Raw genomic sequence first — 140,588 nt, forward strand, 5'->3', positions numbered from 1 at the left:
TTGCCTAATGCGAACCTCATTGACAGTTGCGTTGCCAGCGAAACAGCCATCGCGAGATGAGAAGAAGTAAAGGGAATGCCAGCTTAGGCACTCGAGCGTTAAACACGACAGCCACAACAACACCAATAACAGAAGCGACAACGACAACGACAACGACAGCGACTAAGAAAACGACAACAATGGTGACAGCTTTTTTGGATTGTAGCATGAAAATGGAAATTATCCTTGGTAGCAGGCGCTGCTTTCCCAAGTGTTTGCGGCTAATTTGCTGGCCGAGTTAAGAACATTAAAAATGCTTGAAGAGACTGACAAGTTTAAGCTCAATGAAAAGCTTATGTCATGCCAAAAACAATTACAACTTATTCTTGATGAGCCAATTGAAGCTTATACCAGATAAACCCGATAAAGTAGACTGTTAAAAAAAGGCCAACAAATCTTCGAATGAATCAATTTTAGTTGTATAAAATTGCACACACTTAAAGTGAATAAGCTATTAAAGACAATAAATCTATGTAAATTATTTTGTGTTTGCTAATAAAGTTCAATACAAATTATGCATAATAATAGTGTCATTAAAGTAATGTTCGAGTATTAATTATATTTCAAAGAATAACATTAGTTATGTAGTTTAAATACCTTTAAATTTATAATTCTATTTAAATGCCATCAAATTCTATGTGAATTAATTGGAAATATATTGTTGTATTAAGCTAGTTTCTAAAAAAACATAAATTTTCATAAATAATGTTGGAATTTGAGAGTCTTTCACAAGAGCCTTAAAAAAGCAATTAGTTTTTTCTTTTCTTTTTTTACTCGTAGTAAAGCATTTTGTTTGTATATTTAATGCGTTAATTGAAACCCAATAACCCATTAAACTAAAATGTGCATGTGGTTGTGGGTTTTACTCTGTTTTATTTTTTATCACTTGCTGGCAATTAAATTCAATTAATTGCTGATTGTACTATTTAACAGTTGAATTAAATGTCAGGCAATGATTGGCAGGCACGTACACACATTGAGTTTGCTTAATCATCATTTAAAAGCAGGCTTTAAATGGTCTCCAAATATTAAACCAACTGTCAACTGCTTTGCAAAATCAGCGATTAACAAAACACTCTTGAGTATAAAACCAGAATGTTGGCCTCTTTCTGTAGCAGTGTTTTGCTAATTGGATCACAATGAAGATGTTCGCATTGTTCGCTCTTATGTACTGTGTGCTACTTGCAGTCAGCCAGGATGCGCCAACAACCGGACCCAAGAATCCTTATTGTGATCAGCAGCTCTGTCCCATGGGCAAACGTCATGTGGCCTGCGAAAGATTTTTCAATGTGAGTAGATGTTGCCAGCATTGAGAAAACGTCGGACTTTTCATTTATTCTTTGCAATTTGCCAGGAATCCCACAAGGTTTGCACCACCGAGCATACAGTGCTGGTGAATCTGACAAATCAGTCCGAAATCATACTGAAAGCGCACAACGAACAGCGGCAACGCTTGGCCATGGGTAAGAACACAACATTGCCACGTGCTGCACGCTTGGTTGCGATACAATGGAGCGAAGAACTCGCCACCCTGGCCAGCTACAATGCACGCATGTGCCAGGCCAAGCACGACGAATGCCACAACACGGCCAACTTTAAGCGCTCTGGCCAAAATATTATTGTAAGTAAAGGAAAGATATTATATTCATACCTCGCTTACCGGCCACTCTTTATTACTTAAATGCCAAGCTGCATTTTGCCAAAGTTCACTTGGCTTCACTTCACTTTTAAGCATAAAAGGAATTAAATTTTACTTTTTGACCAAACCGTATTTAGCACTATGATGCATTTAGCGGCATACTCAACTCGTTTATCGGTCATTGAGTGGAAAAACTTTATCTTCTGATATGCAACTAAACTTGACTTTACTTATTTCTACCCTCATCCCAGAGAAATTTTTGTGGCCTTTAAATATAATTGTAAGTAAAGGAAAGATGTTACACTCATACCTCGCTTACCGGTCACTCTTTATAACTTAAATGCCAAGCTGCATTTCGCCAAAGTTCACTTGGCTTCACTTCACTTTTAAGCATAATAGGAATTAAATTTCACTTCTTGACCAAACCGTATTTAGCACTAAGATGCACTTAGCGGCATACTCACCTCGTTTATCGGTCATTAAGTGGAAAAACTCTATCTTCTGCAAGAATTTACCAAGTGATATGCAACTAAACTTGGCTTTATTAATTTCTACCCTCATCCCAGAGAAATTCTTGTGGCCTTTAAATATAATTGTAAGTAAAGGAAAGATTTTACATTCATACCCTGCTTACCGGTCACTCTTTATTACTTAAATGCCAAGCTGCATTTCGCCAAAGTTCAATTGGCTTCACTTCACTTTTAAGCATAAAAGGAATTCAATTTTACTTCTTGACCAAACCGTATTTAGCACTAAGATGCACTTAGCGGCATACTCACCTCGTTTATCGGTCATTAAGTGGAGAAACTCTATCTTCTGCAAAAGTTTAGCAAGTGATATGCAACTAAACTTGGCTTTACTTATTTCGACCCTCTTCCCATAGAAATTCTTGTGGCCTTTAAATGTAATTGTAAGTAAAGGAAAGAAGTTACGTTCATACCTCGCATACCGGTCACTCTTTATTACTTAAATGCAAAGTTGCATTTTGCTAAAATGTTCTTAGCTTCACTTCACTTTTAAGCATAAAAGGAATTCCATTGTACTTTTTGACCAAACCATAGTTAGCACTAAGATGCACTTAGCGGCATACTTACCTCACTTACCGGTCACTCTTTATTATTTAAATGCCAAGTTGCATTTTGCCAAAGTTCACTTGGCTTAACTTCACTTTTAAGCATAAAAGGAATTCAATTTCACTTCTTGACCAAACCGTATTTAGCACTAAGATGCACTTAGCGGCATACTCATCTCGTTTATCGGTCATTAAGTGAAAAAACTCTATCTTCTGCAGAAATTTACCAAGTGATATGCATCTAAACTTGGCTTTACTTATTTCGACCCTCTTCCCAGAGAAATTCTTGTGGCCTTTAAATATAATTGTAAGTAAAGGAAAGATTTTACATTCATACCCTGCTTACCGGTCACTCTTTATTACTTAAATGCCAAGCTGCATTTAGCCAAAGTTCACTTGGCTTAACTTCACTTTGAAGCATAAAAGGAATTCAATTTCACTTCTTGACCAAACCGTATTTAGCACTAAGATGCACTTAGCGGCATACTCACCTCGTTTATCGGTCATTAAGTGGAAGAACTTCATCTTCTGATATGCAACTAAACTTGGCTTTACTTATTTCGACCCTCTTCCTAGAGAAATTCTTGTGGCCTTTAAGTGACGCATAGGCGTGTACTCCGCCTGCCTCAAACTTGCACGTTCTTCCTTTACAGCTGTTCAACATGACGCGTCTGGTGGAGAATGAGCTGATGGAGAAGATGTATCCGCAGCTGTTGGGCATTGGCGTCCGTACTTGGTGGGGCGAGCACAGCAGCAACAGCAGCAACTTGATGACCGCAGCGGATGTCGAGCACTATCCCTGCCCAATGTGGAGAGGCAGGCAGTCGCCGTAAGTGGCCAGTTGGTCAGCTAATCCTTTACGCTTTCTCTCTCTCCATCTTCTCCGGTATTTTACAGACTGTTTCGCCATTTTGCGGTCATGGCCGTGGAGAATAACACGCATGTTGGTTGCGCCGCCTCTCGTTATGTGGCCAAGGAGATAACCTACTTCAAGCTGACCTGCAACTATGCTGAGAACTTTGTGTGCGGCAGGCCGATCTATCACTTCCGCGCCGTCGGCTGCCTCACCGGTCCCAACATGCAGCACAAAGCGCTCTGCTCCAAAAAGGAAATATTTGCCTAAATGCCAGCATAACCAACTACACAAATACCCTAATGCAAGCACATAATACCAACAATATAATCTAATACGAATCCTCCTCCTCCATCTCCACCCCTTTGACACCACAAACAAGCCACAAATAAAGCCCAATGCCCAACGCTCGATGCCCAATGCTCGATGCTCAATGCATTCATTCAGTTTGGGGCGTGTTAAATTAATGCTTTGCATATTTATCTCATTTCGAATGGCGTTTTCTCTGGCGCGTGCCGATCCACCAATAAATATTCCACATACCAAAGAGAGAAGAGCCGCTCTCACTCTGCACCCAATTCCCTGACTTGTCTCACTTTGCGTGGCAAATGTAAAATCATTACGCATGCAAAATTCAAACGGCGCAGCATCAAAATGGAATTTCTGCTAATTTCCTGTGCATTGCAATAAAGTTTATCGCGCTCAGCTCACAGCTCACAGCTCGCGGGCATACCCCAGAGTCTGAGCGCGGGGGGCAGAGGGTATAACTACTATCAGGATGCCGGGAATTGGCGCTGTTATGTGCCAAAGCAATTACCTGGACAAAAGCGACAAAACTGCCAATGTGATGCACAGAGGAAGACACAATTCAGTGTTGTTGCATGAAAAGCGTATAATTGGAGCGATATCAGGATATCAGCATGACCGACGATACTGCAGAGCAGAGCAGAGCAGAGCAGAGCAGGGAAGAGAGGCCGTTGCGAATGTGACTGGAATTCTATTTGTGCTACTAATGCCATTGGCTGTCACTTCCTGCCACGCGACAAATTGAAATCAAACAACTTAATAAATGCATTTTTATTGAATTGAAATCAGTACTCGAACTTGTTCAGTATTTGCTCAATTTGTGCTGTAGAATTTATGTCAGCTAAAATGATTATTTATTGTTAACGTATTGCAGTTTTGCCACAAAGATGTCCCCAGCGTTTACTCTCAGCTACATACTGATGCTGTTGCTGTTGCTGTGGCTGGTTAGCCACCCTACCCAAGAGCTTAACATTTTATTGCAGTCAACCACAAGCCACACACAGAGTTGTTGCAACACATGTTTTTTGCGCTTAAGCGAGAAAGTTGAGAGGGTCTTCACCCCAGGGAGCTTAAAATGAACTCAAACATGTGGGGGAAAAACTGTCAAGCAGTTAATTGATATAGAGCCAAAGCATAATATGTGTTATTTTTCCATTTTCCATTTTCCATTTTTCTATGGCACAATTGACTCTCAGAGAAATGTTGGGCAATCTCAGAGTTGACTCCCAGCTCCCAGTTGATTAATAAATGTGCTAAGGCCAAGCCGATTAGCACTTCAATTGCATTATTTTATGCGACTTCAGTTGATTGAAAATGGAAATGAATGTTGCGCGTTGCTTTTCCATCAGATTAGCAACACAAAAAAACAAAAGCAAAAGCCGGCAAAATCGCTGGCAACTCTTAAATCCGCTTTTGCTTTGAGCGCGCTCGCAATGCATTTAAGTTCAACATCGAGCGCGATTTTGTGCAACTCCTCTTCGCTCTCGCTTTTATATGGCGCACTTTCCCTCTTTTAATGTAGCTTTTCTCCGCTTTTCCGCGATTTGTTTTCGTCTTGCGTCTCGGCTGCCAGCACCTGGAAAAACTAAAAGTCGCCACTTCCGCAGCACATAAATTTGAAGGGCTGCTCGTTTTTAAGGTTTCCTGCGGCCTAAAATAAAACAAAAAAAAATCAAGTTAAATAAAAGTTGTAAAGCTGAAAGAATGTGGCTTGTAAATACCCTTGGGATGCAATTAAAAGTACAAGCATTGCAAATAGGAACGATTATTATTGCAGTAATAGAAAACTAGATGTTACTAAGAAATTTTGAAATATAATGCATTTATTTATTTTATTTTATTTAACTATTATTGCACTGGCATGTACTTTTATAACTACCTCACTTTTTACCCACATATGTTGGGTATACTTAAACAAAAAGGCGCTCAAATAGAAATGCCACAGTGTCATTTGTGGGCTGGCTTAGTTTAGTTTTGCTTGGTTATTTTGTTTGTTTCTGTAGCAAAACATGGCAAATGCAGTTGTAGTTTCTGCTGTTATTGTAGTGTTTATGCCACAATTTGTTTGGCTTTGGTTTAAGTTACATTTCTTTGTTGTTGCAGTTGTTGCACTCTGTTTAAACGCCTCAAGTTAAAGCTTTTAGCTTGTTTGCCAGCAAATAGTTCAGCAATTTATCAAAATTTATGACCAGTTACAAATGCAGCGACGCCCCAACACACACTTCCTGAGACACACATATACACACGCACACTGAGACATAAATATCTATTAAAGCTATGCAGTCAGATGCAAGTGAAGATTTACGAGTCTTCTCGGGCAGCTTTTGATAATGGTGCATTAGCGTGCATCGCTTTAGAATGCACTTTTGTCTGTCGTGCTCTGTGCAGCAGACTGCAACGAGGAAGGAGGCGGATGTGTGTGTTAGAAAACGTCTGTCAACCATAAGCCGCCTCAACTCTCTTCGCTTTTCGCTCTGCACTCTTCACTCCTCATTCTTAAGCAAAAGCAACGTCATTATCATTGTTAAGCAGCAGCCTGTCACGTTTGTATGACATGTAAGCCGTCTGCTGTTCACTTGAGTTCAGCTCTAGAACTCAGACTCGCATTCGTTGGTTTCGCGGTGGCGGTGGCGGTTTCCTTTTGCATTTGCCCTTTGACCCCTCCCACACACGCACACAAACTCACATTACGTATACGTTGTGGTGTACAAGGCGAATGTGAATGCGAATACGAATACTCGTAATATGTTAGCGAGGCGAGCAAATGCTTTTTGCCAGCCACTTGGCCGCATTTGCTTTTTATGGGCATCGAACAGCGTGAGAGTGAGAGAGTGTATATAAAATGTTATGGAGCCAGCAAGTCCATAGAACATTTATATATTGCTGATTAGCGCCAAAGCATTGGAACATTGAAAATAATGCGCATTTGGAGCAGCGGCGAGGTGTAACTAAAGCACCTAATTGGCAACAAAAACAAAAACAACTGCAAAAAGGAACACTGCAAATTACGAGTGTATCAAATAAGTACTCTAAAGTACTCGATTAATGACGCAGCTCGTTGAAGAGCATTCCTCAGTCTGACTGACTGTTTATACATTTTTATGGGCAACTCCATAATGGCGTACGGTTTACGTTTATTAGCATACTTCTAGGCACATTGGCTTTGGCTCAAGGTGCGTTTAATAGCCACAAACACACACACACACACACACATGCACGTACACGCACGCACGGACATCTAGTTGTCGACGGCTCTTTATGACTTTATTAGCCAGACATTTACGAGGAGAATGTGCCGGTGTTCGTGTCCGTGCCCGTGCCTGTGTCCTGTGTTCTGTACCCCTCAGCTTCTCTCGTTACTTCTTTTGCTGGTCTTGTTGGCTTCGTTCTTTATGGGCGCAGCTTTGAAAGCCAATTGATTTGACATAAAATTCTATTCAGCAAAACAATGGGACAGCCAAAGGAGCCCACAGCTAAAATCTAATGAAATTTATGCAGGCGCTGCAATGCGGCTGCACATGAATGGCAACTACAGGACATGTACACCTCACACACACACATCCAAACACACTCACACTTACACAGAGACTGGGACATAACACTCGTAGATGGCGGTAACTTTTACCTGTCGTTGGCCGCAATTTACAATGCGGCACCATTTGGGCTCTGACCTAGTTGAAAGCGGTACAGAACGTGGACTGGGAGAGGGATAGGGATAGGGATAGGGACGCGGAGGTCCTTGACGATGGAGCGGGACTCTCGTCTATGGCTTCGAACATTTTATGAACACTTTGGGGCTTGCCTTTTGTCTCGGCTCTTAGTTAAAACTGCATTGATGGCCAGCTGGATTCCCGACCTCAAGCAACCTCTTGGCCACACTCACATCCTTGTCGTTCATCGACGGCGTCCTTGCAGAGTGCGCGCGCATGTGGAAGTAACAGTTTAACGCTTAAACATGCCCAAGTTGCGCTCAACTCAAGTGCACAACACACACACACGCTCACACTCATGTGTGTGTTAGTTTTCACTTTTGCAAACTAAATTTGCACATATTTCTTAGCTCACTTGTAAAAGTTTTTGGGTATAACAAATACAATTTGTGCTTTCGCCCAACAAGTTTTAAGGCAAAAATATATAAAAAGGCAGCTGTTTAAAATGCTGCGGCACTTAGATTGAGCGAGAGAGAGAGAGAGAGAGACAGTCGAGTGAAAGGATAGCGGTCTGGTGTGTTGCCGGTCTTAGGTGTCAGTCGCTTGCCAACAGGAAGGAAGCTTTTCAAATGCCAAATGATAAATGCATTTTTAATGGAGCGCTCGTGAAGCTTTGGGGGGAAGAGCGACGCCAGAGGCAGGCTACGTCTGAGTTTAACAAACAACTTCCTTGGCGTTGCTGCTGAAAGCCTGACTAAGCGGCAGGATGCGCAAACGAGGCGCCTCCAAAGCGAAAAGCGACTGGGCAACTCAGCGACTGGGGAGTGCCTAAAGAGAATCGAAAATCGGCCAGTTGAGAGACAACAGTTGAGGGACGTGTAAAGAGAGGGAGAGAAGAGCGGAGTATGCGACCCGACTGCTTACGGTTTAACAGATGATTTAGCTAATGTTTCACTCCTTTCATCATTTCACTTTAAACTGAGCACATTTTCGCTTAATTATCCACGCATCTCGTTTGCCTGGCCTGCTAACACAAATAAATTGCCTCACTTTGTGAGACTTTTGGCCTCACAAAACAAATATCCGACACGTGTTTAATAAATTTGTTTGGCAGCAGTTTAAAGTCCATACAATGGGCGTAATTGTTTAAGGTTTTTATGTGTGCAATCAACGTTTAATGCAAGCTTTGCAATTGTTAGCCATTTGATATTGGCTTTTGGCTGCCCTTTTGTTTTGTTTTGTTTTTTTTTATTTTTGTGTGCTGAACGTTGCAATTTAATCAATATTCCAAACACACAGAGCAGAGAGTGCGAGGCTACCCCATCACCATCAGAAATCTATTCCTAAAATTGTGGCTAAACAAAAACTAAATGCTGAACGCTGAACGCACACCCAAAACGCTGAGAATATAATACAGATAGTCCTGGGGAAAAGTGGAATAAAACGTGCGCGCCTAAAAGCATGCTACGAAAATTGAAAATACTCGTAAATGCTGGAGCAACAAAACCAACCCGCTGACCATTTTAATTTAGTAAGTTCTGATGATGCTGGGAAACATACAAGCAAACATACGTGTACAATATTTTATTTGCATATATATGTAGATATTCGAGAATATATATATTGTGTATACGCAGCGTGTATGCAATTTATATAGGAAAATCAGAAAACAAAAAGAAATCGAACATTGCTGTAAATTTGAGAAATTGAAATGAAAAATTGCTGAACTCTAACCCTCATCCACACACACCTACACACCTACACACCCGCACACACACTTCTAGTGTGAGGTGTGCGTCAGATAGTTATTGATATTGCCTGACCATCGCAGAGCAGAGCTAACCTGCAGGCAAAATGTAATCAATTCATATTGTGAACGAGTTTGCCGTTGTGGTTGGCTGTAAATTTATGAGCAGTTGGCAGCCGCACTTAATAGAAAGTAGCCCCTAGCTTCGAAACAGTGAACAAGAGAACACCAGAACACCAGAGGACCGTCATTAACTTGAAGTGATTCTCGGAAAATGAGCAGAGGGAATGAACTGTGTGTCTGTGTGATAAAGCGAACCGAAATGAGCGATGGATTGAGGCAATGATAGCTGTGAAGGCCATGCCATGGAATATGCTGGTGAAATTGCTATGAAATTACTCGTTTCTCAGATGATTACGATAAGTAAGTAGCCGCCGAACCGAAGCTTTATGGTGAGTTAGCAAAACGATTACCTATAAATGAATTTTTCATTCGAAATGCGCTTTCAAAATGGGATTAAGAGACTCGAGACTATTTATTATTGCTTCAGTTTCATAAGTAGCTTGATTTTATTTCTTATTAAAATGTTTTCATCTCCTTTTGCTCTCGAACTTACTTACCATTGTCAGCTAGCTCCTCTTGTGTCTTGTGACTTTTCATTAGTTTGTGCTTGTGTTCATTATATGGCATTACGCTGCCATATCTTCGGGCAATAAAACAGCAGAAACTAAGTTGTGAAATTGAATCCGCCCCTTTTGTAAGATTATTGCTCATTTATTGCAAGCTAGGGGATAATATAAAAATCAAGTTATTTCGCTTGCAGTCATTGGGCTTTGGATCTTCATTGTTTTTTCCTTAGCAGCAGATATAAAATATTTTTAATGACTTTTTAAGCAAACACCAACCAAAGGAATTATGAATGTTTCTTAAGTTTGCTTAACTATTTTTCTGGTTCACGACGAGTATTTGGAACGAATAGCGTACAACTCTTGAACAATACACATAATAGATACAGCAACCAGACAATGGCGATATACGTTATGAAAGGCTCAGGTACAGGTCCAATTGGCACATGGAAGACATTTGCTGATAACATACATTTGCAATGAAAGGGAACACAACAACAGCTCACAGCTATTGTTACACTCGTCTGACATACACTGAGACAATGCCCAGCAATGTCTGTATTCCCGACACAATACAGACACCGAGTCGAGCCTCTCCAAAAAAAAAAAAAGGACTCAAAATGCCTGTTGGCTAATGTTGCAGTTTCCATTATGGGTAACTGTGCAACGGGTGCTTTTGGTCGGAGAAGTGCCGCAATGATGTCGATTGTTGCTATATTTAGCCACTGACACGCCTCTTATCTGTACAGTGGCTGCTATGTGTTTTTCATTGTTTATGCAACGCGCGTTGCTTCAATACATTTTGTGGCACTCGACGTGGCATGCAACTCGGTCTGAAAGTTCTCCATTCTCATGAATGAAATGTGTTTTATTTCCCCCATGGAATTGGGTTCGACTGCGAGAAAAGTTATGGCATTGACCGATTTCAAATTACAAAAGTTGTCAAAGAGAAATCAATTAATTGGAAATGAAAAAATCAATGAAATCAAAGGACAGTTATCACTGCATTAACTGCAGTCAATAGAGGTCTAATAAAATTATGACAGTAGTCAATTCGAAATTAAAAAAAAATTAGCTAAAATCACAAGGAAATAATTGAAACTTTTTTATAAATTTAATAAAATTAAGTTACTGCTTTACAATATGTAAAATTTCCATAGATATTTTTGTAAGATAAATGCAAAATGGTTGTAAAAGTTATTCAAAATTATATTGCACTAACAAATTAAAATTTTTCCTTTAATCGAAACCCTAAGAAAGCATTGTACCTATCTTTTCTCCAAAACTTTCTTAAATTATAGAAAAAAAAATCAATCAAGCCACTTTGGAAAAGTATAAATTGAAATTAGCTGCATTCTGTGCTGAATACAAGTTGACTATTTGCGAATGTTTCGCCTCGTATATTCGCCATGCAAAGACGCAGTAAATACGCGAAGCCAAAGTGAACTACTTTGAGGCGTTTGGTTAAGTTACGATTACGACTTCATTGCAACTTTTGCACTCTTGCAGGACTTTCTTTTATTGCCGCTGCAAAACCAAAAATGAGGTTAACGCGTGCACTTAACGACTCGAGGGTCGCTGCTGTCGTTGTCGCTGTCGCAGTTGCTGTTGCTTATGCTGTGGCAGTGGCAGCGACAGCGACAACGACAGCAGCGAGTGCCTGCTGTCGAGGACGATGTCGAGGACAACATTATAAATCCCGGCCAGGCATTTTGCAAGTGGCAGCCATTGCGGAACTCCTCCCGCCTAAGCGCATTGCCAACTGTTATTTTGTCGATGTGTCTTCCTGGCTTACAACTCAATTTTGTCAGTTTTTAATGAGCAGCGATGGTGCACATGTTGTGGGCGTGTCCTGGGGAGTCACCTTATTTGCATTTGCTAAGCGATTTTTGGCCCATTCGAACTCAGTCGATGTCATGCAGCTGCTATCGTCGGTCTCCAAAGAAGCCATTTGCCTCGTTGTCTTTCATACCATTTATTTGCCGCTTACTCGTTCTCTCCCTTCGCATTCGCCTCGGGGATCGTAGTTCTATTCGCCTGCCTTCCGTTTCATTCAATCGTTAGATATTTCCGGTGCGCTGTCCTTTTTAGTGCGACGCTCTCTTGTGCTTGGTCCTTTGTGTGCACTGTCCAGTCCTTTGCTGCTTGGTTGTTTGTGTAATCGCATAAAGATGGCTCAATAACAACATGACGAAATCGGAATGAGCGAGGAGTAAGGTGAGGGTGAGGGCGAGAGTGTCTCTTTGGGCTGTGCCAGCAATTTGTGGGTCAAATTGAATTTGTATTGAGCCAGGCCTCACAAAATTGATTGAAACATTTGCGTGAATTTATGTCCTTGAAATGATTGGCCATATCTCTGAGCTCTGAGCTGTGAGCCCCCAAAAGTCCAGCCATCAAGCAACTACTACGACAAACATCTTTGGCTGGGCTGTCCACAAAAGAAAACAGTGTCCTGTCAAGCAGCTTCTGCCTTTGCATTATTTATGGGATTAGTGGCTTCGGCTATATGGTTGCCACGTGCCCAACTTGTTGGCCTGAAAACTGATTAGGTTCAATGAAATTTTCCGTATCTGCCAGTCGTCAGTCCGCAGTCGAGACAGTTGCTGGGGAGCCGGCCGGCTTCATTCATTTTTCATGCAACTAACGCTGCCAAATAAAACAAATTTGCACTTTAATATGCGCCACGTTAACCTTGAGTTCAAAATTCCAGTACAAAACACACACAACAGACAAGAAAACTGCCTGACGGGCAACAAGTTGCTCTCGCTTGGGTATAAATGTGTGTGTATGTTTGTGTTCTGTTGTGTGTTTGTATTTAGCGTATCTCTGTGTGAGTGTGTGTGTGTGTGTGTGTGTGTGTTTGTGGTGTGTTTTTATGCTTGAAATCAGAGCAGGCAACGCACCAAAAGAACCAACAACATGATGTAGCACTTGGGCATATAAATCTAAACTATCCAACATAATAAATAACAAAACAGCAAGCTCTAGTTGCATAGATTAAATGTGTTCTATTTATTTTTTGTGTATTACAATAATATCAAGCGGATACCTGCTTTGTATTTTTAGCAGTAATTTTAAATAAATAGCTAGGTATTTTTTTTCTTTTTGATAAACATTGTTTATTTTTGTATTGGCTTTAATTAAGCTTTCGGGTTTAACTTTTGCATCATTTGAATATTTAGTATTTGTCATTTCCTGAATTTCCATGATATATTATATATATATATATATACATATTTTGTTGTGCTGTGTTCGCTGTCGCCGTAATGAAGCCAATGTCATGCTTCAACATATTTTTTAATTTCTAAAATGGCGTTTTTCACATAGACCACACACACCCAAACGTACAAGCGAGAAGGACGAGTGCGTTGTACAAAAATAAAAACCAGACACACGCAGTTGAGCGTAAAATAGTTAGTTTAATTTGTTTAAGTGCACACGTGGCGTATGTGGAATGTGGATAGATAGTACGATGACTGCGACCACGACGACAGCAGAGACTGCGGCTGCGACTGCGACTGCGACTGCATATTGTAATCAACGCCTGAAAGTAGGCTGCAACAAAATTTCAATTACAAAATGTCAGACAAGCCGCAGATAGAAGCAGTGGCAATAACAGCCGACAACAACAACAACAACAACAGCAACGGCAACAGCAGAAACAATTGCAACAACAGCAGTTTGACATTCTGAGCTGTCGCTTGTCTTATCAAGATGTTTGTTTTGCTTTGTTTGAATACATGTTTCTCTGCGCCTTCTATGAGCGTGTGTATTTCATTGTGCATGTGTTATCATTGTCGTTGTAAAACAAGTCACTTAACACACACACACACACACACGCTCGCTCGCTAGCTCACACGAAAGAAGTTAAATTTGATGCCTTTGTCTGCAGTTGTAAAACAATGGCCCCAATTGTATCTCTGTCTGACTGCTTGAATGTATCTTGTATCTTTTTTGTATGTTAGCTCAAGTCAATTGTGTCGCATATGGCTGTGTGTGTGTGTTTTTGTGTACGTGTGTGTGTGTGTGGGTGCCTTATCTTGGCCCCAGGCACGCCCAGCACTTTGTTTGTAGCGACTCTCTCTCTCTCATTGTCACTTGTCTGCCTATTGCGCACACTGATTGTTTGCATAAATTAGCATAATTAAGCAAGGTTGAGTGACGCCCTTCTCGCTCTCTTCGCGTTGCCAAAAATCTGTAGAGGGCACAAGTAAATTGTCTTGAAGAAGTCGGCTTCTTCCCTCAAGCTGTTCCACGAATATTCATGCAACTGTCGAAGCAATTGCGCAACATTCGCTTTTTTCTCTTCTCTTCGCATTCTTTTTTTTTTTTTTTGAGAGGCACACGACGCGACCTTTGCGCGCGTGACCAGCCGTGCAAAAGGCAAAGAAGCAACACGACACACAACAAAACAATATAAAAAGGGACAACAGAAATGCAAAAGTAGAAAATAATGGATGGCAAAAAAGCAGCACGAGGCGTATACGCAATGTGCTATTGCCAGGGTCCATTGTCGTCGCCATCGTCGTCGGCGTCGTCGGCGTCGTCTTGTTAGCCTTTTGCGCGCCGTTCATTTCCATTTTGTATGCGTTGCTGGTTGCCATTATTTGGCTTTAATTGCTGCATGCATGTTGCCACACCCTTTGCTGGCAGCGTTTGCAGCTCAGCTCAGTTCAGAAGAGCAGAGCAGAGGCAGACGATGAGGCGTTGAGTCTGTACGTGTTTTAATTAAAATACGCAATACACCAAAAAGCGAAGCCTTTTTCACGAAATGATAACTTTCGCCAGTGTTCAATTTCATAAGGTGAATAATTTCGAAAGCGATGGCGATGGCGATGGCAATGACGATGGCGAATACTCGGGCATAATTAAGCAAATGAACTGTGAATAGGGAGGATATTACGCGTATTGCAATACATTTATTGCGTGTGCCAATCAAAAAGCAACATGTCAAATGTCACAAACGAGTATCAGCTAATTTCTTTGCTCTGCTCCTTTTTCTCTCCCACATTTCATTTGAATTCATTTCATTTCAATTCATTTCAGTTGGTTCTTAGTCTGCCAACAATTTATGCGCACACGGGCGAAGGCGATAGAGACAGAGAGAGTGATAGAGAGAGAGAGAGAGAAGCGGCAGGCATGGGTAATTAGCTCGCCAGGTGGCCAGGGGCAGTCAGCAATAAATAAATTAACATAAAACAAACAAAAATTAATGAATGAATAAATGATTGGCCTGGCAGCAGTTGGTAGTAAGTAGGCAGCAGTAAGCAGTAAGCAGTCGATAGGCAGCGACCCGAACGAATCTCGAGCCCAAGGCGAGGCCATAAATTATTTCAAGGCAGCGCAAAAATGGCAACTGTCGATCAATGTCAATTAGCTGCCTCACGAAACTGGAATTGCCAAATTCTGTTTCTTTTTCTCTTCCTCACTCTCACTCTCTCTCTCTCTCTCTCTTTTGTGTTCGTATGTATTTTTGTAAGATGATTGCAAACAAATCCTGGTCCCTGGCATGTAAATTATAAGCATATCAATCAGCCAACCAACAGCTGGCTGACCCAACTTTTTCCCCCTCGAAAACTCCTGATTTATTTTCCAAATATATTTCAAATTTAAATTTGAATATACGGAGTGGGATGATGATAATCAGTCATCGTATTGATTTTTCACGAATTGCCATTTAATGTCCTGTACTGTTTTATTAATTAATTTATACGCCAAGTGGCAAAAGTAGAATTCAACTGCTGGATTTATTAGAGAAACTCTCAAGAACTCAACTGAAATGAAACTGTTAATATCAATTAAACACAATTTATGTCAAAATTTGAGCAAAGTGTATGCATATTTCATGGCAGCGGCAGCTTTCCTGTCAGTTTCTCTTTCTCTTGGGGCAAAACACTTCACGCATAATACAATAAATAAAACTTACAGCCTCAGCGGAAATAATTAACACGGCGCAAAGGCAACCGAAGAGGCCTTGTAAGCACTTTCCTCAGTTATTCGTGAACAATGTTGATCATCATCGACTCGATGATGATGTAGATGGGGGAGTGGAAATACATTTGTGAAAGTGGAAGTAGGAAAGGCATTTTCGCTGTCAGCACTTTTTCTCACTTCAACAATAATAGCAAATAATAATAATAATAAAACGAAATTAATTGATTTGCGGTTGAGCTTCATTCCACCTGCAAAGGAATATGTGAGCACGAACACATTAAAGGCGAATCAAAAAGTTTTATTGTGTTCGCAATAAGTTGCAAGAGAAGAAGAAGAAGTGAAACTGTCTCCAGCAGCCGTCGTCATTCCATTTTGCATTGAAATTGTAAATTATATCTCATATTTTATGGCTCTCATTAATACTGCAGCTGTCCGAGTAATGCGTAATTAAAGTAATGTAATTTATTATTTGCCATTGATCAGCAAACTTACACGCTGCATAAATCAATGCGAAATTATATTATTTTCTTTTTTTCTTTTCTTTTTTTTTCTGGGGCAGTGCAATGCAAGCCCATTAAATGTGTTGTATTATAAATGCTGACACTGTATAAATCCCATTAAAAAGGGTGCGTATTACGTAGTACAAAGTCGCCTTAATAGCTACCCAATGATAAGAGTTGAATAGGGGATTTCAATTTGAACGAAGTGAGGACAGGAAGTTTACTACTTTGACAGATTCTTTTAATCAGCTTAGTTTGATTTCGAACTGATATTTTAGAGTCAACAACGTTAACTTTTATGTGTAATTGCCACGAACTAGGGTATCAACTGCTTTCAACTTTCATCATCAATTTCTCTCATATTAATTTGTTGTCAGTGTTTCGTATTAATTACGAAAACATTTCTCTGTCCACCAAATGCCAGGTAAAATGAGTTATGCAACAACACAGGCAATTTATGGATATTTATGGCTCCGCTTCGGGCAAGATGTACAAGGACAGACAGGCAGTCAGTCGTCGGTCGTCAGTAGGCATTCAGCATTTTAATTATGATTTTTAATAAGCAGTAAAATCAACTAATCGCCGCTTAACATCTCGTCCTTGGGCATAAAGTAAGCCTCGTTGCTGTTGCTGGTTCTTGGCTTTCTTTCTATGTAGTCAACGAACGAGCGAACAAACAAACATTTAATAACTTAATGCATGTGTGTACAAATGGTGAAAGTCGTTTTCATTCTTTGCTGGCCTTTTTGTTGTTTTTGTGCTTTCTGTTTTCTGTGAATTTAATAAGCTTAATGTGCTGCTCCCGGAACGGAGAGAAACGGAAAGCCAAACGGAACGAAGCGAAGCAAACGGCAAGAACTTAGATGAATTTCCCAAGATATGCTGGGACACACCCGTAAGACACACACACACACACATACTCGAGTTGAGCGCACACCAAATGCAATTAATTATAATTTTTAATTAGCTCAGCAGCAGTAGCAACAACAACAAATGCGGCAAACTGAATACAAATACAATAACAGGAGTAAACGAAAGAAACATAAGCGACTAAAACTCTATTTCATACACGACTCGACACGCGATTAATAAAAAAAGGACACAGCCAAGTGGTGGGCGGTGTGTGAGCTGGTGGGCGTGCCACTGACAGCAAGTGAAAGGTATTTAGTCACGCGGAAAGAAATGTTTACTTTTTATTTAACACAGCACGTTACTTGCTCTCTCGTTCTCTCGGAAGCAGAGAAGAGTTCTCGCATGCTTTGGCAAGCTGGACGGGGATTAGCAGTTAACAGTTAGAGAAGTGTAGTAGTGGGAAAAGTGGGCGTGGCAGAAGGGGAAATGCAAACAGAAGGCGGTCTGGGAACTCAATGCGTTCTTGACGTGCGAATTCTCAATGATGTTATGGCTACGCATGCGAGATACGCCTCAAAGGATTATGAATACCACAGGCAGGCAGGCAGCAAAGGCTGGCAAAAAAAGCACCGCTAATATATCATTCTATGCGTAGGTGACTTAACGGGAGTGCCAGCACTTTGTCGCGTCAAATGCCTCAAGTTAAGACCACTTAAGACCATTCGCTTTCAAGGTCACAAAATTTCGCTGCTGCTTCTCAGCTTGCTGCTGCTGCTTATCCTTGGCCTCAGCTGTTAAGGCGCAAATTAGATTTGGCCGTGACTCACAACCAAAGACAGTGTACATTGAATAAGAGAGTGAGAGTGAGTTTAGAGAACGGGAGAAGAGAGACTCGCTGTCTTTGTTTGTTGCTAATTAGGCAAAAATTACATTTTAAAAGGCTTTCAAGCGTAAAATGGAAAAAGTTGTAACCAGACCACCCTGAGCTGTCTCTCAGTTTTCCCCTCTCGAATGCTACACACACACACACACCTAACTCCCCCTTTACTCATACCAATTTCCAGCAGACAGAAGGCAGCAGGAGGTCATCAGGCGGAGTGCTCATAACTTTTAGTGCCTGTAACTACAACGTCTGCTATTATGAATATGACATAAACGTGCTCTTGCAGATTTTTAGAGTGTTATTTTTGTGGTAGTTCTAGTTGAATAAATTTGGGTTCATTTAGATAATTAAGTGTGTTTATTAAATTTATTATTTTGGATGCACAAATTTTTGTATTTTACAATACTCTAAGAGAGAGTGAATTGTAATTATTTAAAAGCAAAAGCATTTAAATTCATTATACCCGTTACAGGGTAGAAGGGTATTATAACAGGAAATGTATGTAACAGGTAGAAGGAGGCATCTCCGACCCTATAAAGTATATATATTCTTGATCAGCGTCAACAGCCGAGACTATCTAGCCATGTCCGTCTGTCCGTCTGTATGTCTGTCCGTCCGTCCGTATGAAACACTGGATCTCAGAGACTATAAGAGACAGAGCTATAATTGTTTTTCGACAGCATTTGTTATGTTTGCACGCAGATCAAGTTTGTTTCAAATTTTTGCCACGCCCACTTCCGCCCCCGCAAATCAAAAGAAATCGAATAACAAGCGTAATTTTAAAGCTAGAGTAGCGGATTTTGGTATATACAATAATTACTATAGTAGTTATGATTCCTGAAAATTTGGTTACGATCAGATAAAAATTGTGGAAGTTATTAAAGAAATACTTTTGTATGGGCAAAAGCGCCTACTTACTAGGGGTCTGAGTTGCTTTGACTGACAATCTGGTATATTGTGCCGTATATTTTTAGTATTTTTGCAGTATATTCGGTATATTTTGAAAATGATACCGCAATATTTTGCCTTGATTAAAAATGGGTAGCGGGTATTTCACAGTCGTGCACACTTGACTGCAACTTTCTTACTTGTTAATTATAATGTTGCACTCTCAATTTCAATGCTATTCATAAATAGTTAATTGAATTGTCATACTCATAATGTGGCATGGCAAAATATTATTTGAAATAAATGTCTGCAATTGACAAGAATCAGCAGAGTGTTGCTTGCATAATTGATTAAATGTGTAAACAGAATTCAAATTCAATGGAATCACTAATTAAAAATGGCATAAGCGCTTGATTGCTAAGTCGTTTTTGTTAACGTTTGTCGAAAAGACCAGAAGCTATTTTATTAATGGAAACATTTCAACTTCTAATAGATTATTAAATATTAAATTCTGGCATCAGCAACACATTTTATTCTTCAATTCTAGCGCTGGTAGCCTTATTGAGGTCTCACTTGCTAAGCCAATAAAAATCACACAAAATAGAATGACAAGCCGCCAAAATGTCAGGCACTCGTCAAAAAGGATTGGCAGGCAGCCAGGCACAGAGATAGATAGATAGATACATAGGGAAAAACAACGTGCAGCAACAACGAAGTAAAATAGCCCAAAATGGATAGAATGCTAAAGGCTGTCAGACTATTTGTGGCATATTTTACACGCTTCTCTACTTCATTTACACGCACGAATAAGAAGCAAGCTCCTCTCGCTTCTCCACGTCCTACACTCGCAACTTGTCCTAGACCTGCTCCTCTTTCGGCAGGGAGTACGAAGCGCAAAAATATTTGATATGTATGAGTGTGCATATAAAGTGAAAACATTTACACATGTTTGATTTATGGGTCAAGTGTGTGATAAAACTACAAAAGCAAAGCGCAGACACACACTTCCACGCTCAGCCACTAACACACAGCCCCTAACATCGAGAGGAGATGCTGAGGGGGGGGAAAATCAGAGTAAATCATGCAAAATAAAACCAAGCGAATATTTCGCAGAAATTATGCAGTCGCAAGGATGTCACAGAGTATGTGCGAAAAGCCACAACATGAGCGCCTTGGCAACAGCAACAGCAACAGCAAGAGAAATAGCAACAAAAGGATTTACTTTTCTGCTCCACTTCGAGTCGAGTAAAAAGCGAGAGCGAGAGCGTGTAAGCCATAAAAGCGTATTTGAGTTAAGTGCCACAGCAGCGGAACTGGACAGCCGCGAAGTGTGGAGTGTGGAGTGTGGAGTATGTTGGGTGCGGTCAGTTTAAATTGCATTAAATGTATGCGCACATATTGCAAGTAATTGCATTTTATGCATCTGCATTGAGCTGCAAAGCGAGGACGAAGTGAAAGTGAATGAGCCAAGTAAACGATCCAATTAGCCAGACTGCAGACAGCAGCCAGATAGCAAAAAGGGAATATTTGAGCTGAGCAATGAGAAACAAACAATTTGCATATGCATATATAAATTTATTAAGCCCAAACTATATTTATACTGCAATTTAAATGCAACTTTTATTTATGACGTCTAAATGCCTGGAAAAATTCCATTTGAGACAAAAGGCCACACACAGAGAGCCAAAAATTGAAAATGACAAATTGCATTAGGGTTTCAACAACAACAGCAATAACAATAACAACACCCGCAGCATCAGCAACAACAACAACAACAATGGAGCAAGAATGACCGCAAAAATGACAGCACAAAGTGTGCAAAAAGTAAGCAACATTTTTGGAGCTAGGCGCCCATTTATGAGCATATATGGAGACAACAATAACATCAACTAACAACAAAGAGTGTGCCACAAAGAAGAGTGTGGCTGAGTGATACCCTGTAATTAACAAAATAGGGGAAGTTGAGGCAAAGACTGTTGATGAATTTAGATAACAACATCATTATCTAAAGATGTAGTGCACACTTTCATTTGCTTTACAAGGTAAGCAAATAAATAAATAATAAAAGCGAAAATGTATATTTTACAAGGATAACAAAATATCATTTTAGTTTCAAGATTAATTTTAGATCATATTTATAGTAAACTAAATTGCCCAAATGACCAAAAATATGTTCTAATTTTATATTATATTATGTTGAGCAATGATTTGTACTGCACAGAATAGAACAGAAAGTTATAATTAATTTTTTACTCCACTGATCTTCGCTGTAAGTTTTATTTACACTCTTATTTGTTTCACAGGGTATTCAAATAATAACGAGAGCAGCACTAACAATGTAGCACATATTCAAAAAGCAATTCTCGGCTAGAAGGATTTGAGCTGGCTTTCTGCGTGTGTGTGTGTGTGTGCGAGTGTGTGTGTGTGAGTGTAATCCCAACTACGTACACACATCCAAAATGGGGATTTGGTCAGCAATGCAATGGTCTGTAGCATTTCTAACCACATTTGGCGCTTCGCAAATGCAAAAACAACAGCAAACAAGCAAACAAACAAACAAACACAACCATAGAGACAACAGCAACAACATCAGCTGAATGACAACAAATTTTAAAACGATTTTCTAATCAAAACGCATTACAGTCCGGCCTAAGGTCAAACACACATTGTGTTTGGCCTAAATACTATAGTATTTTCCATGTTCGCAAATTTAATTATGCGCAAGCCACAAAGTTTTTCCTTTCACTTTATTTTTCTCTCATTTTTCGCTTTTTGTTTTATTTTATTTTATTTTTTTTTTTGTGTAGAGTAGAAATAATTAATATGAAAAATGAAAAATTACTGAATATGTGGCGCCAAATTTTGTGTTTTCTTTTTTTCTTGGCGAGTAGGAGAAGTTGGTGGTGCATGCACGGATAACCACTGAAATTTCATTACATGTGTAAATTATATACGCAACAATTTGGCAAGAATGAAGCGAAGAAAATTCAGAGTGTGGGGGCCAGAAAATGGCGCCAGTGCCCAAACGGAAGCTCAAATAATTATTCTAATATTTCATGAGAGTGTGTATGTGTATGTGTAAGTGCGTGTGTGTGTGAGTGCGTGTGTATTAGCATGTTAATGAGGCTAGGAAGAAACAAACGAGCTTACAGCAATTAAAATAAATTAAAATAGATAACAATGTTTGTAACAATTTCAATAAAAGCACTTCAATTTAACAGCATAACCATATATTTATGAAAGGAACTTTAATGAAATAAGATGAAAGATATATTCCGGCAGCTGGAAGAGATAATTTTGTTTTTTATTCTAATTTATTTTAAATATTTTTCATATATTAAAATTAAGAACACTTTGTTTAATTCAGAATTTGTTAACACTTCGATTGGTTTGAAGCACTTTAAGGTATAATTTCTTATTCTTCAAAGTATGTATGTTATATTTCAAAACTTTATTTCATTTGAACTATGTCAATTGCTAAATCGATGGTAACATAATTTAAATAAACCGATTTGTGGATGCAGCGCAGTGTCCATGACTGCATTTACTTGAACGCTGTGAAGCGTGCAGCTCACGATGGCGGCATTTGCTTTGACAACTCAAGTTCATATATGTATATACACAGCTGTAAAAGAGAGAAATAGGGACAGACACAAATATGGTACAATATTCAAAGTGACGGTTGAAAGATGAAGTCTATTTGGCAGTCCGTCGCATCGAGTACAGAATATAGAGCACAAAACAGAGCAGAGAAGAGCAGAGAACAGAGAGCGAGTACTTGCCGGGGAGCACTTCAATGCCATGTCAATAAATTATGTAGTGGATTTTCAGCGACACACACATAAGCACAAAACCTGAACTCACACAGAGACAGAGAAAGAGAGAATGTTCGGTGTTGCGTTGTTGTTGTTTTTGCATGTGGCACATAAGTCGCCTGATTTATGTTCAATATATGCGCACAGCTCCAAAGGGAATCAAAGGACAAACTCATGCTCGCATGCTGAATATTTTGGCGAGAGCAGCAGGTTCAATAAATTGCAGATTGCCAGCGACAAATGCAAACATATAAATGTATAAAATCAAATCATATTTCCACATTAAAAATACATGCAGCAATAATATGAGCAATATCCCAGGCACCCGTAAAGCAATCGCATCACTCTCTCCCTCTCTCTCTCTCTCTCTCTCTGTCTGTCTCTCACAGAGGAATACCATTCGAGGCTGCAGCAAACTGAAGCCCATGCTCAGACCCATTTACCAGCCATCAACAGACAGCAAAGCAAATTCCTCGCCAAATTGCCATTTTTTTCATTCTTTTTTTTCTGCATTTCTTTTTTTTTTTTGGGTTTGGGTTGTCAAAGGTGCTCAAAGTGTAGCAGAGTTTGTGAGCTTTTAGACGTGGACGCGTTTCATCGAGAGAGAGCGAAAAAATGCGACTCAAAGCAAATTACGTTGACAAATGAAAATGTCACAATGATGATAATTTATTTTGCCTTTGTCAATTGCCAGCCGGGCCAGGCCAGCTGGCAAACATTCCTCAGCACATTCCTCTCGCTTTCATCTGAAATTTTCAGCTTCCATACATGTGGCTGCCTTGTCTATCCCGCTGCCAAACAGCTGTGGCCCAATCCCTAAGCCTAAGCCCAAGCTAAAGCCATGTGCAATTAAAAGTAAGTAACTTTTACCAATTGCCAGGCAGAGGCCAAGCCAGAAGAGACCAAAACAGATTGTGGCAGGTGTTGGACACAACAGCCGTATGCTCTTCTAACAAAATTCATGGAAAAATTCTATTGATGTGTTCGCAGAAATTCATGACCACTTGGCAGTTGAACATTTTGAGTGTTCAAATCGGACTTAACATATTTTTTTGGAGGAAATTATTTGAAATGCTAGATTTACGTAGAAAAACGTTTTGTAAACATCCCTAATTGAACATCTTCTAAGTAATTCAAATGAAAGCTTATAATGAATGTGAGAAAATCCAAGTTTTGTTTAATAATGTTTGTATTAGACTGACCTTTTTCATCTTCGAATAAATTTTATTTATTAACTTACGTACTTTCCTACAAATGTGAATTATTGTAATCTTTTGTAAATTTACTTGGAATTTATTATTTTTATATTGTACTATATATATTTAACTCTACAATGAGAATGCTCCCGCTGTAACATGCTTTCTCATTCTTAGCTCAATAGGAGAGTATTCCATTTTCGTATATCGTTTTATTTCATGTTTCCGTTTTCCTGTTCGCTGCGGCAAAACTTTACGCTTCATATACGCTGAGTGTTGTTCCTGGTTCTTCCCGAGCGCTTTCCAGCCAATTCGCCTTGACGCGTTTTGCGCTATTAAACTTTTTGGCATGATATTGCCGTTATTTGCGAATCAGAGACAGAGAAAGAGAAAGAGGGGAAGGAGGGATAGCGTAGGAGTAAGAGTACAAGCTCAGCATACTCGTATAGCTGAATACAAATATATGTACTTACTTGTCATATAATAAAGTTTTATGCTAACGGCTTTTGATGCCTTGCAGCCAACTCAACTCAAGCCAAGCCAAGCCGAGCCTTACAGGACGCACACATGGCCTGAGCCTGGGCCAAAGTTTTTGGGGCCTGGGCAGGAAGCCTCCGGGGACGGCATTTTATGTGCTACTACATGCTACGCAGTTGTCTCGGCCTCATGCTGAGTCCAGCCAACAGTTTTCATACTTTTCGGCTGTCTCTTTATTAGGCTGAAAAATGAAAATGCCTTCGTCGCCCCCACAAAACTCGAATCCCTTCACGTCGTCATGTGTGTGTGTGTCTCTATTGTGTGTGCTCTGCCCGTTAAAATACCCAGGGTAAATGCATGAATTCCAATGGTTGTGTGCCAAATATTTGCATAAATCTTTTCACTCGTTTCTCTATTTTGTTTATATTACTCATACGCAACGTGTACTCGCATGCAATTTATTATAACTTTTTCAGCCCTTGCCCATGTGTGTCGTGCCGTGCCGTGGAAAAGTTAAAGACTAGGGATTTTTGTTATTATATTTATCATTGTCATAATAACTAAAAATTTTATTTAAATGTTCTGCCGCTTTTATTTATACAAGTTCTCATATATAGTATATAGTATATATATATATATTGTTTGTTTCCTTTGTCATATATATATAGTTAATCCTAATGCTTATTAACGCTCAGCTGGCGCCACTCACTTAAATATTAAAAACAACTTCATAATCCATTATAATGCGTTTTCATTTTGTTTGCAACAAAATACCATGATCATCCCTACTCAACGTCATCATGATGATGACCTCTGTGTCATGCTATATACGGGTCGCTTTTGCTTTTGCTTTTATTGTTATTACATATGTCCGATAATAATACTCTCAACTTAATTTATACATTTATGTACATACATAAGTATATATAAGTATGTACTCTTTGCACTTAACTGCAATTATTGTTGTTTATTTAAACTTGTAATTTTTTTGTTTCGGTTTCTGTTTCGGTTTCGGTTTGTTTGTTTTTCTGTTCTCTGTTCTCTGTTTGTAGCAACATTCATTTACTCATTAAACATTCATTTAAATGTCGCGACTAATTTTCATGGCGCACATTTATAATTTTTAATTATTAATATTAATATTTGCGTTTCTCTTTGGGGGAAAAACTGCGCACACACACTTTCACACTCACATTTACATATACAAATACAAATATAGTTGTAGTTGTAGTTGTCGTATTAATTTATTAGTAGCATATACTCGTATTCAGTTTTATTTACAATTTTGATCAGTTAAATGCCCTGCCGGCCATAACATTTAATAGTCGCCCGACCATTAAAGAAGGACACTGGACTCTGGACACTCAGTCGGCAGTCGGGAGTCGGCAGTCCCATGCATTTTTAAATGTGACACATTAAACGACGCTGAGCGCAGCGGAAAGGTGAAGGAAACAGTTGGGATGGATGTTGTGGATATGGGGGGAGTACCTGTGGTTATCGACCCGGGTCGCAAAAGGCGAACGAAATGCTTTCAAGCTAAAGTTTTTGGGTGCAACACTTCACTCCAGTGGTCGACTTGGTAAATGGCAAATATCAAATGGCTACTGGCAAATGGCAAACGGCAATCGGCGACTGGAAATGCAAATATTTTGTTGACAGGCAAAGTGACTAGCAGCTTTCTGAGGGGAACTACTGCCGGACACGCTGAAATGGAAGTTACAGGACCCATGCAAACTGCAAAAGTTCAAATAGTTCAACCAACTTTATGAGACAGTCACAGATAACAGAACCATAACACATATCTTCTCAATTGAAATTCCTGTGAAAACAAATGAGATTCGTTGCAAAAAGGAAGAGCTAACGAAATGGGTAATATTGTACTGTAGGGCTAAGGAATTTTGCTAAGGTTCTGGCTCATTTAGGAACATTTTGAAAATATAAAAATTATGTAGAAGTTAATCGTAAAGAAGTTATTAAAAAAATGCAAAATTGCCTTAAAGTTAAACTTACTATTTACATGACTTACAAGCTAAACGTTTTATTAAAGAATCGAGCTATATTCAAACGAATGCAAATTCACAAAATCAAATCAATATATACAGCGAAGAAGATTGAAAAACCCTGGAGTATATAACATGTTATTGCCACAAGCCCGACTACAGAACTAAAAGATTCCCCACGGCTAAGTATCCTTTATAAGTATCCTTTATATACCATGATTTCTCTATATATGTACGTATGTGTATTTAATATGCGAACTCTTTTTCTCTTAAGTTTACGGACATTTGCTGTCTGTCTGTCCGTGCCGCTAATGCCTATAGTGCTTTTGTGGTTAAGAGTAGTATGTACACAGCTCGAGCTCGTAATGGGCGTGGCTTATCCCTAACCTACTTAATTACACACGCAGTTACTTACAACTTAAAGAGTATACCAAAAGCAGTAGAAGCAGCAGCAAATGCTCATCATTAGCATAATTAGCTAACTTGTTTTCTTTTTCTCTTTTAGTTTTTATTGTTTTTTGGTGTTATTATCATGTGGCATGCTTGTGCTTTGCTGCTGCTACAACTGCAGTTGCAACTGATTCTCCCTCTGCGTCTCTGGCTCGAGTTCAGCATTGCATCATTTGTGCGACAGCCAAGCGTCACATCTTGATTGTTCTCCAGTGGGCTGAGCCAACCACTTCCACTTTAGTTACATTCGCTCACTTGGCTGTTGCATTGGCGGTGGCGTTCCAAACTGTGTGTGTGGCTTTAATTTATCACCGTGCAGTTGTCTCACTTGTATTGGCCTGGCCAGACGTCGCCTTCTTCTCCTCCTGCTCCTTGCCATTATCCGCACAGCAACTGCTGCTGCTGCTGATGTTGCTGCTGTTGCTGCTGCTCGTCCTTTGTGTCTGGGCAATTTGACTTGCCGTTGGTCGCTGGCCTGTTCCCTGGAGCAGCAGGGTGCAGCAGGCCTCCAACAATACAAATGCCGCGACCATTGTGCTAATTACTTTGACTGCCTGCGTGGCCTGTTTGGTGTGGCAGGTCCAGGCAAGGGCGACAGCAGCTGGTGCCGCATTCGTTTGCATGGCTTCGGGTCGCTCGCCTGTTTGTGTGTTGGTGAAATGAGCAAACAGAGAAAGAAAAATTAATGCAGACATGCCATAAATGAGTTACAATTTGTTGGACCTTTACCCACACACTCAAACACACACACATCAAAACACACGCACACAGACTACTTTATACATATATATCGCCCCCAGAGTACTTATTTCTGTTGTGGTTCGAGGTTCAACTCGGCAAAGTTGTTGTTCAAAAATGCATAAACTTTTGTCGACCTATGAAAAATTGCACAACATTTTGCTCCCCTCATCGCAGTGTTGAGTGTGTCCTTCGTTCTTCAGTTTGTTTGATTGCAAGTTCCATGCATGCTGGCAAAAAGGTCAAGTATGCAGTTATCAGACTTGAAAGCCCTCCAACTGCATCTGCAAGTTGTTGTGCTTCGACTACTACTCCTGCTTCTATTTTCCCCATTTTTTCTTGATTTGCTCACCATCATCAGTCATCCAATTATTGTGCATTGAAGCTGACGCGAATGCGGTTTACTAAACAGTTTGCTAACTTCAAAATAGAAAACGATGTTGGTTTCACGCTATTTTATTGATGTATATAAATTCTCTCTTTTCATTTAACGAAGCAATTCGATGTTATTCAATTCTTGACTTAATGATCTGAGTACATATTGTTTAGAGGCGTTAAATTTTGTTTATAATTTATGCAAAAACATTTGCTATTGAATGATAATTTAAATACATTATTCAAATGATTATTCAACAAAATTGTGGTTTTTAAACATTTTTTAAAGCTACTGATAATAAGGTGCATTTTTCTATCAGTCGAATAGAAGTAAGCGTGTAAATTTAACCTAAGACCAGCTGTCCGAATTTACTACGTCGTATTTGTATTTTTGTTAGGCGAAGTTCAAATTCACTTTGCGTTACTATTCATCGTAATAATTTACAGTTACCAAATGCAAGTAGCTGTAAAAAGAATTTAAACTAAAGTTTCATAAAATTTATAAATAGAAATTGACCTAAAAATAAAGCCTCAGTAAAAGCAAAAACATTCAAGCACACGTCAAAATTAAATTCGATAGCACTAAGGTTACTCCCGCCCACAACATAATAGGAAACTTACCTTGTAGGACGTGGACGCGAATGCTGGTTATTTCAGTGTTCGATGGATAGCACGAGTATTTGCCGGAATGCAATAAATCCGCATCGTAGATAAGTAGAATTGATTTGGTTTCCTCAGATTTAATGGTCTTAAATTTCAAACGGCCGCCCGAAGTCTCCTCGCTGAGTACCTGCATGGGCGAGTGAGTGTGTGTGTGTGAGTGAGTGTGTATGAGTGTATGTATTATTAACATATTTTCGAGGAAAATTTTGCCTTGAAAAAGAATATTTTTTTTTATAGCTGGCGGGTGAACTGGGAGGCAGGCTGTGAGGCAGGCAGGCAGCTAAATGCAAAAGCATGTTTTCTCATAATCATAAAAGCTAAAATTAAATACGTTGCGTATACGCAGCGTAAACAAAGCCTGAACACGACTCACGCCTCATTCTCAGTTCCCCACTCCCCTTTCCCGCTTCAGCGCGAGCTCGTAAAAGTTGAAAACGTTTATCCAACGGCAATTGGCTGGGCGTTCAGCTTGAGAATGAGTTTCAGTTTGAGTGCCTGCTGTGCGCCTAAAGTCCACAGTGGCCTGTGGGCTGTGCGCTGTGGGCGTGGTCGCTGTGATTTTATTCTTTTTTTTCCTGACGAACGAACAGCTTTTTGTGCGCAAGCAAAACTCAATTATTGCAAGATAATTTGACGCGCACAAAAGTCTTTTAAATTCGCTTTTTCATTTTTTTCTCTTCACTTTTTTTTTTACTTAAATTGATTGAACTTGCAGACAATGCTCACCTTATCTTGATGGTACCAGAAGATGTGAGTCGGTGGCTCGGGGCTGAATTTGATGATGCATGTAAGATTTATGGTGCTTCCTTTGTCCACATAGAGATCAGGTCCACCCAGGATCGTTGCAGTTGGCACTACAAAAGAGAAAATTTATACCATATATGAAAAAGAGTTGAGAAGTGTGATTACTACTCGTCTCATTATCGTTTGGAAATTTTACAGTGGACGTGACTGTTTCCAATCAGCAAACTGCCAGCACACAACGTGCAGTTTCAAATTTACTAGCACCTGTCCCCAGTTGACTCGTCGTCCCCAATTCTGAGTTGTCCGCAATCTATGTGTGCTGCGGGTTAACTTTGGAGCTGGTCATGCTTTGGCCTCGAGCAAAAATGGTCGTCAAACAGGAGGATGCGCCGCTCTTGCATCTTCTACCGCAACTGTCTGTCATCTGATGCGCTGCTTTATCATTTCTCTCCCTCTCTCTCAGCCTCTCGCTCATTCTTTGTTGCGACTGCCACTTATGCAACCTTGCATTGTTCAAGCTCCGGTTGCAAGTTGTGTACGTTGTGCGCCTCAAATCAGTGGCAATGCGAAACGTCAGCAGAATTCACCTCACTCGCTGACTGACTACAAAATGAGCAACGTTCCAGGCAGCTGATTGTGAAGCTTGAACTGAGCTAATATCTGCGCTTTTGATAATGATCGAATTCATTGATTAGACATGCCGGAATTGGCTTTAAATCTAACGTTGAAGCGATCGCTTTACTCTTTATTTCCCTTATGTTTCTACATTTTTTAAATACCTAAACAAAATTAAAACTTTTCTCATTTTAATAGCCGTCCAGAAACACTTGTCAAAATACTAATAATTAAACTGGCAGGTCGAAAAGCAACTTCAGTTGCTGTTTAAGCGTTCAGCATGCAGCTATTAAGCTGTTCATTGTTTTTCTTAGGCCTCAGCCAAGTCTTGGCTACAGATTTGTGTAGTATTTCATCGTGCAATGGCACACAGCACTTGGGCTGCAACAACAATTTGGTAAGCAACTTTCCACTACTTCCAAATAAATTTCAAAATTACTTCTTTCTTAGATCTTTCATGGCAGTTGCTTGAAGAAGCGTGTGCTGGTCAATATGCAAGTCTATGAGGACTATCTGGTAAAGATACACAACAAATATCGTGATGATGTAGCGTCCGGTGATATTCCAGGTCTAGCAAAAGCAACCAGAATGCCAGAGATGCTGTGGCATTGGAAACTCGCGCTCTTGGCAGAATATCATGTGAAGCGTTGTCTTCGTAATCTATCAAAGTACTGCGTGGCATTGACAAATTTCACAACTCCAGCTGTGAGTTATGGTGTGAGCTGGCTGAATGTGGAGAGAATGCCCGACTACAATCCCAAAATCTACTCTGAGAAGATTACCATGCAAGTGGATCAATGGATGGTTCAGGTCTATAAGTTGGCACATTTCTATGGATATGGTGAAAATTTGGTGGAGATTGGAAATATACTCAACGAACGTAACTTCTTTTTGGGATGTGCGGCAGGTGAGGATTACGATCGCAGGAACAGTCGCTTTGTGCTCATCTGCTACTACGATGAGCAATACAACTCACAGAATCCGCTCTACAAACCCGGTCCCTTTGAGGCATCTCAATGTCCTCGAGGTCGCAGTGACAACTATGCACATTTGTGCAAGCCTCATAAGGATGTCGAAGACTAAGGAAGTGCAGCGTATTGCAATTTAATAAAACCGCATAAAACAAATTTTATTTGTGTCGTTTTCGCGTCTAATTAAATGTGACTGCAACTCCAGAAATGAAAACATTTGTGTCACAATATTTTCCATGGAAATTGCTTTGCACTCTGCGAAAAGCGAAAAAATGCGCAGAGCTAAAATGTATATAAAATATAAAATGTAAAATGCAGAATGTAGAATGTAAGAAGTAAAAAGTAACAAGCTGACAAACTTTGCTCGGCAGAAGTATTTTCTAAAGCAATTTGTTTCGTTATGAGCCAGAAAAGCGTTGCCCCGGCCACAAGGCACTCGACTACCGCCTTCCATTTTTGCAAGGCTTGCGAAAAACTGACGCGCAATATGTGCAAAAAATATTAAAAAATAATATGCATGCTTGACAGAGTTGCCTCTCGACTCTCTCGTCTCTCGTCTCTCGTCGCCCATCTCGCATCGCCCATCACACAACTTCCTTTGCTTTCAGCTGTCTGCAGTAACGGTAACTGGTTGTTAACGCATGTCAGTTAAATGAACTTAATGGTATGCACTTGAAGCTTCTGCTTCAGCTTCTGCTTTCACTTGACTTCCGCTTAAACTAACCCGCAACTGTCTGAATGGGTCCAAACATGCCGGCAAATTCGTCGTCGCTGGACTGATAAACCCGATCTGCGGCTATATAGAAAGCATCATCGTTGTAATATTGTTGCATCACGTTGCTCGTTTCCTCATCAATGAGATCTGCAGTCGGGGTAAGTGAAACCAAAAATGTGCATATAAAAAGAAAGGAAAAAAAGTCAAAGAAATAAATATTACAAAATGAAATAAGAAGTTTAAATTAATTGGGGACTTAAACGTATATTAAAATAAATATTAAATTATATGCTTTACAATAATAATAAATTTAATAAACAATCAATTAAAATATTGTGCATAAAATCCACTTGGAAAGTAAAGAGTTCATTATTGCATCGAATGTAAGCTCTTTAAATTATATTGAGATTCTATACATTTAAAATAATCTGAACACTACACACAAATTTTATTTAAAAGACTAAATGGTCAAAGGAACTTTTTAAATGATATTTAAATTTATCTAAAATTGAAATAGAGATAGAGATAAAAATGTGTCTAGTCCCTAGTTGAATGCAAAATACATTCGACATTCCTTTCACGTCATTGCACCTAACAGATTTTCACGCTCTTGCGGCGTATTAAATGATAAACCAGATTGCGAATAGTTTTCACAGTTTCGCGCACACTTTTCACAGCCAACCGCTGTGTGCAAGGGGGATTCCATTTCATTACGGATGTATGCAAAGCATTCGATGTATTCTATCTGCGATATCTGCGGCCACGTTAGCTTTTCTCTGCGTCAATTTTTCACATATTTTTCAAAAGCCGAATAAAATTGTTAAACCCTTCCGTTCTCCACTCCGTTCCGTTCCGTTCCCCTTGGTGTGTGATATGTTGAGCAACTGATGTCCTGTTATTTTGTACTCACACACAGCTGTTGGTGGTGCTGATGTTGTTGTTATTCTTATTATTTTTGTAGATTTTTTCTTGGTTGTTTTTGTTACGAGATTGTCAAGTGTGCATAATTTACACTTTTGCAAATTGCATGAATATGCAAATAATAAAAATTGCGAATACCCATCGTGCATCGTGTTTTTTTTTCCAACATGTCGAAATATTACGTATACGCTCCCAGCAACAGCAACAGCCGTAGCAGCGGCGTCAGCAGTTGAAATATGCAAAAGCCCAACGGCTAAAGGCTCGTCGGCTCTCTGGTCTCCTCTTCTATATATATATTCTATCTGTCTTATATATAGTATACTATATATCACATATTTGTATGCAAAGAGTTGTGTGCGTCCCATGACATAGTTTTTGGTTTTGTTTTTGTTTTTGGCTACAACTCACCCACAATATTTAAGTTGACCGAATAACTGCGCACTGGCTGCGTCGATATTTGGCATTCGTATACGCCAGCATCTCGCTGTTGAGCCCATTTGATTTGCAGTGTCCACTCATCAATATCCCGATGATAGGAGGTCTGAAAACGCTGATCCGTCGTATAGGTATACGTGCCCACTGTGAGTATGTGCAGATCCCGATGTCGAATCCAGGCCACCTGTCAAGCAAAGAAATACAGTTTACAATTTACTACACTCCAAGTATTCACTTAAAACTTTTGTGTGTATTTAAACTCATTCAATTTTGTGGCTTGCAATACATCATTAAGTCGCTTTTGTTGAAATGTATTTGCGGATTTGCTAAGCGCTGATTTGCATTTTGATTACGGTCAGCGACAACTTGTGTCAATTTTGCTGGCCCCAGCCTCAGCCTCAGTCAAATTTATGCAGCTGGCAATCTAAATATTAAATAACTTAAAATTAGTGTGCGCCACGCATGAGAGAGCCGGAAAATGATACTTCCGTGCTCTCTTAAAACTCGACATTCCTTTTCCGCATTGCCCACTACATTTTGTACATTCTTTTTTTTTTTCCATTTTTTGGTCGAGCAAGGCCTGCCGCTGTTTTTGGCAAGTTTTTGGGGCGCCTTGTTTATGCGGCGGCGGCCAACTGTATAACCAATGCATACATACACACTCGCACATAGATATCCAACAGACAGCCGGGTGTATAGACAGCACAGACACTGCGTCAGAGCCCAGCCAACTGTGCCAGGCATCCATCTGTGCAGTTCCAGTTGCCGTCTGTCTAATTCTGCAATAACAGAGTGGCCAGCAAAGCGAGCTTTGGTTGGGGGGGAAAGGGGGAAAAACTTTTTTGCCCGTCAGAGTTTTTGCCGCACTGCCAACATAAATTTACCGTTGGCCAAAAACGAGCCGCCAGTTAACTAGAGAAGCCCCACACACTCGGTGTGTGTGTGTGTGTAGTTTACTGATTGCGGAAGCGGATTTGGTTATGTGGAAATCTATGACCCTCTGCTTCTGCAACCGTAACACACACACACACACACATACAGAGTGTGCCAAGTTCGTCGCTAAATCGCTTAACGTAATCAACGCTGCGCCCAAAAACCAGCGCTAGGCACCTGCAAAGTTTCTCACGATTGCATGCAGGCCGAACACACACACACATACACACACAGAGAGAGAGAAGCATGTAATTTAGGGATGCGTGCAAATATTTCCGCAATGGCAAAAGTGTGAACACACTCCGTGTGTGTTAAATCTCATTGAATTTACACTAAAATTGCCGGACTCATGTCCTCTGGCAAACCAGCGGCAGATTGTGCTGCAGTGTGACAAGCTGACAGCTGCCTGGACGGAATTGTCCAATTCCTCGAAATGATGAACTGCTGAACTGCTGAACTGCTGAACTGGTAAACTGTTGAACTGTTGAATTGTGTTGCGAGGCAACATTTTCAGTATTTGCCAGCACAGCAAAAACTTTGCACAAGTGTTGCAGTTATGGCAACCAATTTAATTGGATTGCTGAAATTCAATATTTTGCCATACAATTGAGTATGAGCGAGCACGAGAATAAGAAAACGAAGACTGGCAAAAACTTGAGGGGCAAAAACGAGATGTTAATTGCCTCACAGAAAAGTGTATTATTCCCCAAACGAGGAGCTCCCCAAAAAGGGCAGAGTCTCAGATGTTGTGTAGGTTTAGTTTCATTCGGCAGTTGGGGAAATCAAGTGACGCCATAAAAATAATGACAATATCTGGACAGGATACTTGGGCAACATGTGTTGTCGTCCTCACTTCTGTGTGTGTGTGCGTGTGTGTGCGTGTGTTTGGGTTCATTGTTTCAACGTCACGTATTACATAATAAACTGACAGCAAATTTAATAAGCGGCTGCCATAATAGCCCACACACATACTCGTACGGATACACAGTTGTGTCGTAGAGCAATATTCCAACTATCTGAAATGGTCGGCATATTGCCAACACTTGTCGCTACATTTTTGTTTATTAAATGTAAATAAAAATAAACATTATTAAAACAGACGCCCACGAGCAAGTCCACAACTTGTCTGACTCCCTTTCTTACTTATTTTGTCAACTTTGGCAAGCTGCTGCGAGATTGCCATCTCATGATTTGTATTTATGCTTATCTACAACTGTATTTATATCTACATTCCTAGATGTAGCTGCCTCCTTACTACGCATGTAAATGTAAATGTAAATGTATCTTTTCTGCTCACCGTCTTGTTGCCCAGATGCTTGACTCGGCAGCCCAAATATGCGGATTTGCCCACAAGCGATGTAATATTCCTTGGCATCGTGAGATCGAAATACGGCTCGTTCCATTTGTGGCCATGCGGATAATGTAATGGTGGCAAATGTGTTGGCTTTGCATCTGCATTATTGTGATTGTTATTGTTGTTGTTATTCACTGATTGCCGCTGGTAGCACAATGTCAGCCCTGCAAAGAAACAATTCAAGAAAATACCATAATGAAAAATATATTACATCAAGCGGAATATTTCCATAATCAGCAGCAACAACAACAAATGATAAATGAAGACCAAGACACCATTGCCCATGGCGTCAGCTGAGACAGGAAACAGGAAGTGGCAATGCCCAACACAACTGCACCTTAATACTCACTAATTGTACTTTAATTATAAGCATGACACAACTGACACTCTGACACATCCAAACCCTTGCCTCTCTTCCTCTCTCTCTGTCTCTTTTTTAGGGTGCTAGTTTCTTGTGGAACTAAAACAAAAATTGCGCAAATGACAAACTCATTGTGCTGCGGGGACTCAAGTGGCAGCTGCATGTGCCTCGCTGGCTCGTCAAGTGTGCCTCTCATGGAGTGTGCCAGTTCTACACTAATTTCACTGTTGTTGTTTCAGTTTGAGTTTCAGTTACTGTGCACTTCGTTTATGGACCGCTGGCAGGGGCTAATTTTCTAATTACTCGACGCGTCTAGTTTCCCGAATGAAAACGCAATGCGCCCTTTTATGCCGACAGCTCCAAGTGGTCTAATGTTTATACTGTAACAGAAACAAAATAAAACAAAAAATAAAATGGCACCACAATAAAATACTGTAAACATAAAATTCCACTTCCGGCCAAAGAACCAAAGAGACAGAGTTGGCACATAAAAAAATATAAAAGAGGGAATAGTCTGCCAAATTGTGAGGCTCATAAAGTTGGTCATGTCAAATTGAGAGGCGTCGCAAAAGGGTAAAACTGACTGAAAGTTTTTTAGAGCTGAAGTAATGCGAACAAGCAACAACAATATTAATAACACAAGAGAACGAGAAGAACCGACTGAAACAAGCATAACAAACGAACAAATGAACAAAAGTTTTAACAACAAATTTGCTGTTGAACTGCTTTTCAATTGAAAATCCAAAAGTCCACAATTCACCAAAGGAAACAACCATATGGAATTGCATTTTTGCACAAATTTGTGCAGCAACCAATTTTCAGAGTAAATTAAGAAAAACACAAAAACATCTAAAATGAGAAACAGTGAGAGGTCTATTAAGTGCAGAGAATATCAAGTACTTGTTTACAAAAAAAAGTTCAGAGCAGAGCAAAGTCAAGTGTGGAGAAAAACATCACCACAAATTGCAAATGCATTTACGTCTCTAATGCTTTCACATTTAAATTTGAGGTCAGTTTTGCTTTCGACATTTTACTGAAGTCGGTTGCCAATCAAATTTGTGCTGCCGCTCGCCTGCACCAAGAGTTTGTTTACTCAAGCAGCCAAGTGTCGTTTAGCCAACGAGCCTCAGGTAGTAAATTCCATGCAACTTTAAGAGTGGCCTGGCCTGAAGCACTACAAGCTCCTTTGACAGGATTAAAATTTTCCAGGCGAGCCGAGAAGCGAGTGTGGTGTGAGCATGAAAGCGAGCGAGAGAAAGAGAGAGAGAGAGAACGGGTAACGAGCAACGAGCAACGAATGGGCAGGCAAACATTGACTGCAGCGAAGTGAATGCAAATACGAGTTGGCAAGAGCTCTGTTTGGCGTATATGCGTATTGCTTTTATAAAACAGCAAATAACTGGCATTGCACCTACGTAATCAACTCGCCTGCTTTACAAATGGAATGCTCGAAAAGGTCTATTCAAAAGCTTGGCCTTTCTCTCCCTCTCTCTCTCTCTCTCGCGTGCTTGACAGTTGACTTTAAGACGCTTAAAAGTAGACTAGGCAAACACAAATTGCTGTAGTAAAGCATATCCGAAGTGGCAAAGGTCAATGCGTCTCTTGATTGGCATTAAAGTGGAAACGCCATAATGTCACACACACGCATAACAATTAAAGCCCACGCTGCGTATGCGTCATATATTTCTATTGTATATGAATAAGATTTCATTGTAGCCATAAATCAATTAAATCTGCTGTCAAACATGCGCCTTGGGAATTAATACAATAGCAGCTCGAATATTACGCATACGACACCGCGCACAACGCTCACAGCCGTTGACATTTATGATTGATTCGGTTTACGGACCATCGATGGCCAGCATTAACAGCATGAGAATCACAACAACAGTAGTCCAACAGGAAATTCAGTGAGCCGGAACCCGAAACTGAACCAGAGCCAGAATCAGAATCAGCAACGAAGTGGAGTGAGAGAAGTCAAGCCGCACTCATTGCTCATTTGCATATGCCACGGCATGTTTGTGCAGCTTGTGGCTTTGGCTTTGGCTGCTGAGCACAGCAGAGCAGAGCAGAGCCGACTGGACTCTCGTCTGGATAATGAATCATTGGCGCATTGCTTGGGGACTCATTTTACGCAAAATTAGCTTTGGCATCCGTTGCAGACGTCTAACGACAAAACAATTCGTACCTTGCACTCTGCACACGATTACAAAAGGTAGCTCTGGGATTAGTTGGGGATGGGGGTTGGGCAAAAGTCAGACTCTTGCCACAACTATGAGCTCAGCACTTAGTCGCTCTGTCTGCTTGCAACAATAGCTGTCATTACAAATGGGTGGGTGCGTGTGTGTGTGTGTGTGTGTGTGTGTGTGTCTGTTTAATGGTCTTCAATATTTAAAAAGCAAACTCAAAGCGACCACAAGAGTGAATAGCAACAGAAAAAAAAGGAATGCAAACGCAGCAAGTGAATGCAAATAACCTGGGGCAATTTTATATTAATTACAACACATTTAAAATACCCTTTAGTAAATATTTGATGGCCACCAATTGCGTGCATTTAAAAATAATAATAGTAGTTCTCAAACTAGGCCAAAGCAATCTCCAGCAAATTTATCTGCAAATTAATATGAAAACTGATGCCGAGCTGTCAGTGGAGATTGTGCAAAATTGTTAGGTAAATTTCGAATATAAACGAGCAAAAAAAAGAAGGAGAGAGAAAAATTGAGCACTGAGAAATGAATTTCAGTTAAGTGTAGCGTGAAATAAAAAAAAATGAAAGAGAAGAGCAAAATGGAAAGTGGCGACTGAAGAGTGAAGAGTGAAGAATGTGTGGCGAACGCTTTCAGCTGCTCTCATGGAAAATGTTACCACAATTAAAGATAAGTATCAAAGTGCATAATAATCAAAAGGCAGCCAGGCGAGCGACGGGGCCAATGAGTAACTCTTAGTGGCAGCAGCAGCAGCAGCAGCAGCAGGAAGGAGCCAGCAAGGATCGCTGGCAGACAGTGTCTAGGTTGCTGGGCGTGGCACAATGTAAACACTGTGCTTTTGCTTTTACCTGCTCCGTTACCGTTGCTGTTGCCGTTGCCTTGTCAAAATGATTGTCTTACATGCATTACACACGTTGCTGTGGGCCACGGGCGCACCTGACGTATGCGCAACTTTTTAAACCTGCTCTTTGCTTGTTACTTTTGTTGCACATCGTTTTTCATAGACAGCAACAACAACTACGACAACGACAACACGACCAGTTATTTCTGTGCCCATTTTCAGTGCAATTTATGCACACTGGAGGCCAGAGAAATGTGAGGGAAAGAGGAGAAAGGAAAGCGCCAACAAAAGCGTAGACCAAATCCATGCCAGGCCTGCCCTCTTTTGGTCATTGCCTGTTAACACACCCAATGGGAGTTATTAATGTTTGTGGGGCTTTATTTACGGCCTGCAGGCAGGCATGGCATCGGCATCGGCATCGGCACTGCCAGCGGCATCGAGGCGATTTTTTACGAGTCCCGACGGCAACAGGAGTCGCTGACAGGACGGCACAGCCAAAGAGCGATCCTGTGGGCCCCACGCAGTTGATTTAAATTTGGCGTAGTTAATTTTTAACCCAATTTTCAGCATTTTATTTATGTGAAACGCCCATTTAATGTTGCACATTTTTATTGCCCACTGGCATATCAACTGCTTCAAGTGGACACGAACTTAAAGCGTTGCCTGCCCCATACACAAAGTTCAGCAAATTAAATTCTGTAATTAATCCCAACTACACTTAACCTTTTCAAATGCTGCGTCATTCATTTTTGGGGCACAGCTTGTGGGTTATGCGCATTAAGATATTAAAAAGCATAATGCCTTGGCCTCTGTTACTCGTATTTGTTTAGGTCAGAATTTGCCTTTCGTTATATGTATCTGAAATTACATAGTAATCACAACTGGCTTCATTATGCTGTCTAGACGGCAATTGTGCTACAGAGTTGCACGCTTCACGTATTTAATAACACAAATTTTAAAGCAAACATTTCGAGTTGTGTCAGCTTGTAAATTTATATCCACTTTACGCATTTTGTCAACTTTTCAGATTTCACTTTGCAACTTGAGTTTGCTTGTCATGTTTCCCAAGTCATTTGCAAATCAAATTGTAATTGAAGTTGTGTGTACCTCAATCCAGTCTGCTCTCTCTACCTCTCTAACAATGACAAACTGTTCGCTGCAGAAGATTGTTAAGCGAAGTTCTTAGTAGATATCGTCTGTGTGTAGTATGTGGGTCACATTGAAGCAGTTGCAATTTGCATGCAAATCTCACTCAAAGAAGGCGCTCGAAGGCGCTTGAAAGAAATGAATCAACTTATCATTCGATGGGACATTTGATATTTTCATTTATTAAAATGTTGCAGCCATAATGTAGGCAGTTAATTCGCTTGAGTCAAAAGAGCATAAATGTGTCACAGCTGTGCAAATAAGGCGAAAAATCAATAGGCTAAGCATTTCCAGGAACTTGGCACCTGATTAAATATGCATATTTACAACTGACTCCACACATTGTCTATAACTCGATGGGGTCGTTGTCGATGTCGATGTCGATGTTGCTGATGTTGATGTTGAAGTCGATGACCAGAGCGAGTCGAAGAGCTTGGCGTATTATTAAGTGCATGCAACAGAGAGCGGGTCACAACAGCACGACAACACGTGAATAATGTGGCACAGCGAACGGACGAACGGACGAACGGAAACGGAAGTGAATGTTAAGGGGCAGCGTGCCGCCCCCGAGTTAAGTTGTTGCTGTGTGCGCTTCATTGCATGTTGCGAGTTTAAAGCAAACACACACACACACACACACAGGTATCCATAATTCAAAATATTTCTATATTTTCTTCGCTTTTGTTTTTTCTCTCTCTTCTGTGCTTATTAATGTACTTTTGTCGTCGTATTTATTTTAAGCAATTATTATTTCTTGACATGCTATCAATTGACTGCGGGCGCAATGTCGAGCAGGATATACTATGTTAATTAGATTTTGCAATTACCCGTGCATGAAGGTGAAACGAGACGAACGAATCCAAATGGACAGGTATTAAAATTCAATATTCGCATGACATGCCACAACATCAACAACAACAACAGACAAGAGGCGACATCCGTGGCAACAGTACAACAATTGCAGCTGATAATTATTATAATTTAAAATTATTTCGCTTTCAATTAAACATCAATTGTCAGTTGAGGCAAATCGAGCGAAACATAAAAAATAGATTCTAATCGCATTATTTCCGAATTTTCCTGCCATGTTTGCATTCAATTTAACAAACATAAATACACTCGAAAAAAAATATGTAAAGTATGAGTACACTAACACTCATATTTAATACATTGCGAGGCGTGAAGTTCACAATTTGTAACAAAAATATTTACACAACTCACACATCAAAAACATAAAAAAAGAGACAGCAAGAGTGAGAGAGATGGTGGGTTAAATGCGTCAAGAGTTCTCTGTGTGTTTTCTGTTTGATGTTGTGCGGCGGCGGAAATTGCAAAATTGTAAAACGCCACTTTCCGGCCATTTGCATGGCCATCGAGTCAGGCAAAGGCCTGACCAGCTCAGTCCATTCCACTTCAGTCCATATTCCATGCCCAGGGCCTAGTTCTCTCCCAGACTCTGAGATTGCCCGTCAGTTAGTGAGTCAGCCAGCGAGTCAGTCAGTCAGTCAGTTAGTTAGCTCGGCCATTGGCCCAAAGGCCAGTGAGTGCTCTATAGAGTTGAGCATTGTGTGTTTGAGTTGTTGTGCTTGTGTTTGCGTTTATGTTTGGGTTTGGGTTTGTGTTTGTGCTGCCAATCCACTGACCAGGCGTTAATTGAATTATGTTTGCCGCACAATTGACGCTACAAGCACTCGAACAACAACAACAATAACAATAACAATCCCTCGAAACGAATCACGGAAAGCGAGTCAAACATGACTCAAACTGCTGTTTGCCAGATGACAACATGGAACATCAAAGCTATTAATATATTGAATTTCAAAATAATTTAGCAGTTAATTAGATATTCATTAAAGATAGAACGATAATAAAAACCAAACTTGGTAAACAAAAATTTGTTATTAGTATTTTTAATTTGATGCTTTGTCATGTTAAAATTGACACTAATACAACACAACATCAATGCGATCAAATACTGTTCAAAATCAATATATAAATTGAATAAAAATAGATATTTCAAGCTAATAATCGATTTAGCTTTAATATACCAATAACATAATTTTCAACTCCAAAATTAAGGAGAAAATCATATCAACATCAATTAAGTTATACACGCAATATAAATAGATATTTAATTAGTGGTTTTAATTGCCTGTATCGACAAATTATGCATTGATTTTTAAAATTATTGAATTCATTATTCAAGCCAATATTAATGTAGTTCATTACAATGGTTCAATTGGAATTTTATTAAGCGCCACAAGCAATGTTTTATTCATGCTCATTACAAACAATCAAATGTCAATGGGACGCACTGAAATTATACGCGTCGTTCGCAGCACTCTTCGATCCACCCGCAAAACTATTATTCGAGTATGACCACAAAACTAGGAACTGCCATTGAGTGACGAGAGACTGGCGAGTGCCAAATAAATGTGTGTATAAAACAGTAAAACTTAATTTGCTGTTTATGCCAGAACCTAATGATAACTGTCGACAGTCGTCAACTGGCTGTCGACTGATGTGTCGGACACTTGCCTTAGCGAGGTCTTGGCCTCTGCTCCGTGGAGGATTAATAAGGCAAGTTTTGGTTGGTTTGGTTGGTTTTGTTGGGCGCGCTAATGAACTGTGCGCACTAAGCCCCCAGAAATGAACTGACGAGCTGCAAATGAGCGGCAACGACAGGCTGTACCACGGGTCGTATGTGTGATGGCCAAGCTTTGAGCGGCCATTTGACATTTTGCGCATACATTACACACACACTCACACACACCAACACACACACAGCAAATAGTATGTGCAAACAAACGTAACATTTGCGCTGATTGCCAAATGCCCTTCGTTGTTTTTGTTATTTTCGTTGTCGCATATAAAATATAATGAAGAGAAATAACTTAAAGCGTTGGGCCCATCAAATAAATGAGCCAGCAATGGGCGAATGTTTTGTGGCCCAACAAATGTTATGATAGTTTATGTTATATCTTGTGGTCTCAGCACTATCCCTAACTATGATGCTTGGGGTTGGGCAAATTTCTTTTGGTAATTTGCATTTGCCAAAAAGTTCAACATGAAAAAGTTCGAGTTGACAATCCTTTTGCTGATCGCCGGACAGAGCCTTGCGCTTTGGAGCTCCCAAGTCACATTTTGGCTTATTTATTATGTCTTATATGAGATTTGTTTTTGGGCGGGCCGGCCAAAAGCACATTTGCGGCCGCTTTAATGTCACAGCATTCTGGGAATTCCACTTGGATGATAAATCAAAGACCCTTACGCTTTTTATTGGACTTGTTCGGGAATTTGTTTACGATACAGCTCTAACAACGACCGACAACAAACAAATGTCATTTGATGACATTTGTATTTTGAACGCGCATTTCATAAATCAAAAGTTTTCTTGACTGCGCCAAAATTTTCTTTGGGTCCAACTTTTGATTGCCTTTTTAGACAATTCTAAACATTGCCTACTTTGCATCCTGGCAGGAAGGCAGCAGAAGAACTTCAAAGATTCTAAGATACATATTCATTGCGTTGTTAGCTTAAAAGTTATGATGTCTCACTTTTCATTCCTCTCAAATGTGTGTGTTTGTGTGTGTGCGTGTGTCCATCTGGCTCATAATTAAATAAATTTTCATTTAGCCTGTTGACACATTTGAGTGCTCATTAAACATTCAAATGGCGTTCACTATGACGCCACTAAATCATGCATGCTTTGTTCTCAGCTCTTTGCGCGCACTTTTCAAATTTATGCTCATTTCGATATATATTATTATACTAAACTTGTTTAAACTATAACACGCCCGGCCTCATTTTACGCAACATCCAAGCATCCAACACAAAAAGCCCAAATGAAACCAATGCCATATTTTGTTTTGCCATAATTCGCGCATTAATTTCGATTTTATTAGCTTTTTCCGAGCCAAAAGACCCCCAAATATCACATCAACAATAAACCAAATGAAGGGGCGTCGAGGGAGCCTCATTTAAATCGTATAAATATACGCTAGACATTCAATGCTGGGGGCTCTCCGCCTGCCACACACACAATTTGACTTTATTATTTAAATATTTTAGTTGCGGGTGATCGCATTCGAAGCCATGACTAGCGTATACTCTGCCGTTAAATGTCTTTTATTTAAAACACTTGTCATTTAACAAAATCAATTTGCTTGAATTCATTCTACAATTCTTATTTCAATGCATTTTTTTCATCACGCTGCAAAGATGAGCAATGAATTATATGTAGATTTTCTTTTTTGTATTTTATTACTTTCCGAGCATAGTTTTTATTTATTTTTAATTTGTGCATTTCGTAAAGTTTTTAAATATTTTACGGCATTCTAACGTCATTGTTTAAAATTAGTCTCAAGTTTTTATTCGAATAGTGAACAACATGATTTATTTATGCATGCTTGCAGCACATATTTTTATAGCTCTTATGTGTTTATAAACACATCACAAAGTGTGTTGGTCATTGTAATACATGGCTTTAATGAGCCCGTTGCCAACACAAATTATGCACTTGTTATTTTAATTATATTTTGTTGTTTTTGGCCAAATGAACAAGAAAAATGTACAACACAATTAACAAGAAGTGCGCATAATTTTATGAAATTCGCAATAAACTGATTTATGTATGAAGTTGCGCATTTTACATGCACATTGTGGTACCTGGATGGCAGCCCTTATTTAATTTGATCATATTTTATGAGACAGCCATTAGAGGGTGTCTATTAATTATCAGTAAATGTGACAAAAAGCACAAACAAAATCACTTTCGTAGAGCTCTGGTTTTTTCTTTGCTTTGGCTTTGCTTTTGTTTTTAATGATCCCAAGATTTTGACGACATAACGGCATATTAAACGCAGAAGAAGAAGAAGAAGAGGAAGGACGCTAACGATGTGCTCTATACGCTAAAAATAAAGCACAAGCAGAAGACGAGGAAAAAATTGCCTCAGCTAGGCCAACATTATTAATAGGCACTTAAAAGTGTGTGGGGACAAAACTAAGAGAGTACCTTTGCCTCAGAGGGGGGGATAGAGAATGAGGGGGAACGAGGAAGATTACGAGCCGTGGCGCGTTGATGAAGACACGTTTTTACGTTTCGTATATTGACGTTAAAATTAGATGCCAACTTGTCGACGTCGTCGCCAGAGTCGCCGAGAGTCTCAAGAAACAACGAGTATCATATTTTAGCCTGCTGTCTACGAAATGTTCATGTTGATGATGATGATGATGATGGCAGCATAATGGAATGATGGGCAGCTCATCTCGTCTTATGATGAGCTCGCTGCCTCCACTCTCATGTTCCCCATATATGCAGCTGGCTTGTCATAATGCCGATGATATATGATTCTGACACACAAATCAACATGCTAAATTTGTTGCCTTTCAGCAGGCTGCGCTTTACTTTACTTATTTATACATACTTTATCTATTTTTGCATATTTATATAGAAATATTTCAACTATTTCGACCACTTGTTGGGCTCCAGGGGCTCAATGTCGCGATATTGTTCGCCGGGCTTGCAAAGTGCCGGGAAGTATCTGTCGTACTTCTGGCAGCCTTTGCTTTTGATGCGGTAGATGGCATACTCGGGCACAGGATTGCTGGCATAGTTGCAGGCCAGCAGAAAGTGCTGAAGCATACCTTTCGTATACTTGATGGCAGCACAGCCCACAAAGGTGTTGTTATCCCTGGCCATCACAGCAAAGTTGCGAATGTAACTGAGAGTTAGAAGAATGTAACTAAAAGATCACTTTAAATTTTATATGAAACGCACTCGCTGATCTTGACATCCTTGGGATAACTCTCCACTTGGTCTTGTGTAATGTTCTTGGACTGATCCCACCAGCGTTGAATGTTGCTCTTCAGCAACTCCTCATCGGTCACCTCAACCGCAGTGCTAATATTCTGCAATGCCAAATTCTGACCAGAATTGCGAAATTCTCGTGTGTTGTGGCACACATCATAGATCAATGCACACTGTTTGACACTCAGTGTGGCCAACTGTTCCAATTCCTCGCTCCATTGCAAGGTCGCCATTTTGTCGGGTTGCGGCAGGCTCGGCACTTTGCCAGCGGCCAACAGATGGCGCTGCTCATTGTGCTGCATGAGTATGAGCTGCTGATACTCACTGATGTTCAGCAGCTGAGCATTGGGCGGGCAAAGTCTAGACAACTCCTTGAAATTCATCAAGTGATCAGCTAATGTTCTTAATTCATTTTAACTTTCGATACTCACGCCATTATTCCTGCAGGCAATGTGCTTCTTAAGCAATGGACACAAGTCTGTCTGGCAATAATTGGTAGTTGCATTTTGTCCATAGACTTGCCGCAAGCTAAGCAGCAACAGAGTTGTGGCCCAGAGGCAAATAGCAATCGACTGCATGCTGCTGAATGTGTTTGCTGGCTCTTTAACACTGCATTAAGGCTTTTATAGCCGTAAACTTCAGACATTTTCCGGATGCTATGACAACTGTTTTTTTGTTTTTTGGCCAAGAACAGCTGTTGCACGGCTTAGTCGTGCCTAGCTTAGAGCTAAGCACATGCTGACACATAATCCATCGCACACACACTCTCACACACAGAGAAAAGCAGACACAAACTAACATCAACACAGAGAGAAAAATAAGCTAACAAATCGTTATTGGTTCAAATGTCATGCGAATGAAGCTGACTCCTGCTTCTGCTGAGTGGTCAGACGAAAATGGAGAGAAGGGAAAGGAAGGCTATCAATGGCAAAGGTATACAAACTGTTCAAGTGAAGAGCTTGCCGCCTCGACTTGCCACACTGACAGAGAAAACAAAATGAAAACTGCAAAAACGCAAAAACACAAAAAAACAAAAATCAAAGAAAGATGAGAGCTGAAATGTGAACGCAAAAATTCTTTTCATGCTGCAATTTAAACAGCAAACACACAGCAAAAAGAAAGAAGGAATGAATTCTCTGTGAATCTCTGCTGCAATTCATACACACATACACACACACACACACAAAGTGAGGCAAAAAAAGAAAAGTTGTAATGGTTGGAAGAGAAATGAAAATGCCGCTGTGTCCTTGTCGTTCATTTTCTACCTCAATTGAAATAGTTTTTGCCCGACTACAAGGACCGAATGGACATTCACCTGCAACAGTTTTTCACTTTCATTACATGCCGCAATGTTTTCAAGCTCACACTGTCATCGAGGGCAGCTTAAAGAGTTATCATTGAGAATATAAAAATGTGCCTAAATACTTGTGAAATATTCCTTAAAAATTAGTATTTAACTTGAGAGTGAAATAGAGAAATTTAACTTGGTAGTCAACATTAATAAAACTTAAAGAAACCATAAAAAATGTAATAAAACAGAAACAATTTTTCAAAGAAAATAATGAACTTTAAAGGATATGTTCAAAAATAGAAAATATTTATATAAATGTTCGTACTTTAATAACTGGACAATTCAAATTTACTTAAGCCGCCCTCGCATTGCTCTTTCTGCCTTCGTTGAGCCTGAAGCAACAGCAAAGGAGCAGCAAGGACAATACAGAGAGAGAACAGTAGACAAGCAGAGCATCAGGTAAAAGTGCGCCACACCAAAGACCAATTCGAGAAGCCTGTCTGTCCATGCGACCAATCTGTCTTTCTGTCTGCCAGCAAGTTTTAGTCGAACCAGCTGTTCCAGCTGCTCTGACGACAGCAATAACAAAGAGCAAAAGCTACTTACAGCATCGAGTCTATGGACAAAGATGCCTTAGATACTCCTGCTTGTCATTGTTGGCTGTGTTATTATTATTATTGCTGTAGCCAATTTAATTTCATGCTTTATTGTCGAGCAGCAAATAAAATAAAAATGTAAAGTTGGCCAAAACAAAAAAAGGAAAAGTTATGAGAGAGATAACAAGAGAGAGTGAGAGATTCTTGGTAATATCGTCAGCAGGTGCAAGACGTGTCAGTGGCAGCAAACTGCAATTTCCCTGGCAAAGTTCTTGGCATTTAGCGCGCATTAACTGAACATCAGCTAAGGGAAGAGAAGAAAAAAGAGGAGAGAGAGGAAAATCTTCGGCTTACACTTGCTTTTCACTTAATTGGATTTGCTTTGGCATCGCGTTTTCTATATCGTCCTTCCCCATTCAGGGCTAATAATTGCAGTTTGTAATTATTTTTAAAGGGATTAAGCGCTGCAAAGGACAGCAGCTTAAATGCAGCTTCTGAGCAAGTTCCGCTTGCTCTCTTTATCTCTCTCTCTCTCTTTCTCTGTCTTTCTCTTTCTCGCTTTCTAACTCCCTCCGGCTGTATCAGTGTATCTCTCTTGTGATTGCTTTGAATGTCAATTTCAATTTAACATTTTATTCCCATATTTAAATAGTAAAATAAAATATATACACAAAGTAATTTTGCATGCCCCAACGGATATAACACATACACAAACACACACACAAGCACACTCACACAGAGAAAGAGAGAAAAACACACACAAACTGAGTGGCGAACTCTCACACTTGGGGTTAAAATCAATTTCATTTAATTTCCTCAAAAATCAGCAACGCGTTGCCAGCAGCGTAGCGTCCTTCGACTTTGGTTTTCTTTTGATTGGCGGCAATTGGCAGTGTGCTTAGTATACACATACTTCTCTCTATCACTGTAAGTGCTGTCAGTCTGTGTGTGTTTGTGAGCGAAGGCGGAAATTGAAATTCTCACACATTCACAAGCCCGCATTATGCAGAAGTAAAAGAGAGGAATTTGTTTGGCTTCTTCCTTGAACATTTATTTGCATATTTTAAAGGCAACAAATTTAAATGTTATGCATGTAAAAAGGCAGCGAGGCGTAAACATCGAGTACACATGTGTGTGTGTGACAATATTTTCTGCACATTGGGATGTCAATAAAACAATGACAATGTCGCAATCTCAACTCGCATTTCTTCAACTTTAGCATTCGACATTCGGTTGCGTCCTGTCACTTAAAATGCTCAACTCAATTCGTTTTGTCACGTCCACGTCCACGTTCACTTCCATGTCGCATGTCCCATGTCCATGTCGCATCGAGCAGTCAGCCAACTGAGAAACTGCTTCTGAGCTTCAGTTTATGTCACGCATTATTAACACACGCCCCATAGATGCTTGCCAACTGGTTGCAGTCGACATGTGCAACGCGGCGTATGCGCAATGCTAAGCGACAGCACTTCGACAGCAGTGAGAAAAAGGGGGAGAGAATGGGAGAAAGCGAGACACTGCGATGGTAACAGGGTCTGGGATAACGTCTGCCACAGCGACTTCTACTGCAGACTCGTGAGTTGATTGCTAAACGCATTGCAATTCCAATGTCAGGCAACTCTGTTGTTGCGTGTGTGTGTGTGTGTGTGTGTTGCCCACATTTATTTCGATACTCTACCTCAGGAGTATTCCTCTCAGTTGCTTTAGTGTCGAAGAGCAGAAGGAAGCACAGACAGAATATTATATAAAGAAACTTCAAACATTTCAGGTACTATAATTTATACTTGTCGGAAAAACAATTCTAGCACATATGTAAATGATTCTCAAATATCTCTGGATAATGTTTGAAATATCGACAACATTTTAAAAACATTAAATCTTTAAAATTAGAAATTCTACTTCTAAATCAAGCAATTCACATTCGCGCATACTAAACTAATATTTCAGAAGTTTACTTCTCAGTTTCTCAGCTGCAAATAAGGAACTTATTTATTCGCAAATGTAAATGCAACTAATTTGATTATGTATACAAAAATGCAATTCAATTGGCTGTAAGAGTATTTAAACTTCTCTCTCTTGCTTTTGCTGTCAATTCAAGTCAACAATAGCTGAGATTTGTTTGTCGTTCTGGGATGCAGCAACAAAAATAAAAAAAGGAAAGGAAAGGAAAGGAAAATATTGTGCTCGCCATCCTCTTTACCTTATTTATTTTGCCATGTCGTCCGCCTGCGCTTATGCAATGCTTTTTGGCACGTTCTGCAATGCTCGCAACGCGTGCAGAATGCCCATGTCTTGTGTGTATTTACCTAAGTGTGTGTGTGTGTGGCGAGTGTGTGCAGCACTTGCACTAATGAAAAGTCTTGTGGTTAAGCGAAATGTGCTCTTGAGTGCGAGTGCGAGTAGCCCACAAAATATCTAGAGACAAACGAATTTTGGCCATGAATAAAAAAGTTATGAAACTCGTTTGTTCTCTGGGCGCAATAAAATGTGGTATGTAATCGACAGAGTGTGAGTGTGTGTGTGTTTGCTTAGTCTATTTGTTGTTGTGTATGTGTGTGTGTGTATGTGCATGTTAAGAAGCATTTCGCATTGTTTTATGGGATTCCATTACAGCAGGTAAATACATTTTCATCAACCCACTAATTTGCTTTTCCCTCAGTCGAAGTCGAAGTCTAAAGAGAAGGAGAGCGGTTCAAGGTCGCATTTCACAAATATTGTCTATTGTACTGATGACATTATCTAGCCAAGACCTCACACACATTCCTAAGGGAAGGGAAACCGAGACGGAGTCCCAACCTGAACAATTTGTTTCGCTTGGCATGTGGCCGAGCACATTGTTTATGCCACCTTGTTGCTGTCTTGTCATCGTCTTGGCATAGACTCCCATCAAACGGTGGCGTCTCCTCTACTCTACTCTACTCTACTCTAAATATTTCTATGTCTGTGTCTGCCACGCTCGATATGAGTTCAGCAGCGACAACAGCGTCTTCTCGGTCGTCAAACGTTGACACGCATCGTGGCATATGCTTAGGGTTTTGGCTTTAACTTCATCTACAGCTCGTTGTGCGTTGTGTTGTCGCCATGCCGACATGGCTTCCCTTCTCTTCCCTTCCCTTCCCTTCACTTCCCTTTCCACACACAAAAACTGTGGCGCAACATCAGCGTTTGCCACAACATTGTCGATGTTGCCTTGTCGCCGCCGCGGTTTGCTCGTCGCCCCAGCCACAATCTGATTTCTTGCCAACTGATTTTGTGATTTTCGCAGAAAATCGCAACAACATTCGCGGTCGACAGAGGGAGAGCGAGAGAGAGTGTGCTCATTAAATACGCTTTGACATTTGCTGTGCGTGTTGCTCACATTGCGCTTATCTTGTTTAGACGGAAGGCAGCCAGACGAGACAATGAGGCAGTCCCTATTATGCGCCTCTCTCTCTCTCCCTTCCCTTCCCTTCCCTTCAGAAATTCCCATCTCGTATCTACATAAAAATCAAACATGTGGCAAGGCAGCCGCATCCACAGCCGCCACCACAGCCGCAGCATTTCGACATTTATGCGATGGCATTAAACACCCCGTGGCAGAAGAACGAATGCTGAATCGTGAATGTTGGATCGTGAATCGTGAATCGTTTGTGAATCGTATACAGTAAACAGCCCACGTAATTAGCTGCGTGGGCTTTACAAAATTTTTAAATGCACTATTAAAACATGCGGCACGAGGGACGTCTGTCTTTTCTTTTTAGTATGCATACAAGACAAGACAAATCTGTGCTGTGACTTGTTTCCGTTTAGCAATTTGACAATCTGTTTCCCCTACTTCTCACTCCCCTAAGCTCGCCACATAATTGTTATGTTGATTGCAAAATTTTTAGCGCTTGTAGTTAAGTCAAAACCCCAGAATGCTTAACAAACAACATGCTGCTGACGAGTAGTGGAAGTGGCAGAGGGGGAAGAGGGAGAGCCTGGGGATCAGCTGGAATCGCTGCGGGAATATGGAGAGAATGGGGAATGGAGAACGGCGTCGACGCACTTTTGACATGCAAATTTTATGCATTTTTTTATGTCGCACTTGGGGGAAAAAGTTGGTCGAAAGTCAGAGTTGAGGGTCGCTCGACTTGTGCGTGTTGTTATCGTTGTTGTTATTGCTGTTGCTATTGCTGTTGCTGTTGCTCTCGTTGGTGCAGCTGCAATGTTTGTTCGTGCTGTTGTTCATTGCAGTCGTAATTAATATAATTTCTGTTTTACGTCCGCATAAATTAAACAATTCGCTGCGTGACTTTTAACGAGCTCTTAAAGCCATTTTGTACAACAATTTGAGTTGCAATTTTTCACACTTGACAGTTGGTCAGCAGCGGGCAACAGCCAACTCGAGGGAAAAGTGGCTGCAAAATGTGAAGTTTTGCTGGCAGCTCAGTGCCAACTAATTAAGAAAATATTTGCAGAGCAATCGCATGGCAAAAACCAACGTTGCAACGTTGGAAAATGGCAAAAATGCGTTTCAAACGCTGCCTGCAGCCAAATGCCAAAGCAATGGCAACAGCAAAAAGCGAAAAGGATGCAACCAAGGAGGCAGTCAGGCGTGCAACAAGCCGCATAGCCATACATACGAGGTGCCCAGAACCAAGAGCAGGACCGCCTGCTGAGATTGCCGAGATGCCTGCCACAGCACAATACATTTCTCCGGCAATTGTGTGCCAAGAGCAATTCCTAGATGAAGCCCAGTTACGGCCTTGCAGCAATAAGAAACTGTACATAAAACAAGTAAGAAAGTTACAGTCGAGTGTGCACGACTGTGAGATACCCGCTACCCATTTTTAATAAAGGCAAAATATCGCGGTATCATTTTCAAAATATACCGAAAATACTAAAAATATACCAAATGATATGTTTGGTATATCGATATAGTACACCATTCAAAATATACCATAGACGGCACAATATACCAGATTGTCAGCCAAAGCACCTAAGAGCCCTAGTAAGTAGTCGTTTTTGCCCATACAAAAGTATTTCTTTAATAACTTCCACAATTTTTATCTGATCCCAACCAAATTTTTAGGAATCATAACTCCCATAGTAAATATTGTATATTCGCAACTCTAGCTTTAAAATTACGCTTGTTATTCGATTGATTTTTGATTTGCGGGGGCGGAAGGGGGCGTGGCAAAAATTTGAAACAAACTTGATCTGCGTGCAAACATAACAAATGCTGTCGAAAAAAAAGTATAGCTCTATCTCTTATAGTCTCTGAGATCCAGTGTTTCATACGGACGGACGGACAGACGGACAGACACACAGACGGACATGGCTAGATCGTCTCGACACTTGACGCTGATCAAGAATATATATACTTTATAGGGTCGAAGATGCCTCCTTCTACCTGTTACATACATTTCCTGCCGGCACAAAGTTATAATACCCTTCTACCCTATGGGTAGCGGGTATAAAGAGCACACATTTAGAGAAGAAGTCTTCGTTTGTGTATGACACAATGTTTATACACTTTCGCTAAGCTACTTGAGGAAGTCGAAGCAAGTGCAGCTGTTACTTTTTTTATTTGCATACTTTTAGGCTAAGCTTTAATCAAGCTTTGCATGTGCTCTCCTCTCACTCATTGTCAGCACTTAACTGTTTTCTTGAGAGTGCATTTCTTCTAGGCTAAGCTTTAATGTCTGCTCTTCCTTTTGCCGTCTTTCTTTCACTCTCAAGTCGCATATCGATGCCTTACTTTGCAGCAGCTGCTCAGCGAAATCAACTCTGAATTGGGTCAGGTGTGATTGGCATGCTCTGTACACATCCCCCACCTACCCCTCCCCCTTACTTTCAATGACCATGCCATTTGTCGTTACTGTAAAGTTTTCTTCATTTTTTCCCTGTTGTTGGTCGCTGATGGACATCGTTATTTTCAGTGTTGCTGCCGCTGCTCGGGTGATAAGCAACAAGAAGGCCTTCCCAAATGCATTCGGTTTTATGATGAGATTTTCCTGCTTCTTGCCAGTGTTAAGTTATACAGAGAATGGCCAAAAAAATAAAGCCATAGCACAAAGGCAATGGCGAATGTGAAGGCAAAGCAAAGGCAAAAGTTGTTGTGTCCATTCGACAAAGGAAAGGGACATCTCAAAGCTTTGTTCATGCAAATTGAAGTGCGTGCTGGGCGCCTTTGACTTTAATGAGATACACGCAAGCAACAAAAAACATAAACGAGCAGGGCGTGCCAAGGAGCAGGGGAAGCGGCAGTGTAAACAACGACGACTGCCACATGCAGTGCCGCAAAAATTAATATTTGTGTTAATAAAAGCCACGAAGGGAGGCAGGCAACAAAAAATATATATAAGCAGCAGCAGAAGCGAGAGCCCGAAGCAACAACCACAACCAATGTTTGGCATATTCCGGATCCCAGATCCCGCATCCCAGTCAGACCATTCTGGCAGCTAGCAGCAGCTGTGTGGTCGTAAGTGTTTACATTACTTGTTTGGATCTAAGCACGCGCATTTAGTCGAGCGAATGCGAATGTGGCATCCCCAAATGGAGCAGCCGAGCATGGGAATGGAGAATGAAGGCGAAGAATGAAATGGAGAATGAAACGTGCCAAATGCTACAACTTTAGCTGCAACTCGCACTTGACAGCCGAAACATGAACAATGTCGCTAAAAAAAAATATAAAATACTGAATTCCAAACCCAGTGCTAAATCCAAATTCAAACCTCAAACCCTAAGCAAAGCCGCGCTTGCAATTCAAGCTCTGCAGCATACAATTCAATTAAAAAACTTTCCACTTTTTACTCGTTTTTCTTCGCCTTCCCAACGCTCTCTCTCTCTCTCTGAAGTATTTCCGCTCAGTGCGGTAAAATGTCGGTGACGTCTCAATTTTTGCCTTGCTATTGCAGCAATGCCACCGAAAGCCAAAAGGAAAGCGAAGTAATAGGAAGCAAATAGCGAGAACTGGATGAATTGAATGGGATGTGAAGTGGCAAGTGAGGGCTACAATGGGTTAAGCTGGGTATTTTAGGAAATGAGAAAACAATCATAATGAGTGGGGAAAACGAATTGGAAATTTCATAATGCATAAGCCAAAAGGGTCCGTTGTTAATCGCAACTTTAATGCAAAAAAATTAATATGTAGTACGTTTGATTGTAAGAGGAAATTCTATAATTTATGATCCAAAAAGGTAAGATGTTAATCCGAACTTTCCTATTATATAGTTCATCTTCTTCCATGTATTAATTTTCAGTTTTCACAAAATTCTATTTGAATTGAGATAAAGTAAAGTGAAATGAATGATGTAAACTAAATTTAAATTTATGCGTTATAAAAATCGCATTATTGTCTTTAATAATTAACACAGAAAGTATTCACATGTGTTTGTTTGTCATGAAAGTCAGCAGTCATGTTGCTTATATGCAAATGTAAAGTTAATGTTCTTCTTGTTTTTTTTTATGTTTTCGACTATCGCTTTCAAATTGTTTGCAAGTCATTCAACATTCTCAAAGTTCCACACAGTAACTTGACTTGAACACAAATGAAAAAGACAAAAAGGAACTTTTCGTATTCGTAATGTGATGTTGGTGTTTAACCCTTTTTTCAGCGATTGCTTCCATTGTTTGCCGAGTGTTGCTGGCATCCGTTGGCTGCCTCGTTCCTTCGTTCTTGGTCTTGGTCTCGGTCTCGGTCTCTCACTTCTCCTCAAATTCCAGAGCACACCAACCTTCAATCTGCTCTGCTTCCATCTTGCTTTGGCATTGCATTTCAGTTTGGTGTGTGTGGTTTTTCTCTTTTCGCTTTTTTTTTTTTGTAGTATTTTATTTTTTGTGCTGTTTGCCTTTTCTTTAACACCCGCATCGATGGATGGAACTCAAGCGAAATGAAACTTCACACCATTTGCCACAGCCCCCGCTTTCTCATTCCCATTCCCTTTCATATTCCCATTCCCATTACCTCTTCCCATTCACATTCTCATTCCCATTCCCATTCCCATTCCCATTTCCAATGCCAATCACCATTGCCACCTCGGCACTAGAAGCAAGAGCAGCAGCTGCTGCTGCTTAGCAATGAATGAAATGCAATTAAGTTGATGTCGATGCATGTTTATAGTGGCGAAGTGACTGCCTGACTGCCTGACTGAATGACTGAATGACTGACTGGCGCACAAAGCCATATTGATGTATTGTAGGGCGAAGCAACACCTCTTCTATTGATTACTTGCTGTGCATAGAGGGCGAGTTATCTGTGAATTGGCAAAGCGGAAATGAAAACTCAGCGGCAAGAGTGCGCAACACTTTTGAGTGGATTAACGAGTGGAGTCGTGAGTGAGTTCATACTTCATTCACATAGTATATATACGAGTGTATAATGCCCAGTTGACATGCCAGATGCGTCACTTAATTAAGTTAATTTAAAGCATGCATACAACGCGGTGACTCTCTCTCTCTCTCTCTCTCTCTCTCTCTCTCTCGCACACATATTTCAGCTCTTAATTAAGCGAATGCCAACGTGACTAGGCAAAGAATTGGCTGCCAACAGCTGCTTCAACTGGCTACTAAAAGCTGCAAAGTCACGACAACTTCTGCCAGCAAATAGCATTAAACACTCTTCCAGCTCACAAGTCCCAACGTCACTTCTCCTACTCCTGTTCCTTCTCCTTCTCTTCGTTTCGCCTAGTACTGCTTCCACACATTGTTGACCCCACAGAGGCTTTGCATATTTGGTTAGAGCAAACTGTTGGCCTGGCAAAAGTTGCGCAAGTTTTTCGCAATCATTTCCACAGGCTGCACTTTTTTAGCACACACATGTGTGCGAGTGTGTATGTGAGTGACACGCCCACACACTTAGTGGGCGGCATTTCTGCGGTGTGTCTTCATAATGGATGCTCAGATGCGGGGCAGACAAAAGGCGAGAAAATTTGCGGGCAACATGTTCATTTATCATTTGCTTGAGTAATTGAAATTTCAAGTCTGAAGCCATCAGACCAGACGCCCCATCAGACCAGAGCAGAGCAGAGCAGACCACAGCAGAGAAGACCATAACATCAGAGCATAGCCAGGCAAGCTGGCAAGCAGGCAATCAATGTGTGCCCAGAGAGCTATCCGCCACGCATCCCTGGTAGACCCTCAGAGTCCCAGGCAGAGTCCCAGACCCAGCCAATACATTAGACTGCTACTCTCTGACACATTTCGCTTTGAACTTAATGGATATGAAATAAATAAAAGAAAAAAAAAAGAAGAAGTGAGCGGAACAAAATGTATAAACTCACTTTACTTCTCCTAGCATAAGCATATGCATGAGTAATATGCAAAAAAATAAAATGCTCAACATTGAGAGAAAAGGTTGCCGCAAAAAGGCGCCTTTAAGTCACACAAAATGGCGGCCGGAAACTCATTGAATGGGCATGAAAATCGATTGGGGATTACTCTCGGGCGCTTTTCATTTTTACCTCGTTTCGGGCAAACTCGTAGAAGGTATTTATTTTTGGCCCCAACGGCTTATCCCTTATGAAGCTGAACCTGACTCGAGATGGGATGGAGAATGGGGAGTTGGGATCTCTCTCTCTAAGTAGGGGGCTGAGCTGTCGCTTACGCATCGAAGCACAAATGATTTATAAGGTAGACAAAACAAAAGTTGTTGCCGCACCTAGTTGACTGGCCTCAAAAAAAAACTTTGTGCGCGGGAGCGAGAAGAGGGACAAAGGGATGACAGTTGGTATATTCCTATGCCAACCCAACACAGATACCGATGAGTACAAGAATTTGTAGCTATTTCCACACGAAGGCTGGTGACACAAAAACGCAACCATTTGACCATAAACATTGAACTAAATTCAAAATCAATTTAGCGGAATAATAAAAACGAACCAGGGTCGAGCCAAGCGACCTGGGATTAAAAGCGCTTCGGTCGCTTTGGCTTCGACGGCCAACTCCATAGTTGCTGTATTCGATGGCTTGTTGGCTGACAGCAGCCATTATGAGCTTTGGCTGCAATTATGCCAACAATTGGCCGTGTGACGCACCCACACACACATACGTACACATACATACAGACGGTGTGTCAGTGAAAGCGAAACTCTGCCATCAAAGGAAATTAAAGGCTGATATTGGGTAATGTGTGCGAGGAACAATTAGGCGACGAATAACACTGACTTATTTATAGATGATCTGATGAACTGAATACGTGGCGGGAAGACAAATAATATTTAAAAATAGATTCAAAGATAAAACGTTTGCTAAGCGATGCAATTTTGACAGCTTTTAAAAGCCGAAAAAAAAAATTTGAGTTTTTTTTTAACAATTTTGCGTTTTATTGTTTTGAGATATAATCGATTAGAAATGATTGTATTTAGCCTGTTCTCAGCCGGCAATTGCAAAATATAATTAGTGAAAAGAAATTATAGATCAAACAATATTTTTGCTACTCGATTGAGTTTTGACAGTATCGAAAAATCAGTTTGTTTTTCTTATGGTAATAGATTGATTATTAATTGTAAAGAACTCGGCATATTTTAGTTAAATGGAATATTATTTGGTATATTCAAAGTTATTCTTACTGCACTGTTTTGCTTTTACTCAAAATGAGTATCTCAAAGTCGAGCTCACTCGACTATATCTTTCTTACTGGTTTAACTAAAACTTGATATATATTCACTCATCAAATTATCTTTAAAAGCATCGAACAAATGCTTTGTCAGTTATCAATATGCATTGGTTTGATTTTTTCTATGAATTATATTAGTAGAAATATATAAATATATAAAATATATATATAAATATATATAAATATATAAATACTGAAAATCAAAACTAATATTTGCTAATCGATTGACTTTTGACCGCTTCAAAAGCAGTTAACACTGTTGCATAAAAGTAATTACGATTGAGAATAAACCAATAAAAATGAACGAACATAAAAAAGTAATTATTGGTCTCGAACTGAAAATGAAAAGTTATGTGTGCTAATCGATTGAATTTTGACAGGATCGAAAAGTGGAATTAGCTTTGCTTAATATCGATTTACATTGGTTTTATTGTTTTCGATAAATTGTTATAAGAGCAGAAGCTGTTATTTGCCAATAAATAAAAGAAGGAAGCACTGTTCCTGGCAAGCACTTACGACAAATTGCCATAAATAAGTACAATTTACACATGTGTATATGTGTGTATGCATGTGTGTGTGAGTGTAAGTGTGTGTCCTGTGTCCTGCCTACTGGCTGCTGGCTGCTGGCTGCTGGCAGAATCTTTGTATTTTTGTTGGCCAGGGCCAAAACGCAGTCAAGCAGCCAAGCGGCGACAACTGCAGCAGTCTCTGAGCTTATTTATGCCTTTAGCCAACCTCAGCAGCATCAACAATAATACATAATAACAACAGCAACAACAACAAAGCAGCAAGAGCAAAAAACTATTGTAGCCAAAAGTCAAGTGAATTTCCTTCACACACACACACAAACACATACGCATACAATAAAAAAGAACTCACATACATAGAGAGAAACCAAACAGGATGAACGACTTGCTCGCAATGGCATGAAATGTACTTTGTTATGAATTTTTGTTACATCCTTTTTCGTTTTTCGTTTTGGGGTTTGCTTCTTCTGCTCCCATTTACTTCCTTCTAGGAATGGCAACGACAGCAACAGCAACAGCAATAGCAACAGCAACTGTGGCAGTAGCTACAGCACTAGCAGCAACAACAAACATTAGAAAAAGGACGCAAACACATCCGTAAACAATTTGTTCATGCCCCTTTTTTTTGTGCTCTCGTTTTTCTTTGGCATTTCGTTGCTGTTGTTGTTGCTGTTTGTTTTGTTGCCACTGTGTTATGTCTTCTTTGTGTTTATTTGAATGCGGTGCTTTCTTCTTGTTTTCTCGTTTTTTGTGTCACGATAAGCAAAATAAAGTAATGAACAGAGAAATTGAAAATGTTGCAACAAATAAAAACAACTGGGATAAGAAAGAAATGCGAGGCTAAAATAAAATAAAAGCCATAAAATGGTTAAACGCTGTTGTCCTGGAAAGTGGCAATCGGATTTTCAGATTTCAACGGGTTGGCAATTAATAAAAGGAATGAAAAAATGTTAAAGCTTTGAATTAGCAAAGGGAAATGAAACTTGATAACGTGATACGAATAAAAACAATGAATAAAATAAATTGAACAACAATAAAAACACAGGTTTTAATACAATTGCGATGATAATAAAAAGCAACGTAAATTATGTGTGCATTTGAATTTAATTGAATATGACAATTTGAATGCAAAGTAAATAGAATTGCGACCATTATTGTTTCTAGATAAATAAACAAATTCACATTGACAATTTAAATGCAAATAATAAATTTTGATTCGATAAAAATAACTTATGTTAATAGGAGCATAACATTTCCCCACCTAACTTATAATAAACAAAAGTATTTCCCTAAGATATGTTTACCCCATCTAAAAAAACAAAAGAATAAGTTCAGAGGTCGTTGCAAAGAAAGTAGTGTGTGTAAAAAAGAGATACAAATATCAGATCAAGAAACTGTTGCTTCCTCTGGCTACCGAAGAGTGACAGAGATGGATTGCTGAATGGGGGAAGCGAGTCACAATCACAGCTTTGTTATTGTTGTTGTTACTGTTGCCTTTGGCAGCATTTGCCATTCTTGGAATATGTTTCCACATAAGCAGAATTCTATATGCTTCTCTGTATGTGTGTGTGTGTGTGTTGTCATTTATGTACATTTGGATAAGTCAACGTAATTTTTCTTTCCCTTTTTTCAACGCTTATTTACCATTTCATTTATATATGCACAAAGCAAATAAGCAAACAATTGGAGTTTACTTGCAAACAGTGAGCAGAATGTGAGTGTTGGGTTTGATACAATGTTGTTGTTGCCACCGACAGTCAAGTTTGAGTGAATCGCGTGGTGGCTTAAGAGTGTGGGAAGGAAGAGTGGAGAAAGGCAGGGCAACAACTTTACTGACTTCAGTGACACGCGTGAGACGTTTGGCGTGTTTCCTTGGGCGCGAGTTTTTGACATGGAAAAGGCTCTCGCCAAAGTTGACAGGATTTTAGGTGGGCGGAAAGGATTTCGCGGAAATATCGACTTGCAAATGTACAATACACACAATCTATATGTATTCTGTGTGCACAGGATAATCGACAGGCTGTCATTGTGTTTACACTAAATTTCAATTAAATTTTGAGGCCTCGTTGACATTGACAGCAGCCACAGCAGCAAATGCAAATAGCATTTGGCATAAGAAACAGCAGAGAGACAGCAACTAAAAAAGAATACAACAAGAAGAAGTATAGGAAAAGAGAGAGAAAAAGAAAAACGAAAACAAAAACAATTGCAAATGCTGTCGCTGTCGCCAAACAAATCTCAACAAACTTTACAAAACAATTTTATGCGAGAAACTGAAGCCACTTTTCGCACAACAAAAACAACGAACAACACACAGAAAATCGTCGCGTGGGCAACTGCCACAAAGTGTGACCAAGAGGAACGCTCTCGGAGAGAGGGGTGGGGGCGAAGGGGCAGCGGGGCATAGCTTGTGCGGATTTGCTGACTGGATTTAAAATGGAAATTATTTGAGAAAACCAATTCACTTTATTACTTTGGGGCATACGCAAAGTAAAACAAAAGCAGCAACCGAAGCAACAACAACTCTCGAGCACCACAAAGGCAAGCGACCATAAAAATTAATGCAATAAAAACACATGGCACATGGCACATGGCACAAGAGGCAGCTCAAACAGCGTTGAAAGCGAAACAAAAGTTGCCACGCAGAAAAGAAACCGAAACAAAGCCAAGCACGAAGAAAAACTTGCATTCGATAAGGAAGAAAGCGCTTCTAAATTAAGTGAGAACACAAGGAAACAACAGCAACAAACTTCTCTCTATCATCTAGTCAGAAAATCAACACAAAAACACTCCTAGAGTGAGATTGATAAATAACCAAGAAGCAAGATACTTAAAGACAATGCGAACTTAGTCTACTCATTTGCAAGATGTTTTAGCGACACCCAAAAAGCAACAACTTATTGTTATAGAGTCAACAAAATAAAAACAAAATTTAAGCTAAAGAAAAAATGCAAAAAATCTTAATGTGGCTGACACGAAAAGTAAGCTATTTATTCACTTAAGCTGAACAATAAAAATAGAGTGACTAATTAGTCATGAAATATACCACTATATATAGATACTTTAAACACAAAATAGCTGATCATAAAGTTGAAATGTTAATCAAGGTAGTTGGAAATATTTTAAGAAGATTTATCCGCATCTATACTATATTTTAACCAAGTGAGATTCCAAACTTAGTTTTTTGTTGACGTTGAAGTTGGGACTATATTGCAAATCGAAGAATACTTCAGTCCAGTAAGTTTATTTGTTTTATAGAAATTTCAGGAAAAGTAACTATTTAAAAAGTGTTAGAAGTTTATCTAATTTATTATTATTTCGTCCATTTCCTAGAAGAGTCACTTAAAGTAGCTGATCGTGAAAATATTTCTACTCTTAGAGTTATTTATTCGTATAAGCTAAGCACTTAAAATAGAATGACTAATTAGTCATAAAAATCTACTACATCGAGACTCGTTAGACATAAGAACTCGTAATCAAGTTGAAATGTTAATGAAGTTAAACTCATAATAAGAAGATTCAACAACATCAGTCTTTGATATAGTATCTCAATCTGAGTTAAAAGTAAGTGAGATTGCCAAAACGTATCTTTTTGTTGATCTTGGCATTGCAAATCGAATACTTAGTGAATTTATATTATAAATATTATATGTCAGTTAAGGCGTCCACTTCTAAACATATGATTAATCTCTCCAAAGTCCAATTAAATATTCCTCGAGTCCATCTAATGATTCACTCTTTCATCTTTTTCCCAAAAGTTTTTATTAAAGTATTGATCGTGAAAACTACTCTTTTTTAATTCATAGAGAAGGATCTTCAAGTCTAGCTAATGATTTACTTCTTTTTGTTTTCAAATGTTTGTGCATCGCAGGACTTCAATTAAAAGTCGAGAGCTCCTCGTAGATTTTATTTCTATGCCTTCACTTTGCCTTGACTCCGCTTTGGCAGCAATTAAAAGGACCTGCGAGTCATAAACATTGAAGCTTCTCTTGTTGCTGCTGTTGTTGTTGTTACTGTGTTGCTGTTGTTGTTGCTGAGCTGCCACCCGGCGGTGTTGCTGCATCCATTTGCTGCGACTCCCGCTGTTGATACAGCTCCTTGTTGTGCTTGATTGAGCTTGAAGTTGCGCCTCATAAAATCGCGCTGCCGTGTCGTGGGCATAATTACACTTTTCAATTATGCATAATTATGTGCCGCGCAGCAATTTGTGTTTTGTCGTTTAAAAATTTAAAGTGCAGCACATCTAACCAACGTTCAAATCTCACACTGCTCTTCCTTCTCCCTTCTCCCTTCACATCCCCATTTCTCCCTCTCTAACAAATGCGCTGCTGTTATGCGATATGCCCGAAGCGAACTGAGGCGGATCGACCGCATTTTTGTTTGCATGTCCCACTGTTTTCTGCTCTCTGCTCTTGTGCATTCTTTTCACTCTGCGGTTGGCATTGGCCATGTCGCTGGCAAGGACAACGAGACCAGCAACAACAGCAACAACAGCAGCAACAACAGCGCAGCAGGCAGACATAAATCAGGATTTTCGCAGCCTGGGCCACAAATGTTTTTAAAAGGATTCGCTGTGGGGGCTGAGCGCGCAGCGCAGTAAAAACAAAAATAACTTTGGGGGTCGTTTGGGTTCGTTGTCGTTGTCGTTGTCGTTCTCGTTGTCGCCTGCAATCGCTGATAATCTTATGCATGCTTAAACAGGATATAGATACATATATAGTATATATATATACTGGGTCTATGGCAATGTTCAAGTGCCGACTTATGACTTACCCATCATGCAGCAGAGCAGCGTCGAAAGGGTCAACATTTTGATGCGTGGTTTGGGCGCCGAGCGCCAATTGCCTCGAATCTCCTTTCAGCTCCCTTTTTGTCTTCTTTCTCTGTCCTTTTCACTCTTTAGCACTTTCACTTTTTACCGTGTTTTTTGCTTTACTTGCGCTATCGATTTGCACTTTATTTGCTTTAAGTGTTTTATATAGCTGCACTTTTAGCAGTTTTTTTAGCACTTTTCCCGCTGGTGGTTGTGTTGTAACTGTAACTGTAAATGATATTTTCATTGCGCATTGCACAGACAACACAACACAACACAAACACAAACAGCAACAGCGACAGCCTCTCAATGAATTAAACACTCGGCGTGACATTTAAAACACTTAATTCCATTGGCAGACATTTTAATCTTTTAACGTTCGTTTGTTAACCTTTTTTCGCCACTTTCTGGCTGTCACTGCTGCTGTTGCTGTTGCTGCTATTATTGTTCGGTCTTCGGTCTAGGCCAAATATTATTTGTTTTCCTTCTTTTAGCCTTTTATTTATGCCACTTTTGCCGTTGCCGTTGCCATTCCTTGTTGCCCCCGCTTTTTGCTGCCGCACAGTTTCAACGCTTTTTGCTGCCTCGTCTTTGCAGACCAAATTGATTTTGTCAGCGCTCTGAACTTAAATTGATTAAATTTATCATTGTTTTTTATAAGCCTCGCTTTCTATCCTTGTATTTGTGTTAATGAAATCCATAAATTGATCAAAATAAAAAAGCACCTAGAAAAACATTTTAACGACCAGATTAAAGACAGAAAAAGCAATCATGAAAAATAAATTATATTTAATTTGATGCTTTAAATCTAAATGTAGTCACACTATTTTAAGAACTCTACTGCCTTTTATTTATAAATATTTAAGGAATAACTAAAAGCATTCTCCCTCCCTTTGACATGTGAACCGAACCGAACGCAACCTTCGAAGTTAACCTGCTCACTTTTAGTTTTAAACACCTCTGGCCGCAAAGGGAAAATAAAAATCAATTAAACTGTGTTACCACGTATCCATTTGACCAAGACAAATCTATCATGCAAAAGATAACCAAGCGATGTATGATTAACAGAAACTTTAACTATAATTTCCGTGTAGCATATTTGATGAGCCCAGACTGACACGCATGTCTATGGAATATTGATGGGATCCCAGCCCACAAATTAGACCCAAAAATAAATCTCCGCCCGCTTAAACATACTCAAATATGTATTTGTATATATAAAAATTCTATTCCATACATACATATGTGTATCTATTTTCTTTCCTTATTCGGGTTTAGAGACCCAGCCTCGGGGGCTTGTCACGCCTCAAAATTGAAACCCGCCCAGCAACTGTCTGAGTGTCTGGCCAACAACTTTGGCATATCCTTGAGGCTGTCAGTCATTTTTATGTATTTCATTTCACTCAGTTGGACATCAATCAATTTAGCCAATGGCAGCCAGAAGTTTCTTTATTTTTGGACCAAAACTCTGCTTCCTTAAGCAGAGTTGAGTGTTCACTCGGGTACTCGCAAATTTGTCGCAGGCGTGTAAAATTAATTAAAAGCTAATTAATTGCAAATTTGCAACAGTCTCACCAACTAATTACAAACTGCAAATGGTGCTGCCCCGGGTTGAGAGGGCTCAACTTAAAGGTACAATGACTGACAGCAGCCAAAGGCAAGGCTGAAGGAGAGACGAAGGCTTCGCTACCCTTTGCTTGGTTGCCGGGCTTCAATCAGCAGCAGGCTTCTTAGCCCGCTCAGCCTTGGCGCCCTGTGTGGGCCACTTGTCACTGTTGCTTCCGTAATGGAATTAGAGACGGCAGGCAGCAGGCAGCGAGCAGGCAGCGAGCAGGAAGACAGCCAGAAGGCAGAGGATAGAGATAGAGGACAGAGGCAGGCAGGACATCGCCTTCGTTCTCGTGTCTCTCAAAAGTGTTAACGCACTCAAGTTCTTTGTGTATTGTTTCTCTACATGTGTATGTGTTTGTGTCTGTGGGTGTCATCCCGTTTATGTATGTATGTGTGTGTGTGTGTGTGTGGCTTGGTAATTGTTGCCTAAGGCACTGAAAGCTCAACTGAAGTCCACTTGTCGCACTCTCTTCCTCTATAGCTCCATCTATCTGCTGTCTCTTGACTTAGCTGCTGCTTCTCTTGCTGTCTTCTGTCTCCTGTCTGCGCTGTCTGTGTGTAGGTGTAATTGTAAACGTCTGCAGTTTGTTGCTCAGCACTTGAGCTCAGCCCCCCTTTGGCGTCGCTTGCCATTATGCTTAGTATCCGTGATTAGATGACATACCCAGTTACCCTATCGTCCCCCTATCGACCCCTCCCCCACCTCATCATCGTTTTGGCCATTTCCGCAATGCTGCGTTTCAGTGATTCCCTGTGCGACATTGCCTCGCATTGTTCATGAATATTTTATTGATACAACAGCATTGTGTGCTTACTTTAGTTTAGTATCCATTCTGTTTGCTTGTTTTGCTAAATTGAAAGCAATTTACGCAGATTTTCCCTGCATTTAAGCTAATGATTATGGCCTCTGCCTTCTGTCTTCTGCCTTTTTCATATGGCAATTGGGAATTGGCAAAGCTTCAACGCAATTTCGCCAATTCAAAGCAAACTCTATAAATATATTTTAAATAAAATGCCAATTCGAAAGGTTGTTCTCAGCTTAAACTACTCGTATTTATTTTGCCAGCTCAAGTGCTTATGCTCCTCGTTTTTTCTTTTGGTCTGACTTAAATGCTGCTAAGAACGGTAAAACGGAACTTTCCGTTGCGCGTTTTTCTTTTTGGCGACTTTTGTTGACGTGAGCTCTTATTTGTCGAAAAACTGAGCGAAACTTTTCTCGCTTGTCTGCAACTACTTAGTGCAACAATCAAGGACAAAAGTTTCCCTCTTTTTTTTTGCGCGCGTTGGCTCCAACAATAGTTATTTTGTGGTTTTTTTCCTTGTACAACGTGACGTATGTGTAACACATTGGTTTACGCAATGCGCATACGCACTGTTGGCTGGCTGCTTGGCGATCGTTCAGATGACCACAAAAACAAAAATGCCACCCCAGCACATTTTTTGTGTTAATTTTTTATGTGTTTTCTATTAATTTTTGTCACTTTTCAGTCGGCGAGGGCTGTGAAAATATTGAATTACAAAATATTGCTGTTCGAAGACAATTTGTGTAGACAATTTGTTTTGACGCGTTATTCCATTTATCGAGCACTGGCAAAGATCAAAGGCGATAAAGTACACTCTCACTCTCACTCTCACTCTCGGTCCCGTTCTCATTCTCATTCTCTCGATGATGAGCTTGTTTTGTATTGACTTTGGTTTTGGTTTGTTTTATTTTCTGTTTTGCTGTTTTTAATTTGTTAATTTATTCTGAGCATTTGTGGACGCGTTCAACTAAATATAGAACAACTTAATTTGCTGCCTGCTAATGAAACATAGTGCCACAGCATTGGAGTCTAGTTATGGAGTGAGAGGAGACGGCAGAGGCGGGGGCGGGGGCGTGGGCAGCATAGCATAAGGGCGAGACGTTGTGTAGGCGTAAACACATTTTTATTTGTTTTGTGTGCGTTTTGCTGTTTTTATTTTATTAGTTTCGTCTTTTGTCGCCTGCCATTTGCTAACAAGTTGCGAACACGCGGCAAGCAGCGAGAAAAAAATCGCATATAATTCGAAACGATGTCATAAAATATTCGCGTGCGTCGCGCGTTTTACTAAACTGCCCCAAAAGGCAACGGGAACGGCAAATGGCAATGGCAATGGCAACAATACAGCAACAGCAACAACATTGGCAACAACATTGGCAACAAACAATGGGCCCATTCAATTTCATCTCCTGCCCAAGCCGGCAATGAGGCAATGAGGCTTTTCCTGCGTTTTCACACGTTCAAAATTTACGACTCGACACTTTTTTCCATCGCATACGTTCTTCTTTTTTTTGTTTGCGAGTTGCTCTCAACTTTTGTTTTACACACACTTTACACACACTTAATCCATATGGAGAACGCAAAGTGCAATAGATTTTGTTTTGTTTTGTGCACTCGATTAACTTGTTTGTAGATTTTGGCTTGTTTTGTTTTGTTATCGAATACGTTATCGGAATATTTAGGATTAGTTGACGAAAACTTTTGCGTTTGTTTCTGCTTCTGCACGTGTCACCCGCTGCGTTTGTCTCTCGCATGCGTTCACCGTCGTTGTCGCACTGAAACTGAAACTGAAACTTATTTTTGGGCCTTGCACTTGCCAGTCAGTCAGCGAGGCAACGAGGCAGGCAGCCAGTCCAGGCAGACGAACCTTTGCCTCCTCCATTATCAGGATGAGGTCTCGTGTTGTCGGTTCTAGATTGTCGGTTGCTCGCCGCTCGGTTTGTTGTTGCTGCCTCTGTTCGTGCCTCGCTGTGGCATCGTCATTTGTAGTGCCTCGTGTGGCACAGCCGATTACCCAGCTGTGCTCAATTCGCCGCAAACAAAGAGTTCTCTTAATGTACGCTCTCGCTCTTGATGTGCCACTTGTGCTCTTTCTAGGTCTAACAAATTACTAGATCTAGATTACAGCTGGGAAATCAAGAAAAACTTGCCGAGCTTCTTAAATGTGCTTTGACATTTCAATAATAATTTCAAAATATTGAATATCAATTGAAAAATATTCAACTCAATAATAGGTAATTTTCAATTTAGTAATCAGTAATTGAATCCTCAAGTGGACTTTTTATTCTTTCAATGAGTCAAACACTTTACACTGAAACGTTTTAATAGTATTAGATTTTATAAAAAGCAAAAATTTAAGTATAACAATATATAAATTCAGTTCAGTTAAGAAAAGGTATTAGAAGCTAACATTACATTAACGTAAAAATAAATATAATCAATTCAAAACAGAAAATAAAAACTATTTTTTTTTTTTTTTTTAATTAATTAGCTTCTTTATTTAACCAGTACAGCAAGAACAAAATAGTACTATAACAACACAGGTAAAAGAAATGTTTATGTTTGGGCCAAACCGTATATTAGTTTAAGGTGTTTCTGAGAAGTTTACTATTGGGTGAACGTTTTGGCGAACCCTTGACGCTTCAATCGCCTCAACGGTCTAGCTGGTAGGAGACTCCTAGCGAGTCTGCTTTTATGAGTTAGCAACCTATCGCTATATCGGCTTGTGTGTCTGCCAATCTGCTCCTCTACAGAATGTATTTTCAGATCGCGGTGTAGGGTGGATACTCTCACGTACCAAGGACAGTTTGTAATTTGCCGTAACACCCTATTCTGCAGTACTTGGATGCGTTTGTAGTTTGATTTGGCAGTAATCCCTCAAATCTGCATTCCATATATCCAGATTGGCAATATGCAATGTACGTAAACTGCTCTCTTTGCGCGAAGAGAAGCAATTCTTTTGTTGAGCAGCCAGCGCAATTTCTGTAGCCTTTGGCCACAGTTCTTCGTGACAGTTTTTAAATGTGGCGCAAAAGTGAGTCTCTTGTCTAGAACGATACCAAAATATTTCGCAGAGGTAGATTGTTCCAGAGTCACGCCTTCGAAGTGATTAGCTGGAGTGGTGGAGATTTTGTTTTTGTGGAATTAACCTTCAGATTCCACCTTCTGCACCAAGCTGCTAAGCTATCCAGGTATCCTTGCAGTCCGTTTGCAGCTTCTACTCTGCTTGGAGAGTTGTATAATACAGCATACAGCATGTCGTCCGCATAAGTTGCAATGAGAGCCTTGGAGGGATCTTCCAAATATATGCACCCATTAGGATGGGTAGGTCATAGGTGTATAGGGAGTAGATCAGAGGTCCTAAAACACTACCCTGCGGGACTCTAGCTCTCATGTGACATGCTGCTTACTAACATCAAATAATTATAAAATTAATATCATTTAACTACATAGTATATGTACATAATCTTATTTTAACTTTCAGTTTAACACTTCCTCAGCTACAGCACTATTACAATAATTAATAATTCTGACTTTATGGAAATTTCGATATAATTTTTCTTACTTATTATAATGTATAGTATATAGCTATCAAACACTTTCTCAGGCTTAAACGACACCATCCTCAATTAAAATTGTTAAAGGTCAGTGTAAATCTTCAATCATTCAAATTATTTAATCAATAATCCCATATTTTCAGAAAGCCCACGCATTATTATTACAATGTGAAATTTTATTATGTTGTATAATAAATCGCATACTTTATTACTTTCACTTTCAACAACATCATCTGCAACAACAATGGCTATAGGTCAGTGCTGTGTTGTAAGTTATCAAACAGTAAAATAAATATTTATTATACGTAATAATTTGACATTTGAAGGAAGCATACTGAGTGCCAAATCGTCATTATGTCAACATTATTGTTATTACTTTTTATCTACTATGAACGTAATTATCAAGCACTTTCTCAGTCTTGGAGAGAGTCCTCAACAAAAGTGGCAATATTGTTTACTACCAAACATTTAAGATAATAAATAATATTATCAATACACAATTTTAAAGATCATTCATAAATAAAATATAAAATTGTATTTTATAAAAATCTACTCCATGTCAACGTTATTGTTATTATTTTGAATCTTCCACAGTCTTAGACAACAATATCCGCAACAAAAATTATTACAGGTCAGTGTAATGCTGCTAGTTATTTAATATTGAAAGTTTTTTATAGTAACTATACACTTAAAAAGCGAAAACATTACTGGACCAATATAAAACTGTGTCAACATTATTTTTATTACATTTTATCTACCAAACTATTAAGCACTTTCTCAGACTCGGACAACAGCATCCGCAACAACAATGGCTGTAGGTCAGTGCTAGTCAAAGCAGCAAGAAGAGCAACAATTAAAGAGCGCGCATGCGCACAAAAGAAACTCGCTCTCATTATTTTTTATTTCTCTTTTGCGGCGAATTGATGAACTTATAATGAAATTTAGGTAGCGCCTTTGCATAAAAAGAGCTAATGACAATATAAATTCACATGCCTTGTGGAAATCTGCTGCAGATGGGCAGCGGTTGCTGTCATTGACGTTGAGTCGCTGTCGCTGTTGTTGTTGCTGTTGCTGCTCCTCCTTCTCCATCTTCATCTCATTCCACAACTGCAGACAATATCAATTTATATAGAGGACAGACATTTATAGTTGGAGTTGAGTATGATATCTCTTGGGATAGTGGAGACCATTTTATCGTGGTGGCGAAAATCAGTAATTAGCGTAAATTGAGTTGGTAAAAAGCGCAAGTGCTTTGAATTGTTGTTGTTATTCCTGTTGATTATGTGGCAATTAGTTGTCGCTTTTGCGGCATGCCACCCTCTGTGTTGTCTTGACAGCAACAACAGCAGGTAAATCCCCATCCAGAGAGTCAATCCAGAGCAGCTTAGCATCCTAATTAAACAAGTTGATTAATTTCGCCACCCGCTGACCTTCAGCCTCTCGATGCTAAGGCTTCTCAACTCCAGCTCAATCCAGCCTCAACTTGTGGATAGTTTTGATAAGTTCTGACCTGGGTCATCTTACCATACAGAAGAAGTTTGTTGCCAAGTTTATTCCCACAAGCTCGCATATATTGTTGAAGGTATTAAACTGCTCAAAATGCCCGCAAGCCATGCAAAAGTTTCCCATATCAATTTTCGAAGCGTATTGCAAATATTCTTTAAGCCAGCCAAATGACTGCAAATTCATGAAAGAGGGAAACCCAAATAAAGTCTTTTGCTGCATACATTTTATGATTTATGAAAATATTCCAAACTTGCCACAATTATATATATTGGGCCACCCACAATCCAAAATCCACTGTCCAATGCCCACTGCCCACTGTGGTAATGCAATCAGCTTCAGCATTAAATTAAATCTCCGAGCAGAGAGAGAGTTTTTGTTTGGGGCAGTGTTGCATATTCAACAATTGCAAAACTGGGCGAAACCGACGACGAAGTAATAACAAATGCAAATGAATGCTCAAGAAAATTTAGTTACTACAAAATGTTCGTATTCCTTGCTCTGACAGACAAATGCGCAGATGAGTTTTTGGCTTAGTCCTTGGAAGGAAGGCAAGAAGCCTCCTTCTTGGCTTCCCCTTCGCTGGTCGACGAACAATTGAATTGGTTTAATTTGTTGCTAGAATACTTTTGGCGAAATAAATAAGGAACAATTGCACACAATGCACAATGCAATGTAACAAAGATCCAAGACGAAATTTAAGCCAAGCACATACATACTCTTTGCTCTGTCGTCCCTTCGTCCTGCTAGTCAATATAATCAAGCTGCCCAATTCCCCAGCAGCTGCCGCACACAAAATGACAAAAAATGAAGTGCCAATGTGTAGACGACATGTTCGTGGCAGCGAGAGAGAGACGAGGTGACGAGGGAAGGGGCGAGAGGATCTCGGCACTGATGAGTTCACTTCACTGAGCAAATGAAACGATATTGTTGTCAATTTAGGTGCAACAAAGAACAACAACGAACAACGTCAGACAAGACAAAACAAACAGCATGCATGATGCCTGACAAAGAAACCAACCAGAGGGAGTGAAAGTGAGAGGGGAGGGGAGGCCATTGAAAGGGAGAGTATTAGTGTGAGTGTGAGTGTGAGGGGGTAAGCATTCAGGAAGATATCAGAAAGGATGACAGCAGTAACATCAGCAGCCCAACTACCAGCTGGCAGCTACCAGGTTTCCGAGCACATAACAACAAAGGCAAACAACAACAAATTGCATGTCCTTCCGCCTTAGATGCAACACAATATACGCACTCATATTTACTTTGTCAGGTAAAAAAGGAAGGGGATACAGAGGGGAGCTGCATTGGGTTAAGGGCAAACTCCTGCTGCAGCATTAATGAAAACTGTAAGCGAACTGACACAGATAACATGGCACAAGAGCACACACACACACACACACACACACACAACTCACATTGCCACATGCCACATGGGTGTGGCAGTATTTGCAACACACAGCAGGACAATTTCCGCACCTGCGGGAAGCTGCTGAAATTGGACAGCTATTTGGTGTTCGATATATCTGCAGTTAAGTGCTTGCTTGCCTGCTTTCTGCCATGTGGATGCCATGCGGCAGCTGAAACAATTGTCAACTCATTAAATGCACTTCAAATTGACTTCATTGCAAAATTGCATTTTCTTTGGCCTTTTCCAATAATCCTCACTCCAATAAAATCAACAAAGAAGAATCTCAACTCAGCTGCTGTTTCTAAACTATTATCATTATTGATCAAATTACCGAACAAAAAGACACAAAGCTCCTCTTCACATGTAGTTAAAAGCTAAAGTTATGAAAACTTGTATTTTCATTCCATTTTATTAAAGAAAGAAAAGTTCATTTTAGTTAATTGCAAATATAAAATCTCACATTGTTTGCTCAATTTTTATTTTCAGAGTTCACCGATTTTGAAACTGAAATTACTAAGCGGAAAACAAGAAAATTCCTTTGTGTATGTTTCTAAGTATGTGAGATATTAAATGTGTATTTTCATATCCATCTTTCACAAAAAAAATATAATCTTTTATTTATTTTTCATTTAGTAAGTAATCAAAAAATTGTATTTCTTTATTTTTATTTCAATTAATAAACAATTTAAATTAGGTATTTTATTTATTGTGATGAAGAGAAACTTTTACTACATGCAATTCTGTCAGACATGCTCTATTTGACTTTAAGCCTACTAAAGGCAAATGAAACTCTCTCTCTCTCTCTTTCTCTCTCTCTCTCTCTCTCTCTCTGCTCAACTACTTGGGTCCAATAATAGAATTTAACCTTTAACCCATTTTGCCCATTTTGTCGGCGAAATAAAGTTTAGAATTTGAGACAGTGATACATTTATTTTGGATAGAGATAGATAATAAGTTAAATAAATAAATTAGATATTATAATTAAGAGTAGACTACATTTAGCTGGCTGTGTTGAAGAAAAGGGCCAAAGCGGAGTGTCCTTTAAAGTCGGACAACTTCGACGCCCTGAGGCGCAAAGAGCGACTCGGCTGCCAGTTTCAGCTTCTCATTGACCAATTTGGCAATTTTGGGTGTGCGACGCCAGACAAATTCGCGTGTGCGGTCATGATTGTCCTTGCTCTCCACCTCCACCTAAAGGCAAAGCATTGATGTTAATTGCACAAAGTGGACTTTGAAGTGTCATATGTTGTTGTGTGTTGTTGTTGTTACCTGTTTGGGCTGCTGCACTTTGATGGACATCAAGGTGGCCCGATCATCCAGCACACTAAACTTGATGCGGCCGATCATCTCGTTGGTCCTGGCCGTGGCACTTTTCACGCTGCGCACGCTGCCCCGCTTGAAGGACTTCTCGACGCGCAGTGTCAACGGACCCAGCGTGAATTTAGCCTTAATGGTCGAATTGCGACCTTCCGCATCGCTGATCACCTTCACATTGCCCACGCGCTTCAGCGACGCCAGGCCGGACAGACTGCCCTCGGCTTTTTGTAGCTTCTCCACTTCCGCACCCGCGCCCGCCTTGCTTGCCCCAGCCGCAGCCGCTGGCTGATTGTAGCTGCCGCTGCTTCCCGCCTTTAACGCTGCCGCAGACGCTGCCTTTTTTGTGTTCTGTTTCTGCGTCTGACGCTGTCCTGTTGTCTGTCCTGATTTCTTTTGGCTGACTTTGCCGGCAGCCGGCAGCTGCTCGCCATTGAACACGGTGCGAGTTTCCGCTTTCCCAGAACCGGATGCTACGGCCTGTTGCCCCTGCTCCGATTCCGATGCCGAGTGCTCCACCTTCCGCTGTTCGATGGCTTTGAGGCCAAGCTCAGTCTGTAATTGCGTCAATTGCTCCTGCAATTTAACTGATTCCATGGTGCCTCCATTGCTGCTGCTGCTGCTGCTGCTGTCGCTGGCTGCTCTTGGCTCCGAGCGAGTGTTCTTGCTGCAAGTCACAGAGATTGACAAATTTGCATCATTTGCTTTGACCTTTGACGCACTGATTTGCTCGTGAATACTCTAACTCGAACTACAAGGTTATACAAGTCGTATACTTAATATGCTGCAACTAATAGCTACTTCAACTAGTTGATTTATCGACCAACAAGTTTTCGAATCGCCCTATAATAATACTTATGATTCAACATACATAACTACTTGTCGTAGTATTGTGTTATATCCCATGTCGTATATTTAATATTTAGTTTTGCGCCTGCTCTTTTTGAGGAAATCTATAAATTATAAATACTAATGGAAAACTACTTTAAATGCTGCATCTAACTATTATATGCTTTTATCTTGCCTTCACCTTACATATTTTTCTTGTTCCCTGGTCGTATGCGTAATATTATTTTGCAGTGCTTTCTCTCCTTATGAAATATACAACAATCTTAAAATTCATTTAAAATTGAATTGCAAAAACTTCAACTAATAGCTGCTACTTTTAACAACATATTCTCTTGTTGCACTTATTATTTTTGTTGATTTTTCTACATTTTGTTTTGTGGCTTAGTTGGTTATTCTCAATATTAGTTTATTTTTATTTTCTATTGCATCCTTTGCAGTTTTAAATCCTACACAAATATACAACTAAAAACAACTTGAGTGTGCTTTAATTTAATTAAAAACTCACTTGATCGCATACTAACTATGCCATAAAAATCAATTGTTTTCATTTACTTACAGCTTCTTGTGGGTTGTCGTCTTGTGGCTGCCATTTCCGCCCTTGGTCTTTGTTGTGGTCTTCACGTTGGCGCCACTGCGTGTGGGCGTGGCTGGAGCAGCTGCCGAGCGGCCAGCGAGGCGGACCACAAACGGATCATAATTGTCCGCAACGATGCGATTTATGCGAGAAAAGATGGCGTCAATGAAATGATTGTGACGCGCCTGGAATGCGTCCGTTGACATGTCGATGACGTTGTTTTTCAGATCACCTGCATGTATCGCCCGCCCCGTAAAAGATGTCATGTTAATACGCTTGCATGCACATCATTGTGGTATGTGTGTGTGTGTGTGTGTGTGTATATGGGGGGGTGTGTGCTTGTATTGGTTGCGGAAGGTTGAAGGGGAACTTTGAGGCTCTATTGCCATGTGCGGTTAAATTCGCAGCATGCTTTTTCGTGTAGTGTGTGCACAACAGTGTCTCTAATTACAAGTGTATGTGTGTGAGAGTACGTGTGTGTGTGTGCGTAGGCATGTACCACACACACACACCACAAATACCCACACAAACGCACTCTCACACACAGTGATTACTGTGTGGCTTTGTGAACACGACTATCGCAGTGTTTGTGTCTGTGTTGCTCTCTTTAAGCATGTGTGTGCGTGAGTGTGAGGGGACAGGGAAGAGGGATTAGCAAAACAAAAAGGAAAAATGTTATAAAAAAGCATTGACATTGAAGCAGCGCAGCCATAAACTCTTATGTAGCAATGAAAGCCATGCAAAACCAGGGCTGGAGGCGTGACAATTGATAATTAATGTTAATGCCGTAAACGAGAAGTTTATCATTATGGAATTAGCATTGAGAATATAATTGTAGCGTGCTGAATGCCTTATTACTACATTTTTTTTTGTTGTTGTTGTATTTAAGTCCATGCTTATGCCCAGCCCTTAACCAAACATAGTTGAGGGGAATGTTCATTGTACAACCATCGTTAGAAATAATGAGCTACTAATGTGCTTTTTACATGTCTCGCTTGCTCTCTCTCTCTCACTTAAGCGACTTCCTTTCTCTCTCTCTCTTTTCCTGCTAAGTTTAGTTGGTTTTATTATGGTAGACATAGCATCGTTACACGCTTTAGTTAGTTTAGTTTAAACTGTTAATGTTAACTTTGTCCTTTTGTTTTAGTTAATTGAAGCGAGCTGCTGCTGCTTAAGTTCATTGCGCTCGTTATACATTTGACATATTTAAAATAGAACTACGCAAAATAGATAATTATATAGTTAGATTACCAGCACCTGAGAGGGAGAAGATGGTTGAAAGGGCAAACTAATTACTGTGAATGCGACAGCTTTAATACATACATAATCAGTTGATTAACATACAGCAGATGAGTGAGGCTGCAAATGATGAGTAAGAGACAGACAGAGAGAGAGACAGTAAATGAGTGAGAGAGAGACAGAGAATGTGATTCCTTGACCGCTTGAAAAGTATGCTAAAGATTCGTTTTTTAAATAAAACACATTTCGTTTTTTCAATTGATTTGTCAAAAAGTTGTACACAAATTTCATTTAAAATTTATTTAAGCAAAATTCTCATTTCGTGTGTGTGTGCAGCTTTGCTTTTGATGTTGTTGTTGTTGTTGTTGTTGTTCTTGTGATTGTTGTTTTTACAATAAATAATAAATAAATAAATAAATTATAAATTACAAAATAAATGAACCTAAAATGCAAAGTTTAACAATTTGTGCAATGAAAATGGAATCAATGACACTTTCATTCCTTATCTTTTCTTCATTTTTTTTTTCCATTTTATGTGTATTTTATTTTTTTTTGTATTGGGAAAAGTTGGCAAATTGTGTGCGCTGCCTTTCAAGCGTTCAACTTTCAGCTACAATTTACAGTTTTGTTTAATTAAATTTGTTGTTTGTTTTTCTTGTTCGTTTTTGGTTTTTACAAATTTGCGTTATTTACGAATTTGGTTTACGGAAAAGTTATGCGAGCCAGAAAATAGAAGCCAAAAATATATACGAGTATAGTAAATAGTCAAACGATTAATTGATTGATGTCAATTGTAAGCCAAAAATGTGTGAAAGCGTGAGTGAAAGGGAAAGTGAGCGACAGAGAGACAGAGACAGACAATACACATACAATATATACGAGTTTATAAAATAGTTATAGATAGATGTGTGTGTATGTGTGTGCGTGCAGAATGTGAAGGACTTTGAATAACAATTGCGATTAAATAAATACAATCAGAGAATTGCTTGTTTTCAATTAATTAAATTACAGATTAAATGTGCGAAGCGAGAGAAATTAAAATTATAATAAATAAATTACACTAAGTGTACAATTATCCTTGCTGTAGTTGTAGTTGTAATTGTAATTGTAATTGTAATTTTAGTTGTAGTTGTAGTTCCTCTTCCTCTTCCTCTTCTTCATCATCCTCATCTTCTTCTTCTCGTTTACATACATCAATTGAACTATTTGTGTGTTTGTGTGGGTGAGTACGTGCATGTATATGTGTGTGTGTGATTGTGAGTGTGAATGCGTGACTCGGTTGCCGCTTTAAAAAATGTCTGCCAAAATGGCGACTTTGCCATTCAGCTCAGACATTTTCCGCTGCTCTTGGCCGTGCAGCGCATTTCACACTCAAAATTTCTGATTTTCTGAAATTTTGCATTTGCATTTTTTACTCATTTATGTTTTTTTTATTTGCCCTTTTGCTTTTGCTCTGATTATTGCTTCAACAATTTGTGCTTCGGCATTAAACAACATTGTTTGCTGTGCGTTTGTTTACAGTTGTTGTTGTTGTTTTTGTTGTTTCTTTTTTTGTGGTCGTGTAAAACAGTCCGTGCGTAAAATAACTTGGCATAACAAACAAAACAATTGTGAATTGTGAGGTGAAAAGAGGGGGAAAGTGCGCGTGCAGCTTAACAAATTTGCATTCTTGTGTTGTTCGTTATATTCTTTTGTTGTTTTTGTTGTTTTTGTTGTCATTTTGCAGATAGTTTGACTAGCACCAAACTCTCAATCAACTCATTTCGAGGATATTGTTATTAAATATTTGTTTTGTTTTGTTTTGTAACTTAAATATGCAATTTGTGTTTTTGTTTTGGTTTTTTAACTTGTAACTATAACTCAAAAATAAATAAATAAATAAATAAATTAGAAATAGTTTGCTTTGCTTTGATCGTTGTGTTTTGTTTTTTGGGGGGAATAGTCAGTGCAGGCAAAATAGAATTATGCAATGTCCGAGATTTCAAATTGGTCCTACCCAAAATTATGTTTAAAACGACGCAACGTCTCAAGTCATTTCAATGTTGTCCCTGTCATGTTTTCATATTTTTTGTTCGCAATTTTCATTTTGCAGTTGTTGTTGTTGTTGTCCATGTTGTCCAGTAGTAGTAGTTGTTGTTGTTGTTGTTGTTTATTGTTTTTAATGCTTGAGCTCTTTTTTGGACTTCTTGGAAGCACTTGTTGATTTTTTGGCTTTGGCTGTTTTGCTTGCTGTTGTTGACTTGGACTCACGTGCTTCGCGTCTGGCCTCGATGACGCCATCGCCAATGAATTCATCGTCATCGTCGTCATCATCGTCGTCATCGGCTTCCTCGTCGTCACCTGTCAGCGCACCTGTAATTTCATCGACTCCATCATCAATATCATCATCATCATCATCACCCTCATCATCATCATCATCATCATCATCGTCATAATCATCGTCATCGTCGTCGTTGTTGTTGTCAGCTGCTGCCCCAGACGCAACCGGTGCAACTGGCGCTGCTGCCACGCCCACTGCGCCCACAGCGCCAACTGCCGCTGGCTGGGCGGGGGGAGCAACCAACTGTTTGTTTGTGTTTGTGTTCTTTGTTGCTGTTGTTGATGTAGATTGTGATGTTGTTGTGATGTGTGATGATGCTTGATTTGTTGCTGTTATGCTTTGATGCAGTTGCTGTTGTTGATGTAATTGTTGTTGTTGTACTTGTTGTATTTGTTGTAGTTGTTGTTGTATGTGATTGTTTTGGTTTTTCTGTTGTTCTTGGTCAATTGCATTGGTGCTACTTAAACTACTATGGGTGCTACCACTACTACCATCTACAAGTGCATCTTCATCGTAAAAAACATTTAGTTCACCTTCGTTGTTGTTGCCAGCGCTGGCTGCGGCAGGTGCCACACCAGCTGCCACATCCTCGACAGCATTGCCCGAGGCAATGGGCTCAACAGCGTTGCCGCTCTCCGCGGGCAGATCGACGCCATCCGAGATGCCGGAACTCAACGAGCTGCTGGCCGCAGCGGGAGCAACTTCATCCAGCGCCTGAGCGGGCGCAGCTGCCACTGGGCTCTGTGCTGGGCTGGCTGCGGGCGTGTCCTCATCATCATCATCCTCATCATCGTCATCTGTAGTACGGGAAATTTCATTTAAATATGTTAATACAAAAATATATAAAAAAATATGGGCAATTTTAACTAAATGAGAACTCGTAAAAAAACTCAAATGAAAAAGCTAAAGTTTGGAAATATTTTGTTACAACTTTTTTATATTTGAGCAGCACTTCTTATGCTTAAAAAATTACTTTGGTAATCAACCTAAGCTATTCTCAGTATTAAGCAAAAATATATATCTTTAGTAAATGTTGTATATGAAACTATTATTGGATAACAAACCAAGGCATCTAAAGTACTTTTGCACTTTACTTGAATCAAGCAAACTTATTTCAAATGTAGTACTTCAATGATATACCAAATATCATATATTTTTAGAATAACATGAAACTGTTTTGCTTATATTAAAAATGGGTATCTTACAGCCGATCACACTCGACTGTAACTTTCTTATTTGGTATTTAGTTTACTTACAAGAAGTTACTTAAACTTCTTGTGAAACGGTTTTAGTAAATGTGGTTCCAAGAAATAAATAATAAATGATTTGTTTTCTTATACAACAATAAGCTTGATATTGTGCGTATACGTAATATACGTAACAGTTAGAAAATAGTTCACGATTCTGTACGTATTTAAAGAGAAATTTAATTCTTATAGCCAGACGGTGTTAGTCGCTCTGGCTCTTCTCATTGCAATAAGGAATTGTAATATTGCAATTTTAATAAGAGAAAAATATATATAAGTGCATAAATTGAACCAGTATTTACATATTAAAAGAACTCTATTTCATTTTTGTTTTTCTGTAATTTTTTAAATTCATTTTCTATTTGATACCCATATATAATAACATTATTTATGACTTACCGCCCAGAATATCATCGAAGAGTCTGTCCAGGTAATCATCATCGTCATCATCCTCCTCCTCATCGTCATCATCGCTGGCAGCAGCCGCTGGAGCCGCTTGACCCTGTGGCGTATCGTCCTCCTCCTCATCATCGTCGTCCTCATCGTCATCGTCATCATCTGTAAACCCCGAAAGCAAAATAACTGCGTTACCCAAAAGGGAAGGAAGTACACAACAAAAATTCACGTTAATAACAGCACACAAGTAAAATAGATGTTTTCAAGTTGCAAATTTTTGCTGCAGTGGTTGCAAGTTGCAAGTGCGTCAGCCTCTCGTTGGTGCTGCAGGATTTGTTTGCAGTGGTGCCTGGTGGTGCCTGGTGGTGGTGTCTGGTGGTGCTTTTTTTTGGTGGTGCTCGAGTGCTTACTTAATAGTGACATATTGAGTTGCCAGTTAATGCGACAGCTACGTACCATCATCGTCATCGACCAAATCGCCTAGATCCGGCTCATCATCGTCATCATCCTCGTCGTCATCGTCATCATCGTCATCGCTGGAGGCAGCTGCCGCTGGGGCTGGAGCCACATCATTGCTGACCGCCTGCTGACGGGCCACGGCACGTTCGCTCCTCGAGAGCAGCTGCAGGGGCGAGGCCTCAATCTGCAGCAGCAGCGCACTCAGCACGCATAGCAAAATCACGAATTTCATTTTTGGTTCGTCGCTGCAATGACAACATACAAGAAAGAAAAAAACGTTTCAGTTTAATGAGAGAGTTTTGCAGAACTTTTACTTTTGCCGTTGACCCAATTGGTTGCAACACTTGCAACACTTTCTTTTTCACAAAGTCGCGACGCGTTTGCGTTTGCGCTTGTGGTAAATTACATATTTATCGAACGAACCACAAAGCTGTCAGGCCAATAAGTTACTGCAAAGAGTCCGTCAACAAGACTTTAAAGAAAACAACGAGTGTGTGATTGTGTCTGTGTGTGTTCGTGTGTGTGTGTAAGTGCGAGTGTAAACATGTTTTTGAACTACGCCTCAAAGTTGCCGCCGGGCGTTGTCCACATGTCCATTTGTTGGCACTTGACACACAGCAGCAGCAACTACAACAACATTCGCAACAACAGCAACATTTTCAGCAACAACAACTTCGCATTTTCGACAGCTGCTGGCGCCGTTTGACGCCGCTGAGACTGAGACTGAAGCCAAGACCAAACAACGCTGCTGCTGCTGCTGCTGCCACCGCGGCATGTGGCATGTGGCAGCTGGCGGGTGGCTGGTGGCAGGTAAAGACAGACAATAGTAAGTGTATTTGCGAACACAGAGTGAGGTAGCCCAACTACTGTGTGGCAAGTGTTGCACGCTTACAAATGTTAGCTCAAGTTCACTTTATAGAGTATTTTCGGCTTGTCACTTGACCAAACTGAACTTTCCATTGGCTGTCGCTGTTGCTGTTGGCTCTTTAGCCATGACAATCAGCATGGCCAACAGCCAATGGCTATAGCAAACAACCGCAACAATTGTTGCTGTTGTCATTGTGGCGCTTTTTGTGTTGTTGTCGCTGCCAATGTTGCTTCAGTTGTTGCTGTTGCTGTTGTTATTGCTGTCGCACTGTCAAGTGCGGCTGCCCCCAAGTGAAAGCGACGTCGCTGCTGCTGCTGCTGCTGCCATGAACAAGTTTTGTGTGCAGCGATTTTGTCGAAGTTGTTGTTGCTTGGCCACTTATTGAAAAATGAGTAAAACGTTTTTTCAAATCGAGCTCAGCTTTAGCTGCTGCTGCTGCTGCTGCAGCTGATAAGCAAGCGTCGCGCCGGTTGCCCATAAACCAAAGTGAAAACCCAGTGACCTACTGCGAGTTGCCAGTTTCGATTCGAGTCGAGTCGAGTCGAGTTTTGAGACTCGAGAGTTGCCAGCTGAGAGCTGTGAATGTTGCCAGTTGGCCAAGTTGCCGTTGCACTGACTGCGACAGTTGCAAAGGGACTGAAGATTGCCGTACGCTGATAAGTTCCCCCCCAAAAAAAACGCAGTTTTATGGGCGTCCAAGTGTCTTGCCACATACATATACACATAAATGCGGTTGCCATGTAGATGAGTCTGAAGACGACGCGTTGCCCCGCTTAATTAAAACTTTTACGAGCCAAGCTCTCTCCCTCTCCCCCATCACTCTCTCCTCTTCACTCTCAAAAGACGCGTTTATTAAAATCTGAAGCCTGAGGCCCTCCACTGGCTGTGGCAGAGGAAAAAGAGGCGTGGCTGCCGCAGCGATGACATATCACCTGGTCCTCGCGGGCGGCGCGTGCCTCTTACAGTTTACGGCTGCTAGGCAACGCTTTGCACCTATGCAAAAATGCGGCACAGTGGTGCAAAAGTAATGAGAAATGACAGCAAAGACAATAAAAGATCGCATCTATAATTTAATTAGAGATGCATTAAAACGAAGTTACGTTAAGAGTAAGAAAAATGTGCAATGAAGCTGGAATGTTGACCATAAATAATTGTCATCAAATATTATTATTATTATTAGTTTTGATTATTCAGTAATACTGAAATTTTCTCAACCTCACAAAATGAAATTATGATCTATAAAATTTATATGCAATAAATGTTATTAAAGAGCATTTGTAAAAGGTTTTGTCAAAATCTTATCTCGGAACTTGCTCGAAAATTCCAAAAAAGCAAACGGGGCTTAAATTCTTTATGAATTTAATAAAATTTCTGCTTATATTCAATCTTTTGAAACATATTGTACTGCAAAATAATTGAAATACATGTTCAAAGTCTGAAATAACATAAAATTATTCTTGAAAATGTGTTACAAATTTATTCAATTCTATGAATTTGTAAAAAGCTCTTTGCATTTTGTGCCCACTGTGGGCGTTGTCACTTTGGCAACAAGCGCGTCAGCATCAGCATCAGCATCAGCTTGAGCTTCAACTTCGGCGTCAGAGTTGGGTACTTATAAACTCGGGCTATTGAAGTCTACGAAATTGCATTTACTTTGGCCATGTTACACATCTCTGCCTCTCAATCCGCACTTCTTCTTCGTTTGCTTCGTTCGCTCGCTTCTTCGTTCAGCATTTTCTCACCTATCTTCGAGCATTTTACGCATCATTCTACAGCAAAAGGCGGCAACAGTGCAATGGAAAAACTTTTGACAAGCGTGCAGCAAAGAGTGCGGGTAAGCTGCTCTCAAGCCAAACCTCAACCTCAACCTCAACCTAAAGCTCAAACTCAAGCCCAAAGGCAACCAGTCTTTGTTGTTGCTGTAGTTGTTGTTGTTGCTTCTATTGTAGGCAGCAACTCATATGGAACGCAACGTTGCTCCCACTATATTTTAATGCTCCATAGAAAAATGCAGCTAACCGTGTGTGCATTTTACATTAATATTCATGTGTGAGTTCAAGTGGCGGATGGAGGAGGCAACTCACCAAAAAAGAGAGAAAAAAACATCACTATGAGGAGGAAGATTCTGTTTGCTGTGCACTTCCATGACAGCCAGCAAAATTACTTAAGCTCCTCACACACGCACACACACTTGCACACACACTTGCACACACTCTTACACAATGGAGGATTATTGAAGCCAATGCCTTCGACGCTCTTCTATGCGTTAGCGTTGTCATATCACCGTCATATCAATAAATATGGAAGACCGCACAATGGGCCACGTGCAGAAGAATGCCTCAGGATTTGCATATCAGGCTGTTGTCATCGCCTTTGTTGTTCTCAAACTTGCCTCATATGTTGTAGTAAGCAAAGGGCGAAGCCTTGTCTTGCCGGCTGCTGCCAGTTAATTTTCCAAGACAATGGCAAAAGAAGTAAAGTGAAAAAATAAGCTTTACACGTGCCGCTTGAACTGCCACGCCCAGCAAACAAGCACCTGCAACATGCAACCAGCAGTTGCGACTGCAGTCTGTGGCATCTTTAGAATCCATCTCGCTCTGTTTATGCATGCACTTGCACGTCGCATGAATTAGGAGCTGTTATCGTCGCGTCAGCGCCACCTGGCGGAACAACAATGCACTAGCAACTCAAGCAACTAATGGACACGGTCTAGTCAAAGTTCTTTTTTTAAGTATACCCTTTGAAGATGGTTTAAGTGGAGGGTATATTAAAATTAAACTGAATATGCAAGGAGAGAAGTAATGTGAAATTCGCATTCATAAATTTAGGGTATTTTATAGTTATGTCACATCTAAAATATCCTTTCTTTTCTGCTGCTTTTGAAGCTGCGTAAACTTTTGCATTTGTTGTCATAAACTTAGACAACGAAGACAAAGAAAAAAAGAAATGTGTGTGGCACTCTTTTGGGGCATAAGTAGAGAACAGATGCAAGGGTTACGGAATCGAGAAGAACCATGAGGAGGTGGACCACTCAAATTTCAGAGAAAAACCACAATGACGATGTCGAATATTTCTCTCTGTTAATAGCTTCTACTTGGCTTAAGTGCATAGCTTTAGTTGTTGTTGTGACTGTTGGGAACAACACTTGAGAATGTTTTGTTTTTGGCAGCAAAGTGCAGAAGAAGCACTGTGTAAACAGCGTAAACTATAACTGCGAAGCGATGCGATGCCAGGAACCACTTCAATTAGCCACTGGCTCGAGTCTCTCGTATGTGGGTCAGTTTAGTAAGAAGAAACCTGGCCGAAAGAGAGAGAGAGGAGAGATTACTCAACGATGCTGACCACAGAACATGAACATGAACATGAAAATGGAGCATCGCAATGCTATCTCTGTATCTCTCTGTCAGTATTTGGAGCAGAGAACATAAAAAAAGCCTGGGTATGGCTCTAAATTGCTCAGCAGATACAATTTATGACCCAAAGCCAGTTAAGAGTCCAACACCGAGACCGAGACCAAGTTCGAGTTCCAGTTCGAGCTGAGGTTTTTGTGTGCTCTGAAAATCAATTAAAAGTTCTTGCTTAAGATGTTGCCAAAGCTCTCACTCGCACTCGACATTGCCCTCTCTCTCTCTATCGTTCTGTACTATATATATTTTATTTAGTGGGTCAGCGCCAGGCGAATGTGGTGTAATCGCTTTGCATGCCAATTACTTGGGCTTATCACACAGGAAGAATACGATGAATGAAGCACACACACGATACGAATACGTTTCTTTATAATCCTCAGCTTTCAACACTGTTAATCCAATGCTAACCTATGAATGATGTTCGATTCGATTCGATTCGATTCGATTGAGTTCAATTTCACACCGTTGATGATATTGTTTATGTATACGATAACCGATTATAGTTTATGTCTTTACTTTGTGTATTTCTTTTTGTAGTTTTGTAGTTTAGTAACCGTCGTTGTCGTTGCTCACACCTCGAGTACCCGCTGAAGACTGTCGCAGGTTGAGCTTCTATCGTATGGTTTTTAGCTCTCCATGCGATTCTTGACTCTGACGCTGACTCTGACTTTCTTTTTTCTTCTTCAACGTTTGCTTTTTACCTGTTTCTCGCTGGGGGAGTTTTTGTTTTTGTTATTTTTCTTTTTGGTTTTGTGGTTTGTGATTGTGATTCTGGTTGCTTATTTCTTTATAGTGAATAGTGATTCGAGCTTCGTCTTCGTCGTCGTCGTTGTTGGCAATTTTCACACCGCCGCGCACTCAACTGTCTCGCACGACTGACCGTCTGCAACTGATCGTGGCTGGGAATCTTCAGTTACCAGCATAACATAGTCGTAGACGAGAAGACGAAGCGAAGCCACCGCGATTCACCGATTCACCACGCCCCCTCGCCCATCCTCGCCCACTGTGTGTGTTTGACTCCCGCTTGTGCTTGTGCATTTCATTTACATTGCTTTCTTTATGCCTCTCTTCCGTTAGCCAGCTCTTCACGTCTCTCTCACTCGTACATTCTCTCTCTCTTTCTCGCATTCGCTCTTCGGCTCAACTTGATTTTCAATCAATTTTCGACGCTCTTTGGGCGGTTCCTATGGGAAAGTATTTGGCACAGTAAACGGCTCGTTATTACAGTTAGCGGCCAAACAGGCTGCGTTAAGATGGGAACTGTCAGATCAGATCTCGACGTCTTATCACTGAGTCTCTTTAATTAAACTTCCCCAGAAACTGGCTCTTTGTTTCTTTCTTTGTACTTTCAGCGCAACAACAACAGCGCGAGTTGACCAAATTAATGCATTTCTGTGCAGCTCCAAATTTATGATATAATAATTACATTTACATTTCTTTTGAAGAAGAATATTTTAAAGCATTTTAAATTGGATGAAATTTAACAAAAATATAATGGAAAATATGGCATTCAATTAAGTTTGATGATTATGAATTTTTAACAAATTATTAATATTTATTTCAGTAAAAAACAAAAAGGAGAATAAATAATTTAAGTCATGCCAAACTTCATTGATTTTTTATTATGTAGTTTTGATGAACTATATTATAGATATAAAAAAATGTTTATAACAAAAAATATTTTATTTTGGCATTTATAAACTTTAAAATATATAGGAAAGGATTTCTAAAAAATATATATTTTTTGCGCTTATAAAATTTAAATAATATACATAGTAAAGGATTCCAAAAAATAAGTTTTTAATCTTGAGTTTATATCTTAAAATTTATTTTTATGATTACATATTTTGAAGTATTAAAAAATACGTATATAATTTATTTTAAACATGCTAAAAAATGTTGATATTTTTTTTAAATTTGTCTAGTAACATTTTTCTATAGTTTAACCAAAATTTGATCTTATAAAGTGTGCTTTTAATTTAAGTGATTACGCATTCTAACCTATTAGGTAATATATATCATCAGAATGGGTGCATATTAAGGAATAAATTAATTCAATATTTGATTGATATATTTGCAATTTTGTTCGTACAGCACTTGGATTCTAGGTGTGATTGCTTTTTGTTAAACGATTAAACGACGCGCCCTAACCCCATTCCTGACATGCCTGCTGGGCAGTTGTCTTCTCACTTTGTACTCAATAAATAACATATATTATACTATGACAAAAACACACACACACACACATATTACGCATATGCATGTGCGACTTTTATTGATGAGTTCTTTCCATTTTATTTTTTTCGCGCTTCGTTGGCCAGAAGTGCTAATTTCTGTGCTCATCAAAGTGAAATCGCAAGCCATTGAGTTGGCTTCGATTCCAGTCGAAAAGCAACAACAACAACAACAACAACAAAATATGTTAAAAATTAAAAAAAGCAAATGGGGGGAAAAAAATGTTAGTCATATCTTTGACAAGTTGTAATGTAATTAAGTTGAGTTGCATTTCATTTTCAATGTCCGGGACACAGTGGGCCAAGGAAAATGGACAGTTAGAGTGAGCTGACTGTCAAAGTCGAAGCTTTCCCACACACACACACACACGCATGCACACATACGCATAGCAGCGACGCTGGCAGAGCAGTTAGCGTATCCAACAGTAAAACGTGTTCTACTCGTTTATAGTGTTGTTGTTGTCATTGTAGTTGTAGTTGCTGTTGTACTAGTTGTTGGGCAAAAGTTGTTTTTACTGTAGCCAAGAGCTTGAGCTGTCTATAACTTTCTTCGCAACTCGTTGTTGTTGCTATTGCTGTTATTGAGACAGCAGCCAAAGTATGCAAGTCTTTGCAAAGCATTTCAGTTAACAGGTCAGTGGAGTTTTCTCAACTTAAAAACTTAACTCGACGCAGCCAGCAGAAGCAGAAGCAGAAGCTGAAGCAGAGACTGGCCAGAGACCAGAGACTTGCAGACGTTTCAGACTTTTGCCGCAGAATGTTACGAAATTTTATGTAATGTGCCGAAAAACAACAAATACAAGCTGCCAAAAGAAGATAACAAAAACTACAACGAAAAAAACAATAGCACAAGCTTTGACTAACGTCAACAACATTTCGAGCTACACGAAAGCAAAAAAAAATACAAAAAAAAAATAAATAAATAAAACTTTCATTCAAGGCAACAAATTTTGCGCTTGGCAAATCTTCAACGAATTTAAAGCAAATTTTCGTAGCTCAAAAAAGACTGAAAACATTTGAATTTCATTCGATAACATTTTCTGCAGGTGTTAAATAAATGTTCGTGAAAAACAAAACAAACTTTGTTGCAGCTAATCAAAGCGTCTTTTACACAAAATCAACGAAACGTCTTCTTGTCCACAGACCTTATTCCATTTGACTAATTAATTTGCTCAACTTTCGGAGGAGATGAAAATGTTCATTTTTGGGGCTGATTAGTTTTTCCTAGTAGCTGGCACAAAAGTTTTTCAAGTTTATTAATTTTCCGGGTTTCGTAGTTGTTGTTTGTTATTTGTTTTGTTGAATTGTTGATTGCTCATTTTTCAGCACAGTTATTGAAAATCTTTATAAGATTTGATTGCCTTTTGCGTGGATGAAAAACTTGTGATTTATTGATTGAAATCAAAATGGATTTTTAATTGGCTATAACTTAGGCAAACTAAAATTATTGCAATACTTTGAAGTGCAGTTCGATGATGATATAAATAAGAAAATAAGTTTGTGCAACATAATTTCCTTATGGTAATAACATATAATAAATTTAAGTAAATGATTAATGACACAGCTCGGAAAGTTTTCCCAATCTAAAACTCTGCATATCATTTGAATGTTTGAGCAGCAGAAGACATCGCTCATTGAGTTGATGACATTTGTCTCCCTATCATGTCGAGTCACACACAAGTTGCTCGCGTTGACAATTAAATGCTAGAAATTATTTGATTACCAGCAATTTTATGTACATGTCAGGTAAACGTCGCAAAAGTTTCGCTTTTCTTTTGCAATACAAATACGAGTACAACAAAAAATACCTCAGACAGTTTTTCTCCCCAGACACGTTTCAATGTAAAGTTGTTGGTAGAGATTATGCATGAAAGCGCCGCTCTGTGCTCGGAATAATTAGCAGGATTCAATTAGAGGGGGAAGAAGGGGAAGGGGAACTGCGTGTGGATGCCAAAAACTAATCGATTTAGTTAGTCGCACCTCAGCAGCTGACAGCAGCTGCTGATTAAATGCGAAATGCGTGCGAACAATTTCATTTTGTTGTTTGAAAAATTCAAATATGCATAAGCCAAGCCGCAGCAATTGTCGCTGCGGATTTGTCTTTGCGTTTGTATTTGTATTTGTATTTGTGTTTGTTGGATTCGGGTTCGGATTTGGCTTTGGCTTTGTTGAATTTCATTTGCGCATTATATTCAATTTTTCATGCTGTGCATTTGCCGCTGCCCAAAACACAAGAGACCAATGTTGTTGCTGCTTGTGCTTGTGTATTTTTTTTTCGTTTCGTTTTGTTTTTTTGATGAATTCATTCACGTACAAAACTGCTCGATAACGACAACGGCAATAGCCGGCAATTCTATTTGACCGTTAAGCCAGTGGCAAGTGGCAAGAGGCAAGGCAGCTTGGAGCTTGGAACTTGGAGCTTGAAGTGCCTTCCTGTACTGCTTTTCTGTGCTGCTCATTTCGCATTCAATGAGCGGCGCATCCATCGAACGAACGACGAACGAAAGCCGAGCCAAGCAATTTCAATACGCATCGGCGAAAAAAAAAAAACACACACATCCAAAAATAAAATAAAAAGGTAAATGAAAGTGCCCTCAAAAAGTTTTCTAAATTTGTGCGGTTGACTCGAAGAGGTATTTTTTTTTTGGTTTGGGTTTTGGGTTGGGTTGGGCTACGTCAATGCTTTTGAGTCTTGACCATGCTCATCTCAATATCTACCTGACTTAATTGTGTCGCATTGCAATGAATACGCCACGCGAGAGAGCAACAGAAAGAGACAGACAGAACGAGAGAGAGAGAGAGAACCTGAACTGTAACTGAAAAACTTGTCTCGTTTTCTTTCAATTAGCGAAAGTCTGGCGGTTAGAAGTAGCTGTTACATTGATATATATGCATATGCATATTAAGCGTTCTACACAAAAGAAAAAGTTGTCAAAACGCTGCCCAAATTTTACTTTCATGCTTTGTGGCAAGGGCAAGCCAATCAACTAAAAAAAAAAAAACCCATGAACAAAGCCTATCAAAAACAAAATAAATAAATGCCGAGAGAGCCAAGCCAAGTGGAAGTGGCAGAAGCATCGCGCGTCTCTCGCACAGGAAGGGAAAGCTGTAAACGAACGTGTTACTTTGTATGCAGCTGTGTGTGTGTGTGTGAGTTAATGTGTGGCTTGTTTCACAGCTTCAAAGAAAAGCAAAAGTCCGCATTACAGCCAGAAATTGACATTCTTTAGCCTCCTCTCTCAGGCAATTCGAATAAGTAAATAAAATAAAAAAAACGAGAAAATACCAAAAACTGGCTAGCGGCACTTTCTCTTTCTTTCACTGCCGATAACGGCAGCAACAACAGGTAACAACAATAATAACAGACAGCAGCAGCAGCAGCAACAGCAACAACAAAAAAGCAAAAAGGGAAGCACAAATCAACGACAAACATCCACAGCAAATAAAAAAATAAATAGACCAATTGCTCCTCACCATCATCTTCATCTTCATCTTCTTATTGCTGCCTCAGAGCAATTTATAATTTACACACACACACACACATTCAGTTTTGTATTTGATTATTGGAGTAGACGCAGTTCGCTTCACGTCGCTTGGTAATTGACACTTTAAGGCATTGAAATGAATGCCAGCGGCTGCCAAGGGGCGTCACAGTGGCTCCGAAAAGGGGCGTGACACTACGACTGCGACTACTACATTAAACAAAATGCCATTTATGCTCATAAAACTGTCAAACTCAAGTGTCGGCTTGACTAACAACAGCAGCGCCAACAACAACAACAACAACAACAACAGCAGCAACGAACTACTTTGTTGTTGCTGTCAGAAAATGCGCGAAGAGCAGCAAAAATTTCAAATCAATGTCAGTTTAGCGGCAGCCCATTATTATCTCGACTCGACTCGACTATAATGATATCAACAATATCAGCAAATATTCCATTTAATTTGCATATATTTTACAGCATTTTCAACTTTCATTATCAAACGGAATTTCTGCAGAATTTCTTTTATGCAGCATTGTGTTTGCTTTAACGTTGTCAGCTCTGTCATGACTAATTTGGCGTTTCAGTTTAACAACAATTTAGTCACTAATAGTTTCGTGTTAAGGATGACAAACATAATCCAATGAATTCAAATTTTCGATTCGTTTGCTTAACCATTAAACGCCATAAACAATTGCTCTGACTTTGCATCAACTTAATCAAATGCGTATACGCAATCTTTATCCTTTTCACTCACTCACACACACACAACTGTTATGTTATCTGCTGCCTTCATGCTGCACATTCAAGTTATCAAATTCAATCACGAAATTTAATAAATATGCAAATTTTGTTCGTGTAAAATTACATGAACATTTTTGATATCCATTGTAAATATAGCTCATATTATTGTTGTTATTATATCCGGACATTGTTGTTGTTGCTTTTGGCATTGTCATTTTGTTGTGCACTTTCAACTAGTGGCAAATACGTTAAGCCGCCTCGTAATAACGACAGACAGCGGACAACGTGGCGTATGCGTGCTGCTCATCACTCTTCCTCTCTCCCTCTATCACACTCTCTTTCAGTGTTGTTGCGATGTCGTTGATACTGTTTGATGTACATTTAATTGCCATATACGCATATAGTTACTGGTTACACTGCAGACTATTATTAGATACATTCGGGTAATTGCTTACTTACTCGTATTGTACTCTGGTGTGTGTCTCTTGGCCAGACCCCGTTTCGGGCATTGCGCAATAGAAATGCCATCGAATACTCGTAGACATAAATTCACTTTTCTTCTCACTTTCCTCTCAATCGTTGAATTATGCAAGCCCTGAAATCGTTTAACACATTTAATGAAAAGCACTTTCTTTTCACAGCACACACATTTAACGCCGCATTGCGTGTGCTGTGCATTAAATAATGTCATTTGAATTAACACCAACATTCAACGGCCTTCTTCTTCTTCTGTTTCTTCATCCACCATCTCCCCTCGCCGCCCCGCAAAAGGTTCAACAAGCGACGCAGCATTAGCATAACTTGTGGCTTAAACATTTTGTAGCATACTTTTAGGCAGCTCACGAAAATTACGTGAGTGGGCAGAGGTCGAGGTCGCAGAGGCGACGCGTCGTCGTCGCTTATCAGTTTAGAGAGGAGCCCGCAATGTTAATAAGGCAAATATTTGCCAGAAATTTGAGTGGATACACAAATCAGAAGCAGCCGCTCCACCTTCTTGTTGTTGTAGACATTTTGCCGGCCAGCGGCAATTACCATGGGAAAAAGTAGCCGCCAGTCAGTGCATGACTTGAACTCCCTGACACTGACAGGCCTTGGGGCGCAATGGCTTTAGGCCAAGTTTGTTGGCCAGTTTCGCATTTGCATGTTAAGCATTCATAATACCCTGCAGCAGAAAAGGAAAGTTATAGGATATGCAGTAAACTTAACATAAATTAGGATTAGGATTTAAAATAAATTAAATTTACAAAAGAATTTCATTGTACAAATATTTTAAGATTAAAATATATTAAAATAAAATTAAATTTAGTTTAGAATAAATTACATTTAATAGCAATTTAATGTACTTTGTTTTAGATATATTTCAAATTTTTTTCTATTTTTAAATATATTTTCGAAATACTCCATCTTTTTATACTGTTTATATTTAATAATAATAATTTATTACTCTACTTCAAATTAATAAATTCTGTAATTTAATATTATTTGCTTAAAGCATATTTAAGCCTCAACCATCTGCAAATATTTTCCAAAATTTCTTTTTCTGACTTCTGCTCATTCACACGCAGCGTGAATTTAATTTGCATTTGCAAATGCAAATGTATCTCAAAATCTGAACAAGCTGGTCGGCCGACCAAAACTCGAACTCTAGCTTGAACAAACTGACAGCTTTTAGGTCCTGTGTTAAGCATTGGTGTTTTCCTTTAATTGGATGCCGTTTGCCGTAGCCGTCTGCTCAGTTGCATTTCCCAGGTCGAATCAAGTTAGCCCAGTCGACGAGAGAGAGTCAGCATGTCATGAAACGAATGCAGGCACCTGACTAAAGCGAGGAGAAGGAAGGGAGAGTGAAAGACAGAGACAGAGACTGAGTCTTTTTGCTGATTTCAAATGTCAAACACACATTGTTCGATGTTGGTAAAGCAGGCCAAGACACAGCCTAACCTTGACAGACCTCGACAGTTGAGTCGCCCTCACTCTGTCCCCCTCTCTCCCGCACTTCGCTTTTTTGTCCCTTGTTCGTTTTATGTTACCTGCTGCTGTCTTTCGGTTACGCTTCTTTTACTTCTTATTACCCCCAGGGCTAGGGATTGGTCTTGAACTGAAGTGAAATCTTTGAGGATTTGCTGCCGATTCTTTTATTTTTTTCATCCAGTCATTGTTGTTGTTCTTGTTGTTATGACCGTCCAACGTCGCTGACCCGGTTGACATGACCTGACCTGGCTGACACCGGTTACGACTGCTTGTCGTGGCCGGCAACTTAACTTCCGGACGCAAATTCGATTTTCGTCGCATTTTATTTTGATTTCAATTCAATTTTCCCGGCGTTTAAGCACGGTAAACAATAATTAGATGTGCCGTCCACTGATCCCCTGCATTTGCTCTAACTTTAAGACGCTGCAGGACCACAGTCGAACACAGTTGCTTCCACTCCCACATTGCCACATGGGTTAACTTTTGGTGGTCCAACGATGAGATTGCGTTCAGCTCGTTTCGATTTTGGCCAAAGTGCAGAATCAGTAAAATTAAATTGGATTTTCATTGTGACGAACTGGACAAGGCCGTTGCCCAGCAGCACCAAAAGCAGCAACAGCATCGCACTTGCGGTCAACCAACCCCCTCCGATTCCCTTAGCCACAGTTCCCTAGCCAGTTCAGTCGTCAGTCGTTGCCATAAACTTTTACTACTTTATAGCTTAAAGTTGAGGCTCCAACATTGGCTACCGCCACCGACTGTCACTTGGGCTAATGTTTTTTTAAACGCTGCTGCCGCTGGCAGCTGCCGCACGATTGGCAGCATAATTGAAAGTCTGCGATGGCAAATCGGTCTGCAGTTCCCAAACACCACATCAAAAATTATGTGCTACCATTAATCGGTCGATAAAAGTGTGAAATTCAAGATCAATAAACTGAAATATAAAAAAAGAATATTTTATAGCTCTTTTATGCGTCTGTTTTGCCGCAAAAGAAATTGAGGAAATAATAATAAATAATTAATCGTAAATCGATCGATAGTCGTTATAAATAATCGAATACCCGACACTCAAGTAAAGCAGTTGAAGATCGATATAATGATAAAATCTTTACATATCGAAACTCAATAATTTTTATATAAATTTGTACATGGAAAATAAAATTCATTGATCATAAATCGATTGATATTCGTTGAAAATAAACGATTACTGATAATCGACACTTAAGCAAAACTATTAAAATTCAGTTAATGGGGCCGATATATCGACCTTATCGATATACATTTTTATCCAATTTCATGAATTAAAATTTAAAATTCATCAATCATAAATAAATCTAGATTTGTTGTAGTTAATCTAATAAACTGAGTACATAATATCGATATATATCGAAACTCATTCATTTTTATATAAATTCGTAAATGAAAATTAAAATTCATCGATCATAAATCGACTGATATTCGTTTCAAATAATCGATTACTTAGTACCCGACATTTAAACAAAATGAAGATCGATTATGGGGACCGATATATCGATATTATCATAAATTTTTATCGAAATTCGTAAATGAAAATTAAAAATTCATCAATTAAAATTTATCGCTATTTGTTGTAGATAATCTAATAAATTGATTATCGATACATAATACCGATATATATCGAAACACATACATTTTATCTAAATTCGCAAATGGAAATTAAAAATTTAAAAACGTTGCATCGAATCGACAAATCAATTTAATAAAAAAAATGAATACCTGTTTGTCAGCTTAAATCAAATAGAAGTGTAAAATTGATTTACGATAAATACATGCGTATAAATTATATAGTGCGTTTATTAACGATAATGTAGCACAATTCAAGTGCCAATTTGAATGTCCACTTGTTACAGTGGTCATCAAAACATTCGATTTGAGTGGAATTGAGTTGAGTTGAGTCTGTAATTCGATATTATTTGAGGACCATCAATTTCTTACGATAATAGCAGAGCATTTACATTGTGGAGCATTGGGAAATGTGAATTGAGAATTGAGCAATTGCATGGAAACGCAATTATTCTGTGTACTCACTGTGCCTCCCATCTCGCAGCAATAATAATTATTATTGATCGCATTTCAATTTGTTGTGCATTTTTTATGCCTCGCTTACAATAAAATCCATTTGCCGTCGAGCCGAAAATCAACGTTGACGACGACGGCAACAACAACAAAAATATCGAGGAGTATTCTCTCGTATATTGTTGATGATTTTACAAATGCGCTTAATGACATCGCCTTGCCATTTGCCAGGCAGTCTGGCAGGCAGCAATCGAGGAGGTTTCCCTACCGACCAACCAAGCTATCCAAATATTTGCTTAAACGCTACGCACTGTGTGTGGCTTGTGATTGAAGCTTAATGCATATGAAATGGTAATTACGCATACGCCGCATTGTGCAGCGGAAGGAAGCCCTGCCACTTATTGTCGCTCATTTATCTTATTAATAGCATGACGCACAATTTATCAAGCAGCTGGATAGAAGCAAAAGCAAAAGTAGACGAAGAGCTGTTCAATTCGAGATGTGACTGCGTTTGTCATTTCTATAATAAACTACGGGCCATTGACTGAACTGTATGAACAGTAAAAAAGCAGCCAACAGCAGTTTGACAGTTCTTCGAGTTCGAGTACGAGTTCGACTCGCAAGTTCTTTTCTCTGTTTTCAGCGAGTCTAGACGCTGTAATTGTGGCCAGGCAAAAACGTTTGCTCATCCCACTCGACCCACTAGAGCTGTGGGCATTAATAGCACTAAATCAGCTTAGCTCCAATAAATCACCGAGTCAAGTCGCCAGACTTTAGTTTCTGACCTACCTTTTAAATCACAAGGTGTCACGGCAGACCGACTGGGAGACAGGAGAGAGGAGAGAGGAACAACTGCTAACTGGTAGTAACTGGCAACTGCTTTGCGGTCATTTTTGATGAGGGTCGCAGGAAAGTATGCTACAAATACGAATTCAGAATTGAAGTTGTATTCGAATAGTTGAGGCTGACCACGTTTGAATGGGGTCAGCATAAACATGTTAGCGTCGTTAGCTTAATATTTATTTATTTATTTGGACAGTCCAACAGTTGTTCGCTTGTCACAGCCACAACAGTCGCAGCTTGATTTATCAACATTTTACATACGAGTGGGAAAGTGCTCTTCTTATACGATTTTGGGACACGTTTTTTCTCTCTGCTGTCCTGTGCTGTGCTTGTCGCCTGGCCAATTAGACGCAGCAAATAAATTGCTCAACAATGTGAAGCAAGTCGGAAATAAAACCAAGCTCATAGTCGCTTTTTTTTGTTTCTATTTCTGGGGTTCTCCTTGTGGCTGCCACTGCTGTGGCCGTTAATTAAAAAGTTTTCATACAAGTTAATTGAAATAGATCTCGATTGGAGTTTTTATTGATATTTTGCTTACGCTGACGTTTGCCATTCGCTGTTCGCTGTTCTCAGTTCTCAGTTTGCTTTTGCTTTTGGCATTGCCTTTGCCTTTGCCGTTGCCTCAAAATGAAACTAAATAATTAGTTTGCTGGCCTCTTTTGGGTAAACTTTCTGGCATTTCAAGTGGCGAAGTTGCCTCGCAGACTGTTTGCCAACAACTCAAGTGGCAGCAACAGCAGCAGCAGCAACAAGGACTTCAAGCCAACAGTGGAAATGCCAAAAACTTAACACATTATGAGCATTTGGGCTCTTTAGCCGAATGCATTTGACATTTTCCTATTTCGATATTTACTTCTGCCCGCTCTCATTTCACATAACGTGTATCAGCAGCCAAGCAAAGGCAAAGGCAAAGCGAAGGCAGCTGCTACATAAATTTCGAAAAGAGTTAAGAAGCAACTGGCATGCGAGCATAAACAATATATTAAAGGGCCAACCGACGAGCCACATTGCCTATGGCATGAACGGCGCATAAATAATATGAAAACAACTTTTATTTTTGTCAAAAGAGAGCGCCCCCAAGTGACACTCGAGGCACAACCTTTTGATAAGACTGGCCCACGAGAGGACCAGACCAGACCAGGCCAATAACAAAATCAATAATGATTTGGTCTGGCCCTCGACATCGGCATCGACATCGTCTCCTTTCACTTTAAATAGAAAGCGAAGCTTATACGACTTGCGCATACCCTGCTCAAGTAGCCAAAGTCAACAATGTCCAAGTTAATTGTTGATTTTAACCAACTTCTTAGCCACATCTATAAACCCTATTACGCAGCGAGTCCAATGGCGACACTTGGCCGCCCATCAAAGCAAAGTGTTTTCCAACTTATTTTGCTTTCCCTCCACTGTGTTCTTTTTTATTTTTCGATTTTGTTGTTGCAACTTTGGTACGTGGCGCAGCTGCGGCTTTTGTGGCGCCTGCGGCAAACTTGTTATTGTTGTTATTTACTATTAAAGTTAGCCAGCGGCCTCTTGAATGTTCTTACTTTCAATGTTGCATGCTGCGCGTGAGAGTTGCAGCCAAGTGGCAAGTGGTAAGTGGCAAGTGGCAAGCAACAAAACATCGATTGGCTTTCCTAGTTTATGGGCAGCCGCAGCAAATTTCCATTTGGCCGCGTGATACGAGTAATCGTAATAAGCTTTATTCGCAATTAAATTTATTCAATTGCCGCGCAAATGTTTAAATGATGCGACAATTTGTGTTGCACACACACACACACACGCGCACCCATACAGACGCAGTTGAGACTGGTGTGTTTGCGCCCAAAAGTAGGCAACTGTTTTTGGCATTTCGGCTGCGTTTTTCGCATGTTTAATGCAACTAATCAACATTAAGCCGTGTTTAGGCAAACGACAACCGCCAGAACCGCATTGCCATTGTATTTGTGGGTCAGCCACACACACATACATATACTAGCGCACACACACACACACATATGCACGTACACACATTGGAAGTGCGGCAACTGTCGCTGTCACATTTACATAATTTCATTTGCAACAGATGCGAAGGCCAATTGCCAACAGTCGACACATTTCCATATCCATTCCCTCTTCCCCCTTCTCCCCTTCACCCCTCTCGTAATTCTCTCAGCTCATTCCATCGTTGTTCCCTTGCCAATTCCCTCAGAAATAACGAGTATTACATGTTTTAATAAACAACATTATATTCAGCTGTTGATTTGCCGCGTCAGCTTAATGTGAGTACTCACATTCAAATGAATATTCATCAGTTACTCGCACTCACACTCACACACTCACCCGCGCACTCGTAATGTTAATATCTATGCGCCTATAAATAGATGCAGCCCTCCACTCGTGGCATGTTTGAATGCCAACCGGAAGCTCTTTCATTAATTAAGTACGAATTCATTTTTTTTCTTTCTTTTTTTTTGCTCTCTGTTGCAAGTGCTGTGCAGCGTCGACTGTTGGCTTTAAGAGGGGACTAACGTGATGGATGTTGCATAGTTCTTCGCTGGCTACGCCTCTGCTTTTGCCACAAGACGCAGCAACATGACGTTGCCACAAAATGCCGCTCAATCTTGTTGAGTAAGCGCCACTAATTTGTTTTCTCTTCTTTTTTTTTAAGGCCATTGGCCTTTAGCTAGAGGTAGATGTGTGGCACCTCTTGCCTGCTGCTGCTGCTGGTGCTTCAGTGTGGCATGCGTTGGTGGCATGCATAATTTATTGACCGCAAATTCGCATCGAATTGTGTTTGCACGTGTTTGAGGCTGCTGCCTCATTTTTGTGGGCCTCGTCTTGCGGCAGCTTTATTGAGCGCCGGCAACAAATGCTCTTTTAATAAGCACAGCATCCAGGCAGCTGCCTCTTTATGGAGAGACAGCAGCTATCCTCTGGGGTGCTCTACTCAAACTCAAACTCAAACTCAAGGCTGCCCCATGCAATTTGGCCATTAAAAATCATTAGCAAAGGTATTTTGTGCCTGGCTCTCAGAGTCGATGAACAGTAACATTTTTGGGGGCAGGCAGCATCAAAATGAGGCAGCTGCCTCGATTGCCTCAGCTGTATGTTGCATGCTGCATGCTGCATACTTTATGCTGCCAGCCAAGGCATTTTCATTAAATAAGCAGGCAAGTGGCAGCTGGTAGCAGGCGATGACATTGTGGCAATTTCAGTGTGCTGCACAAACACATACCACAAACACAAGCACACACACACACACACACACACACACTCACGTTCACACTCTCGTTTGCGAGACAATTCCCCACTGGCAAAATGGAGTAACGTGCAGCCAGTTGCCGCTTTTCCAGGACTCTCAGCCTTAGTCCAGGCACAGATGAGACCAGCAAACTCTGCTGGATGCTATGTAAAAAACCTCAGGAAAGTTGTTGGTCAGATATCAATGCAAGACAGCAAAGTCGACTTTGTATCTGACTGATATCGAGAAGAATCCAGAGTTGATGAAGTGAAGCTGCAAAGAACTAACAACATTGCGATTGGATTTGCATGCATGTTGACCTTTAAAAAAAAGAGATAAGTTGAAGCCTCGTTAAAGCGCTTCTGAATATGAAGAATACTTTTGACTAAAGTAATACTCATGCATCATTTTTAGGGAGGTATTTGAGCAGAATTAATTCATCACAACTGTTGAAAGTAAATGTCAAAGTTGAATTGCTTATTTTAAAGGAACTCGAACAAATAAAGCACACAACATACATATGTGAGATGCATATATGTATAAAAATACGAGTATCTATAAAATAACTTAAACGAAGACAAAACAAGTAAGAAAGTTACAGTCGAGTGTGCTCGACTGTGAGATACCCGCTACCCATTTTTAATAAAGGCAAAGAATTGCGGTATTATTTTCAAAATATACCGAAAATACCTTAAAAAATACTACAAATATCGAATGGTATGTTTGGTATATCGATATAGTACACCATTCAAAATATACCACAATGTAGTAAGTAGCCGTTTTTGCCCATACAAAAGTATTTCTTTAATAACTTCCACAATTTTTATCAGATCGCAACCAAATTTTCAGGAATCATAACTACTATAGTAATTATTGTATACACCAACATTTTTTTTTATTCGATTATTCGATTTTTTGATTTGCGGGGGCGGAAATGGGCGTGGCGAAAATTTGAAACAAACTAGATCTGCGTGAAAACATAACAAATGCTGTCGAAAAAAATTATAGCTCTATCTCTTATAGTATCTGAGATCCAGTGTTTCATACGGACGGACGGAACAGACGGACATGCCTATATCGGCTGTTCGCCCTGATCAAGAATCTAGATCTACCTGTTACATACATTTCCTGCCGGCACAAAGTTATAATACCCTTCTACCCTATGGGTAGCGGGTATAAAAAATCTTTTTGTTTAGCAAAAGTCTAGAACCCTTTGTTAGTTTTAATTGGCTTTTTTTATAATATGAAAATTTTATTTATTATTTATTTCAATTTAACAAGTTTAACTGGTTTGTAAAATTGGTTTGTAAATTATTACAAATTGACACTTTTAAATTGCTTCAAGCTTTGCCATTTTGTGAATTTAATTTTGTTTTAAGTTTCACTACTATGAAAGAATACAATTCTGATTACTTTTTTTTATAATGCGCCTCTATTGATCATTTCGACTTTTAAAATCAGGCTAAACCTTAATTAAGTTTTAGTTTAAGTACGAAAATCTTGATCGGATTGATTGAAATTACTTTTTAATGCTAAATATATATGAAAATCCTTATCGGATTGATTGAAATTACCTTTTAATACTAAAAGACATCAGTTTAACTTCATTCCCCACTTTGATTTCATTTGACTAAACAGGTAAAGCTTCCCTTACTAAATAGAGCGTGATTGCAGAACTCTCAGGAGGGAAAAGACTTTCCCACAAGGGAAGCGATGGCCACAAAATCAAATGCAATAACTGCAACTGTGGGATAATTACAAATGCATAGAGAGAGAACCACACGAACCACGAAAATGTGTATTGTTATTTCAAGTGGAGTCTGTGCCACATCCGGATTCAAATCCGGCATTTGCATGATGCTTAGTTTGCGATTTGATTTTCATTTTTGTGGCCGTAAACTAGTTGCATTAGAATGTGGCATTTAAACAGCATACAAAATTGTCATGCTAATTGCAGTAAAAATTGTAAAATATTTGCCAAATATTAATATAAATTGCGACATAAAGTGTGGTGCAATGCGGAGCCACAAAAATGTAATTAGCTTCTGAACGCAATTAATTTCGAAATGCTGCAAATGAAAATTGGGCTGGCCAAGAGGCCACTCGATAATACCGATTTGAGAGTCACACCACAGCAGCAGCAGCAGGATCATAGACAGCAGCAAAAAGCACTTCACACATATCAAAAGCAGAGAGCGAGAGAAAATATTGAATTTAGAAAATATTACGCATACGCAATGTGCACCTGTACGTGCATGGTAAAATTTAAAGTCTCCAATGTTTGAACAATGACAAAACTTAGGCCAGCAAATTGATGGGACTGTGATGTCTCTGACAGCACTGAACGTCATTTCATTTTGACGAGGGTTCAATATTTGCCACACTGTGTGCAACAAGTGTGTCAGAGAGAAAGAGCAAGAAAGAGGAAAAGACATTGAAGCGAGACGCCTGCTGTTTTCAGTTATCAAATTGTGCAAACAAAACTTTGTACCTAAATTAATTGAAAGGACTTTGTCCAGGTTTCTTAGCATTGCTGTCGACCGCAAAATTCATAAGAAAATTGTTGCCCAAAAACCTGTGGAAAACCTGTGGAAAAACTTTACGCCTTTGACCTGCAATGATTGGGAGAACCGAGAACTCAACCAGGTGTTGAACAATCTCAACCCGAAAGCGACAAAAAAGAACCGCACCGAAAATGTAATGTAATTAAATTAACATTTTTGTGCAAGCAAACTTTGATGAGACCCACATAACGAAGTGCAGAAAGAAAGAAAACATCACTGCTTAGCTGTAATCTCCGGCTAGCCTCGACACGGCATAAGGAACTTTTATTGTCGCTGTCGAGTTGCTAGGATCCAACATCCTTTTGTCTGTATGTGTATGTGTGTGTGTGTGTGTGTGTGTGAGTTAGGCAAGCAGGCAAGTTAAGCTGCCTGTCTCTCACTTCATTCCTGGCGGCTGCTCCGCTTGCTAGCTAGCTAGCTCGCTTGCTTGCCATAATTGCCGCATTCAGCGCAGTGCGTATCTGTGTCCTTATTCCATGTCCTGGCTAAGGCTCCAACTACAGCTCGTGGCTCGTGGCTTTGTCTGTGCGCATTGGTGTCGGCTTTTGTCACCTGTGCGTGTGAATGCCTCGAATACTTGTGCTGGCTTTTCAATGCAGTTGCGTGAATATGTTGAAGTTGAACTACTTATTTACCAACAAGTGCCTGCCAATGTGAATTCGTGAATGTGAATGCGAGTGTGAGTATGAGTGTGAGTGTGCGTGTGACCTGAGCATAGTTATTCATTTTGAATACTTTTCTCGGTCTGCATATTTGCTTTATGAGAATCAAAAAGTGCGGAAATGCGAAAAACGCCTCGAAAGTGCGCAAATAAATTAGAAAAGTGAATCATTAATTTTATTTCTACTCGTATTAAGTGAATTTACACATTTTTGTGTGTCAGCATTATTAATTAATCGATTGGCTTATGTTAAATCATAAATCGGCATTTTAGCGCCATTTACCTGTATAATTTATTCATTATTCATTCTCTGATTTTTCAACTCACTCGCAATTGCGCAATCTTGAAAACTCACTAACAATTCCCACAGCTCAATTTTCCACGCTTTTTCCGCCTCGCGCCCGCCGGAAGTTTGCTTAGCTTCCTTTGCTGCTCACTTCTGACACCCATTCAATCAATCATTTATTCATTAAGTCATGGCCAGCTCAGACTACCTCAGGCCTCAAACTGCCTCAAAACAAATCGCACAATTTTAATAAAAATTCTTACGTTAAATTACGCTCGACAATCGAGAATGTCGTGTGAAGCATTTCATTCCACTCCATTCCTCTCTGTGTCATTGTCATTTGTCCAACTGTTCGCCTAAGTGGTGTTAAGTATTTGAAAATCTGTGCCATTGCTTTCCCTCTCCCCCTACTTTCCACTCTCCCCTCACTTCCGGTTTGTTGTGTGGCTTCTTTCTGTTTTATTGTTTTACGACAGTTGGCCAAATACTTTGGCCAGCAAAACTTTTGCGCCTGATGGTCATTCATTTGTCTGTGATTTACGAAGGCCACAACACTCCAACCTCCTGAGTCTCCACTAGCATTTAGTGCTATTGATTTATGGCTCCATCGCCAGCCACCTCAAATCTCCTCATAGCTCTCAACAATGCGGTGCGCGCGCACCGCCTCCAAGTCCCTGATGCATTGTCCAAGGGGCGTGACAACGCAGAGTGCTTTCCGGCCACTGTAGTAGGCGCTGTTGGCACTCGCATAGCTCACGCCACGACCATGCAGCCAGGCTGTAAGCTCATCGAGGCAGAGGCACTGCCAGGGATTGCCCTCGATGCGGATGCGTCGCAGCTGCGGCAACTCCAAGGTGGCAGGCAGAAAGGTTAGCTGATTGTTGTTGATATCCAGCTCGCTTAATTTGTCCAGCGTGTCGAGCACATCCCGCTCGATATCCGTCAGGCGATTCTCACTCAGCGACAACAGCTGCAGGCGACGCAGTGGGGCAAACATGCGAATGTCTAGAGAAATCAACTTGTTGCGCCCCAAACGCAGCTGTTGCAAGTACGGCAGCGAGGAGAAGGCCAACGGATGCAGTTCCTCGATGTTGTTGTGGCTAAAGTCAAGCTGACTTAGTTGCCGCAACACTCGGTCGCCAAACACATTCGCCGACACTTGTTTGATGTTGTTCTTGCTCACGTCGAGCAACTGCAGCGAAGTCAAATTGCCAAAAACTCCATCGGGCAGCTGTCGAATACTGTTGTCCTGCAAGTGCAGCGATTTCAATTTGGTCAAACCTCTAAAAGCCGTTGCAGAGATCTTTGATATTTGATTGTAGTGCAGATCAAGTGACTCCAGACATTGCAACCTGTTGAAGAGTTCTTCCTCCAATACTTTCACATTATTTGCACTGTAGTCGAGCACTTGTAAAAGAGGTGAACCATCAGGCGATGGACCTACGAATAGGTTCCGTTGTATTATGTAGATGTTGTTGTTCGGCACGTTGAGCACTCGAAGTCGAGGCAGGGAATAGAAGATGGCCATGTCCAGCGTCTCCAGCCAATTGCTGTGCAAATGCAGCTCTTCAAGCTTTGGCAATCCACGCAGACGACACCAAGGGAACTAAGAGAGAAGGGAATCATTTTGAAATGATTAATAAAAGTGAACTATAAACAGGCGAGGAAACAACAAAATATTGAATATAGAAAAATATTATGAAAATCAATATTATTGTTAAATATAAACAGTCAATAAAATAAGTAAATTTAGAATTAAATTGAATAGAAGAAATCAAATTAAATATTAAATAATGCAATATGAATTTAGAGTTAGAAATTGTTGAATTTAGCAATTAAATTAAATGCAATCAGAAGGTCGAAAGATTGTGCTCTTAATTCATGCAGTTCAGGTAAAAGAAGTAAGAACTCTATGGTCGAATGTGCTCAACTCAAAACAGTGCGATATTATTCTTTAAATATGCGAAATTAGTATAGCGCAAAAATACTGAAATATACCAAAGTACTACATTCAAAATATACTTTACAGTACAGTCTTATAGTCTCTGAGATCTAGATATAGACGGACGGACAGACAGACAGACATGGACATGACTATATCGTTTCGTCAGCTGACGCTGACTAAGAACATTTATACTTTATGTGGTCGGAAATTTTTCCACCTGAAGGCACACATTGATAATACCCCTCAATCCTGTAAGTAGTGGGTATACAAATAAAAATTATTATAAATTTAGATATTAAAGTCAATAGAAGAAAGCAAACTGAAAACAAAAAATTACAGTTTAGATTTTGAGTAAGAATGTTTTGTCATTAACAATCAATTGAGATGAAGTCAAGAAGGTCGAAAGTTTATGCTCTTAACATTTATGCTAAAAGTGATGGAAATATTAAATTATTATTGGCAATAATGTTGAGTAGATTTAACATCTGTAAAATATTTCATATAAAATATGCAATGCATAAAAAAAGGTTTAGAGTGTGTTGCTTATATCAACAAAAGTATACAATAATCATAGATTGTCAACAATTATAATTTAGATGCAAGTATCGACTGAAGTATTTATATTCCTCCAAATTGATTATTTGTTAATTATTATAGTTCGATTAACGTATTTATTTATTATTTTTCATACTTACATCTCGCACATTGTTGTTGCTGATGGATAAATAACGCAGATTGGCATTACTGCCAATGGTTATGTTCTCCTGCTCATTGGTGCTGAGGTCGAGGTGCTGCAAGTACAGTTGCCCCTTGAAGGCATCCGCCTCAACGCTGGCTATTGCATTATTCGAGAAATTGGCGTAGACGAGATTTGACAGCTGCTTCATTAGTGTGCGTCCAATGAACTGCAAGTCATTGTGGCTGACATCCAAGCTGACCAAAGACGCATTGTCAGCAAAGTGCTTAGCGTGCAGCTCATCCAATTCATTGTGTGATAAGTTGAGCTGTTGCAGTGCTATTAAATCTCTCAAGCCACGTTCGCCCAACGACACTCCTCCTGCCTCCGATAGATCCAGTTGACGCAGCTTCGACATCTTGTCCAGAATTTGGTCATCACTTTCGATGGCCTTGTGTCCGTTGACAATTTTCACGCTTTGCCAATCCTCTTGCACATAATGCTGCAGTTGCGCAAAGCTCTCGATCTCATAGCAAACAAAGTTCTTATGGGATAACTCTTCACATTCCTGAACATCTTTTGTGCGTACATCATAAATTGTGAGAGCAACTAAAACTAGAACTAGAACTTGTCGCGACTGCATTGCGAATTCAACTGAAACATCTTAAAACGCAGAACTCAGTGCGTAGCTTTGTTTATTTTTAGTTGCACTTCAAAACTCGTTTCGAAGCCGGTTTCCAATCACAGTTGATGCTAATTGCAGGATGGGTCAACCCATAATCAAAAAAACAACCTTTTCATGTGAACGACAAAAAGATTGTGTTTATTATATCTGATTGATTCAACATATCTCATATATGCATAGATCTATCCCTGATTCCTTATGCCTTCACTTTGAACAATGGTTATATATATTCGAATATACATATATCTACATATAATATACATCGGTTATACACAGTGTTTACATCAAAATTATAACTTGGTTACTTCGTTTAACTGGCAATAAGTTGATTAATATGTTTACATATAAATACATCAAGGAACCTACCGAGTACATATTTATATATTATATTTGTCTCTGCCAACAATCAATAGATACAATAAATACATCAAATATATATATCAATATTCTTCAAGCTAATGAATAGTATAATAATAAAATACATGTGTATATACTTTCGATTCATACAAATATTTTGATTTATGCTTATGCTTAAGCAATTCGTTTATTGTAGACATTAAGACACTCAAATGTAGATCCATAGTTAAAGTACATTTTGGACATTTCCGTTTTCTCCTGATTATTCATGTGAAATACTTATTCGAAATGTTCTTGAAGACAACAGTTGGTCATAAATTCATAGAAAAGTCAAATACAAAAATGCTTATAACTAAATAATAATATTTAAGTTGTATTCCGGTCTCGACAAACAATAATAATATCTTCAAATATTTAAGGTAGAACAATGATTGAGAAACTTGGTTATTTCAATGCGGCTTCGGTTTGCTTTGGCCATAGGAGACTAGTTTGCGATAGTTGATTTCAACGATTAAGCTTTTAGAGGAATAAAAAGTCTATACACGCTAAAGGATATTTAATTATACACGGAAGCCGCTAAAACATTCCAGGGCGATCCGATTCGCGGTTTCCGGACTTCTCAAAGAACATTGCATCCTAAAAGAAATAAATAGCAAACATTAGCAAGGGCAAATTAATTCAATTGCGGATAAAGCTGATTCAGTAGCAAAGTAAATTGAAGCTTGGACTGTGGATGGGGGGCTGGGGTGGAAATTCTTTTACCTCGTCAGCCGATGTGTCATGAGTATTAAACGAAAGAACTGAATGATACAGACTGCAATTAGATAACAATGGATGATGCTTACAATAAGGAACGTGGCGCCCAGCAGCACGGCTTTCATGCGAACATCCAAGTCAAGTGGGAAAGTGATGCCAAAGAAATCGGCATCCGTGAAGATTTCGCGAGCCAAGCCCGACCATTGCTTGGAGATCTTTCCCACCTTCTCGCCGGTAAGCGAGACAATCTGTAATTGAAAATCGTGTTTAAAACTGGTTTATAAACAGAGCGAATGGACTCACATTGAACTCGACATCGCCGCAGAGCGAGAAGGTGCAGAAGGGACCCTCGATGCGGAGCACAGTGTCGCCCAGGTGATTGAGAATACGGAACGAGGGCGAGCAGATGGACCACTCCTGCTCGATGGAGCCAATGGGATTGCCGGGTGGGGCCGACACCTCCATGGTCTGCAGGCAGCAGGGGAAGCAACAGGCCGAGCATGCTAATGGACGGTACATGTGAATGACCTCTTGCTGGTAATTATCAAAGACTTTCATATCGAAGGGGCGAGCCGGACCGCAGCAGTTGCGGGTGCAGCAATCGTTGTCCTCAGCCGCAAAGTAGACCTTCTGGCCGAGCGCGTTTTTGATTGAAAACTTATTGTTGGTCTCGAAGCCGGTGAATGCCTCGAGCAGCTCCACCTTCTGCTTAACTAAAAGCTGGTCGATACTCGTAAGGTATTCCAATCCGCGCGGACAGTTCGGAATTCCTGAAGGTATACTCATCCAGTCGCCTGTGGAAAAAAACACAACAACATTAATCAAAGTACGAGTATGTGCGCAAATTGTAAAATTCCTTCGTCAAACGTGGGCGGTCCACAAAAGCGTGTCAATTGGTCAATGTCGCCGTCATTGTCGTCGTTACTGTCGTCGTGCCAATTGCTCAACGTCATATGGAAACTGCCTAATTGAGGGCATTTACAATGGACCGCAAACGAACCCGACCCCGACCTCAGGCATTGCGGGTTATTGTGCTGTTTACGCCACTCAACGAACGCTGCTTGATTTTATATCTAATCTTGGCACGGCCTTAGATAACTTTTACGACACATCCAATATACCCATCAAGAGTCCCGACGAATTTATAATTTCATCACAATGGAGAGGCGGCTATCTTCTCAAGATGTAATATATCTTTTTTTATGGCCTCAGCTGGGATTAAAATAACCTTGAAGGGTTGCCATTTCACCATTTCAATCTCACCTCTTGTCCTCATCACTCATATAGAACTCGTAGCCCTTGCGCTTGGCCGACTTATTCAACCGCATCGTGTGTCTGAACTTCTTGGGCAGCGGTTTGTTGGCCTCGCGGCAGACCAACTGCTTCAGAGTCTGGGATCTGGTGCAGAAATAGCTGTACTTGTTGTACAGTGTGTGCCAAATGAAGCGCAAGACTTTTGACCCACTGCTGACGCCAGCCTCAGCCGTTGGTGTTGCGCCCTCTCTGTGGTCCCCCGAGTCGGCTTTGGTTAGATCCAATGTGGAGATGTAATTCGAGCTGCAGGCTGGGACTGCAACTGCGGTTGCCACTGCGACCGACTGTGGCATCGTTGAACGAGATTTAAATTGCGACTGCTCTCGATGCTGCTGCGAACCGAACTAAGTTGACGTGCCGGAAAAATCATCGTTGTAGCATCAACATAGCCGAACGTGTTTTAAATAGCGCTTTGTATTATTTTATTGGTTCAATTAAGGCGATAAGACCGACTGTCCTCCTCTCCCTTCTCTTCCCGTTGGCTGAGTAAACGCGTTTGGTGTGTAAACAACACAACCAACAATGACAATGACAACGAGAACAACGATGATAACTTCTAGCTGATAGCTCATATCATAAGAGGTGTCTTTTGGTTCGCATCTCGGTAACAAATTTACACAGAACACATCTCACTTTAAATATTTACAGTTCTGATTTTGGGGTGCTAATAGAAAACTATGCTTTGAAGTCTGCCGCTGCCGTTGCATCTGCAGTTGAAGCTGATGTTAACCACTGTGCAGCCAGTCAACATGGTTCATTGGCAGTGGACTTGTGATTATCACCACGACAGTGCAATGACATCGATCTCTGCTCTGTTTTGAGCTGTGCTCTGAGCAGAACTCGTTCGTCATTGATTGTCTCTCTCGTGTGTTTGCATATTATCAGTCTGCTGCTGATTGTCAACTGTCCCCATTTCTAGCATTGCTCACCTCCTGGTCCACCCTGCTGTGGCTGACCCGGCTGCATGCCTGGTTGCGTGATAATCGGCTGTCCAGGCGGACCATATGGCTGTGGTGGCCCTGGAGGCTGTGCCGGTCCAGGTGGATAGCCATAGGGCTGAGTCACTTGCACTGGACCTCCTGGTACTCCGGCGCCAGCGCCAAACGGAACTGGAGCTCCTCCTCCTCCGGTGTTGTATGCTTCTGAGTACGGCATTTGTGGAACTGGAGCGTATCCTTGTGGCGCAGCTGGTGCAAAACCCTAAAGACATACATTCGATATTATTTCTATTCACAAATTCAATGTGTGTGGAGTTTAATTCACTTAGTTGACCACAACGTTGAGTGCATCGATGAGTTTCATTGTGCATTATAAATTAATCATTCACTTAGTTGAGTGCATCGATAAGTTGCATTTTGAATTAATCATTCACAAGTTTCAGACACTATCTAATCTATGAAGTCAATAAATAATTTATTGTGCCTTGTGTAATATCTTCTTTTTTAATAAGTACATAAATGTAGTGTTTAACTTTTCTGGTGTTAATGTTCTTTAATTGCTAATAAAGAATATATAAATATATTTTATGAGATCAGATATATGTATTTATTCTACATAATTAATAATAATACAACACACTAAAGCAATAAGCTTTTTTTTAAACATGCTATTAATCATTTGTCAATCTTTTCTGAATATGTGTACTTTAAATAATACAAAGTAAACAATTTGGTTTCATTTTTATACCCGCTACCCATAGGGTAGAAGGGTATTATAACTTTGTGCCGACAGGAAATGTATGTAACAGGCAAAAGGAGGCATCTCCGACCCTATAAAGTATATATGTTCTTGATCAGCGTCAACAGCCGAGACGATCTAGCCATGCCCGTCTGTCCGTCCGTCCGTATGAAACACTGGATCTCAGAGACTATAAGAGATAGAGCTTTAATTTTTTTTCGACAGCATTTGTTATGTTTGCACGCAGATCAAGTTTGTTTCAAATTTTGCCACGCCCACTTCCGCCCCCGCAAATCATAAAAATCGAATAACAAGCGTAATTTTAAAGCTAGAGCTACGAATTTTGGTATATACAATAATTACTATAGTTATGATTCCTGAAAATTTGGTTGCGATCAGATAAAAATTGTCGAAGTTATTAAAGAAATAATTTTGTATGGGCAAAAACGCCTACTTACTAGGGGTCTGAGTTGCTTTGGCTGACAATCTGGTATATTTTGAATGCGGTACTATATCGATATACCACATATACCATTTGGTATATTTTTTTAGTATTTTTGTAGTATATTTGGTATATTTTGAGAATAATACCGCAAAATATATTGCTTTTATTCAAAATGGGTAGCGGGTATCTCACAGTCGAGTACACTCGACTGTAGCTTTCTTACTTGTTTTGTATTATGTCATTAGATAACAAGTAAAAGCGCTTTATTCAAAATTGCTTGAATACGAGACACACGAGTCTTTAGTCAAATGGCATTTGAATATGCATTTGTGCTTAATTTTGGGAGAATAAAAAACTCTTTAAATGGCAAAACAACAATATAAATATTTATGTACTTGTGTATTTTGACAAATTGCAAGTTACACATATAAACACACTAAAGCAAAATGTTTTCCTCCTCTAAAATATTGTTCATAAAACACTTTTAAAAATACTTTATAGTTGACGAGGAAAACCATTTACTTTTATAACTATACCGTCAAATAACAAATATTGTTAAAATCGAATACAAGATATGCGGGGCCACTTAATTTTTAATCACAAGCAGTACACATAACTTATCTCAAGTTATACACAATACACTCAAAAAAATTCTATTAGTTCTGAATTCTTATGAAAGTTTCATGAAAATTACGAAAGCTATGTTGTGGGAATTTGTTAAACACACTTTCTAAAATATTGTTTTAATTCTTGTATTAATAAAAGATTCCTCAAAACAATGAATGCTTTGTTTAAATTTGATTAACAAACTGTCCAAAAAATATAGTTCATACCGAAACAAATATTCAACTTTTCTTATGTATAATATTCCAAATAGAGCAATCCACTCTGTTCAGCTAAGCAAGTTAAACTGATTTAATTGATTTCTTGTCGATGCAGATAAGGCTTTTGTCAGTTCCGTCTGCTATATCAGATAGCATATAAAGAAACGATCGTGCAAGAATCAATGTTCCGTATGAACTTTGTTGTTTCATGAAATATTATCTGTGCGTGCTCCGAATAAAAGCTTATGTGTAAATAATAAGTTCCTTAATAATCTTATGATGAAATCAGAGACTCTCTATCTAAAGAAGTAGAAGTACATATTTATTTCGAATTTCACAGCCAGCAATGCAACTTGTTATGCTTGAGCACAATTCATTCTAAGAATTGGGTTTCTATATCTATGGGTATCATTTTTTCATGAGAACTTTTATGTGGCGAGCAGCAAACTCACCAATTAAAATATCTCCTTGGAATTGCGCAGTATTAGCAAAAGCGAACGGGAATTGCTATTTTATACTATACTGTGAAGATCCGGGAGAAATAAAATATGATGCGGCTGGGTGCAAATTCAAACGAAGACTGCTGATTATTTTCTTCGATTGTTCTAGCGACTTGTTTTCGGCACTGCCCCAAAGAAAACAAAAAACGCATGAAACCAGTTAACAATTAAATACAGAAATAAAATTAGCTGACTTTCTATCTACACATATGTTAATTAATGACATTTGGAAATAGCAGAGAAATTGCATAAGCGCAATTTGTACTTACACTGAGAACTTGTGAACTTGAAATGGCTTTTTTAGTTTAGAAAACGAAACTCTTTGCGGTAGCAATATTTTCGACTAAGTGAATCAAACTGAAACAAGAACTAAAATAATGGAGGGCAATGTGTTCAGCGGTTTTGAGTGACGTCATATAACGGAATATTCGCTAATCTTTTTTATTTCCACAAGCCGCCAATCTTAACTTAATACACACACACACACAATGGTTAGCTTTGTTCATTGCATGTGTATGTTTGTGTGTATGAATGTATTGCTCATGTTGGACGGACAACGCCCCCAAAAAACTACATAAATGGTTGGCTGAGGTGGCAGTCCTACACACATACGTACAAACATACATTGTTGCTGTGTATTATTCTCCTTTCGAACGGTGTACTACTTATGCACTAGCGAATTCGCTATACCGAAAGGAAGCAGTGTCAGTGCTTCATGAGCGCCAACGCCCCCTTTATAAATACTCACATAGTTAACAGGCTGCGTCGGTGGCCCTGCTGGTGGATACGGTGCACCCGGGGGCGGGTATGGGGCGCCGCCATCAGCTGGTGGAGCATTCGGCGGATAGTAGCCGGGTGGCACGTATCCACCTTTATTGATGTTGTTCATGTTCATGCTTCGGTTTGTTTTGGATGCTTTTGTTTAGTTTGTTGTGCGTCGATGCTGGGAAGATCAACGGAAGCACACCGCAAGCTGAAATGTTATTATTAGAACACGTTTTGCATTGTTTATACACCACATACCGTTTTCACTCGCTTTTTTTGTTGGTAAATATTTATTGTGCAATTAATTAATATGTGTATTCCAGAATTTCTTGTTTTTCTCTTTTTGCAGAGCTTTCTGAAAGCTATGACAGCTCAGCTGAGACCAAATGAAGAATTTACAAAGATATCTCTCTGAATGCCGGCTAAATATACCGAAATAAAAAAATCCCTCAAAGCGTCACCTGGTTACTCTACAATATATGTTTTGGTATATTTCGAAACGTATATAAAAAAGGCGCGTATTTTAAAAACCGAGCGTGCGAAGCGAAAACGAAACAACATCTGTTATAGACTTAGTTAACATCGTGTAGCAGCCAACAGATGTCGCCACAGCGCAAGCAGGTCAGATATAGATGGCGCCAGGCAAAAGTATTTCACGCTGCCTGATCATAGATGGCGGTAGTGAAAAATCCAAATTTGGAATTGTGGTTTATTACAACTTGTTTCTTGAAATCGAAAAGTTTATTAATAAAATACATGTTCAATATTTGTTAATGATTTAATCTTATCTATATTTGTGTAGCTTTGTTCACCTGGCCACTTCATGAATTTAGCTGCTTTTTCGTATCAACAAAACCGCCATTTTCACAAACACACTTACACGCACATACACACTATTACACTCCACATTTTTTCTAATGCGCAAATTCTATGCGAGGGTGCGAGAGCGACAAGGAGAGGAGGAGGGAGACATGGAGTGAAAGAGAGCATTGAGCATTGAGAGGGTGGCGTAGTTAGCGCACATAAAAAAATGGCGGTTTCCGACGCAGGCAAACATAGAAAAAAATTGCCGGACGAGAAAACGTCCCGTTGCCCGCCACCCCTGCTGACTGAGGGAGTGCGAGAGAGAGTGCGAGCGAGAAAGCGAGAGCAAGCCAGTGAGGGAGTAAGGGAGAAGGAAAGGTTAGCTAAAAAAAAATGCCATAAAAAATATAGGAAAAAAAACATAGCAAGCAAAATCCACCCCGTGGCACAGGAACAACAAGCAGACTTCACTCACACACACACATTGACATCGTAATTACCAATACAAATGCAAAGTGCGCCGCAGCAATCGTCATCATCATCATCATTTGGAACAACGCCCCGCTCCCTGCAGCCGCCCACTAGATGGCGCTTTGCTATGCTTTAGTTGCTCCTCCTCCTCCCCACGCTCCTCACGACCCAGCAGCAGGTCAGGGCAAAGGCAAAGCCAACAAACCGAAGAGCGAAAAAAAGAATGAAAGAAAGAAAGAAATAGTTGAAATGAGCGCCTTAATGCGCCATATAACGCGATATTAATGCAGTTGTATATGTGACTTGCGAATGTGCGGGTTGTGTGTGTGAGAGAGAGAAAGAGAGGGAGAGAGTTTAGCACATTCAATTAGTTGCCATTGCTTTTGGCTTGGCAACAGCAACAGTAAAGCAAAAGCAAAGGCAAAAAAAGGCAGCAACTACTCGACAACAACAACAACAGCGACGACAGCGAGCATCATTTTTTGCGGTTGGCAACCAACATAAAAGCGCCTCTTCCCCCTCTACCTCCCCTTTGGGCTTTTGCTGCCACCCACAGACGACCTCGACCTCAACTCTTTGCTGCAACCAAATCCAAAGCTAACTGGCAACTGGCAACTGGCGGCAGCTGTCGCTTCAGTGCATCAAAATCTCGAAAAATCAGGCAGCCGGCAAACATAATGCAGCTCGAGCTTCATGCGGGTTGCTTCCCACCAGCCCACCTGCCACGCCCCCCTACTCCTTCCTCCTCTCACGTCGATTGTAGTGGGAGCAGAGCTCTAAGGGATCAGCTCTCAGCTCATTAGCCGCATTCGTTGCGTCTTTAAAGTTTATCTTCTTCTGTTTATTTATGGCCAACTTCAACTAATTTATCTGTTTTGTCCACTTTGGTCCGTTATCGAAAGCAAAAGTCACCTTCAATGAGCTGTCGTGGCCATAAATCAAGTTTCCCAGAGCTTCTAATACGCCAAGCTGATCTTTTTGCATTTTTATTGTGTGAGCGAGCGACAGCAACAGAAAAAACATCTGCTGCCTCGCGATGAGATACTTTCGATATCTGTAAGATACGACAAACTCCTTCCACAGACTGCGAATGAATGATGTTCCAATGTTCCAATGATCCAATGTTGCGATGTTGCGATGTTGCGATCTTCCTTTGTCCCTTTTGGCGCGTGTCCATTCCGAATGCCGAATTCACATTCACATTCACGTTCGAATGATGATGACCGACATCTGATAGACAGATTGATGAGAGTTCGATAAACTTAAAGCGGACAACAAATAACACAGACTGCATCAAATCAAAATAAACAAAGCGACAGTCGAATGTGAAGGTAAACATAAATTAGTAATATTCCCACTAAGGGACTAATCACTATTTTGTAAATATTCCTAGACTAATACTTAGTGAAATTCATTTAAAAATTCTACTTTCATTAGACAAACTATGATTAACAATGATTAACTATTGATTAACACATTTTTAATTTTATTTTATTTTAAATACAATGACATATATGTATATTTTAAAATATTTATTGTCATTTTGTTACTTAGTTCCTTAATAATTTACGTTTTTTCAATTTTGCACAAATATCAACTTTCTTTGAACAATTTTTTCATTTAAATTTTTTATGTAATAAACACTTCATAATTTAATAAAAATCATGTTTATCAAATTTTAATGCCAACTACCTATTGAAAATAATATTGATAAAAAATGCGCCAAGTAAAAGTTAAAAAATAAACCAACAAAATATGATGCACAAATATCAATTTTACTGAGGTAGATTATTCAATTAATATATTTTTGAAAATTTTAATTTACCTTGAAGTCAGAAATGACAAATGATATATCCACATCTGCTCATCATTGTATAACACACAATAATTTATTTGTTATCGATTTTTTTTTTGCATGTTTCTTCATCTTTCTCTTAGTAGCTTATCTTAAAGGCATCAGTATTAAGCAATGTGAAAAACGCCATAATTTATATTACACTTAAACAATTGCGAGTATTATAATTAACTTTAAAGTCAACTGCCGATTTCTCATTTGTCCACAGTGAATCACAAATTGCGATTAACAAATATCTACGAAGAGTTAGTCAGCCACTATTCTCAATATTCCACTCCAAAAAAAAGAAAATAATTCTAACTAAATTCTAAACTTAAAACTTTAAACTTTGCCAGGCAAAAATTCAAATTGAAAATAAATAACATAAACAATTGGTTATACATTGCAATGTATAAACTTGAAAGCTTAATTAGTTGAAATTGATATCTTTATATACATAAATTTTGAATTTCCTTTACACATAAATAAATGTATAATTAAATTTTCAATACACAACTATTACAAAACTAAACTAAATTGTAAAAACTTTTGGCTGTGTGTCCTTCGGCAATTCATTAACTGATTTAATACTTAAAGTTATATATGGGTAATTCTCTGATGGATGTCGCGTGCGACCAACTTTTCAGTGAACAAAAAAAAACATATCCTGAAACAATTTTAAAAATAAGAAAAGGTTACTCTAGATTAGTAGTTTAATTAGAGCTTTGGAATTTTCTTTCTGTTTTGTTTTGTGTTCTGATAATTGCAAAAATTATCAAATTCGTACGCAAAACCAAAAAATTAATGAACTTATATATTTTATCGTAAAACAGAACAAGTTTCTAAAATCAATCTTACCTCTAAAAATAGTGCTAATTGAAAGCTTTAACCTTTACTAATTTTTAAAATTATTTTAGTTTATGTTTTTTTTTGTTATTGTAAAGATGGTCGCAAGCGACATTTACGAGAGAATTACCCATATTATATTATATATGTAAATGTAATTCTCTTTAAAATTATTTTCTTTTTCAATTATTTTACCGATTTAATACTTAAGGTGATATACATTATATATATGTGCTTTATATAAATATGTTAGTTGCTCAAAAAAAGTTAACTAATGTTGAAGTTTTTTTTTCTATATTTGATTTCCTGTTATCTGCAAGTCTGAATTAGTAAAATAATTCCTTTTTAAACTTTAATCATTTAAATACATTTTAAAATATAAACAGTCTAAAATATTTGTACCAATTGGTAAACATTTTGTGATAATCTTTTTTAATAAAAATATGTTAGTTGCCGAAAATTTATTTTCTGTTCTCTAAAAATCTGAATTAGTAAAATAATTCCTTTTTAAATGTTATTAAAACTATTTTACCAATTAGTAAACATTTTGTGATTATCTTTTTCGAACCACTGTGCGACAATGTCCGGCTATATTTTGGTGTCAATGTGAAGGACAAGAGCAGAGGCAGCAAAAGCAAAAGGAGAAGGAGAAGCAGAAGGAGGTGAATGCAATTGCATTTGGTCAACAGTTGGTTGTTGACTGTTGGCCTCAACCGAGCCCAGCTGTGGCTGTGACAACGCAAAAAGAGAAACAAGTCAAATGCGAGAGGGGGAATGGGGAAGGGGGAAGGGGCAAGCACGAGGTCATGTGCAGCACACACATATGAAAGCTATGTATATATAGAAACGAGTATGTGGCACATGGAGAATTGCCATGGCAATGCAATCAGGTTAAAGAATGACCGGAAATGCAGACACACACACACACGGTCACACACACACACACACTCACATACACACACAGACAGAGAGAACGTCACCTGTGATTGCAGGGAATACGCACAAGTCGCTTGACCTGGGTCAGGGTTTCATTTCTCTCGACTGCTTTTGGGTCACTTAGACAAAGAAGGGTGAACTAGAAAGAGAAGGAGAAGGAGACGGAGAACGAGAGCGAGAATGAGAGCGAGAAAGTGTTTGCTTAATTGCTTAATTACCATCCAGTCCAGCCTTTGGCTCAGCTAACTAGGTCAGCAGCAGCGTGGCATAACAAGCCAAAAGGGTTTATATATAGTACTCTAGATATATATATATATATATACACCCGGTATTATACGCAGCGTGGATCTTAATGAGTTTTATTTTATTTTCCCTTCGTTTTTTTTTTCTATTACATTCCGGCAAGCGTCCGTTTTCTAATTAAAAGCACAATGACCCGGGCTGGCGACCCTTTTTCGCTGGCTCGTTAATGAGTCGACACGCACTTCGAGGGGGTTGAGGAGGGGGTTGGGGTCAAGGGGGTTTCTGAGCTGGCGCGCAATTAATTATCAAGTGTTGAACTTGAACTTGGCAACGCGGCAAAAGGCGCTTAAAGCAGCGCCAAGGCGCTTATTGATTTTACCACAGAGCAAAGAGAGCAAGAGAGAGGGAGAAAAAGAGTGGGAAAGAGAGGGAGACTCGCTTTGTCTGCTGGTCACATATCATGACCGAAAGATTTAAATCAAAGCTGACAGCAACGACAACAACAACAAAAGTGCAGAGTACACTTTTTTTTTTTTTAACCCCTTCGCATTTGCATTGGACTTTGGGCAGAACTTTGACAGGATGCTGCTACACGGTAATTGCTTATTTAAGCGCGCGTTCGTCCTTTTACGGGATGCCAGGATGCCAGGATGCTGGCAATCTACAACATCGACGCAACAACACAACGAACAAAAACGGAGTAGAACACTGAAAACAAAGCCAAAGCAAATGCCGCGTGTAATTATTGGACGGGTCGAAGGACAGCAGGGTAAGGGGCAGGGGCAGGGACAGGGGAAAGGGACTGACTGAGTAGCCAGCCAGTCATCCGGGCAGCTGTCTAGCCAGTCTCTGCCTCACTCTCTGCTCTGACCAGCTCGAAATGAACTGCAAATCAAACAAGAACTCAACATGTTCCTCATGCGTGCATATTAAAAATGTTTTAAAATGAAATTTCGGCAGCGGTAACTCTTTTTTTTCTACACCCTGCACGAATTAAAGGCAGCTTGAGGGGTATATTAAGGGAAGCAAACGATTTAAACACAGTATATAATCGATGATGATATTTGATCTTTATAGTAAACACTGAATTTTGTAAAGAGCAAAACTTTACTACATCTTACAAAAAAATGAAATACACAAAACGTAATAAAGATTAATTAATGTACTTACACAAAATAACACTTTTTTACCATATACATTAAACTATAGATTGAACTATCTTGATTTTAGATTGTTTTATTATTAAAAATAACAATCTTGATGTTAGATTTTTAGGTTGAAACAATCTTAAATGAAGATTTTTATGCTAACATATTTTTACATTTTACGACTGAAAACATTTTATTTTAAGATTAAAAAGTTGATTTAAGAATGTTGTATTCTAGATTGATAAGTAGATTGCAATTCTTGATTTAAAATTTGATATAGTTTACTATGAGAAGAAGTAAAAATGATTAGATATTCATTATATTATTCACACGGAAATCAAAAACTAGTTAAAATCAAGAATAAAATCTTAATAAAGTTTACTATGACAACAAGTAAAATGATTAAATAAAACTCAAGAATAAAAAAAAATCAATAATAAAATCTTGAATCAAAATTATATAATCAACACTTAACCAAGAAGGTTTATCCTTAAATCAAGATCAAAAATCTACAAAAATTTTAAATAGCCCAATCTTTAAATTTAAGATAATGATCTCTTTTCAAGAATGGAAAAGTCTTTAAATGGAACCAAGAAGGCAAAATCTTATATCAAAATGTTTTATATACATAACTGAAGAAAATACAACATCTAAGTAGAACTTGAATTATTATTATTATTATTAATTATTATATAATATTATTATTATTAATATAATTATTATTATTATTAATAAAATTCGATTATGAATTTCTAATAATAGTAAAGAAATAAACACAATGAAAACTTTCTTGGCCGGACATTAAAGCTGTAGGCTATGAGAGTTTTCTCTGCATATAATATTAAAATAATCTTTTAAAGTTGTAAATTCGTTTGTTGTAGGGTATTCTGTAGTCGCGCACTCTTTAGCAAACAACTTTTGCCTTTTTTGTCAGCACTTCTTGTGTTTTGTAGGAAAAGGGTTAAGGCTTTTGTTGTGCAACCAACTGTGAGCTTAGGTCCTGTGATCCTGTGCGATGTGTGACTGTGTGTGTGTATGCGTGTGTATGTGTGTGTGTCGTGGACACAAAACTGGTTTGCAGCTGTCATTATCTAGTCTGGGCCATCGGCTGGCTAACACCGCTTGAGGTAGAGCAGAACTTAAGCCAAGGGTCAGCCGCAGGGTTGATCGAACCACGCCGAACCTCGATGCCTGATAGATGGATGAATGGATGAATGGATAGATGAATGGATGGATGATGATGCTGCTTGATGTAGAGGTTTTCACAGCCTGGCGCGTTTGGTTAGCCGATAAGTAAAGCGCTTAGCAATGCAAACTCAATGCCAATAACCATAACAATAACATTAGCAATTGCAGAACTAAACTCTTATCGAGAGAGGGAAAGAGAGGGGGGAGAAAAAGCTGCTGTGGCCATAAATTATAACGAGTTGGCTGTGTGTTTGGTGGGCATGAACAAACATACGGGCAAAATATGTTGAAACATTTTTCAATTTTAATGACACCAAATGAACGTGTGGAGCAGCCAACTCAGACTCAACTCTGGCAACTCAGCTAGCCAACAAGTCGGCTCATAGAACTCGAGTTGAACTCGAGCCAGACTCGAGAAATAACAGAAATTATTGTCAATAATTACAATGGGACTGGTGCCGGTCTTTGACGCGTTTGACACACGGTAGGAGTTTAAAACACGCCGTGTAAGTTGTGCGGCCTCAGGTGCTGATGGCTCATAGTCTTAGTTAAATATATTCCAAAGGGGGTTTGAAATAATAGCAAAAGTCTTGACTTTAAAAGAACAATTGATGCAATCATATATTGAAGCTAAGTTTTAGTCCAATTCATTTCAAAAGCGAGAGTCTTGACATTAAGAACTGTAATTGTTACACAAATATATTGTATCTAAGTTAAACCATAATAAATAAACAACGAATTTAGAAATTAGATATCATGAAACACATTAACTTATTCCAAAGGGGATTTCCAATAAATAGCGAAAGTCTTAGCACTTAAAGCTAGAATTGATGCAAAAATATTGTTTTAGTATAATTCATTTTAAAAGGGGTTTCAAATAATAGCGAGAATTGTTATACAAATATAATATATTATATTTATATATATTAAGTTAAATCACAATAAATAAAAAACGAATTTAGAAATAAGATATCATGAAACACATCAACTTATTCCAAAGGGGGTTTCAAGTAATAGCGAAGGTCTTAGTACCTAAAACTAGAATTGATGCAAACTTATATTGAAGCTAAGTCTTAGTCTAATTCATTTTAAAAGGGGTTTCGAATAATAGCGAGAGTCTTGACATTAAGAACTATAATTGTTACACAAATATATTGAAGCTAAGTGATAAATAAATAACAGATTTTAGATTAGATATCATTAAACACATTAATTTAAGCTTTAACTGATTGAATGTGTCAGTTGCTCTGAACTTAAATTATATTATATAATATGTACAAAGACAAATAGTAGAATTTAAATGAAACATAAAAAACTGGAATGTCACAATTTCTGTGGCTACACTCTGTGCCCTGGAATTTAATTTAAAGTTATTAATAACATTAAATATTAATAACTTTATTTACAAAATATGTCTCTACTATATTATTCTTCATAAAATAATTCAGCTTTTATCACATTTCTGCTTCACTTTTAACACAATTAGAGCATTGTTCATTCACTATTGCATTTCATCTATTGTTTTGAAATAATACAATTTTTTATGACTAGGCATAATTTGTTATATTTTTTTGTGCAAGAGTGCAATTATGAAATTTAATTATATTACAGTCATTAGTTAATGCAATTAATTCTGAACAATGCCCAGGGGTTCCTTTAATTTAGCTTTTAATGTTTTTCTATATTGACTTTTTGTTGTGAAAATTGTTGTATCACATTTTATAGGATAACAATTTAAATATTTTTTTATTTTCATTATGAATTTTGATATTGACCATATAAATTGCAAACGGACAACAATATTTAGCTATTTTAGAATAAGATAATAATTTTATAGCACTTTATTAGTACAAAATAGAATAAATAGAAAACAAAAATGAATAAAAACAGAAAAAGTAAATGCCAATTTAACTTTTCTACTTAACCGGAATAAATTACATATATTTAAAATAATAATGAAATATTAAAATAAATATTAATAATAATAGTAAGAATAGTAACACAATTTTTAGTGGAAGAAAAATTAATTTACTAATAAGTAAGAATTCAAAATTTATTTAATGTGAGCAAGTTTAATTGTTACATATTTTTTTAAGATTAGTATGAAGCTTATTCATACTTTCTAAGTCGAATTTTATTATTAACAAATTATGTCTTCATTCATTGCATTCCCAAACCAAAAGCGATGTTCTCCTGGTGGTCCATCGAATGGGTTGTAAGTAACCGAGATGGCTATTAACAATTGGCAATTGGAAAAGCATTTAAGCTCTAATGAAGATCAGCCCATTGCTTGTAGCGACGGCAATTATTTAACGACCAAGTCTTTGAGAAGCTATATTTTTGAAGAGTCCTAGCTTTTTAACAGATGCGATAAACTCTTAATTGTTGGTGTAGTCATTGAGTTTTATGAGGCTACTGTCAGAATTTAAAGCATAAATATTGAGCTTCTAAATATGGAACACATAACAGGCCAATTGAAAAGTCTTCGGCCTGACATATAGATAATGAAACTAGAATCAAGTCCTGACTTGTTTTGATTTGATTTGTGTATAAAATTGTTGACTGTCAGGTCATTAGTTTGCAAATTATAGCACTTTGAGTTAAGTTACTTTAATTATTGTGAAAAAATGGATAAAAAGGAATTTCGGTATTTTCGTTGATAAAATATAATATTACGGAAGCGCCGAAAAAAAGAAGAAGAAAAAGAAAGTGATGTTTCACCAAGATAATTTACTGTATCACAAATCAGTAAAAACGATGGCAAAAGTTCTTGAATTGGATTTCGATTTTCTTTCTGATCCATCGTATTCTCCAGATGTGTTCTCCATTGACTAATTTCTGGTCTTAGATCTTAAAAGTATGCTCGCTGGGAAGAAATTTTCGTTGACTGAAGATGTGTTCTTCAAAACTGAACCGTATTTTGAACAAAAGAACAAATCGTACTAAAAATGGTATCGAAAATTTAAAGGTTATATAATCAGTGTATCACTCATGAAAGGAATTATGTTGAATAGTAAAAAAAAGTTTGGCGATGAAATTTGTTTTGCTATGGAGGATCGTCTTTTCAATTGACATGTTATATACTCATACATCAAATTATTACTTGAAAACATTTTAATATATAATAGTTGCTGTTTGTTTGTTAAGTTATTTAACTTTCTGTATTATCCCCTTCTAGTGGAGACACCTCTGAGTCTTGCACTTGCGGCAGCCTCTGTTTGCTGTTCGTTGTCTCTGTTTGTGGCAGCTTGAAGCGCTTAAAGCGTTTGTGGATTAAGCATTTGCATGGAGCAGCCACGAGATTAGCAAAAGTAATAGCAACAACAACAACAACAAGAGTAACAAAAGCAACAACGATTGGCATGCCGAATAGCCGTAATAGTAATAAACGTATGTAATAATAATGAATTTTAATGTCGCGCATTAACAATTCTTGCATTTTAATTGGGCAAACTACAAACTGGAACTGAAATTGAATCTGAATCTGAGACAGAGTCTTAGACTCAGTCTCAGATAGAAACTTGAACTGACCCGCAGTCTGCGATGTTTGTATACTGGGTTGGAGTCGATTCGCTGTGTGGGTTTGCATAAATTGCTGTTGATATGATTTAGTGACATGGAACAATGCACTGGAATTTATGACAAAAGCTGCATACATTTAAGCGGATTATGTCAGCATTTTACCAATGCAGTTGTAAATAAAAAATTGCCATTTTTCATTATGGCAAAACAAAAATTTGTCAGCTCTGTCGCTAAAAATCTCAACCTAAGCCTGAGGCATTTAGAATGTTCAATTGTAATTAGTGCACAAATCACTTTTTTGAAGGCGGATGAACTTGAAATTGTGGGCGTGGCCATAGAATGCGGCTTAACAAATGAGACAGCGAGGGGAAGGTGTCTGAAAAGCACTTTGCAGCTTGGCGAGTTTCCATTATCGAAATCTGCTCAATCATTGTCAGCCATAAACTAATTTTTATTGCCTTGCAACAGGTTGCAAGTTGCAGTTGCAACTTCTCTTCTTCTTCGTTCTTAATCATCCTTTGACTTGGTCGTTAAATAATTTACATGCGCCGGCGCTACAAGCAATGGGCTGATCTTCATTAGAGCTTAAATGCTTTTCCAATTGCCAATTGTTAATAGCCATTGCGGTTACTTACGACCCATTCGATGGACCACCAGGAGAACATTGCTTTTGCCTTTGGCGATGGGAATGACGACATAATTTGTTGCCGTCGAGTGTCTAAAAGAATTTGTGCATTGTAAAGAGAGTGCAGATGGAGTATTTGTTGCTTAGTTTTTGTTTGAGCTGCTGCTGTCACATGCAATTAGAACTCTGTGCACCACACACTCTCTAATTAACTGCAAGAAAAGATGCCTTTACCTTTTGCTTTCAAGTCTCGAGTAGACACTTGTAATGTCGCAGCGCCACTCGAGGGAGCAGGACACAGGCAACACAGACACAGAGGCAACTATAGGCTACTGGCTGCAGGCAACTTGCTGCAAGACACGCCGCGAAATGAAAAGAAATTGCCACTGTCTGTGTTGGGTTTAAAAATAAAGAAGCCAGCAGAAAAAAATATGGAAAAAATGTAAAAGGGGAAAAATGAGAAAAGAAAAGCGAGTGTCGGGGCAAAGTCCGGAGAGAAAAGCAGAGGAAACGCAACCATCTGCACGAATTGTAATTGAAAAGATTTCCCTTGAAGGAATTACACGCGCTGCCTTCGTCGTCGTCATCGTCCTTGTCTGAGCTGCAAATTTAATAAGGAAGCCCCGGCGAGCTTATATTGTACTTTGTGTGAAAAATAATAGTTTTTTAAATGCACTGCACAATTTACCCGGTTGGAGTTGGAGTTCGGGTCGGAGTCAGATTTTATGAACTGCAAAATATTTTTGTGGCCAACGTCCAAGCAGCAGCAGAGCAAAATATGCGCGTAATTAAGAAATATTAGTGAGTTTTGCTGGTTGGCATTCAACATTTGAAGGCATTTCATTCGAGTTTTGCCCCCCGCAAGCGGTCTGCAAATGCTAAATGAAAAAGCTGTGGCATTTCCAAATGAAATAAATGCCAGTTCCCAGTTCCCGGTTCCCACCACGGAAAGGGGAGTGCAAATGGATGCAAGCCAGGACAAGCCAAAGGACACGACACGACAGAGGGCAGATAGACGAGGCGGCAGAGGCGTCACTCCCAATTGTCCAATGCGGTTTTGCGGTGAATGGCGAAATTACACTTTGCAAAGTACAGTTACTGCAGGTATTTCATATTTCAGCTTTCAGCTTGCATTCCAGCCATGTCTGATTTGAAAAGTTTGGCTAAAGCAACAGGCAAAGCACAAAAAGCACATTAATTAATAGCTGAATATTTGTGAAGGTGGGAATTTTATTGTTTAAGGGGACAGTTTGCTAAGCAACCGCAACTGCTTTGTACTTTGATATAAAATATGTATTTTCATAATTTTATATTTTAATTGCATATAGTTTTATCAATATTGACAAAGCTCTTAATGTTACTAACACTAAAATAATATAAAGACACCAAAATTATAAAGATTATTGTTTGTTTTTGCAGTCTTTCGCTTCTTTGAAGTAAAAAGTCGAAACTTTTTCTGCTCTATAGCAATAGCAGTGTGTTTAGGTATTCATTTTAATGCGGGATTCAAGATTGAAACAAATTCAAAATCGTATCCCTTTTACTAACAAATGTAAAATATGTTGTGTAAAAGACTTCTAGGATTGATGGTAGGTATAATATTATATTATGAACGTAATATATTGATAACTCAATTGATTATTCACATCATTATAAATATATTTTTGGTATTGATTGGTCTATTTACCAAATATAACTAAATATAATATTGAAGTGCAGTTTATCTCAAGAAAAGAAGTTTCATTTTATCTTAGTGAGCTATTTGTTGAAAAGAAATTCATTTACATTATAAGAAATTTAAGGAAACAAAGTACAAAGTAAATAGCATTATTTTATAGAATATTATGGGACTGAAAATAAAAGAGGCATTTATTAATATTTTTGTATACAATATGCTGTTTTATAATTATTAATTATATGCTACTAATAATTACTGACTTATAAAACCTTCTGCCTTATATTATATATTACATTTTAATTTTATTGAAAAGAAATGTCAGATATAAGATTAATTCTTAAGAGTAGTTAGAATTGTGATCAATTTGCTGAATAGGAAAATAAGCTTCAGATTTAAGCATTTTCAATTTGGAAAAGGTTTCTTCTCTGTCTTAGTCGTAACTAGTTAAGTTGGTACTTAACAATTCTGTGCTCTTGCTGTCTTTCAGTTAGTGTCATTATAACTTAAGACAGCGTCGTAAACATCAGACAACTGTCAAGTGGCAACGAGAAAGGGAAGGAGAAGGAGGAGGAGACATGTCAACCCGAAAGGAAATTGCAAACATTTGCCACAAAAGTGGCCAGGTTTTCGCAGGTTGCGACTGTACCTTGTCTGGTTTTGTGCAATTTCGCAGACTGCAGAGGAAAAAAACAGTGGAAACTCCTTTGGCAGATTGCATTTGGGAAGGCGTCTGTCACGGGCCACAGGCGAAATTGTAAAAGGAAAACCGCGAAGGAAAATGCGACTTGGGGGTTCGTCGATGAACTCAGGTGGCAAATTAAAGTATTACGTTAATTTAATGCACTGGGGAACTGAAACTGAAACCGAGACCAGAAGCAGAGTCAGACAATGCAATTATGAGCAGCAAATTAGTGCGACTTTTCTTTGTAGGGGAAGGCTTTTGCCTATCACAACAACTAATGAGAGTTTCAATGGGAAACGGTAAACAGAGCCGAATCAATAATGAAATCAATGCAAACCGCACAATCGATCGCAAATCGACAATTTCAGCCAAACAACAAAGTGAGCATTGATCGCTTGGTGTGAAAATATTCGCTGAGGGGTGCGTCATGAGGGGTGAATCGAGCTCAACCCCTAACCTTGTGACCCGTCCCATTTTTTTGGTACTCGTTCTTTTTTTTTGTTGGTTGTGCATTGTATATGGTAGAAAAAAAGGTTAATAGGCTTAATACTGGCTGGCACATAGACTTTCGACTTTTATTTATTGTAAAATTTTGCCCAAGCACTTGAAACTGACAATTTTAGCTGTCAGCTTGTGTCGCCTGTTGGTTGAGAGGTCTCTGACTTTGCTTTATTGACTTGTTAGCGCCGTCAAAATCCCATTTGTATGTCAATAAATTTGCAAAAAAAACCGAAGAGGGCACCCAGACAGTCAGAGGGAGAGAGGGAGAGAGAGACATGTGAGAGAGATAGAGAAAGAATGCGATATACCGCCATGTTGTGGGCTGCTGTTGCCTGTTGCTTTGGGTTGAGCAAATTGGCTGTTGATTGATGTGCTCACGTAGACAGCGATGAGCTGCTAAGATTAATGTGGTTTTAAGTTAGTGGAAAAGTTACGAGTACGAGTTGCGAGATATGAGTAAACGAACAAGCACTCTGAGTGGTCCATTAAATTGAGTTGTTGAATGTGCAACGCATTCGGCTGGAAAATATGCGAGGAGCGGAAAAAATTAAAACACAATTAATTAGCAAGCATATATAATTCAATTGGTTTTTAGGAAGATGCAAGGAAAGTAATATGAAATGTTGAGTGAGCTGAGCTGAGCTAAATTGAGAGTTTTCAGGTGCTTTTAAAGCTTCAGAGAGTTCATATTAAAATGAATGGATAAGATAATAATCCAAAAATGTGTATTAATCTTAGCAAATTATGATATAAACTAAAGTAATATGTTAATTTTTAGCCCTTAATCATTAGAACGTAAGTGGAACTCGTTACAGCATGCTTTTATGTGCTTTCAAAGCTTCATCTCAGAAAGATAATGATTCTAGTATAATTTAAATACTAAATATGTTAAATTAACTATAAAATTCTGTCCTACCTAAAATTCTCCATTATCTCTAAGAATTCGCTCAGATCCGTGAACATATTTGAGCTAAGCTTTCATGTGCTTTCAAAGCTCAGTTATAGGATGAAAGTGTTTCTAAAGTGTAGTTTAGTTAAATCGATCGATTAATTAGCAAGCATATATAATTCAATTGGTTTTTAGGAAGATGCAAGGAAAGTAATATGAAATGTTGAGTGAGCTGAGCTGAGCTAAATTGAGAGCTTTCAGGTGCTTTTAAAGCTTCAGAGAGTTCATATTAAAATGACTGGATAAGATAATAATCAAAAGATGTATATTAATATTAACACATTATGATATAAACTAAAGTAATATGTTAATTCTTAGCCCTTAATCATTAGAACGTAAGTGGAGCTCGTTACATCATGCTTTCATGTGCTTTCAAAGCTTCACCTCAGAAAGATAATGATTCTAGTATAATTTAAATACTAAATATGTTGAATTAACTGCAAAATTATGCATTACCTAAAATACTCCATTATCTCTAATTATTCGCTTAGATTCGGAGCCTATTTGAGCTAAGCTTTCATGCGCTTTCAAAGCTCAGTTATAGGAAGAAAGTGTTTCTAAAGTATAGTTTAGTTAAATCTATGTTAAGTTATTAACTAAAATTAATTGCAACTCTCCACTTTATCATTATTCTTACTCATAAAATCTTTATTTTGAACACGTTCTACCAACTTTAATCGAAAGCTCATAAAGCCAGAAGCACGAGTCTGTCAACAAGCTATTCGAGCATTTGCATTTGCATTTTATGCGCCGTATATCAAGCATTTTTTGTTTCAATAATGTGTTATTTTTTTAGCTCATTGCAGCTCTTCACGAAAACAAGTCAAAATTTATAACATAAAACGCATCCGACAGCTTGTCAGAAACAATGCGCTTTTAAGCTAACAAGCGTGTGCGAAGCGAAATGCAACAACAACAACAACAATGACACCAAAATCCATTTGCATTTAAATTTATAGAGCGTAAACTGTGCGCTTTTTTAATTTCATTTAAATATTTTTTTCAACTTTTTTCGCTTTTTTTCTGTTGTGCACCCCTGAAAAATCTGTTACAGTTTGGCTATAAAATTACATTTTTTTCAGTTCTTTTTGTTGTTGAGGAAGAATATGTCAGCATGTGATTGCCAGCACGAAAAAAAAGTGTATAAAACTCCGCAAAAAAAAATATAAATAAAAACGCACCGGAAATTATGTGCGTGCAGGAAAAAAGAAGAAGCAATAACAAGAGCAAGGCAACATCGAGCTGGTCCTTCGGCCCGAGCAGAGGCTAAAAGGAAACCTGAACTCCCGACTCTGTTGCCGTAAGTACGCACACATATTGTTGCCATGTCAGGGCACAATTCTCATTTTTTTTTTTTTTTCTCATTTTTTTGTTGTTGCTTTTGCCACACTATTTTAATTTTCCGAGTCCTTCTCTCACTCGCACGAACAATTGAATTATTTTTGTACGTGAAATCAGCGAGGGGTGGGACGCTGCCCATTAGCACAGCGCCACCCCACTATCATCATCATCATCATCATCATGGGCCATCGCTACTATTCCTCATCATCACCAACAACGAATAAAAAATAATGCTTTTGAAAAAAAATTTGTAGCAAAAGTTGTACGACGTGACTGTGAGCAACATTTTCTGTTTTTTTTATTTTTTGCTTCCATTTTTTTGGGCATTTTTTTTTTTGTGCTTTCTATTATAATTTTTTTGTGTGTTGTTACAAATTTTTAGACGGCTTGATTGGAATGTCAGATAAAGTCAAATGGATTTCAGCGTAAATTAAGTTCCTGTTTGCTCAAAATGGGGCGGCAAAATGAAATTTCTCATCTACTCGCAGCTGCAGCCGCTGTCCAAGTTTTTGCCGATAGATTGTAAAAGATTCTAAAAGTTTTGCGAAGTGGAAAATATGAAAATATGAAATGGAAGTTAACAAGTTAAAATCTTGCTTTCTGCTATTTTATGTTGTTTTCTTGCCATTTAATTAAATTTAGTTTAAGGGGAACTTTTAGAGCATAGGTGAAGCATATTTTACAACAACAGAACATATCAGAAAAATTCAATAAATTCTATATTACATACGGGACTTCAAAATTTAATAGTAATAAAAAAACAAGTGTGATTTACTGTGATAAACCCAATACCCATTTTTTAATTACAACAGTGTGGTATTATTCGAAAAATATAAAATAAAATATAACATAATATACTGAAAAATACAAAAATATACCGAATGCTATATTCAGTATATCTTGGGGGTACTACATTCGAAAAACACCGTAAAAATATACTAGAGTGTCAGCCAAAGCAACTAAACCCCGAATGAAGTAGACGTTATTTGCCATACAATAGTATTTCTTAAATAACTTTATACAATTTTCATCCGATCGCATCTAAATTCTCAGGAACAAAAAGTTCTATAATTATTATGCTTTTTATTCGTTTTTTTTCGATTTGTTACATACATATTTACCCTATGAGTAGCAGGTATATACTTCAATAAATATTTAGACTAAAAAGTTATCTATTCACTATAATCGATTCGATTGATCTTAACAGCTGAAATGTGAAATCTTCTGACATATCTTGAATGTAAATATAAATTTCTGCATTTTTAATTCAATCGCCCCACAGCTGCAGCATCTTAGGGCATTTATTACAAGGCGCTAAAAGCATATGAAGGTCTTGCATTTAAAAATGGGCTTATGAAGTTATTAGCTTAGCCCAAAAAAGGGTAAATTGTAAGAGACCGGTTTAACCGGTTCTCATTAGAAATATTGTGGTATATTTTTTTATGAAAATATTTGGTGCATTTCAATAAATAGAGAATTGTATATTAATCCGGGACTCAAATACTAGACGCAGCTGCGTGTCGAGCACCCAAAATGACAAGTTACGTTTTCAACATTTTCAGGTAAAAATTTCAATTAAAATTGGGTTGGAAAATATGCAAAAAGCGTTAGAGGAAGGGGGGAAGGAGTCGGAGAAAGGGTTGCGGGACAGCTTGAAAAGACGCACAACAGCATCAGGACAGAGCATCATCATCATCTGCGCTGATCCTGGCGATTGACGATCCCTCAGAATAACAAAACGATCGCCACTTTTGGGCGCACATTGTGAGAACTAGAACAATCACCCTTTGATTCATAGATTCATTCAGCTATTCACTATAGAGTTATTCAGTTATTCTGTGTGTTCGTTGACAAAACAGTTTGTGTTGTCCCGTGTATGTGTGTGTGAAGTGACATTCACCTAATTTGAATATTCCTTGTGCCAACGTCTTTCCCACGATTTATGCTGATGATTGCCACTAAGGTTTGTTCTTCTTCTTCTTCTCTCCTTCGACTGCTACCTTCACTTAACCCGTGTCAAACTATGCCGCACTCGAAATCGAAATCCTTATGCTAATGCAGTAGCCATAATTCTAGCTGGCTTCGAGTTTGAGTTTGGTCCTTGTTCGGAGTCCTGCCACAGGTTTCACTGCAGCCAAATGTAATATAATATAATTTATGCATGGCTTTTGTGTGTTTGGCAATTGTTGAAATTTATTTACACGCTTTTAATTGGCATTCAAGTGGTTGCGATCAAAGGCAGTCACCTCCTGCTGTTCCCGTTCCTACTTTCGACTTTATTCTGGCCACTGCCAATCTAACTGTTTACCTCATTAGTGTTGGCCAGCAAAAGCAGCAGAAGCAGTAGCAGCTTAGCGGCAACCGGCTGTTGTAATTAATAATTTCATTTCATGTGATAAAGTTCACGGAGTGAGAGTAGTCGACATATATCAGTTGCTGTTCAACAACAGCAGAGAGGAAAAAAAAGTAATTATGCCGACTAAGAGCTTCATCAGACATCCCATTATGCAACCAGGACTGCACTCGACAAGCGGCCCACACATGCCTCAGTCTAAGGACTGCGATCTGGAGATGGGAGCGGAGTGGAGAACAAGGAGCGGGAACAAGGAGCGGGAACGGGAGCAGGCATAACAAAAGCAGTCCGACTACCTTTGTGCCCACAGTCGACATCATCAGCGTCGTCATCATAAATGTTTGCATATGAAGTGCAGTGGGCGTGGCATGCACTTCAGTTGCGGCATTGAAAACAAAAAATGCGAGAAAAAAACCAAACGAAACGAAACAAAACAGAAAAATCTTGCGTCAGGATTAAAAATGCAGCGCATTGAATTTGCACGAGGCTGAGTTTGCCACCTTGCCACGCCTCCGCCTCCAACCGCCCACCACGCTCACATTTCGCAACAAATAATGATGCACTTGAAAAATGTTTGGAGTGTGTGTGCACAACAACAACAACAACGACAACGAGAACTGCAATAAGGGAACAAAAAATCATTAAAAACAAGCAAGAAAAAAGCAAGCGAGTGAGCTAGACTGCGATGCACTACTTAATATTCGAAATGTTCTGGAAAAAGAATTGTTTCACTTGTAGTTAAAACATTTTTGGTGTTGATAATTGTTAAACTACATTTTAAAAGTAACTATTTGGTTTTGAATCATCGCTTTTTATACAAAGCTTATATAAAGCTTTAGTTTCTTAAGACCAAATTATTATATTTTGAAGCTTCATTTCGAAATTAAAGTATTAATTTATTATTCAAATTCCAATTCGTTTCTTAAGATTACACGAAGATTATTATCAAACTACATTTTATATATAATATTTTGTCCTAAAGTTCTAGTTTATTATTCAAAATCTTATTAAAAGTATCATAGCAAAAAATTTGATTTTCCTGAACTAAATTTTAAGATTAATATTTTGTCTTTAGCCAACTAACGTGTTGATAATTAAAATCACTGACTATCTATTTATTGTATTAGTTACTACTTAACTATCACACTCTAATAGCCAATCATTTACCGAGTATAAAACCCAGCCCAACTCTGGAGTCCCACCCATAAAATTTGCTGTAGAAACTGCGTCTGAGTTACGTTATTAGAGAGAGAATCTGCTCCATGACTTGAATATCATCACGCCATTAATATTTCATTTAACGCTGCAATTGTCCTGAGAGTAACTACGTTGCACACACACACACATATACACTTATGCACACACACACCTATAAAGACACGTCTCCCCCGTAAATAGCCCTAAAATGTTTAATTCATTTTATGCGATTTCATTCAGCGCCAGTTTTAATTACGAGCAGAGCTGCAAAGAGTGGAGCAGACTCCACCACAGTGGAGAAAAAGGTGGGGCAAAGAGATGAGAGAGGGGAGAGAGCGGCTAGTCAACTGACTTGTGTAATTTGTGCATAAGTTTCATTTACTTTGGGGGCGACATAATCTTCAGTTACTCTGACTTACCCTGTCCGTTGGCTAATGCCAGCTCTCTCACTCACTCTCTCTCCCTCTTTCTTTCTCTGTGCCCCAGGCTCTGACTTCTGCCCCCCTTCTGGCCAGCAGTCTGTCTTTGTGCCGCCTGGTGACAGCCCCACTGGGCGCCATCTCGCTCAAAAATCGTCTCAATGGCCTTGCCAGGATGATGACAGCCAGGCCAAAGTCGCCTGGCCAGGACTCCAACGACGACGATGTCGACGACGACGACGACGACGTCAACGCTGCTGTGATTATGCACTTGATGTGATGTGCATAAAGCTGAATTTTAATTATGAGTAAATATTTAAACCATTAAGCTTGAAGAGTGGACTGCTCGAGTGATTCGAAAATAAGTACAGAGTACATAAAGATGCTATCAAATATGAATCAATATGCATATAAATATTTCATTTGGGCGTTGGACAAAGCTACTGTTGTGATGGAAAATTTAAGGTAAAATGAAGGAAATGTTTTTTGGATTGGGAAGCAAATATTTATATTAAATATGTATTTATATTTTATAGATCACTAATCGTTACTTAGAAGTAACATGTTTGGTAGCTTGAATAAGAGACTAAGCTGGAAGGTTAAATTACAAAAATGTTTTAGATGTTTCCAGTTTCATCTTTCTATTAAATAAGTTCACAGAAAGAAAAGAAGTGCTAAAATCAAGATTAAAATCTAAGATATAAATTGTTTGTTTGTCAAAATTAAACCAAGAATTGAATCAAGATTTTGATCTTAAAGTATGACGTTTTTAATCTTAGAATGCAAATTTAGCATACAAATCTTGATTGAAGATTGTTTCAATCTGAAAATATTATTTCAAGATTGCTCTTTTTAAGATCGAAAAAATCTTAAATCAAGATTTTTTCAATCTAGATTTCTCTCTCTGTATACTTATGTATATTTATTTTCTTATTTTTGAATCTTTTTAGAATTAAAATCATTGGGAATTACACAAACACACATAATAATTAATATATCACTTTTGACACGCTAATTTTTAGGAACTGGAGTAAAATACCTTTAAGTGTACATGGACTTCTTTATATGTATTTATTAAGAAACAAAATCTAAAATACATGCATGTGTACTTAAATATGATATTTAATTTAGAATTTTATATCGACCTTGCACTGAGTAAACATATTTTGGCAACATATTTTCCCACCTCTCTATAACTATTCAATTAACAATTTATGCTTTATTATGGAGAGCGCACTTTTGTTGTGCTGTTTCGGCTGAAATTAATTAACATAATATACGATTTTTATTGTTATTGTAAATATTGAAAAACATTGCCACAACCCGAATTGATGACCATAAATTTCAGTCGGGCCATTTAATGTAACGCCCGAGCAGGCAATTAAAATACGCAATACAACAACTGCGAAAAAAAGTAGGCAAATTAAGCGACTTAATTAAAATAAATAAAAGTTTTGCATATAAAAACTGCGACGAAGAGAGTGGGTGGAAAATGAATGAATGAATTTATTTTTTTTGTTTTTGCCGTGTTTGTTGGAAATATTGTGCGGTAAATGCAAGTGCAAATATATTAATTGCGAAAGGTTCGGCTTGGCTTCAATTAAAAGTTTCAACAGCATCCATCAAAGCACTTCAATGAGTGTCGATAACAGTCGCTGCGAAAGTATGCGCCACACAATAAATGCAATACATAAAATGTGAAACATGAAAACAAAATGATAAAAAAAAACAATCTCCATCATCATCATCATCATCATCGATCGCTTCAATGGCAAACTTTTCAACAAAGCCATAAAAAAAAATAACATGCAACAACAGCAAAATATGCCAGAATGTATACAAATGGAAAAAATAATTTCATTTGTTGTTAACATGCTGAGAGGAGAGATGGAAAAGGGAAGAGGGACCTATTACAATTGCTGTGTAGTTGGCGCCTGCTGCTCCTCCACAGTCTGTCCGACTTCTGATTATGTGTATTTGCATGGCAAAGCAGTTCTCCGTTCTCCATTCTCTATTCTCCATTCTCGATTCTCCATTCTCAGTTTTCCATTTCCCATTTCCCTGTTGGCTGTTCGCAGTTGCCACTTCCATTGCCTGTGGTCTTTGCCACGCTCTGGAGTGTGTCGCCTCTTGAAAGTAATAGCCAAAACGAAAGCACTCCCTCTCCACTCCTCCTCCCTTGGCCACTCCACAGCCCATTACCGCCTCTTGTCCCCACGTTGTTAACATAATTTCCATAAAACATTTTGTTACTTATTTATCTTAATTAAAATAAATTTACATTTTTCTAATTTAAGAGCGCGACGGCAACTCCAACTCCGATTCCGACTCTGACTCCAATACCAACAGCGACTAGTCAGCCCTGTCCTCCTCCTCCTCCACCTTCTCCTCCATCTCGAACTTCTTCTCCTGCTCTTCTCCTGTCACTTTTGCCGAGCACAACTTGCTGGGCATTAGAGAGCGACATTTTCTTAACAAGCCAAAAGGACATTTGCCAGATCAAGAACGGGGAGGGCAACGAGGAGTGGCGACAACGAAAAAAATGCCAAAGAAACAAAAAAAAATAGAGAAAGAAATTCGACGTAATGGAAAGTTGCCTTCATGCTCTGCGTTTGGATCTCATTAGCGTTGCCAAGGGAAAGCAGGAGGCGGACACGAAGCGTGGACGTCTTTTGAGTTGCTGTTGCTTTTTTTTTTGTATTGTTGTTGTTGTTGTTGCTGTTGTGTTGCCGTCTAAATGGCAGCCATTCCTGTCCAGCAACTTTCCCAACTCCCTTGCTGCGAATCATGAAAAAAACGTGGAACGCAGAAGCATAACGAAAGAAGAGCACGGACTTTGTCCTGGGACATCGGGGAAAGCATAAAATTAAAAGCTGACGAGCAAAATAAAAAGATTTTGCGTATTTGCGCACACTTTGTAGCCGTTTCCAGTGTCCTGAAGCAATTCAATACAAAATGTTTGCCTGCTCCACGGCCAAGACAATGTGAACAGCAAACAACGACAGACGAGGGAAGGGGCAAAAAGAGACTGCTGATGAGGGACTTCTAATAGCTTGGACAGCAGAGTAACTAAGGTCTTTGCCAAAGGTAAAGTTCTAAATAATAGATTGTTTGAGCACTTCTCGTATTACAGCAAAGACATTCAAGATGTCAAAGCATATAAAGAATAACCAAATGAGACAGAAATTAATTAAAATATTGCATAAATAAGTAAAAGAGAAACTAGGCTATGACAAATACAGAAGTGTATGGAATATTATGCAGAGAAATACGGAGAAGAATATGAGAAGCAAATACTAAACATTTAGAAAGAGTAAACTTAGTAGCTGACTAAGATAAGGATATGAGAAGCAAATACACAACATTAAAAAAGAGTAAATTTAGTAATCTCTAATCTAAGCTAACTTATGTTTGAACACATGCATTAATATGGTATACGATATGCCAAGATATACATACATGCATATACGTATTAAATACGTATGAAATTTGAAATTTGTTCAAATATTGATAATGGAAACAAGACTTCTAAGTAGAGGTATATTTGATAAAGTGAATTTCTTGAACAGGCTCTCGTATTCAGATAATAGAATGAGTGTGCTTTATGGTATTAACTTTGAAATATATAAAATAAATACTACAACAATGCTAAAATATACCATACATTCATAATATACCATAGATTAAAAAATATACCAGATTGTTAGCCAACATACATGCATATACGTATTAAATACGTATGAAATTTGAAATTTGTTCAAATATTGATTATGGAAACAAGACTTCTAAGTAGAGGTATATTTGATAAAGTGAATTTCTTGAACAGGCTCTCGTATTCAGATAATAGAATGAGTGTGCTTTATGGTATTAACTTTGAAATATATAAAATAAATACTACAACAATGCTAAAATATACCATACATTCATAATATACCATAGATTATAAAATATACCAGATTGTTAGCCAATATATACTAGGGAAGTCAATATAAATATACCACAAAAATACTGAAAAATATACCACCGGTTATATTTGGTATATTGATATTGTGGTACATTCAAAATATGATATTAACTTTGAAATATACCAAATAAAGAAAAATATACCATACATTCATAATATACCATAGATTACAAAATATACCAAATTGTTAGCCAATATATACTAGGGAAATCAATATAAATATACCACAAAAATACTGAAAAATATACCACTGGTTATATTTGGTATATTGATATTGTAGTACATTCAAAATATGATATTAACTTTGAAATATATAAAATAAATACTACAACAATGCTAAAATATACCATACATTCATAATATACCATAGATTATAAAATATACCAGATTGTTAGCCAATATATACTAGGGAAATCAATATAAATATATGTCACAAAAATACTGAAAAATATACCAACGGTTATATTTAGTATATTGATATTGTGGTACATTCAAAATATGGTATTAACTTTGAAATATATCAAATAAATATACTATAACAATACTAAAAATAGACCACACTTTCACAATATACCATAGATTACACAATATACCAGATTGTCATCCAATATATACTAGAGTAGTCAATATAAATATACCAAAAAAATACTGAAAAATATACCAACGGTTATATTTGGTATATTGATATTGTGGTACATTCAAAATATACCACATGTTATATTTGGTATATTAATATGTAAATTACATGTTTGTTCATATTATTTTTAAATGGACATGAAGTATTTAAAGTTATCAGTCGCAAACATATTATACTAACACATACATATATTTAATCAAAATTAAATTTATAAAATTAAAGTAATGACTTTGCAAATTATAATTTTATTATTTTTACTGGTATAAGAAAATCAAGTAGTCCTTAGGATATCTTATTTATTCTTTTTAAATTACCTAAACAAAATTATATTTATAATTTTATTAAAAATTGTTTCATAACTTTAGTTGCTTTAATCATTAGCCATGACTTGGCTAATTCGCATTTGCTTAAAACATGGCAAAGAGGACTATATTTGGCCTGCTGCGATGAAAACGTGGCAACAAATCAAAAATCAATACAGCTAACGCCATTTTGTAAAGCCAACAAAAAAAAGCATCGAATGAAACTAATATAAGACCATAACTGTGTGAGTGTGTGTGTGTGAGTGAGTGAGTGTACACAACATCAAGTCAGAGCTGACAACAAGAAAATGTTAGAAAGAAGCTGCGAGAGTCGAAGCAGGAGGAAGAGAAGAAGCCAAAGCAGCAGGCATACAAAATCAACAACGCGTCGGGGGGAAACATTTCTGCCATGCCGGAAAGGAGGAGTCAAAGCCAGTCGAGTGGACAGGAGAGATTGAGATGAGGTGAGAGGTGAGGGAAAAAAGCTGAAAAAGAAAACAGAAAACAGAAAAATAAAAATAAATTCAAAGCAAACGAGACTAAAATTATAAAAATTGCCCTCCTGGTGGTGCTGTTGCCGAGAGTGCGCGACCAGGACGAACTCAGTGACTGGGGGGGGACGAAGGACGAACGAGGCGAGACGAACGCGATTCCAATACGGGACATCAACAGCAACGAACAACGAGGGTGGCAAAAGGCAGCAGCCCAACCCAGCGGAGGAGGTGGGTGGTGGAAGTTGCCGCTGATGTTGATGGACTGCTGCTGCTGCTGCTTGGCGATGGGATGATGTCGATGGTGGTGCTCCGATGATGATGATAATGATGGCGGTGGTGGTGGAGGTGAAGATGAAGGTGGTGGTGGTGGTGGTATATAATGTGCCCCGTGCACTGCCGTTGGCCTGAACGCCGCATTAAGCTCAGCGTACGAAAGAGGGGGATGAGGTATATAACATACATACATATAGTATTCAAGTGTACATAGAGCTGGCATGGCCCGCAGCGTCAATGGACCAAAATAATAACGACTAACGGCCTGTTAAGGGAAAATGCAACGACGATGACGATGACGATGGAGTCTCGCGGCAAGGGAAATGGCATGGAAATGGAGCTGAGCTGGAGATGGAGATGGGAGATGGGAGTGAGGGAGGTGGCTCAAGGTTTTTTAAGTGGTTGCGCGTGACGTGCACGACGAACTGTCGACCGGGGGCATGCAGCGTGTGGCAGCTGTAGATGCCATTGGAGCTGCTGACGTGGTATTTGCCTGCTCTCGTTGACGCCGAGACATGGACATGGACATGGTCGTAGTCGTAGTTCTCTGCTGCTGTCGTGGTTGTGGTGGATGCCCCGATCGACATCATGCTGCCTGCTGCCTGGCAATTTTTTTCCACTTATTTGTACACAAAACTCTTGTTACTAGCTGCCATTATGATTTTGAAAAGCCATTGCTGCTGCTGCTGCAGCTTTTTTTTTTATTGTTTTTCTCTCCCGTTTTTTTTGTTGATTTGCTTTGCTTTTGCCGCTCATTGAAAAACTGTGAAATTTTATAATAAGCATTTTTTGCCGCTGCCGGATTATTGTCGATGATTGTGATTGCGTTTTATGTTGTTCCTTTTATTACCACTTGGGGAGCGGGAAATTGGGAAAAACCCGGGCAGCTCAAATGGTTGTTGGGGGGCAAAAATGGCACTCCTCTGGCTTCGTTTTTTAGAGCGAGAGAAACTCTCAGAGACTGAGAGAAAACTCAGAGACTGGACGTTGCTCTTGGGAGGGCGAGTTTTTGTTATTGGTGCTGTAATATTCCTTTTGAAAAATGTTTGCGTCGTGTGCCATTC

General features: G+C 39.0%; 7 protein-coding genes across 19 annotated transcripts; 2 read left to right on the plus strand and 5 right to left on the minus strand.

Annotated features, from left to right (window-relative positions):
* Window positions 1-1,151: 1,151 nt before the first annotated feature.
* LOC132792960 (antigen 5 like allergen Cul n 1-like) lies at window positions 1,152-4,447 on the plus strand. Its single transcript, XM_060802501.1, has 4 exons — window positions 1,152-1,328; window positions 1,394-1,660; window positions 3,404-3,579; window positions 3,648-4,447. The coding sequence occupies exons 1-4, from the start codon at window positions 1,179-1,181 to the stop codon at window positions 3,871-3,873; spliced, it is 819 nt and encodes a 272-aa protein (XP_060658484.1). The 5' UTR covers window positions 1,152-1,178; the 3' UTR covers window positions 3,874-4,447.
* A 20,604-nt stretch (window positions 4,448-25,051) lies between these two features.
* LOC132791024 (zwei Ig domain protein zig-8) lies at window positions 25,052-63,789 on the minus strand. 3 transcript variants are annotated; one of them, XM_060799797.1, is made up of 6 exons: window positions 63,522-63,789; window positions 35,335-35,555; window positions 33,078-33,288; window positions 29,430-29,557; window positions 28,662-28,830; window positions 25,052-27,567 (listed from the first exon to the last, which is right to left on the minus strand). In XM_060799797.1, exons 1-6 carry the CDS (start codon window positions 63,556-63,558, stop codon window positions 27,236-27,238), a joined length of 1,098 nt encoding a protein of 365 aa, XP_060655780.1. In that variant the 5' UTR covers window positions 63,559-63,789; the 3' UTR covers window positions 25,052-27,235. The 3 variants fall into 3 exon arrangements, with proteins under 3 accessions (XP_060655780.1, XP_060655782.1, XP_060655783.1); XM_060799799.1 differs by lacking the exons at window positions 25,052-27,567; window positions 28,662-28,830; window positions 29,430-29,557 and adding exons at window positions 31,358-31,660; window positions 31,758-31,895; XM_060799800.1 differs by lacking the exons at window positions 25,052-27,567; window positions 28,662-28,830; window positions 29,430-29,557 and adding an exon at window positions 31,358-31,895.
* On the plus strand, window positions 30,274-31,189 carry LOC132791025 (uncharacterized). The gene is made up of 2 exons (XM_060799801.1): window positions 30,274-30,459; window positions 30,513-31,189. Exons 1-2 carry the CDS (start codon window positions 30,343-30,345, stop codon window positions 31,143-31,145), a joined length of 750 nt encoding a protein of 249 aa, XP_060655784.1. The 5' UTR covers window positions 30,274-30,342; the 3' UTR covers window positions 31,146-31,189.
* LOC132790307 (antigen 5 like allergen Cul n 1) lies at window positions 45,024-46,358 on the minus strand. The gene is made up of 3 exons (XM_060798798.1): window positions 46,187-46,358; window positions 45,726-46,126; window positions 45,024-45,669 (listed from the first exon to the last, which is right to left on the minus strand). The coding sequence occupies exons 1-3, from the start codon at window positions 46,331-46,333 to the stop codon at window positions 45,411-45,413; spliced, it is 807 nt and encodes a 268-aa protein (XP_060654781.1). The 5' UTR covers window positions 46,334-46,358; the 3' UTR covers window positions 45,024-45,410.
* A 9,561-nt stretch (window positions 63,790-73,350) lies between the features above and the next one.
* On the minus strand, window positions 73,351-85,945 carry LOC132792117 (nucleolar protein dao-5). 6 transcript variants are annotated; one of them, XM_060801352.1, is made up of 8 exons: window positions 85,815-85,945; window positions 80,836-81,083; window positions 80,383-80,565; window positions 79,270-79,533; window positions 78,667-78,768; window positions 75,160-75,409; window positions 73,710-74,421; window positions 73,351-73,631 (listed from the first exon to the last, which is right to left on the minus strand). In XM_060801352.1, the coding sequence occupies exons 2-8, from the start codon at window positions 81,068-81,070 to the stop codon at window positions 73,482-73,484; spliced, it is 1,896 nt and encodes a 631-aa protein (XP_060657335.1). In that variant the 5' UTR covers window positions 81,071-81,083; window positions 85,815-85,945; the 3' UTR covers window positions 73,351-73,481. The 6 variants fall into 6 exon arrangements, with proteins under 6 accessions (XP_060657335.1, XP_060657339.1, XP_060657338.1 ...); XM_060801356.1 differs by having other exon boundaries at window positions 80,383-80,541; window positions 85,815-85,944; XM_060801355.1 differs by lacking the exon at window positions 85,815-85,945 and adding an exon at window positions 85,630-85,734.
* A 17,441-nt stretch (window positions 85,946-103,386) lies between these two features.
* On the minus strand, window positions 103,387-106,452 carry LOC132790420 (leucine-rich repeat-containing protein 15). The gene is made up of 2 exons (XM_060798928.1): window positions 105,814-106,452; window positions 103,387-104,779 (listed from the first exon to the last, which is right to left on the minus strand). Exons 1-2 carry the CDS (start codon window positions 106,435-106,437, stop codon window positions 103,793-103,795), a joined length of 1,611 nt encoding a protein of 536 aa, XP_060654911.1. The 5' UTR covers window positions 106,438-106,452; the 3' UTR covers window positions 103,387-103,792.
* Window positions 106,453-107,068: 616 nt separating this feature from the next.
* LOC132790421 (phospholipid scramblase 2) lies at window positions 107,069-113,515 on the minus strand. Of its 6 annotated transcripts, none has more exons than XM_060798930.1 (6): window positions 113,376-113,515; window positions 113,101-113,325; window positions 109,836-110,106; window positions 107,896-108,386; window positions 107,599-107,840; window positions 107,069-107,472 (listed from the first exon to the last, which is right to left on the minus strand). In XM_060798930.1, the coding sequence occupies exons 2-6, from the start codon at window positions 113,245-113,247 to the stop codon at window positions 107,397-107,399; spliced, it is 1,227 nt and encodes a 408-aa protein (XP_060654913.1). In that variant the 5' UTR covers window positions 113,248-113,325; window positions 113,376-113,515; the 3' UTR covers window positions 107,069-107,396. The 6 variants fall into 6 exon arrangements, with proteins under 6 accessions (XP_060654913.1, XP_060654914.1, XP_060654915.1 ...); XM_060798931.1 differs by having other exon boundaries at window positions 107,682-107,840; window positions 113,376-113,514; XM_060798932.1 differs by lacking the exons at window positions 113,101-113,325; window positions 113,376-113,515 and adding an exon at window positions 112,305-112,423.
* Between the last annotated feature and the right edge of the window lie 27,073 nt (window positions 113,516-140,588).

The sequence above is a fragment of the Drosophila nasuta genome, chromosome 3, assembly GCF_023558535.2.
Source record: "Drosophila nasuta strain 15112-1781.00 chromosome 3, ASM2355853v1, whole genome shotgun sequence".
Classification (NCBI taxonomy): Eukaryota; Metazoa; Arthropoda; class Insecta; order Diptera; family Drosophilidae; genus Drosophila; species Drosophila nasuta.

Excerpts from the sequence above, each read along its gene's own strand:
- LOC132792960 (XM_060802501.1), top strand. The coding sequence starts at position 1,179 with ATGAAGATGTTCGCATTGTTCGCTCTTATGTACTGTGTGCTACTTGCA. Across the intron at positions 1,661-3,403 it reads GCTCTGGCCAAAATATTATT|CTGTTCAACATGACGCGTCT; the intron begins GTAAGTAAAGGA and ends CTTCCTTTACAG. Across the intron at positions 3,580-3,647 it reads TGGAGAGGCAGGCAGTCGCC|ACTGTTTCGCCATTTTGCGG; the intron begins GTAAGTGGCCAG and ends GGTATTTTACAG.
- LOC132791025 (XM_060799801.1), top strand. The coding sequence starts at position 30,343 with ATGCAGCTATTAAGCTGTTCATTGTTTTTCTTAGGCCTCAGCCAAGTC. Across the intron at positions 30,460-30,512 it reads TGGGCTGCAACAACAATTTG|ATCTTTCATGGCAGTTGCTT; the intron begins GTAAGCAACTTT and ends CTTCTTTCTTAG.
- LOC132790307 (XM_060798798.1), bottom strand. The coding sequence starts at position 46,333 with ATGCAGTCGATTGCTATTTGCCTCTGGGCCACAACTCTGTTGCTGCTT. Across the intron at positions 46,127-46,186 it reads TTGCCTGCAGGAATAATGGC|GAGTTGTCTAGACTTTGCCC; the intron begins GTGAGTATCGAA and ends ATGAATTTCAAG. Across the intron at positions 45,670-45,725 it reads AAGGATGTCAAGATCAGCGA|TTACATTCGCAACTTTGCTG; the intron begins GTGCGTTTCATA and ends TCTAACTCTCAG.
- LOC132791024 (XM_060799797.1), bottom strand. The coding sequence starts at position 63,558 with ATGTTGACCCTTTCGACGCTGCTCTGCTGCATGATGG. Across the intron at positions 33,289-35,334 it reads AGCATCTGGGCAACAAGACG|GTGGCCTGGATTCGACATCG; the intron begins GTGAGCAGAAAA and ends TTTGCTTGACAG. Across the intron at positions 28,831-29,429 it reads TCTGGTACCATCAAGATAAG|GTACTCAGCGAGGAGACTTC; the intron begins GTGAGCATTGTC and ends TCGCCCATGCAG.
- LOC132792117 (XM_060801352.1), bottom strand. The coding sequence starts at position 81,070 with ATGAAATTCGTGATTTTGCTATGCGTGCTGAGTGCGCTGCTGCTGCAG. Across the intron at positions 80,566-80,835 it reads TTTGGTCGATGACGATGATG|TTATTTTGCTTTCGGGGTTT; the intron begins GTACGTAGCTGT and ends TGGGTAACGCAG. Across the intron at positions 78,769-79,269 it reads CGCTGGCAACAACAACGAAG|GTGCGCTGACAGGTGACGAC; the intron begins GTGAACTAAATG and ends ATGAAATTACAG.
- LOC132790420 (XM_060798928.1), bottom strand. The coding sequence starts at position 106,437 with ATGCAGTCGCGACAAGTTCTAGTTCTAGTTTTAGTTGCTCTCACAATT. Across the intron at positions 104,780-105,813 it reads GCAACAACAATGTGCGAGAT|TTCCCTTGGTGTCGTCTGCG; the intron begins GTAAGTATGAAA and ends CTTCTCTCTTAG.
- LOC132790421 (XM_060798930.1), bottom strand. The coding sequence starts at position 113,247 with ATGAACATGAACAACATCAATAAAGGTGGATACGTGCCACCCGGCTAC. Across the intron at positions 110,107-113,100 it reads CGACGCAGCCTGTTAACTAT|GGTTTTGCACCAGCTGCGCC; the intron begins GTGAGTATTTAT and ends GTATGTCTTTAG. Across the intron at positions 107,473-107,598 it reads ATGACACATCGGCTGACGAG|GATGCAATGTTCTTTGAGAA; the intron begins GTAAAAGAATTT and ends TATTTCTTTTAG.